Here is a 137702-nt window from a genome sequence, read left to right on the forward strand (position 1 = left end):
GCCACAAGTGCAGCCAGGTGCCCGCTTGGCCAGGACAGGCGTGCTCTTGGGCGAGACGGTGTGTCCATGTCTGTGACCTGCAGGCCGGCCCACCGCTCCACGTGTATGGGTCCCTCTCACCCCGCTTCACTGCTTTCAAAAGGAGAAAGAAAACACCTAAGCCTGAAATTGGGCTCACGCCACATGTCTCTGTTTGCTCAGTTGCTTCAGCTGTGTCCAACTCTGTGCAACCCTGTGGACTGTAGCTACCAGTGGGTTTCCACTGGCTCCTCCAGGGGATTTTCCTGATGAAACCTGCGTCTTGGGAAGACCCCCTAAGCCTGAAATTGCGTTCACGCTCCGGGGCCACGTCTACCCCTGTCCGGGGGCTCTGTGGACGGGTTGGGTGGAGGCGCTGGCTCTCTGTGGGTAAGAATGTCTGGAGAAGAGGGCCTCCTCCTCCAGACCGCATGCTCACAGCTGCTTGAAAGCCCCCTCAGGGTCTCCCAGGAGCTGGTCGTCCGTGAGCTGTGGCCCACACCCTCGGGGAGGAGCTGGGGTTTCATTTCAGGATCTCGGGAGGAGCAGGCTCGGTTGGCGGCCGAGTGGGCGGTGTGTGGCCTCCTCGTGACCGCGTCCTGTGCGATCGCTGTGAGCCCCCCTCCATGCACCCTGCCCCTCGGCCTCGGGGGCCCACAAGACTGTCCTCCCCAGCCCCGGCCTTCCCCCGTGCGTAGACCCGCCCAGCCCTGCTGCTGCCTGCACCGCCCTCGGGCACAGGCTTGCCAACCCGCCAGCTGCATGGGGAGGCCTGCACTTGAGCCGGAGTCCAGACCCTGGCTTTAATGACAAAACGTAAGTGAGAGGCCACCCTCGGACGGAACCGAAGCAGAGCGTGTCTGCGGCTTGTGGCTCCCCAAGGACGGACACCCACCCCTGCCCCGACCCCAGCATGGGTTCAGGGTGGCTGGAAGGGACAGAAGCTATGGGACGGCCACCACGCATGGGGTTTTGGGTCACACTGACACGGTGACCAAACGTCCACACGTGGACAACAGCTGTCTCCCGGATGTGGTGGCTTGCTCTGGAGCTGAGGGCTGGGCCCTCGGACCACCTGGGTCAGGGGAAGTGGACGCCCTCCTGGAAGAGGCTGTGATGGCCGGAGACAGAGGTGGGGAGTCGGGGGACTGTATGCGGCCTGCTTCAGGGGCAGCGCCTGCCTGCTGCCCAGAGGCCCTGGTGCCAAGTCCACACTCTTGCTGGGCTCCAGGAAGGCCTCATGGTGACCAGTCAAGGGAGGAGAGATGCCTTTTGTAACAGAAACAAACAAAAAAACTAACTTACTTGTTTAGACCTGGCTACTGGACACCTCGGAGCAGGACCGATCTGTCTCACATTCTGAAAGTCCTTCTGGAGAACGGCTGCCAGACAAACCTAGCACTGAGTGGGTGAGGGTCTCCGAGACCCTGTAATGCGGCCTCTGTGCTGCCCAACCCAGGGCTGGCAGTCGACTTGGCCACCAAGCCCTGGTCCCGGGCAAGGAGCTCTGGCGCCCCCGCCCCCTCCGATCTTCCCCCCGCCCCCTTTCTGGATGGTGCGGCTCAGGCGCGGTCTGAGGGGCCGGCACTGCTCCATCAGTGGCTCCGGGCAGGCCTGCCAGGCTGGTGCCGCCCGTCTGGACCCTGCGGCCTGAGCTCGGGCCTGTGGTTGTCTTCGCAGCTGAAAGGCGAAGTCAGAGCGCAGCCTGCTTCCCTGGTGTGGCCGTGCTGACCACGGCCCAGCACCCAGCCTGGGGCCTCCCTCCTCCACACCCCCTGAGCACAGACGAGACAGGTCCTTTATGTCTGCACCATGGGCCCTGGTGTGGGACACGGAAGACGGGACTGCCCAGGGCCCCCCAAGCCAGGACCCCACACGACACTGTCCCACCCCACCCCAGAACCCACACGACCCCACATGACCCCCGCACGACCCCCACATGACCCTGGCCCACCCCAGCCGACTCCCTCACTGCTCTCACCCCTCAGGCCTCTCTGCACCTGAGACAACCCCGGGCCCCACCCCATATGCCCCCACCCCGTGCCAGCCTTGCCTGCTGCCTGGCCCCCAGCTTGTCCTGGACCGGGCTCCTCGCAGGAGCCAGTGTGGGGAGCGAGCGGGCCAGTGTGTGGAGAGCAGAGGACGCGGCTCCCGCAGCCCCCACATCCGGACGGCTGCCTGGTCTGGGCCTGGACGGCCGGGGAGAGCGGCCCCCCCACCGGCATCGGCCAGGCCCTCCCTCGGGCTCCCACCCAACACCCACGGCGCCTCGGGGAGGGCTGGCGGTGGGGCTGGGGGTCGCTGCCCCGGGAGGAGCAGACACAAGGCCAGGGCCCCAGCCGCCTCTCCACCCCCTGAAGAGCCCGATGCTTCACCAGGCGGGCCAGGGCCCCAAGGGACAGACGACGGGACGGCCGCGGTCCACACGCACCACGGGTGGGGGCGGGAACTCGGCGCCTTCCCAGAGACTCAGCAAGCAGCCTGGCAGGGACACGGAGGGGACGGACGGGCGGCCAAGGTTACAGCCAGTGCTGCATCCACGGGGAGGAGCAGTGGGGGGAGGCTGTACTGATGAGAGCATGGAGCCCAGGGCGGGGGGACGAGCGGGGGTCTGGGGGGGGGACGAGAGGGGGTCTGCGGGGGCGGGTACGAGAGGGGGTCTGCGGGGGACGAGAGGGGGTCTGCGGGGGGGGGAAGAGAGGGGGTCTGCAGGGGACGAGAGGGGGTCTGGGGGGGACGAGAGGGGGTCTGCGGGGGACGAGAGGGGGTCTGCGGGGGGGGGAAGAGAGGGGGTCTGCAGGGGACGAGAGGGGGTCTGGGGGGGACGAGAGGGGGTCTGGGGGGGACGAGAGGGGGTCTGCGGGGCACGAGAGGGGGTCTGCAGGGGATGAGAGGGGGTCTGCAGGGGGAGTGTACTGATGAGAGCATGGAGCCCCAGGGGAGACGTGAGGGGGTCTGGAGAGCAGGAGTCAGACATTGCTGGCAAAACCAGGGAGGCATGGACCCCAGTGCAGAGGCAGGGAGTTGGCCTGGAGGCCAAGGGGTCATGCCCTCCTCGGAGCATTTTTTGTGACCTGAACAGGCTGTACGCCTGCCCGGCCTCTCACTCCATTATCCTGTGGCTGCCCCGTCACCCACGCCTCTCTGGCTCCCCCAGCTCTGGGGCCCGAAGGGCAGCTGACTGTGACGCCCATATCTCTCACAGCGGGATGCTCTGGGCTCCCTGTGGGAAGCTCAGCCCTGCCCCGTCTCAGGACTGACCGGCACCATCAAGAATGCGTGTGTCCTGCCTGCCCGGGCTCCCATGTGGGGACAGCTGAGCAGGGAGAATGCGTGCAGACATGCCTTCATGGGGTCCGTGTCTACCGGCTATCATGTCCAGCAGTGGGACTGCTGGGTCACCCTGCTTAACCCTGAGAAGCAGCAACAACGGCCCCAGCTGTCTCTCCGCGTTTAGGCACCACCTGCTGGTCTCCTTCCCTCGGGTCCTCCTCTCGGGCAGGAGGACCATCACAGCCCCAGCACGCGTGTCCGAACAGAAGGCCCCTCGCCACGGTTCTCTCCTGAGTCTCCTGGGGGGATTACGGCAGCGTCGCCCCAGCGGACAGCAGGACCTCACGGCCGGGCTGCCCACCCGGGTCTGGGGACACAGCTCGGCACCCCATCACCCGCTGTGGTTACTCTGGTCTGTTTTTATTTCAGCCCATTCATGCGGTCACTCTTCCAGCACCTGGTTTTGCCCTGCTGATCAGACCTGAGGTCAACTCCAAGGGAAGCAGGGGGCAGCTCTGAGTGTTTCATTTTTAGGCTGAAAGAGTCACTTGAGATCCTTCAACACATTCAGATTCTATACAATTTTATTCTTCTGCTAACAAAATGATACAAAGAACCTAAAAAAGGGAAACAAGAAATCAACTCTAAATGGCTTGCGGTTCCATGGTTGAGGGTGGAAAGGCTGCGGGTGAAGACACGGGGCAGGGGGCCGCGTGCACCTGCTCCACGCCAGCCGGGGTGAGCCACATGACTCAGGAGTGGGACCCACGGGCCCTCCCCAGACGCAGGAGGGGGGCCGGAAGCCACTGGGGTGGGTTTCACCGCCTAACTCAGCCCCGAACCAGACCCCTGCCCACCCATGGCATTTGGCACTAGCTGTGGCCGCTGCCCGCTGCCCAACCACCCCTCGGGTGCATCCGGAAGCTTAGCCCCCGCCTGACCTGAAATCCACGGACCAGGCTGATTCCTAGGGAGCCCACGGGAGCTGAGGCTGGGCTATTTGGGGCCCCTTCCATCGAAGCGATCTCCATACGGACAGCTTTTATCAGTGAACCCCCCGCCCCTCAGTGTTTAAATAAATAAATAAGCCGTAAGGAAAGTGAGGCACACAAGTTGCTCCAACAACATACAGTGGGTGTGATGACACATGCAAAGTGCAGACAGAGTCCAGGTCATTGGAAGATGTCGTGTCAGAGGCCTCAACATGGCTGGGACCGCCTGTCAGTGCCCCTAAGGTGGCTGGGTGCCTCGGCCGCAGCCCGACCCCTCCAGCACGAGGAGTGGGAACCGGGGTCTTGGGAGCAGGCGTGCGTCAGACGCTCACGCGTGCGGGGCTCCAGGTCCCAAAGGTGTCCCCGCCGTCGGCTGCCGTTGCCTGGAGCCTAAACCCAGGCGGGGCCGCAGGTGGGGAGACCCAGCACCCAGGGCCACCCAAGGTCTGTTTGGCTCCTTGTGGGCGCCTTGGGCGGGGCTCAGATTAGCCCTAACTGCACAACAGCCTGAAGGCCCAGCCGGGGAGTCAGCTCTGAGAGTCTGTCCGGGGGCTTCCCGCCTCGCTGGGCTACACAACGCGGTCGTCTCTGCCATCCTCCTGGGGGGAGGGGCCGAGGGGGTGGACTCGAGGAAAGCTTGTGTGCACGCTGGTGCTCAGCCTGGATGGGAGCACCCGGGGGCGTTCTAGAAACTTCCACAAAATGTCAGTGCTGGTCAGTGAGCTCTGCGGCCCCGTCGGCACGCCTGCCCAGCCGGCCCGTGGGGGCAGGGCACTATGAGTAGATGGTGACCACCTCCCGGCCGCTGCCCCTGACCAACAGCACCCTGTTCAGCCCCTCGGTCAGGACCTCAAGGAACTCCATGTCTGCAGTGGGGCCGAGTTAAGGATGCAGCCAACCTCACAATGCATGCGAAGGGCACACCTGACTTCTCAAAAGCCATGTCGTTGGGACTCAGCCGGAGGTGGAGGAAGCTAGGACTCAGGTCCATCAGGGGTGGGAGACGGGGGGTGGGGGACGGGCACTGTCCATCCACCGGGACCCCACGTCAGCCCGGCCACCACGGGGTGCAGGCCCCTGAGGTGGGCAGTCAGCCAAGAGCCCCCAAGGGATGCCCTGTCCTAAAGACTGCCTGAGCAAACTCCGGGAGACACGCTGCACTGCTCTCGGAGGCCTCGGGGCCAGGAAGGATCACTGCGGGACATCCATGTGGCCACAGCGTGTCCTGGGCCCTGTGGCGCCCACCCAAGTCAATCAGGGGTGATCCCTGGGGCCCCAGCAGTTCAGACGGGAGAAGGGCAAACACAGCCCACCTGTGGGAGCCCAAGCCCCTGCCGGCCATGCGGGGAGCAGATAGCTGGCAGGAGCCGCCGCACACAGCCTCCACATCCACCAGTCCATGGCCCCACGTGTGAGCCATGGCCTGGGTGCCCAGGCTGACCCTCAACCAATGGCAAAGGCCCCTCTGCTCCGACCCCTACCCCGGGCGCCTCTGCTGAGCAGGGGGTGCTGAGGCGTGACCCACCCCACGGGGACACCCGCCCCACGGGGATAGCACCAGCGAAGGATACAGTTCTCATCCCCCTGCCGGTTCTTGGGGGGCCCCGGCATGTTCAGCAGGACCAGCTGGGCGTCCTGCGACTTGTCCAGGACGACGCCGTTGAGCCGCACGGCTGTGTGCATCCGCCTCACGTTGGACTGGCTCCTGGGGAGGGAGACGGCCACTCAGCTCCTCCAGCGTGTCCTGGGCTCTGGGCTCTGGGCTCAGGCCCTCTTGGCTCCCATCAGAAAGGGTGGGTGGGCACAGGTCTGACCCGCTGCACAGAGAGCCCCCGGGGGGCTGTGACGACGCCCAGGGGAGCTGGTTTCTGTGCTTCGAGCATGGCCGTGGGACGGCACGGGGCAGCCCGCCAGCTCCCGGGCGTCTCCCGTGGAGGCCCCTGGCCGGGGCTGGGTCAGACTTAAAGGCTGCCGCTAGCTCCTGCTGACGTGGGCTGGGGTTCATGGGGCCAGGCAGAGGGCGAGTAAGGGAGGTGCTGGTCCTCCGCCAGCTCCCAAGGCCGGAGGTCTTGGGACCAGGCCACAGACTCAGGCCCACCCCCAGCTCTGCCCACCAGCCGCCACAGCTGACAGCTGAAGGATGAGAGCCCCTGCCCCCGGTGACCAGACCCCGTGCCCACGTCCTCCTGGCCCGCCCCATCTCCACTCCCCAGGAGTGGGCGGAGCAGCCACGGGCACCTAAGGGTCCTGGGTGGCCCCAAGGGAGGGTCCACAGGGGAGTGGGCCTGGGGATGTCCCCCGCCCTCCTGCCCCACCCCCCCAGCCAGCCGCCTTCCAGGATGCACGGAGCGGACCCCAGCTGTGGCCTCCCACCTCACGGCACCAGGAACTCCCTGTATGCTGGGCGCTCGGGCACCTCTGCCAAGGCCAGGGCCGCACACAGGAGACGCGGCCCAAAGGTCACCTGTGGCCCGAACTGAGAGGGATGGGCAGACAGAGGCCACCCCACGAGGGGTCAGGGAAAGGCCCACAGGAGGAATCGTGGACCACAGCCTTTGATCAACACAGCCCTTCAGCCAAATGAAGCCAATTACGGCCGCCAATTACCAGGAGGGAAGCAGGGAAATGGAGCCCTTGGTTTCCTCTCTCCAATTTTGTCTGATAAAATTACAGGCTGGGCCTCTGTCCACGGCAGTCAGGGGTCTTTTGTTATAAGAACCATGAATTAGTTGCCAGGATGGACCACAATTACCAGTGTGTTTGGGGGCAGTGACCCCAGGAATGTGAATGTGATATTAAAGGGTCTCTCTGGGTTAAGGGTCTGAAAACACACATATAATCTAAAAATCAGGAGTCTGGGTCTGGACAGACCCACGCCTCCAAGACGACAGGCCCCGTGGAGGGCAGAGGCCGGGCGGCTCTCGAGTGTCCAGGACGCGAACAGAGAGCAGCTGTGAGGCCACAGACAGGGCAGGGGGCTGGGCGCTGAGCCTGGCGGGGAGGGGAGGACACAGGTGGTAGACACAGGGAGGACTGGCGGCCAACGTGGGCGCGGAGCTGGGAGCCGGATCCCCACTCTGGATGGCGGTCTGGAGGACACCCATGATCTACACACCCGGGTCACGGGGCCCAGGGAGCCCCCCTCAGGGCGGGCACGTGTCATCAGGGGGCTGACCGCCTGCCTTCCAGGAATCCCTCCAGCCGACTCCAAGGAGGCGCCCGGGGGAGGCCCTGTCCCCGAGCCCACCTCCCACGCATCCTGCTGACCCACCGGGCACACACGGGGCACGGGCCCAAGGCTCACAGCGCCTTTTGCAGGGACGCCTGCCCCTGTGTCCACAGACTTGCTTTTGTCCTTCGGTCAGGAGGCTTTACATGGAGGGCACTTTAAATTCATGAGAGAACAGCAGGCAACGGGGCTCAGCCTGTGTTCCCAGTCGCCTGTGTGTCCTGGCCCCTGTGCGATCCGCTCGGGTTTAGGGGCTGCAAGTGCAGTCCCAAACCCCATGGCTCTGCAGGGCGAGCGGCCGGGGCTCCCGAGGGAGGGAACACAGCCTGGAAGTCACAGGGGGCCCAGGGCAGACAGAGGCACAGCCAGACAGCACCCCCTGGCCTGGAGCCCTGGCTCCAGAGGTTCACCCACATCCCTGCTCACGAGACTAAAGGCAGCCGCTTCCTGGGGGCAAGGGGTGCCCGGCGCCGGGCAGACGGGAGGACACACTGTCCGGGCAGAGCCGGATCACAGAGCCTGAACCCCTGGCCCCGAGGGACACGGGTGGACAATCACTGCAGTTTTGGGCACAGCCTCTGCTCCGCTGCAGAGCCGCTCAGGGCCGCCCCGGCTCGGTCCTCATGCGCTACCCAGAGAAGGAATTTCGGGTATGCGCCCTGAGCGGCTCTGGACAGAGGGAGCAAACTAAACAGGAAATTACTGAAAGCCAGGGTGGGGAAGTGCCACATGTACATGGACACGCACACACAGAACAGGCGCATGTATACGGACAGGCAAATACACACACACAGATATGCACACAGGCCAGGCACATGTACACGGACACACACACACAGATCAGGCGTGTGTACACCATGGACATACATACACATGGACACGCACGCAAACACACACACAGACATGCACACAGGCCAGGCACATGTACACGGACACACACACACAGATCAGGCGCAAGTACACCAACAGGCAGATACACACACACAGATATGCACACAGGCCAGGCACATGTACATGGACATGCACGCACACATGGACACGCACACAGGCCAGGCTCATGTACACCATGGACATACATACACACGGACATGCGCGCGCACACACGGACATGCATGCACAAAGACCAGGCATATATATATACGTCATGGACACGCAAGTTCACACACACGCGGACGTGCACACAGGCCAGGCACATGTACACAGGCATGCGCACACACAGGACCAAGCACACCCATGTATTTGAGCACACCCACACATGGGGTTGTGCCTGCATGCACTGACCCACACCTGGGGCCAGGTAAATGTGTGGACACAGCATGCACAAGGCCAGGCACACGCACATACTCACGGAACACCCACACATGGCCCTGCACACACACGGGGCTGTGTACACACTCGGACATGCACACGCAGTTCACGGGGGTTGTGCGTGCAGTGCATGCCAGGCAACCACATCTACGAGGTCCGGGGTAAGGGGGTGACTTACAGGTTTCCCCATTCTCTACACGGGAGAGAAAACAGAGAATGTGTTACTTCAGGAGGACACGCAGCATGTGTCACATAGCTACTCGCTTCCCAAGGCCGCCCTTTCTCAGCTGACAGTGTCCTCCTCGAGAAGACAGGCCCCCCAGACCCTGTGACCCGTAGGGCTCCATGGCTCAGCTCCACTGCCCAAGACTCTGCAGAAGCTGTCCTGGCCTCCCACCCAGAACCCTCCATCTCCCAGGTCCAGCCACACTGCGCACTGAGACGGGGCCATCCCCAGGGCTCTCAGCTCAACGCCACAGCTGTGAGCCAAGCAGGGTGGAAGGGCAGCCTGGAGGGTCCCCGCTGGGGCTTGGCTCTGACCTCTGGGTGCTGGGACCCCCACCAGGAACACCAACGGCAGCCTCACCGGCCTCCTCACCCACGTCCCCGCTAACTGCGCCCAGGGCTGGCTCCCCGTTCATGGGCCGTGTGGGCTGCGGCTCCTGACAGGCAGCGGGGGCCCCCTGCCCCCCAGCTGGGGTCGGGGCAGCATGACACTCACGGCTTCAGGCTGAAGAGGTCCTTGAACCCGGACACGGTGGTGTCCTTGTTCCGATGCTTCTCAGCAACCAGCTTCTCCTTCGTCCAGGTCATCTGCACCCTGTCGGGCGTGGACGGGACCTGGGCCCTGCTGGCCATGGCCGAGTGGGAAGCCGTGTTCCTATCATGGATGAGCTGAGCCTGGTGGGGGCGGGGAAGCGCAGCCTCACTCACCGGCCCACACAATTGCAGGCACATAGGATCGTGGGCATGCACGGCTCCCGAGAGTGCAAGGCTGGCCCGGGGCTGCGATGCCCTCCAGGATGGGAACCAACCCCCCGTGGGGAGAGAAGCCGGCCAGCCCCACGGACCCAAGACAGACACGGCAACACGGCCCCGAGCCCAGGCCCATGAGGGGCAGGGGGTAGGACCAGGCGCGGAGGCAAAATGCCCCCGTGACCTCGGAGCCCCTGGCCTGAGGGCTGCGTGTTGTCCGGGCGCCCGTGGACCGCACACACCTCCCGTTCCCGCTCCGTCTTGGACAGCTGCATCTGCTTCAGCATTTGTGACCGCTGCTCCATCATCAGCGTCCGCTCGTAGGTGAAGGCTGAGATGTCGTTCTCCACCTGCGGACCCGAAGCACGGGACTGAGCCCCATCCCCGGAGAGCGGGCCACGGCCCCAGCGAGCCCGTCCCAGGACGTGTGGCCGTGAGCGTGTACAGTCACGATGAAATGCCCTCACCCTTCCTGGGGCCATGGTCACAGACACGCGAGAGGCCCTTGAGGAAGGACTGCCCCGGCTCTGGTCGCAGGCCCGCCCGCCTGCACGGGACCGTTGGGAACCTCCCTCTGGCCACGGGCTCGGATCCCGAGCGGCTGGTCCTGTGGTCACGTTTTCCCGCCACGAACTCACAGCCCAGACACCCACAGGGTGACTTCAGGCAAAGCTACACTGAGGGACTCGCTGCAAACTGCCCAGCCTGCCTCGAAGTCAGGCTCAGAGACAGAAGGAGCCCGAGACGCAGCCACCCCGGAGCTCAAGACGGACTCCGAGGACGACTAGACCTGGGCTGTGGGGACCAGAGGCCCCGCCCAGCGCCCGCCGGCCCTCACCATCTCCACCACCTCCACCTCGGCGCTGATCCGCAGGTGGTACAGGAAGGTCTGCAGGTCCTTCTTCATCTGGATGCTGTTGTCGTCCACCTGGGCCACCGTGAAGATGCGCACCTGACACCTCCTCCACACCTGGTGGGCGGGGCCGTCAGTCCTGCTGCCCCCGGCCCCGCCCTCGGGCGACCCCACCCCCGACCCCACGCTCGGGGGACCCCCCGCTTGGGGGACCCCACCCCCGGCCCTGCCCTCGGGCGACCCCACCCCCGGCCCCCCGCTCGGGGGACCCCCCGCTCAGGGGACCCCACCCCCGGCCCTGCCCTCGGGCGACCCCACCCCCGGCCCCACGCTCGGGGGACCCCCCGCTCGGGGGACCCCACTCCCTGCGAGCCTTCCCCCAGGGAACCCCGCGTGCCTCCCCGTGCCCCCCGACCTTGTGCTGCCGCAGCAGGAAGGGCAACAGCATGAGCAGGCCCCCGTCGTGGACGATCCACCAGACGTCGATGTGCCCGCTGCTGAAGCGCTGCTGGTTGTGGGGGAACAGGTCCACGTTCTTGGCCACCAGCAGGGCCTGCTGGGCAGCTGTGGTGTCACGCACGGTGTCTGCAGGCAGGGGCGGTCACGGGTCACGGGGCGCTGGGGAGCAGCTGGACGGGGGAGGGCTGGGGTCGCCCTCAAGCCCACCCCGCTACGGCTGGAACCGCCCCCGGGGAACCGCGAGCCCCCTCCGAGTGGGGCGGGGCCGGGGACCCACCCACGAAGTTCTTCCAGGAGGAGGGGCCATCTGCCTGCCTCCAGGCCCCGGGCCAGCCCACGAGCACCGTATTGTGCTTCATGGCCCCCAGGCCGGCCGACTGGATGAGGTGCGACATGCCGTCCCGCAGGCTGGACGACACCACCAGCTGGCAGAAGCCCTTGGTCTTCTCAGCGCTCATCAGGGCCCGGATGTTCTGCGGCGCGGGAAGGCGGGAGGGCGTCAGCAGGGGGCTGGGGGCGGACCACGTGCACCCCGTCACCCCCACTCCGGGCACCGGCAGCTTCCACGTGGATGTCACAGCCTCACACACGGAGGCTAGAGGCTGAGCAGCCAGAGTCCAGGCCAGGCGGTGCGCTCGGGGCTGGCTGCGTGCACGTGAATACACGTGAGGAGCGCAGGGGCACAGCTAATCACCGGGACCGTGCAGTCACCGCCCACCCACCCCCACACGCGGACACCCTGCCCTGGCTCCTGCTCCCTGGGGGCCAGGCCAGCATGCGTGGGGCCCAACGGCTCCTCCTGGAAGCCCACAGAGCTGGCTCTTCAGGAGGGACAGGCCGGCCTCCTGGACCGCACGCCAGCCCCTGATGGGCAGCTCAATGCCCAGTGAGGCCACACGCGCAGGGACCACAGGAGGCCTTCCATCCAGACGGCCCGGCCTGTGCCCAACAGCCGCCTCCCAGCCTTGCTGACCGGCTCTTGGGGGCCTGGTGTGGGTCCCACACGAGCAGGAGCATGGCCCTGCAAGGGAGGCCTGGACTCAGGGCCTCTGGCCTCGGAGCCAAGACAGCCAACCTCACTTGTCCTGAGCCCCCGCTGTGGGCACTTGTGATGGACACCTGGGGAACTCACACTGACACGTCTCCCCTTGACAGCGCACCCCACTCGACTGCCCAGGTGTAGGCGACCACCTGCGAGGGCTGCTGGCTGAGGGAGGGGGGTCCCACCAGCTGGGATGTGGCCCAGGGCCGCCGCAGGGCAGCTGCACCGCCGCCCAGGACCCCTGGACACGCGCTCCTGGAGACCACCCCAGGGGCCCGGCCTCCCTGCTCAAGGGGCTCAAAGGCCACACGTTCCAGCTCTGAGACCAACGGCTTCTCAGGTCACGGACGGGAGTGCGGACCTGCACTGCGGCTTCGAGGAGCCCCCGTGGGGTTCCAAGCAGCAGCGCCTGGGGCCTCGGACACCAGCACCACCCTGAGCCCGAGGCTCCCTGCTCCAGGAGATGCCTCACCCACGCTCCCCCTACACCCCGGCCAGCCCTGCGCTCACCGGATCATCTGATGTGGGCCCCTCCATCCTCCAAGTCCCCCAGGAACCAGCAGGGCCCCCCACCACGAGGTCGCTGTTTCCATGAATGGGCCAACACACAACGTCTCAAGGCAGGCCCACAAACCCTGCCCAGGCTTCCGCCTGCAAAGCCGCGTGGGTGCGTCCAGCAGGCGTGACCAGTACAGCGAACCTGGGGCACCCGACCACGGCCTGCGGTCCTCACCCTCTGAGTCCCCCTTGAGCGCCTCCACCAGCCCCTCCCCTGGGGAACCCGCATGGCGCCGAGCTCCACCCCTGCCAGACGCCTGGGGTGACCTCAGCGGGGCCTCCCCTCTCCCCCAGCAGCGCCAGGATCCAGCCAGCGGCTCCGGATGGGATGGGGCCCTCGAGGTAGAGACGGCGGAGCACCTGATGGGGAGACTGCCGCTCCATAAAACCATCGGGGAGACCAGAACCGCACCTGAGACCCGCCTCTCCATAAACCATCACGGAAACCAGAACCACAGATGTGAGACCCGCCTCTCCATAAGCCATCACGGAGACCAGATGTGAGACCCGCCTCTCCGTAAACCATCACGGAGACCAGAACCGCATCTCTGCCCAGCCTCAGGCGCATCAGGTACCACCCCCATGCCAAGGAAGGCAGATTTCACGGAACAGAACTCAGAGCTCATCCGTGAAAGGAACCCTGTGGGCCTTTGTTGAAACACCACAAGCACCTGGTCAACTGGGAGAGCAATAGTTAAAAGCAAAACGAGCTCTCGGAATGGTATTTCCAGAGCCGTTTGTTTAAACACAGCGGCAGGGGAAGGGCTGGAGGGACACGCGCTGGGTGACGCCACTCGAGTCTGGAAGGGGGGCCGTGAATCCAGTTGTGCTGGTGCCGTTTCAGGCGGCGGCGCTGAGCTCTGACCACCCCCCACCCTCTCTGTCTGGGCCAGACGCCCACCTCCCCAGCCGTCCCCAGAGACACTGGGGGGACAAAGGGGCCACGGTCAGAGAGAGAGAAGACGCTCTCTGGTCCCAGCCCCACATGAGTGCAGCCGGAGGCCACCCCAGCACTCTGAGCACGGAGCCAGCCCCCACCTCAGCATGGGGATCGGGTCTGGAGCATCTCACAGCAGATGCGGGCGCTGTCCAGAAGACAGCGCCGACACACGGAGGCTGCTCTGCCAGCGAGGATGGCACACGGCATCCGCACCAGGACGGCGGCCACGAGCCTGGGGTCAAACCCACAGCCACGCTCTGGCGTCTGCGCCCACGGTCACAGACGACCCCGGAGTGTACACCTGGGATCACGGCCATCATGCTGGTGACTACACCCAAAGTCACAGACACAACCCCGGTGTCTACACCCAAAGTCACAGACACAACCCATGTCTACACCCGGGATCACAGCCACAACGCTGGTGACTACACCCAAAGTCATAAACAAAACCCCGGTGTCTACACCCAGGGTCACAGCCACAACACCAGTGTCTACACCCAAAGTCACAGACACAACACAATCACAGCCACCACCCTCGTGACTACATCCAAAGTCAGAGACACAACCCCGGGGTCTGCACCTAGGATCACGGCCACCACGCTGGTGACTACACCCAAAGTCATAGACACAACCCTGGTGTCTACACCCAAAGTCACAGACACAACCCATGTCTACACCCGGGATCACAGCCACAACGCTGGTGACTACACCCAAAGTCATAGACAAAACCCCGGTGTCTACACCCAGGGTCACAGCCACCACACTGGTGACTACATCCAAAGTCACAGACACAACCCTGGTGTCTACACCCAGGATCACGGCCACCACGCTGGTGTCTACATCCAAAGTCAGAGATACAACCCCAGGGCCTACACCCAGGGTCACGGCCACAACACAATCACGGCCACCACACTGGTGACTACACCCAAAGTCACAGACACAACCCCGGTGTCTATACCCAAAGTCACAGACACAACCCATGTCTACACCCGGGATCACAGCCACAACGCTGGTGACTACACCCAAAGTCATAGACAAAACCCCGGTGTCTACACCCAAAGTCACAGACACAACACAATCACAGCCACCACCCTCGTGACTACATCCAAAGTCACAGACACAACCCCGGTGTCTACACCCAGGATCACGGCCACCACGCTGGTGTCTACATCCAAAGTCACAGACACAACCTCGGTGTCTACGCCCACGGCCGTGACCCAGGCATCTGCATCCATGACTCACAGCCATGACCTCAGTGTCTACACCCAGGGTCATGACCATAACCTTGGGGTCCACACCCAGAGTCAGACAACCCTGGTGTCTACACCCACTGCCCACAGCCATGACCTCAGTGTGCACACCCAGGGTCATGACCATGACCTTGGGGTCCACACCCAGAGTCAGACAACCCCAGTGTCTACATCCTCTGCCCACAGCCATGACCTCAGTGTGCACACCCAGGGTCACAGCCACAATCCGTGTCTACACCCACGGCCCACGGCCCCGACCCCGGGGTCTACACACATGGCTCACACCCACAGCTGCCACGGCAAACCCCTGGGTCATGATGACCCCAGAAAGGACAGCTGGAGCCCCTGCAGACAAGGAAGAGGGTAGACGTCTCGAGATACAGGGGCTGTGACCCTCCGAGAGGCCGGGCCTGCCCCAGGCGCTCTGGGGGGCCCCCTGGACGCAGCCTGATCTATAAACACACGGACAGCAGGGCTGAGCCAGACCCACCAGGCAGCCCACAGGTGGGCACAGCAGACGAGGGCGCCCACGGCAGCCCGCACCCCGCAGCTGGGCTAGAGGTGAACGGGGAGGCCGGACGGGACAGGGGGATGGGGGGCAGTGGGGCTGGTGTCACAAACACCTGAGACAGATGCGCAGCTGGGGAGGAAGACAGCCGGTAGCGGCCCTGCCTGGAAACCCCCGGGCAGGTGGGCGGAGGTGACAGGAGGCGGGCCACGCAGGGACAGCCAGGCGGCGCCGTCACTGTCTGTGAGCCTGAACCGTCCACAGTGGGGTTTGAGGGTTAGGGACACCAGGGCCGCCCCAGATCCAGGGCAGAGTCCACAGCCGTGCTGGCAGGGCGTCCGAGTCAGAGGACAGAGCGCTGGCCAGCCCCCACGGCCCCCTCTGGACGGGCCTGAAGCGGAGCGGAAGGAACAGGAACTAGTCCCGCCCACTGGGAGTCTTGCCCCGGGTCAGTGCTCAGCCCGGCCCACTGACCAGCCCGCTGCCCTGCCCACCACCCGGCCCCACCCAAGGCCTCAGGGTCTCAGCGGTTCCCTGCCTGTTCAAACTCAGAAACCACATCCGCTTGGAAACATGAACAGGACTCAGCGCAACCCACGCACCATGGCAGGCGTGCCGGCGGAAACACTGATGGGGCCTGCTCCCCCCAGACCCCAGGCAGCCCACCTCCTCGGCCTGCTGGGCCTCCACATGCTTGTCCAGGAAGGTGCCCTCCAGCACGGAGCCCACGATGGTCAGGCCCCTGCCGGCCTTGAGCTGCGACGTGAAGGAGAGCAGGCGGGGGTGCTTCACGTGCTGCTCGGCGTCCAGGTTCAGCAGCACCAGCACCTGTGGCCTGGGGGGGGGGGAGGCGTTACCGTGGCAACTCAGCATCCACCAGGGGGAGCCCGTGTTCCAGGGGGCAGCACCCCCCAGGAGTGGGGCGGCGGACAGGCCCCCTCCATCCGTGGTGGGGCCCCAAATAGCTCCGCTCACCCCCTGCACCCGACGCCCCAAGCAAAGATCAGACCCGAGATGAGTGGTCCTGGCACTCGAGGACCACCGCCCCTAATGGGGGGCACCCCTTCTCCCCGTGAGGCCTGACCTCAGGATGGGGTGTGGGGCCAGCTGAGAGATCCCAGCTCTCGGGGACCACGGCCCCTAATGGGGGGGGCACCCCACCCCTTCCCCCAGTGAGGCCTAACCTCAGGAAGGGGCACGGGGCCGGGTGAGTGGTCCCAGCGCTTGGGGACCACCGCTCCTAATGGGGGGTGGGGCACCCCTTCTCCCCATGAGGCCTGACCTCGGGGCAGGGGGCAGGGGGCAGGGGGCGTGCGCGGCTCACCTCCAGTTCTTGGTATGCAGCGGGCCGTGCTCCACATGCAGCAGGGCGTAGCGGGCGGCATTCAAGGACAGCCCGCGGATGCCATCGCCCCACTCCTTCTCGGCTCTGTGGGGGGGGCAGCGCAGGGATGAGGCCCGGCCCCCAGCACACCCAGCCCCCAGCACACCCAGGTAGACCCACAGGCAGCCAGCTCAGGGGCGTGGGGGTCTCTCAGTGCTTCTGTGACAAAGGAGCGGCTTCCCGAGCTGGGCAGGAACGGGGCAGACAGGGGAGGGGGGTCCAGGTGGGGCTGATGGGGGTGCAGGGCTCGCCGGAGCGGTCAAGGCCCCCAGACCCTCCCTCCAAGCTTGGAAGAGCTGGACAGGGCCATCAGGCTTCACCCCCAGAGGCCTCTCATCACCCCCAGTCCAAGAGGCCCCCAAGTCCCTCCCCCACAAGGCCTCTGCTCCCGGAGGGGGCCAGGGTATGAAGGGGAAATGCCCCCGTGATGGACCCAGGGCTCTGAGATGCAGGTAACCTGCCCATCGCGTAGGGTTTTATGGGGAAACGTTATAATGCGCACACATCAGTGCCATCATCAGACGGATCTCACAGCTCACAGACACACTGCTAAAACAGCGTGGCTTCTGCACTTGGACACAGACAAACGCAGAGACACATGGTAACAAACACGAGCGGACCAGAAGAGGTGCGCGTGGCCGCCAGCTCACCCGCGGTACTCGATGTACTTGTAGATGCAGCCGGCAATGAGCATGGCGCACAGCGCGTAGTACCAGGAGCAGATGAACATCAGGGCGAAGCAGAGGCTCATGCCCAGGAAGGACAGGGTCCTGCGGGGCGGCAGCCCAGGCCCGCGCTCACCACCCAGGCCCCAAGCCAGTGCCCGAGCGGCCGCCCAAGGCCTCCCCCGATCCCAGCGGGAGGACCCAGGCCTTGGTGCCGGCCGAGGCTCGTCCACCTGGGCCGTCCCAAGGGCTGAAGCGGCCCCGGGGCTGGGAGACGGCCGGTGCAGGAAAGACAGCCGGAGCCCCGGGGGCGGCTGCCCCCCACACGCCCCCTGGAAGGCAGGGGCAGCTCCGCACGCTCACCAGTGGTAGTACTTGAAGCGCGGGCGCCAGCTGGGCGTGCGCAGCAGCGTCTGCAGGGCACAGGCCAGGTTCACGAACATGTAGCACATGAGGAAAAACCTGGGGTGCGAGCGGCAGCGTGAGGGCCGGGCCGGGCCGGGCCCCGGGGGTCCTGCCAGCCTCATCCGCGCCCCCATGAGCAGGTGCCCCTGGCGGCCACTCACATGGACAGGATGGGGGCCACGCTGTCCAGGGAGGCGATGAGGATGCCTGTCTCGCAGATGAGCGCCGTGAGCAGCAGGGCCCACGTGGGCTCCCCGTTGGCCTTCCCATGGCCAAACACCTGCCCGGAGAAGGGGGCGGCACCAGAAGAACGCTTACGTGCGGGCACGAGGCCGAGATGCTCACGTTCAGCTCAAAGCAGGCCTCGGGGCGGCGACACAAGGACGGAGCCCACCCAGCCACAGCCAGGAGGAGAGGCCGGAGTGCGGACCCCGGGGCTCCCGTCGAGTGCCGGCCGGGGGCACAGCCTGGGAGGGCCCCGCAGGGACCGTGCTGCTGGGCCTGGGCCCTCCCCCGCCGCCAAGCGAGGGCAGGGCTCCTAGGAGGAAGCTTTGCCCCCCCGCCTCCTTCCCCCAGGCGGTCCGGGACGGGAAACCCAGAGCCTGAGGCAGATGCAGAGTGAGACGAGAACACAGGCCTGGGGTGGGGCAGCCAGGCTGCAGGTGGGGACCTGCGTCTCCCTGCCTTTGACCATGACGCTCACGCTCGGGGGCAGACCCCAGGTCCTCAGAGACAGGCTTCCCAGGGGTCTCACACACGTGGTGGGGGGCGCTCACCTGCAGGAAGGGGACGATGGAGGGGTCTCACACACGTGGTGGGGGCGCTCACCTGCAGGAAGGGGACGATGGAGGGGTCTCACACACGTGGTGGGGGGCGCTCACCTGCAGGAAGGGGACGATGGAGTCCCGGGCGATGGCCTGCAGCAGGCGTGGTGCCCCAGTCAGGCTCTGCAGGCCGGCCCCGCAGGTGGAGAAGAAGGAGCCGATGACGATGACCCAGGGTGAAGGCCAGGCCAGCATCCCGATGACGAGGTTCCCCTGCAGGGCCTCCCCGAACCTGGGGGTGGGGGGCAAGCTTCCAGGGAGCGGCCGAGGACAGACACCACCTCCCACCTCCCAAGACGGAGCGACAGCCCCCTGGAGCCCCTGCACCCAGCTCTCCCGGGGCCCAGGGTCACAGTGCGGGTTCCCGGGTCCAGGCTCCAGGACAAGAGGGACGCACAGGCCAGACCCCAGCCTGCTGGCCACTGGGACACCCTGCCTTCCCCAGTCTCAACGCTGGTCACCAAGGAAACCAGTGCTGGCCCAGAAGCTCCCGGAGCCATGAACGAAACATACTTATCTCGTAAGATCACGCCTTCGATGCAGGCCCCGAAAAGCACGATGCAGGAGAGGTCTGCGGCCTGGGTCAAGGACGAGGCAGGCAGCACATGCTGGCCCCCCGCCTGCCCACCCCATCTTGGGTCGCGGCCCCCCTGGACGGGATACCTCGGGTCAGTCGGGATGGGCCTGGCCCTCGGCGTGACCACTGCTGGGACCAAGCGGGACCCTCGCCGGCTGGGAAGGGGTGAACTCGGAGAGAAACGGCCCCACCGGCACGGCGACGCCAGGGACCCCCGCACAACAAAAGCGAGGTGTGGGCACACACGTAGCTGCATGTGACTCATGTTTCACGGAGCTGTGTGCTCAGGACGTGTGGTTCCCAGACAGAGCCAAGCTCTCCAACCAACCCAGGCCGGAGACAGGCGTCCCAGTCAGGGCGAGGCCAGTCCGGCCCCTCTGAGGGCGGGAGTATGCTCAGGGCCACCTGAGGCCGCGTGGGGTGGGGGGTGGGGGGCGGCACCTGGCACTGGGCCCCCAAGGATACAAATGAAAGACGTGGTCACGATGGCCAGGATGGTCCCGGTGGGGATGGACTTCTGCGCATCCCTGAGGTCCCCAGACCGGTTTGAGCCCGCCATGATGCCTGTGGAAGCAGAGGGTGGTGATGGTCCCCGGACACACCTGGGAGATGCTGCCCGCCCAGCACTCTCAGGCAGAGTCTGAGGATGGTGGCGGGTGGGGAGGGGGTTCCTCACAATGCACGGGAGAGACCCCAGGCTGCACAGAGCCGCTGTCCGCACTCTGGGCCTCACAGACCGGGCTGGACCTCACTGCACAATGCAGGACTGCAGGGCACTTGGGTGGGCACCCCGAGTCCCCCACACTGTCTGCAGGACAGCCGCCCAGCCGTGAACCAAGTCACGGCAGAGACCAGAGCACAGCTCAGCCCAGGGCGCCAACGCCAGCACTAGCCTCTGTGAGCATCCAGCTCGGACCTCATCCCCAGAACGTGGTTAATCCCCGCGGCCGGGAGTCAGAAAGTCCCGGGAGACCGCTGCCAAACGCTGACTCACCCCCAGGCCAGGCCTGGGTCAGTGCATGGCCGGGCCTCAGCCCCCCGCCCCCCACAGGGAGCAGCCTCCGCCTCCACCCCCATCGCTCCGTCCAGCACATAAACTCTAAGTGAGTCCATCTGAGCTCAGAGCACGTCCTCACGGTGGCACGTCTGTCAGTGCCTGTGATCTGTCCCAGGCGTGGCCTCAGCAGAGCCCGCGGGCATGGTGCCACAGGGCGTGGAAACACCCACACCCACAGGGGAGGCTCCTACGCCCTCATCACCGACAGGTGGGCAGACAGGAATACAGGAGAAGGACCCCCAAGGGGCTGGACCCCACCGCCAACTACCGCCTAAGCGAGACGTGACCCACTTCCACGGGGAGCCTAGAGACATGTCTGTCCACCCCTGGCTCTGAGCCACGGGCAGCAGGCGGGCAGCCCCCGGCAGGCCGGCCTTCCCAGTGTGTGGGGACAGGCTCTGGGGGGGCCTGGAGCAGGAGTGACCGACACGCAATGACAACAGGCTGCTCGGTCACCTGGGGATCAGGGGGCCAGGGAGACTGGGGGGGGCAGGGGGCCGGGGGGCCGGGGGTCCAGGGAGATGGGGGGGCCAAGGGCTGGGGGGCTCCCCCGTTCAGGGCCAGGCTGAGGGCCGCCCAGGAGCAGGTGTGCGTGCGTGTACGCACACACGTGAGCCCACAGAAAACTGTGTGTGTGTGTGTACGCATGGGGGTGGGGGCTGCCTGCACCCCAGTCCCTCCAGGAAGGTCAGCGGACTCTCTCATAACAACAAGGACGGTGGCCTCTGACAGTCGTCGCGTCCACTGCTAACGCAAGGTCACAGGGCTTCTCTGAATAACCCGGGCTCCCGAGAGAGCGTGGACAAACCTGCCCGATGCCACACAGCTTCCCAGGCCCCCTCCTCAGGACAGACAGGGAGCGGAGACCCTTGGGCTCGTCTCTTGAGCCAAAAGGAACAGAAATGGGGCGTGGGAGCAGGGGGACCTGACCCGCTGGGAGCAGAAATGGGGGCGGGGCATGTGCTAGACCCCCGGGACCCAGGCCTCACCGGTCACGGATGGGAAGTAGATGCCGACCAGCATGGTGAAGTAGGTCATGATGTCGGTGAGCACGTAGGGCAGCCCACGGGCACGGGCCTCCTCCGGCACGGCCACTGAGGGCACCCCCTTTTTCTCCACAAATGCTCCCTTATCCGCGTACGCGCTCCACAGGTTGTCTGCGGGGGCAAGGGTGGCTCCTGAGACCCAAGTGCCCACCAAGGGCTCAGCCCCCCAACGCTGACCCCGCCTGGACAGGGATGTGGACGTGGAACAATTGAGCCCAGAGAAAACCACGTCTCCTGACGGCTGGAGCAAAGGCTTCAGTGCTGGAGTCTGAAGAGGACACCCATCGCGGGCGACAGCCAGGCACTGATGAGCTGCCCGAGGCACGCCGCCCGCCCCCTCCTCATTAACCCCAGCTGCTGCTCCACAAGCCCAAAGCTGGGGGCATGACGCCGGGGCCTGACCTGCCCCCCAACAGTGCACCAGGCATCTTAGCTTGGGATCACCTGCCCGGGGGCCCCAGAGGGTCAACAACTGGGGACGCAGTCACACGGCCACCAGCAGGACAGGACAGGACCCCAAGGAGCGGGCGTGGATGGCCCAGGCGGCAGAGACCTGCTGGACACACCCAGGGAGGGATGCTCACCCAGGGGACGGACACTCACCTGGGGGGTACTTTCACCCAGGAGGAGACACTCACCCAGAGCAGGTTACTCACAGGGGGACACTCACCCAGAAGGGGACATTCATCATGATGGGACACTCCCCTGGGAGGGGACACTCACCCAGGAGGACACCGCTGGCCACGCCCGGGATGCCCTGGATCTCGGTGACGTTGTTGTGGAGGAAGTACTGGTCGCAGGAGGTGCTGTCCGCGGAGCCGTTGCAGAAGATGCCCCAGAGCGCGGTGGTCGCTGAGCCATTGTTGGCGGTGTGGACTTTGGCACAGACGTCGAAACCACGTCGGGACAGCGTGCGGTTCCCCAGCAGACAGACCCTGGTGGGGGCAGGCAGCAAAAAGCCTCCGGCCACTGCCCCGCTCCGTAACCGAGCATGGCCAGGGGCCTCTGGGGAGGGGCTGCTGACACTCTCCACTTGGCTACAGGGGCGTCCATGGGCGGCACGCCCCGGCCTGTCCCGCCACCCTCTGCTCTGGGGCGTCTGACGTGGCGGAGAGGAGCCAGGCCTGGGGGACTCACGGCCAGCGCCGCCCCCACCAGGGGCCCCCTGGACCAGCCCATGTGGGCTGAGCTGGGGCTCGCTCACTCTGTGACCGGGGCTGCCACCTTCAATCCCGAAGGGGACAAGGAAGGACCCTGCTCAGGGGCTCAGGTGAGGATGGGCCTCGGCCGGGAGCAGCACAGTGCTGCCAGACGGGCCTCAGGCCTGCCAGGGACACAGCCCGGCCCCCGGCCCGGCCGACACGCTCTGCGGGTGCAGCCCTGGCCCCGGCGGGGGACTCACGGGATGTCGGGCGGGTCGAAGGCAGTTTTGATGACGCCGGCGTAGATGGCGAGGATGGAGAGCACCACGCATGCCAGGAACACCAGGGCCAGCTTGTTGACGTACTTGACGCCCACGAAGACCACTGTGGCCATGAGGGCCAGCGTGCAGGTCCCGTACACGCGCATGTTGTGCAGCAGGGCTGCGGCCTCGCCCCCCGCGCCCTCGGGGTGCACAATGGCTGCACCGGGGGAGATGTAGGTCTGCGGGGCACAGGGCCGGGTCGGGAGAGCTGCCCGCCCTGCCAAGGGGACCCCCGGGAGCAGCGAGGGGCGGGGGCATCTGCCCTCCCAGAGGGCCTTCTCACGGGCTCTGCTCTGGATGTCACCCCACCTGTGAGCCCCCACGCCTGCAGATGCCACCAGGACAGACCCTCGGGTCACCAAACAGGGGCATCGGACGGTCACCGATGTGCTGGACAGAGGAACCCGGCCCAAAACAAAGAACTTACCAAAAAAATCTCAATGGTCCCCAAAATGTACATGGCCCCCGCAAATGTGGTGCCCAGGTAGAAGCAGAGGCCCACGGCCCCGCCGAACTCCGGCCCCAGAGACCGCGATATCATGTAGTAGGAGCCGCCAGCTGCAAGACATGCCGAACAGGGCACGGCGGGTCACACACATGCTTCCAACCGAGAACACATGCCTCCCGGGGCAGACGGGCTCATCCCCGCGACAGGGCGCGAGGCGGCCGGCAGGGGACCCGCCTGGCATCTGTAGGGACCGCCCCCCGCGGGCAGCCAACTTTGGACGCCGTGGCTGAAGGAGGTGCAGCCCCAAGCAGGAGGCCAGGACCCAGGGCCGAGAGCACGACGGCCGGCACCTGCGTTCCCTTGACTTCGTCGGGGATCATTTAGGAAACCAAGTCACCTGCTCCCCATCACACCTCCGGGCGTGGTGGCACCCAGCTTGCTGGCCAGTCCCTGGTCCTGCTGCTTGTGGGCTGAGACCCCACTCGGACACCGACCAGGGACTGTGCGTGGCAAGGGGCACCTGTAGGACACCTGAGGGCACACACCCTCCTGAAGAATGGCGGACCCCTCAGGGGGCTGACCACAAGGTCCTCCCGGGACCCCTGGCCACCTCCCCCAGCCCCGCGGTGCTTTGGTGTAGCTTAGTCCTGGCAATGACTCGCCTCGGGAACAGAACCACAATCTGTGGGAAACCAGAATCTAGAACCAAAGAGACGCCACGGCTCGTGAGGCGCCAGCCACATCCACGGGCGGCAGCGTGAACCAACAGGAAATGCCTCGGAGGCGTTTTGGAGGAGAAACCGGTTTCACGGGGACCCCGAGTGCGCGGGCTCTAGGGGACGAGCCGCAGGTACGCACCCCACCCTAGCCTCACAGAAGCCCCGCTGCGCCCCAGGGGTGGGGACACAGGGTGGGTGGGGGGCTCCCTGTTCAACCGCAGGGTCACTGCCCACGGGGCCCCTGGAGGGTAAGCCCCTGCCATCTGCCCCTCTGGACACAGGCTCCCTCCCGCCCTGGGACCGCTCTCAGCTGCCCTGAGGCCGCCTGGTGGTGGGGCACTTCAGTCGCTCAGTCGCGTCCAAGGCTTTGCGACCCCATGGACTGCAGCCCGCCAGACTCTTTGGTGCATGGGATTTTCCAGGCAAGAACACTGGAGTGGGCTGCCATTCCCTTCTCCAGGGATCTTCCCACCCAGGGATCCAACCCAGGTCTCCTGCACTGCAGGCGGATTCTTCACCCCGAGCCACCTGGCAAGCCCGAGGTCACCCGGGGTGCAGGGCAAAGGTCACAGGAAGTGGCCACGCAGCACCGTCCACCCATGCGGCCCCTCCTCGCCACGCCCGGCTCCCCGCAGCTCCCTTACCTGGGACCACGCCATTGGTCGCGATCGCGCTCATGGAGATGGCGGTCAGCATCGTCTGCGGACAGACAGGGGCCCTCTCAGAAGACGGAGGGTTTCCAACAGTCCCCTCAGCATGCAGACGGCGCCAGGCCCGGGACAGGGCCACCTGCAGGCCAGCCCCCAGCTTCTGACTGCAGAAGGGCTGGGTGGCCGCGTGGCCGGAGCACTCAGGACCTCGGCGACTTGAGCCGCAATGTCGAGCTCCTAGGATCACCCAGGGGACCCCCGGCTCACGGCCCTCCTGCACTGAAGGGCTGGCTTCTAGCCAGTGCCTACTTCCCGTGGGAGGCAAGAGGCCCCAGCGAGATGCCCGTTTCCTTGGGGGATGCAGGGGAATGCCATGGAGGCACACCTCCCGTGAAGCACCCAGGACCCCATCTGTGGTGAAGGACCACCACAGCCTCTCCAGGGTGGGCCACCTCCAGCCCCACCACCTGCGCAGGGAAGTGGCCACACCTGCGGGCTGCAGGGCCTTCACGTCACAACCTGAGAAGCAGACGGAGCAGTCCCGGGGAGGCGTGAGGCCTCAGCAACCAGCTGGCCGGGTCCTGCCGGGCGCACTTCCAGCTCAACAAGGCCCTGCTGTTTCCCGCTTTCATCAGTTTTGGGGGAGATGCTTCCAAAGATGCTCCCCAGTGCGCAGTGAAGGCAGCACGTGCAGAAGACCCCAGCGTGACCCCACAGGAGGCCCGCGGGGCGGCCGGGACCTGGGGGAGGCCCGCGGGGCGGCCGGGGGACCCTGGTCATCTGCCCGCTGGGTCCTCTCGGGCCGGTGGCGTTTGCGGTCAGGGCAGCTGAACGGCCCCTTCTCGCCACAGGAACAGAGGGAGGGGCAGGGCCGGTGCTGGGGGCCACCTGCGGGGGGCCTGGTGCGCCTGGGTCTGAACACGTCACCAGTGGGCGTCCCCTCCTTCCAGTGGGAGCCCCAGGAAACACCCAGATGCTCACAGTGGGCAGGGGGGCTGCGGGAAGTGCAGGACGGACAGACAACTGGGAGTGGTGACCGCCCAGGAACACTCACTCACCCCACTCCTGTGGAGGCTCCACCAGGCCCCATCCCCGCCGGCCCGTCAGCAGCCAAGGGCTGACCTGCCCACGGGCAAGGGTGGGGGTCCCAACGGTCAGGCCCCCCACTCACGGGCAAGGGTGGGGTTCTGACAGGGGGGCCCCGATGCCCCCCTCCACTCACACAGGTGCAGCACATGGACACGATGAGGAAGGACTCCAGCACGCCGGCTGCTCCCACGATCCACGTGAGGCGCAGAAAGAGGATCACGCCCAGAATGTTCTGCAGGCAGGGCAGGTAGACGCCGATGAAGGTGCCCATACCAGGGCTCTGCAAGAGAGCGGGCGCCGTCAGGACCGGGCCAGCGCTGCATCCACACCCCGGGTCCCCGGGACCGCAGAGAGGCCACCAGTCCCTAAACCACGATGGGCACAGAAACACCGGGCCGGACAGACACCGCCGTTTCCTGACCACGGGGTGGATGTGCCAGCGAGTCACCCCTTCCCAAGGGTCCCGCCCACACGGGGCCCAGACGCGGCCTGGTAGAGGGGTTGCCCCACTGCACGGTAACTGCGGGAGGGTGTGTGACGGAAATGGCCCAGGCCCCTGCACAGACCATGGCCCAGGAAGCCAGCCCGTCCTGCGGACAGCCGGCATGACCCCAGCGCCAGGTGGCCCACTCGGGATCTGGGACCCGGGGTGGGGGGCACCTTGGCCTGGAGGGTGAGCAGGGGGGGGTCCCGGGGGGCAGGCAGCAGGGGGTCCAGGGGAGCGGTTGCGGGTCGGGGGACACCTTGGCCTGCCGCCGCCGGCTGTCCTCTGCCTCCTCATGCTCTACCACGCCCTGGCTCAGGTTGGTGTAGTTGGCCAGCTTGTTGAGCAGCGAGGAAACCATCGGGTTACTGTCCATCTCCTCCTGTTTTGGGGCCAAGATGTGGAGTCAGTTACATGCCGCCTCCCCCACCCCGATGCACAGTCCAACTGACCAGATCAAGCATCTGGGAGTGTCCCCGCTCCCCCAAAGTGGGCAGGGAGCCCTGAGGCCTCAGCCGGGACCCTCGGTTCACTGTGAGGCCGGGGGTGGGCCTTTTCTCTTGTGCGGATGACGGCTCCTCGCGCCACCTCCCGCTTAGGGGGGGAGTGAGGTTCACCTCAAAGAGCGCCATGTTCTTCCCTTCGTAGACGCTCTCTGTGTCCGCCTCCCCATGGCTGATGAATGGGCTGCTCTCCCTGGGGTGTCCGTCTCCTGTGGGGAGGGGTGTGCTCAGACGGGGAGGGGCTTGGTCAGACGGGGTGGGGCTTGGCCAGATGCGGAGGGGGTCGGTCAGACCGGGTGCGGTCAGATGTGGCGGGAGTCACAGGGGGCGACGAGGGAACTGGCCTCTCTCGACCTTGCCCTCATGCCCTCAGTGATCTGCTCGGGCGAGGGCGCGGGGCAGAGATGAGGCCCAGGGCCGCACTGGGTTCAGGAACTTGGGGTTCAGCCCCAGCATCGCAGGTCCCGCAGGACAAACATCTCATGACCAGCGGCTCCCGCAAGCATGGCCGTGAGCGTCTGCCGGGACCAGGGGTTGCCCCTCACTGCCCAGCCCCCAAAATCCAGAGGCCCCACTCAGCTCCACGCCCCTCCACCAAGGCCTCCAGCCCCTCCCCGGAAGCTGCCCAGGGCCCAGCCCGTGGAAGCACCCAGCGGGCAGAGCCCTGGCGCTGCTGGATGGGCCTGCACTGCCCAGCCCCGGGGACCACCGTGGGGGGCACAGGCCCGTGGGGCCCAGAGCTGGGGTCAGTGCTTGCGGGGGGTAACCAGCAGCAGACAGATGCTGGGAGCACGGGTGAGAGCTGGAGGCAGGGGTGGTGCCCCCATGAGCTGACCACCCAGCAAACCAAGGTCAGGTGAACGTGAGGGTCACGGGCTATGACAACCAGGAGAGGATGCGCCTGCCGTGAGCCCCAACAAGCAGAGCTGAAAGCCAAGCGGGGACCACCCGCAGGGCGGGGCCCGCTCGGGAGAGAGGCCACGGGGGAGACACAGGCCGGCTCCAGTAAGCTCCAGAAGCTTCTGGAAGGGGGGAGGGAGAAGATGCCGGGCAGGGAAATGCGATCCTGCGCTCACTCGCGTGTTCTCTCAAACCGAGGTTCTGACGTCAGGTGAAAGCAAAGGCCACAACACAGCCCTACAGACCCCATTTCCTCCCTCAGGGGGTCTTCCCGACCCGGGGTGGGACCTCTTTCTCTTACGACTCCTGCACGGGCACGCGGGCGCTCTGCCACGCGCGCCACCTGGGAAGCCCTTTAAGAAACACAGCTGCCCTCGACCAGGCAAGAACTCGCCTGAACGGCCCCTCCCTGCTCCGCGGATGTCTCGGGCAGCGCCAGCCCCTCCCTGTCTCCTTCCCGCTTCCCGCCGGTCACTCAGCACCCTTTCCCGGTCCCCACGACTGGGCTTTTCCGGTAATAACAATCCTTTTTCTGGTAAGGAGAGCCCCGCGTTTCCAACTGGGTCTCTGGCGTAAATGAAGCTGCAGAGAACTGTCTGCAGGCTGGACGCTGGAGGACACGCAGGCCGGCCCAGCCCCGAGAGCCGGCCCAGCCACTCCAGCCGCCCCCAGAGGGGTGTCGGGCTCCCCCTGCCTGACCTTGCACAAAGTCACGGCCCCCGCCTGGGTCTTGTATTTCTCATCCGGGAGGGGCGGCTGGTGCAGGCAGGGCCTAGGCTCCGCTGTCACAGAAGCCCTGGGGCGCCCACCCCAGCCCCACCTGGAAGCACAGCCTATGCAGGTGGGGCTCTGGAGGGGTGGCCTGAACGCCCTCAGGCAAGGGGTGGCCGGGCACCTGCAGTGGGTCTAACCCCCAGGAAAGCAAACGGCGACCTCAATCGGGAGCTGGGACAGCCCGCCCATCCCTGCAACTGAGAGAGCTCTGAGACCAGAGGCCGGAGGGGAACAGAAGGGGCCGGGGCGCGGACAGGCCACCACCAGGGTGCACGGACCCGGGTTGGGCAGATGTGGTAGCTCGTCCCGCACACAGGAAGACCCTGGAGACTGGGAGTTGACACGGCAAACGCCCCTCCCCCAGGCCAGGACGGGCCGCTCGCTGCAGGTGGAGGGGGGCCTCCGCCTTCCCACCTTGCTGCTTCACCACGGTGTTGACATCACATGCAACGAGCAGGGGACGCGGGACACACACAAAACGCACCAGACACAGCAGCACACACCCCGAGCGTCTCCGTAAACCCCCGGCCTGGAGGCCGCACCCCCGCCCCGCACACCGCAAGCTCGGTTCCCATGGGGACCACCAGGACTTGCCTCCCTCCCCTCCTGGAGACTCCCCAGGGCTCGGGCCAGCACCACGGAGACGCTGGCTCACGCAGGGACAAGCGCAAGCAGGTGGGCGGCAGCCTTCTCCTCCCCAACCCCCAACCCGTTCCAGCCGAGACCCCTAAATGAAGATCAAAGAGCAAGTGCTTCCTGGGCTCCCCTGGTGGCCCAGGGGTGAGGAGCCGCTTGCCAAGCAGGAGACACGGGTTTCAGCCCTGGGCTGGGAAGACACCAGGTGCCCCAGAGCAGCGAAGCGCGCGCCCCTGGAGCCTGTGGTCTGCAGCAAGAGGAACCGCCGCAACAGAAGGCCTGGGCAGCAGCAAAGACCCAGCACGGCCAAAATAAAAAACACAAAACACCCACGCAGAGATCGGGGTCATAATTAAAGGAAAAATCCAATGTTTCCACCTGAGGGGCTCACCTGTGTTTCCACAAAACAGAAAACACCTGTCGCCCTTAACCACTCTCACCTCTGCAGAATACACAGCGGCAGCTTTTATCTCAAGCAAGCAGCAGGTTACAACTCCCATCTGCACAAAGGAGTCCCTGGCACGAAGACCCCCAGGGCCTGAGCCCTCTGTTCACATGGGGGCTCTGAAGGGCCGGGGTCCTCCTGGGGCTCACTCTGCTTGTTCGTGATGACGGGGACCCAGGACCAGCCCAAGCAGAGGGAATCCCGGGGACCTCACCCCATCCATCCTGCTGGGGCAGGTCCCCCGGTGTCCCCGAGGGCCCAGCGGCTGTCAGGACATGTGACAAGGGCACCCCCAATGCAGATCAGGTGTCCGGGGCTAGGCTGGCTGGGAGGGCAAGCCCCACCCTGCCGTCCCCAGGCCAGGCACTCAGGAGAGGCAGCCCCACTGGGTGACCTGCTCTAACGGGCAGGCCAGGCTGGCGTCAGACGTCTAATTATGGAACGGCCTGGAGGCCGTGGGGCGGACCCCCACCGCTCCCAGCAGAGCCGGCCCCTGCATCTGTCGGTTCGTTCCCCACTCACCCACACAGCCCGCCTCGGTTCGCAGGTGGGGCCCCCTCAGAAGCCCCCAACGTGCCACTGCTGGGGCTCACCCCACACGCTGACCCATCCCGCGGCCTCCGCCCTTTTCACCTGCCCTGCATCCGGTTCCCCACACCAGTTTTGATGCCCTACGATGGCTCCATGAGATGCAAACTGGACCCTGAGTCCGTAAACCTGAGTGGGGACCAGGGACGTGTGGACACAGGGCTCCAGACTCGGGGCGGGAAGTCCACACGGAGCTCCGGCTCCTGCTCTCCGGAGAAGACTGGGCGTCCCTTTCATGAACACAACAGGGCCTTCTGCAGGGCGTGGGGGTGGCCGGGACCAGGCGGGGGCAAAGCCTCAGTCAGAGCCCTGACCGCCAAGGCCCCAGGGCAGCAGCTCCTCCCCCTCCGCTGGGCCTGTGTCTGGGGCTCAGCACGTGTCTCGGGAAAGGCCCCCAGGCTCAGGGCCAGAGGCACTCCCGAGGGTCAGCTGGGCCACGACCCCTTCCCGCCGCTGGGCGTGGGCGGCCTGCAAGGGGGTGCGGGCGGCGGGGTCACCCAGTCCTCCCGGGGGGCGCAGGGCACCTCCAGCACAGCAGTCCCACCTGCGGACCTCATGATGAGCCTGACCGGCCACTCCCTGGGCTCCCCATGCGGCTGCGGCCACGGCCCCTGCGGCGGGCTCTCCTCCAAGTCACCCGGGGCTGGGACCAGGAGTTTCAGGTCCCACGACAGCCAGAGTTAACGAGCGCCCCCTGCCCTCCATGCTCTGCGGCCAGGATCAACGCTGGATCTGACATCCAGGGCCTGGCCACCAGCGCACGGCCCGAGGGGCACGGGCCCAGAAGCAGCACCCTGCGGTCAGGCCAGAGCAACTGGACCGCTCGAGCCCGGGGGCTTCCACGCTGTCACAGCAAGTCTGGGGCTGAAACAGTAACTTGTTCTGCAGCGAGGACAGAGTCGCCCATGGCCCCTCAGTCAACACCGCCTCCGGCACAGGCATCTCCCCCAGCATCCGCTCCCGGGGGGCCAGCTGGCCTTCCCACATGGGGCTCCGGCGGGAGACAGATGCTCCAGCCCACAGCTGGGAGCCGCGAGGGGGGCGGCAGGTGGACGAGCCCCAGACCCCCAGAGCCTCCACTGGGGGGACAAGCCCCGGGTCCCCCAGAGACTCCACAGGTGGACCAGCCCCGGCTCCCAGAGCCTCCACGGGGTGGACGAGCCCCAGAGCCTCCGTGGGGTGGATGAGCCCCCCAGGGCCTCCAGGGGCGGACGAGCCCCGGGCCCCAGAGCCTCCACAGGGGTGGACAAGCCCTGAGCACCAGAGCCTCTGCGGGTCTCCCTGACCCTCACTCTCGGCCTGCGAGGCCCCCGGGCCATCTCAGGGAGGAGCAGACGCCGAGATGCCATGTGCCAGGGGCCGGGCCGGGTGACTCCCGAGTTGGCAAATTTAGTCTCCGTCCTGTGCAACCAGCCCTTCTGGCCCACCCTGAGCCGACCTTGCCACCAACACAGCCCCCTTGCCAGAGCTATAGGCAGTGTCGTCCCACCCCGGACCACAGTGCAGGGCGGGAGGCGGGCCGGCACCCCGCCCCCAACCGGGAGCGCCCTCCACACGCGTGTGCCTGGCATCTGGCTGGCCGCCCAGAGCCAGCGCCTGGCGGGCGGGCGAGCTCAGCGTGAAAAGGCGGGCAGGGCCTGCTCACGGCACCTCCGAAAGGCCCTCATGAAAGGGCACTCACTCCAGGGGGCATCCCGCCACCAGCACCCTGGCGCAACCGGGAACGAGCCGAAAGTGGCGGCGGGTGGCAGGGCCACGGGGAAAGGCCCACTGGCCCGGGTGTCCCGCTCACCGCCCCAACCCACCACCGCTGCCTCCCACGCTCTCCCACAGAGCCCAGGGACAAAGGTCCTCCTGCAAAACCCCAAGGACTGGGGGTGCTCAGAGAGAAGGACTCAGGAAGGCTCCAGGGCTGGGGGGGACACGGCTGCCCTTCAACCAGGACCGAAGCCACAGCCACCCCAACAGCCGGGCCAAAGACACCCCCTGCCGAGACGGGGCGGCTCCGGGCGTCTTGGCTACCAAGAGGCGCCAACACAGAGGAGCAGCCAGACACCCGGGTGCACACAGAAGCACGGTTAACACACAGCCCTCGGCGCTGAGCTGGCTCCTCCAGAACAGAGCATGTTCCAGGGACTTTCTTCCCGTCTGGACATGACCCCGCGCCGGGCGGTGAGGGCCGCCGGTGGACTCAGGGAACCTGGCTCCCCGCCCCCACTTCGGTCACATCACTGCTGCGGCCGCTCTGGCTGCTCCTCTCTCAGGGACCCGTGACTGTGATCCCAGCCTAGGTGGGGTGCAGGGCCGGCCCAGCCAGGGCGGGAGGCGGGCGCCCCGTGGCCTCCTGGGATGGCTCCCGTTACTGGCTCAGGCTCCATCTGGCTGTGGTCAAGACCCCCGCTCAGAGAGAGGAGGAAACCCAAGAACCACCTCGTGCTCCTCTCCTCTGATGCTGGCTCCACACGATCCCTCCCCAGGGACCGACCCGGCCCACGAGCCTCCCGAGAACCGGGCCTGATCCAAGGGTCACCTCTGGGACAGGCCGGCTCCAGGGCAGGAAAGCAGGCAGAGTGAGAAGCCTCAGCAAGGTGCGGGGTCTCTGAGGGGCCTCCTGACCCCCCGGGGGACAGCCCGCTCCAGTGGACACCTGAGAGACGGTACCCTGGGGGACAGCCGTACACCGACCACGTGCAGACCCCAGACAGGCTTGGCTGCAGAGCAGCTACAGACTGGGCAGAAGGGGGCGGTTCTGGCTGCGAGGGGCAAGCGCAGGCCCACAGGCCCGTCCGGCTCCCTGCTCAGCATGCGGCCCAAGGACAACCTGAGCCTGGAAACTGGCGCAGGGTCACAGGTCCCACCCTGGCCGCGTGAGGCTCAGAAACAGAACTTCCACCTCCCCCCAACTCTGTTCTCAAAAAGAAAGCACCCCCAAAACAGGAAACAAACTCAGGCCGGGGCCCCAGCAGACACACCAGGGCCTTGCCTCTGGGCCCGAGCAGAGGCGCGGGTAGCTGGCCCCGTGCAGATGCCCAAGGCCCCAGGCAAGACCCCGCACCAATGGCTCCCGCCCACTGGCCGGGGGCAATCTGCAGACCCCCGCCCCCCCAGCCACAAGGGCACCTGGACGGGGCACTCACTGGGGCTCGTGGCAGCGGGCTCCGGGCCCAGCACAGCGCGGGCCGCCGTGGACGGGGGAGCGGCCATGGATGGGGCAGCCAGGGCGTCTCATTCCTGGGCTGGTCCCACCGCAGCGCAGCTTATCTGCACAGACCAGGCCTGGCTCTCGGGGGAGCGCCCGCTTCTCATAAAAGAAAGGTGTTAACCCTTCATGCCCTGCTCTCTCTGCAGGCAGCACTGCCCTAGGCCCCCGAGCAGGCAGCCCACGGCGGCCGCCAGCCGCAGACCGCAAGGCCCCAGGCCCAGCTGCCATGCCGGGGCGCTGTCCACTCCCGCCAGGCCCCAGACCTGGCCTGGCCTCACTCTCACGGGCCCCAGGGTGGCGGGAGGCTCTTCCCTCTTCAGCCCAAAGGCAGGGGCTGCAGAGACGACAGTCCACACTCACCGCCGGACAGCAGCCCCTGCCCTGCGGCCTCACGCGTGTGCGGCCGGGGATGGAGGTCCCGGGTGGCTGGCCAGTGACACACGTCCACCCACAGCCTGTGGCTCCGATCCCCACCCCGAGCCCGACCACAGGCCCTGGGAAGGTACCCCCGCCCGAGGCCGCCATCCCCCTGCGCAGCAGTGCAGGCCGACCCAGAGGTCACCCGGCCAGGCACCAGGACCTGCTGGGGTCGGCTCAAGACTGCGGCCACTGGGCAGAGCCCCATCCCCACAGACAGGTTCTCTGGGGGCAGGAAGCGGAGGGCAGCCCCTCACCCACGGTGTCCAGCCTGACAGACACCTCTGGCCACCCCGGCTGCCGCTGCACAACCTGAGATGCCCTGAACTGCAGCAGATCAAGACCCTGGGGACTGCAGCCCTGACGAGGCCACGAGCAGCCCAGCCCCCGCCAGCCCAGCGAGACTCCCCCACCCCCCCTCCACCAGGCAGAGCTTACCAGCCCACCGCCCGCCTCCACACAGGAGAAGTGGTGTGCTAAGTCGCTCATATCCGACTCCTTGCAACCCTGTGGACCCTAGCCTGCCAGGCCCCGCCATCCACGGGATTCTCCAGGCAGGAACACTGGAGTGGGCTGCCACTTCCTCCTCCAGGGGACCTTCCCCCGGGATGGAACCTGCACCTGCGTCTCCTGTGTTTCCTGCACTGCAGGCTGGTCCTTTACCACGGAAACTCCCTGGTGGCTCAGAGAGTAAAGAATCTGCCTCCAACGTGGGAGACCTGGGTTCAGTCCCCGCGTCGGGAAGATCCCCTGGAGGAGGCATGGCAACCAACTCCAGTGTTCTTGCCTGGAGAATCCTGTGGACAGAGGAGCCTGGCGGGCTACAGTCCATGGGGTCCCAAAGAGTCGGACACAACACAGCAACTTCACTTTCTTTTCTATCTTTCCTTTACCACTAGTGCCACCTGGGAAGCCCAAAGCAGTGGACCTTTAGAGTCAATTACTCGAATACCCTGATAATCCCCGTGGCTGCTGGTCCCCTTGAATCCCAGGGTGAGAAGGGGACCCCGCTCTCCAACAAGACTCGGGGCACCGCCAACCAGGCCTCCCGTGCTGGGGCAGCAGTGCATTCCTTCAGCCCAGCCCGCTGCGGGGCAGGGGCAGTGAGCAGGCCTGGCTCACTGGGCACAGCGGCCCCTCCACGCACACGCCCCGCTGGCCTCTGGGCCCTGATTCCCTGGGGGAGCCCGTGGAGCACACAGCGCCTCTCTGCCCAGGACTGCCAGGGACCCACACACCCGGCAGTGCTCCAGCCAGCGCCCCAGACCCACACAGACACGCAGAGACACACAGACACACAGACAGACACACAGAGACACGCACACAGACACGTACAGACCCACATAGACACGCAGAGACACACAGACACACAGATACACAGAGACACACACAGAGACACGCACACAGACATGCACAGACACGCAGAGACACACAAGATATACAGACACGCAGAGACACAGACACAAAGAGACACACACAGACACACAGACATGCACACACACACAAACACACAGAGACACGCAGAGACACACACAGACACACACAGAGACACGCAGAGACACACACAGACACACACAGAGACACACAGACACACACACAGACACGCAGACATGCACACACACACAACCACAGAGACACGCAGAGACACACATAGACATGCACAGACACACAGAGACACACGCACAGACACATGCACAGACACACAGGGACACACAGACACGCACACACACACAAACACACAGAGACACACGCACACGCACAGACACACAGAGACACACGCACATGCACACACACAGACACAGACAAACATACATGGACACACCCAGACACAGACACAGACACACACAGCATCGACCCCGACAGGACGTGCCGCCCGCTGTATCCAGCCGCCTCTCCGTGGAATCCCCCTGGGTCAGCTCAGTGTCCCGTGGCTTCAGGCCCTGAGTCACTGCCCTGAGGTGCTGGTCTTAGGCCAGGATCCCCCGCCCCCACCCAGGGGCTGCATCCCAGGGAGCTGAATTTCTGGAGGGCAGACTGCTGGTCTGTATAGGTGTCGGACAGCCCGCATCCCTCTGGTCTGCTCAGGCGCCAGGCCCAGCACAGATACATGCGCCCCCATCACCGGAGGAAGCCACACACACAGAGGCCTGTCTGCAGGGCCAGCCACTCCCGGTTGGAGGCCACAGCCCACCTTCAAGGGAGGCAGGTGGGTGCTGGCTTCCCCTGGACAGAGCCGCTCCCAAGGCAGGGGGCCTGCAGCTAGGAGGCGCCGGGCGGGACCGTCAAGGGGCCGGGCAGCCCTGCTCGTTGTGCGGGCGGGGCCGAGGGCCGCGGCTCCCTGCCGGCGCAGAAGCGTCCCCTTGAGACGCCACCCTGACACCCAGCGGCTCATGAAGCTCCAGTCCCCCCTTGCACCCTAAATCACAAGCTGGTTCCTACAGCCACCGTCCCCCAAGACGGCGCAGAGACGCCCTGCTCACTCACTGACGTCCCTGGACCAAGACTGACCAGGGTGGATACTCCACAACCTTCACGGAACAAACTGCAGCTGCTGAAAACTAATGCCTAGCGGCCCCGGGCCCGCCCAGCCCCCAGGGGGGCTGCTGTCAGAGACAGACCCGCGGGAGTATCTCTCACACCCAGACTCAGGCGGCCAGCACCACTAGTGTCCACAGCTCCGACATCCACCCAGCACAGCATCGAGATCGGGGGTTCGGGGGCATTCCAGAGGAAAGACCCCAGGGTGGGGTCTAAGGCTCCTCACAGGACTCGAGGGCACGTGAGCAGAGAACACATTCAGATCCGGGCACAGGCGTCTCAGCGGGGCCAGCATGGCCCACGGGGGACGGCCACCCCCAGGAGGCAGCACCTCCAGCTGTCTGACCGGACACAGACACCCCAGCACACGTGACCTGGCCCCGGGGACCTCCACGCCGAGGCTCACACACGCCTGCAAACACGCACACACGCAGGTCTGCGGGGCTCAGCAGGGAAACTTGGAACGCTTCTCCCAGCTGCCAAGAAAAGGACCCGTGGCCTGGAGGTGGCCCCAGAGCCTCAACGGGCATGGGGAAGCCAGGCCACAGGCTGCCCGCTCTGTGAGCATCCAGGCCTGGGCCGTCCTGCGCCTTTAAAGATGGAATCCGGCCCTCCCGCCCCCTCTGTCCAGCTTCACGACTCTCCCGAGTCAGCCCAGACCGCCCACAGAGATTCCCACGGCGGGGGTGCCGGACACGGGCCGGGGTCAGCCCTTCCTGCTCAGCGTCCGCAGCCCTTCCTTCCTGGAGCCCCATGACGGGGCAACGCCGACGCCTGACCCGCGGGACAGACCCCACAGGCTCGCCCCAGGCCCCTGCGGCCGTACTCACGTCCGTCGCCCAGCGCCCCCACTCCGCGCTCTGGCTGGCCCAGGGCAGCCCCTCGAGAACCACGGCCACACTGGGCAACGGGCAGCACAGAGCCCAGAACCCTGCAGTCCCAGCGGGACCCAAGATGATGCCCCCAGGGCTTCCGGGGCCGGCTCCGCAGAGGTCAAGGAAGCCCCCAGGTGACCCTCAGGGCCTGAGCCGCAGAGCAGGAAATCACAGGAAAGGCATCCAAAGAGGAAGCGCCAGCGAGGAAGGGGAAGTGAGAGCAGAGCCGGGGAAGCGGACGGTCTGGGGGGAGCCGGGCGGGACCCCCTGTGCAGGGGCTGGCGGGGTCCGGCGACCACCCTGGGGGCGCACACAACACCTTCCCAACACTGGACACCCCCCCACTGCCCGCAGGCCTCCCCCCAGCTCTAAAGCCCAGGCCTGCCAACCCGATTCAAGCCAAGGTCAGAACAGCAGTGGCAGTGCAAGGTCAAGACTCGGGTGTCGGCCACCGCACCCCGATGGAGGCCTGGGCCTCGCACGGCCAGGAAGCGGGCCCTGGCTTTGCACGCTGACCACAGGGCCCCACGCGGGCCTGGCCCGGAGCGCAGGGGAGCGCAGGCAGCTGGGCGGCCTCTGTGTGTCACGGGCTTGCGCGCCAGGCCTGCGGGCTCAGGCCAGGCAGATTCCGAGTCAGCCAAGAAGGCTGCGGCAGTGAGCCCCGCCCGTCCCCCTCCTGGGGGCAGCCCGCCCCCGGCCCTCACCCTGGGGTTGCACGCCTATTTCCAGCCTACTCCAGCTCGGGAGGGCCTCCCTGAGCTTGTCTCACCAGCAGCATCAGGAGGCCCACCCGGAAAGCCAGGTGCCTCCCAGGGGGTTCAAGGGCCAGCCACAGAGTCGGGAGGGAGCTTCAGTGACCCTGTGAGTAGGCATGGCCCTGAGCTGGGCCGGGGGGCAAGGACCCCGCACACGGGTCTGCAGAGGGGCTCCACGGAAGGGCCCCTCAACAAGCAGGACGAGCGCTGCTTCCCAGCCGCCCCATCACAGTGACAATGCCTTGGCTATCACAGGGCCTCTCTGGGCACCGCTGTGGTCAGCTTCAGGCAGACTCCGAAAGGCAACACGCCTTCCTGTGACCTCTCGGGGGCTCTGCCCAGGGAACCAAGACCTCCACTGCCATTTCTCTGAGGCAACGCGAGCGAAGGACACCGAAGTCCCAGGTTCAGTTCCGTGCCAGCTCATTCAAGTGCCAGGGTCAACTCAGAGCCCGGAGGGCTTGTCGACAGGCACACGAGATGCCCACACGTGGCGTTTGCCGGGGCCCCTGCCTCTGAACACACAAGCAAATGGGATTCTAGACAAGCCCAAGACAGGGGCTGAAGTGGGCTTGGGGCAGAGAAAGCAGGAGCCTCAGACGGAGGGCGGGCGGGGGGCTCGCGGCCCCCCTGCAGCCACATCCAGCTCTGCAGACAGCCACTGAGGCCCGCCCGAGAAGGGGCCAGCTGGTGGGGGGGTGGGGAGGAGGGAGGGTTGCCTCCCTGGGGGGCGGTAAGGGTCCCCTGAGGACCCGATGGCTCCTGGGGGCCAGGGAGGCCGCCGGCCCACTAGCTGGAGCCGCAGTGGGGAAGGCTGGGCTCGGGGACTCTACCTGCAAGTCCCATCTGCTTTCCACAGGCAGCTGGCTGGAGCCCTGCCCAGTCCCACAGCTCTGGGCAGAGGAAAGCAGGCGGACCCCAAAGAAGGGCCAGGACCCTGCGGACCGGGATGGCGCACAGCCCCAGGGAGGGCCCGGTCTCTCGTCCTGGAGGCAGCTCTGAAGGACCTGTCGCCTGCCTTGGCATCACTGTCTTTCCTGCCTGGTCACCTGCTCCCCAATGCTGCAGGGACCCCAACTTCAACAGGGCCCTGAGCCTGGACATGAAGCAGCGCCCTCAGGTGACCCACCCACCAGCCCTAGGGAAGTTGCGGCCTGGAGCCAGGTGATGGAGAAGCAGGCCGGGATCCGGGGATCCCCGCCCCCCCCACCTCCGCCAAGAGGAAGTGAAAGTGCCAGAAACCTCTGGGTTCCAGAAGCACAGGGGCAGGAGGACCCGGTCTGAGCAAGCTCTGTGGCGGGTGGAGGAGGCCTTTCCCCGCCCGGCAGGGACCTGCTGTCCTTCCAGCCCAGGACCCCACAGGGCAGTGGGCTGGTCCTCCCGGCAGCTTATCTGCCTGGCGGCCCTTTGCCCCAGAGCAAGCGGAGCGCAGTGGAGCAGAGGCGGCCGGGAAGGAAGCAGGCAGGCACTCCGCCCCTCTCGGCCTCTCCGGGGGTGGAGGTCACAGCAGGTCACCCGGGGGGCCTGGGGACGCTCTCGGAGAGGCCCTCCTCCGTCTCCATAGCTACCCAGGGCGTCTCGCACCTCCCCCACGACCCCACCCCGAGTTGGGGAAAGGTGCTTCCTGGGTCCCGGGGCGGCGGGGGGGAGGGACATGAGCCCACCGCCCCTGAAGCCTTCGCCCTGCGCCCCCACCACGAAGCTCCGGGAGGGGGCCGCGGCAGGCAGGAGACGGGGCGACGAGAGGGCAACCGCAGGGGCAGGCAAAGTGGTGGGAACTAGCGAGGAGTAAGAGGCACCGGCGAGGCCCGGGAGGGGGCGGAGAGCAGCCCCACAGCCCTTCTGGGCGCGCCGTCCGCCTCTCCGCCCCGCGGCCGCCCCCTCCTCCCAAGACGCCCTCCCCTCCGGCCCCGGCCTCCCCCACCGGCCCGCTGCCCCGCGCAGCCGGGCCTCCGCCTTTGTCCCGCGGGCAGGTGCGGCCGTGCTCACCCAGGCTCGGGCAGTCGGGCTCGCCGCCCTCGGGCGGGCCTGGCGCCTCGCTCGGCTCCGCCGCCTCCTCCTGGCCGCCGTCCGCCCGCGCCTCCACGGGCACCACGGTGAAGTTGGTGGGCATGGCGAGCCCGGAGCTCCGGCCACTCTGCACTCCCCGCTCGGCTCCGCGCGCTCGGGCGCGGCTCCGCCCGCTCCCGCCGACGCGGCCGGACCAGGGCGCAGGGGCGGGGTCCGCGCGGCCCGCCCCCGGCCCGCCCGCCCCACGTGACCGCACCTGCCGGCCCGCCGGCCCGGGCGAAGTTTGTGCGCCCGGACAGCGCCGGGCGCCCTCCGCTGAGAACCCCGTCCCCGGCCCGCGCGCTGGGGGCCGCCGCGGCCTCCGGACCCCCGGCCGGCCCCGCCCCAGCGGCTGACTTTCGGTTCCGGCGCTGCCCGCTTTGCCAATGTCCAGCGCAGGCCTCTGCCCACTTAGCGCCCTCACTGCCAGCCCGCTGCCCGCAGCTGGACCCCTTCCGGCCTCACTGTCCCCTCACCCGAGAGGGCGACTGCCCACCCCTCGCGTCTCCCCTCCCCCCTGCCTGACTCACCCAGAGCTCGGTTTAGGGAAGCGCTTCCCCAGCGAGCAGAGGGGGGACACAAGCCGGACGCAGATCGCCAGGCGCTCTGCCACCGGACCCCCGCCCACCGGGGACCCCAGGCCCATCCCTGCCGCCTCAGGGAGCCCGCCCTGCCCCACCTTGTGGTCTGGTCTGGGGAGGCCCCTGGGAAAGGGAAGCTGCAGCATGGAAGGCACAGGTGGGCCTCCAGACCCCGGGTGTCACCTGCCAGGTGGCCTCCAAGCACCCTGGAGTCTCTTAAAGACACAGGAAATCTGGCAACGGCCAAAAGTCCATCGAAGAGAAATGAGTTCAAAGAGTTTCAGCAGCTGGGTGCAGTGGGTCACCCCAAAAACGTTTTTACAAAAATGAGGTGAAACGTAGGTGGTGTGGGCAGCGAGGTCAGGGCACTGTAATGGGTCAAGCAGGCCCAAATCCTGTTTGAAAAGGCCTGGCGTTTCTCCTGGCCTCGGGCAGGAAAGTGAAAGTGTTAGTTGATCTGTCTTGTCTGACTTTGCTATGGACCTTATGGGATTCTCCCGGCAAGAATATCGGAGTGGGTTGCTGTGTCCTCGTCCAGGGGGCCTTCTGACCCAGGGGTTGAACCTGGTCTCCTGCACTGCAGGCGGACTGTTTACTGAGGCCTGGGGTTGCTACAGGCTGTAGGCAGGAGGCTTTATCTTGATCTCTGTTCAGGGATCTGGCTGTGCATTCCCTGCCTTGGGTTCTTGTCAACAACCAAACCGCAGAGAGCCAGGCCCAGAAAAGCCGATCCCCATGGAAGACAAAAGAAGCAGTGAGGCGGTCTAGACTCCCAGCCCAGCCCCGGCTTGCTGGGCCCACGGGGAAGGCTCCCACCCCTACCCGGCACCAGCCTTCTGAGGAGGGGGTGCAGCTGACCTGCCTGTGTGGAGGGGGCTCTGCAGGCCTGTGGAAGGGGCCGGCGTGTCAGACAGCAAAGGTCGGCCTTTTTCAGTGTCAACTGGCTTCCAAATGCACTTCCTCATTCCTCTCTGTTCCCTAGGAACAGAGTCCCTACTGGGACAATACTGTCAGCCAGTCTGCCCCTGAAACTAGGCAAACATTCAGTTACAATGAGGCCCCCAAACACAAAGGCCGTAACTCCTCGAGGTGGCCTTCGAAGTATTTAGCGATCGAGGAGGAGAGGACTCACCATGAAAAAGGCAGGCCGAGGCTCGCTCAAGCTCTGGGCTGTGGATGGTGCTGGGTGACTGTCCACCCTCCTGCAGGTTGGGGAGGGTCCCCAGACATTCTCTGGGAAGGGCCAGTTCCCTGGGGAAAATGACACCACAGTTGTGGGGCTGAGGGGTGGGGGGCACAGACCCTCTCCTGTCACCTATGAGGACCCCGCCCACCGTGGCTCAGAGAGGGGTCGCCCCTGCCCTGGGCCTGGGACAGCCCCCCCGCCACAGACATAAGCCAGCCCGGAGAGAGCGGCAAACCCAAGGGCTGACCCCAGCCCCTGCCAGAGACCTCTGGCCTCAGTGTCCTCATCTGCAACACGAGGGGTAGACCTCCTGGCAAGCTCCCAGGGCCACCACGAGCTGAGACCCACCTGGGCTGTGAGGAGGCTGGCGGCCCGCCTGCCCTCGGGGCCCTGCCAATAAAACCTCCCCCAACCCGCGCCCACAGGCGGCAGTAACTCGGGGTGGCAGTCGGCGCTGAGTCTGCAGAAGCCTCTGTGGGTGACCCTGCATCCAGCCCCCCACCCCACGCTGTGACCCCAAGTCCAGGCCCCCACCCGGGGGCTCCCCCTTGGGGACCCAAGTCCCGCCCACTCAGGAGCCCTGCAGTTTGAAGCCAGGCCGCCAGCCCGGGCCCCATCTGGCTCTGGGTCCCGTGGAACAATGCCTGGCTCCTGAATCACACCGTTGCCACCTAAAGAGCAAACAGAACCCAGCCCTCTTTCCTTCCAGGTGAAAGGGCTGGGGGGGGGGGGTGGTGCGGCGGGCGAGGACGGCGCGGGGGCACACGTGGGTCCTTGCACTTTCCTGTCGGTTTGGGGTTTTCTCAAACTAAGATCGTTTTATAGCTCTCGGTAAATAAATTTCCTTTTTTCACTATATGTAAAAGAAACAAACGTCAAGGACCTACTTATATAGTGCAGGGACCTCTGCTCAGCGTCTTGTAATACACTATAATGGAAAAAATCTGAGAAAGAATGTGTGTGTGTAACTGAATCACTTTGTTGGACACCTGAAACCAACACAACTTTGTAAGTCAGCTAGATGTCAAGTGAAACAACAGAACAGACAAGAGAAGTGCCTCATTTCCAAGGGGCCCGCGGTATCTTGGACGCTGTCTCCACGGCCTCGGTGCCCCCCGGGGAGACCCGGCCCCGCCTGTCCCAGCTGAGGACATCCTCTGCCTGCTGGCTGAGTGGCCGGCTCATCCTGGTGCCTGGGTGTCCCCTCGGCCTCCAGGAGCAGGGCGCACACAGCAGTGGGCGGCACCTCCCTGCAAAGTCCCTGTCGGGTGGTGCTAAAGACCAGCAGACCCCCGAGACCTGGCGGGGCGGAGGAAAGGAAACGACATTAAAACAACACGCGGGTTAGCAAGCCCAGGGCCTGAGCGCTGGAGGGCTGGGAGCCAGTCGCAGGGCAGACAGACGGTCCAGGAGACCCCACGGAGCCGGCGGCGCGTCTCACTCCCCACCACCCAAGGCTGGGGGGCCCTCACGCCGGCGGGCATTACCCTCCTCGCCCGTATTGTGACTTCACCCCCAGCACTTCCGAGTTAGAACAGCCGAGGGCTTCCCACTTCCTTTAAAGTCCCAGACCATCCTGCCCTCTAGCTCCACAGTAGCCTCTTTTCAACGAATCTTGAACAAACGTTCACTGTCAGCTCTGGGAACAGTCCTCACTGGCCCTGGCCAGGGTGGGACACGGGCGGGGTAGGGGGAACAGGGCCTCAGGTTTCCGGTTCCTGCCCGAGTTCCACCAGGAGGACCCAGAGCCCCTGATGAGAAAGCGGCGTCCCCACCCTGAGAAAGTTGGCCCTGTAATCTGAGGACTTTGCAAAGAGCTTTCCAAAACCTGCAGAGAAGGGACGGGGGTGGCGAAGAGAAACACTGGACCTGGCTGGGCCCAGCCAGATTCTTGGCCTTCGGCCTGCAGGACGTTCGGATGACTAGACAAGCTCAGCCGCCAGCCAGAGCTGAGGAAGGCCGCTCTGGGCGTGACAGACCCTGAGACGGGGGTCGCCCCGCCAGGAGAGAGAGAGTGGGACCAGGCAGGCCACGGCCCCACCCAGGGGGCTGAACTGAGCTGAAACCCCGACAAGGCTGGCTGTTTCTGGGGGTTGTTCCAGTGGGTTTATCGGGAAGAGGGTCAGGGCCCAGATCTGCGGGGGGACAGGGAGAGAGGGGCCCAGCTGCTCAGAATGCTCTCAGAGGGGGCGCCCAGCCCTGCCCGCTGGGGGGAGGGCCCCGGGAGGGCGGGGTCGTGCGTGACACCGGGTCCAGCAGGCTGGCCCCGGCACTTTTGTGAAACCAGATCTGGCCTGTGAGACCCTCCCTGGGAAAGCACAGACGCTCGTCTGGACCTCAGACCGCACACGGAGCTAAGACGTCCCAGGCAAGCTCGAAGAAGTCCTCCCCTGATCCACAGGATGCTCCAAGTCTCACCACGACGCTGAGGGACGCACCTCTGACAACATGGTGCTTTTCAAGCAGCGGACCCGGGGGTGCAGAGGCCAGTCCTGCAGTCACTGCGGGCCCCGCCCAACCCTGTCCCGGGGCCACAGAGGGGCCTGGAAGCCCAGGGCCCTCATCGCCCTGACCCCGACCCCCTGAGGGCCGTCAGCCCCACAGGGACCCTGGGAGCCCTCGGCCACGCGTGTGTGTGACGCCGTCTCCCGTCCACCCCGTCCATGTGCTCCCGTCTCATCTCACCCTTGGCCAAGCGCCCAGCGGCCAGGCTGCCGAGAGCAGAGGTGACGCTCAGGGCCCTGGGCTTGCAGCCCAGTCTCACACCCACCCTGCCCACCTCTGCCGACTCCGGGGCAGCCCCCAGCCCCCTGCACTCCCACCCAGCCCCAGCCCAGGCCCTGGATGGCTCAGGGCGAGGGCAGGGCACGGCTGCCCCCGTTGGACTTCCCGGGGGGTTCCCGGGTGGGCTGGCACCAGGAGTGTCAGCTTCAAACTGCGGAGCCCCTGACCTCCCTTCAGGCCCAGCGGCTCCCCTCTGCTGCTCCGTCCCCCACCCCGGCCTGGCCCCATGCGGGTGGTCCCCAACCCTGCAGTCCTCCCAAAGGCCGTCGGGTTCCATGCGCCGCACTGGGGTCCCCTGGGGACCTTTCTGTTGACGCGGTGACCAAGCTCCCCTCTCACCCCTCAGAGTGCTGTGGGCTCCCCCAGGGCTGCGGGAAGCCCAGCCACTCGGCAGGCTCCCAGGACACCCCGTGGGGCGGCTCCGGGGCTCACCATCAGGGAGGCCCCAGGCCTGCAGCCTGAGCTCAGGGCCGCAAAACGCAGGCGTACTGAATCGTGTCTGACTCTGTGCGACCCCATGGATTTGCAGCCCGCCAGGCTCCTCTGTCCACAGGATTCTCCAGGCCAGAATACTGGAGTGGGCTGCCATGCCCGCCTCCAGGGTCTTCCCAACTCGGGGATCTCACCCACGTCTGCTGTGTCTCCTGCGCTGCCCAGCAGGTTCTTTACCACGGAGCCTCCTGGGAAGGCCGCGCAGGAGTGGAGGCTAGGGACTCCGTCGTGACCTGGGACGCTCACCAGACACTAGGTGGTCATGGGGACAGTGACCACTTCTGCGCCTCAAAGACACAGCTGGGGCAGGAGAGTGGGTGCAGAGCCCACGGCAGCCGCGGGCTGGGCAGCCAACCCAGGCCTGTGCGGACCCTGGAAGGACCTCCCGGCAGAAGGGCGGGTGCCCAGCACCGAGGGCGGGCCCCGGGCGGGCGACGGTGGGGCACGGGGCTCCCCGACGGGTGGGTCTGCAAACTGGGCTCTGTCACCACCCAGCAATTCCACAGAACTGCGTGGGCCCAGAGACGCCCCAGGTGTTCCCAGCGGCAGGTCGGCCCACGGCAAGCAACGCACGAGCCCGCTAATAGCAACAGGCAAATGGGGAGCGGGTCCTTGCGGTGGGCTGTACAAGCTGAGGAGGCCAGAGGAGGCTGCGCCATCCTGCCCGCGTGACGCCCCGGGAAGGAAGATCGGCACCCAGCATGGACCGCGGCCGGGACAGCGCCTCCTTGAGCTGGACCGGGCTGCATGGGGCTCCAGGCGTGGACTGGGGTGAGCAGCCCTCACTGGAGAAAGACCACCAGACTCTGCCATCTGAGCCACCAGGGAAGCCCCAGCTGGGCGGGGCTCCCACAATACCCTCCCGTGTCCACATTAGCTCGTGGTTAAGCAGCCCCTATCACCACCTCCTTGGAAGGAAAGTTACGACCAACCCAGACAGCGGATTAAAAAGCAGAGACATTACTTTGTCAACAAAGGTCCGTCTGGTCAAGGCTATGTTTTTTCCAGTGGTCATGTATGGATGTGAGAGTTGGACTATAAAGAAAGCTGAGTGCCGAAGAATTAATGCTTTTGAACTGTGGTGTTGGAGAAGACTCTTGAGAGTCCCTTGGACTGCAAGGAGATCCAACCAGTCCATCCTAAAGGAGATCAGTCCTGGGTGTTCATTGGAAGGACTGATGCTGAAGCTGAAACTCCAATACTTTGGCCACCTCATGCGAAGAGCTGACTCATTTGAAAAGACCCTGATGCTGGGAGGGATTGGGGGCAGGAGGAGAAGGGGATGACAGAGGATGAGATGGCTGGATGGCATCTCTGACTCAATGGATATGAGTTAGGGTAAACTCCGGGAGTTGGTGATGGACAGGGAGGCCTGGCGTGCTGCGGTTCATGGGGTCACACAGAGTCGGACACGACGGAGGGCCTGAGCTGAACTGAACTGCCACCTCCATATCTGGGACTTTGTCATACTGCAAAACTGAAACTTGTCTCCCTTAAACATCAACTCCCCACCCCCCAGCCCCGCCCCAGGGACCCACCGCCCTAGACTCTGTGAGTCTGACCCTCCAGGCCCTCATGGGAGAGGCTCCACCTCCGTGGATCTGACCATCTGGGCCTTTACACCGGGACTCGCTCAGTGCCTCTCCTTCCCTGAGAGCAGATCATCGAGAGCCTTCCATTCTGGAGCCTGTATCAGAAGGCCATTTTTTTTTTTTTTTAAATAATACTTATCTATTTATTTAGCTGCTCTGGGTCTTAGCTGCAGCATGTTGGATCTAGTTCTCTGATGAGGGATCAAACCCAGGCCCTCAGGACTGGGAGCTTGGAGTCTCAGTCACTAAATCACCAGGGAAGTCTCAGACGTCCTTCCTTTGAAGGTGGAATCCCACTCCATGGTCTGAATGGCCCGCGCTGTGTTCATCCATCACCATCGATGGACGCCTGGGTTCCTTGCTCACTCACTTTCCTCCGTGCTCCCCTGTACAGAGGCGTGGGGAATGCTTTCCAGGGTCTGTATCAAGCAAGAAACACGAGCATTTAAACTATACTCCTTGTGGGTGAGGAGTCACACAGAGGTGCACACACGTGCACACCTCCCCCCCGCCCCCGCCGGGAGGAGACAGGAGGCATCTCAGTGGCCGACTCTGCCCGACAGACAGGGGTACTGACTCTCCGTGGGACAGTTCTCTGGACCTGCTACGTCTGCTGACATGTGCCAGCCTAGTGGAGACAAAAATACTTCACAATCTTTTAAATGAAACAGCTGCTGCAGTCCGCAGATAAGCGGGCCACCCTCGAGTGCCCAGGGCGCTGATTTCTGCCCTATTATTACCCACAGCGCAGATAGCGAGACCAGGACCTGCCCCAAGGTCAGGCGCCCCGTCCCGGGCCCCCGGAGAGGCCTGCAGCCGGGCGGGGGGCCGCAAGCGGCTCCGGCTGAGATCCTGGGCGCGAACCTCTGAGGGACACCTGTGTGTATCACGGGGGGCGGGGACACACACAGGCCTGGCTGTGGCCAGTTCTGCTGAACATTCCCCACACGGGCTGGGCCGTCACCCCGAGTTTTAAACTTCAGATCTGCTTTGGCAAATTGGACCAAACACACCTCTCTTCTTGGCTTTCTTTGATTCCGTGAGGAGAGAGACAAGGGAAGTGCGTTTGATGGACAGTCTGTGGGTTGGACAGCTATCTCTCGGCTTAGGGACCTCACTCAAGCCTTAAACACTGGGCTCCAGTCACGTGAGCGCGGAGAAGGCTGTGCTGGCGCGTACGTCCCGCCTCTGTCGACAGAGAACGGCTTTTTGTATAAAAGCTGCAAGCCATTAATTTCTATTTTCTCAGGGCAATGAGTTAAAAATACATTTTAAAAATAAGCTCTGATTGCCGCTGAAGTTTGCCAAGGTCACACGGGCCTCTCAGAATCCACCAGCTCAGGCTGTGCCCCAACACAAGAGCCAGGTCCTTCAAGAGACCAGCTAGGCCGGTCAGACCCTGTGATGTGAGGGAACGCCGAGCCCAGAGGAAAACAAAACCCAGGGCCAGACCGTCTGATTGCTACTCTCGGCTCCCCGAGGAGAAAAGGGATGCATGTCAGGAAAGCAGAACCAGGAAAGCCACGTGACTTCAGCTTGGGAGGGGTCACAGGAGGGGCCAGAGCAGAGGGAACAGGGTCACAAGAGGAGCCTGGCCGGAGGGGACAGGGTCACGGGAGGGGCCAGACCAGAGGGGAGGGGGTCACGGGAGGGGTCAGACCAGAGGGGAGGGGGTCAAGGGAGGGGCCAGGCCAGAGGGGAGGGGGTCACGGGAGGCGTCAGGCCAGAGGGGAGGGGGTCACGGGAGGGGCCAGGCCAGAGGGGAGGGGGCCAGGCCGGAGGGGATGGGGTCCCGGGAGGGGCCAGGCTGGAGGGGCCAGGGTCCCGGGAGGGGCCAGACCAGAGGGGAGGGGGCCAGGCCAGAGGGGAGGGGGTCCCGGGAGGGGCCAGACCGGAGGGGACTGGGTCACAGTAGGGGCAAGGCCAGAGCGGACGGGAAGAGTATTTCAGGCACTCAAGGACAGCAGCTCCTCCGGTTCCCACGCCAGCATGGACGGGCATCAAAAATGAAAGCCGCACACGCCCCAGTGTTCACTGCAGCACGGCTCACAGCAGCCAGACACGGAAACAAATCAAGTGTCTGTCAACAGAAGAATGGATAAAGATGTGGCCCGTAATAGAACGGAATATTGCTCAGCCATAAAAGCAGAAGAAATAATGCCATTTGCAGCGACAGGGACAGACCTAGAGACGACCACAGTGAGCGGAGTAAGTCAGATGCAGGAAACACATCGCTCACACGTGAGTCTAAAAAAAGACACAAGTGAACTTATTCACAGAACAGAAACAGACGCCCCCCAACAAAGAAACAGACTGATGGCTACCAGAAGGGAAAGGGGGAGGGGCACATTAGGAGCTGAGGATTAACAGACACACACTAGGGAATAACCGCAACAGCGCCCGGCAGTCACCATCTCGGGGAAAGTCACAGCCTGGTGGGTGGGGTGGAACTGACGCGATTGAGCCGCGAGGACACAAAGGATGTCGGCTGGCGTTACACTCACAGACGCCAGGGACACCTGCTTCCAAGGCCTGCATTATTCCTCTGCCCCGAAACCGGGCGATTCAGAGGCAAAGACGCCGACTGTCGGCAGAGGTCGGGGACCTGGGCTGTGCCCTGTCACCCAAGCCCAGGGCACAGGACTCTGCGGGCGGGGCTCAGCCCACGGGGTGGGGGTGACGTGCTCGCTGGGGCAGCCCAGGGCATGGGACTCTGCTCTCCCCTGAAAAACCCAAGAAGCTTCTAGTGTTACCTGACAACTTCCTTTCTGGATGTGATTCAGAAAACAGGGTGAAAGTCACTCAAAAGTGCACCAGCTTTTGTGATTCAGAAAACCGGGTGAAAGTCACTCAAAAGTGCGCCAGCTTGGTTTACAGGACTCGCGTGTCATGCCTCTTTGCTGCCCCACCGAGGTGGCCAATTCAGCAGCTCTGGAACCCGGCAGGGCCCCCGGGCGAGGCTGACTGCGGGAGGTGCCCCCTTGCCGAGCACCAGGGTGGGGGCCGGGGGAGCTTCACAGGATAGGAGAGTGGGGTGGGGGGGAGAGGGAGGCAGGGAGGCCTCAGCTCAGGGCTCCCACACCCAGGAGCAGACACGCCCGGCCCTAAACCTGCCAGCCTTCTGCCTCGTGCCCCCAAGTCAGGTGGGAGGAGAGGAGAACCTCCACTCGCCCCGAAGCTGCAGCCTCGGACACATGTGGACCTCGGCCACGAGAGGCCCCTGGGGAGGCCAGGGAGGCAGAGGACAAGGGCCACCAGGATGACGGGGGCGGGGACAGGAGGGGGCACATGGCCCAGCCTCGGGGGGGGGGGCACAGCTCAGAAGGACCCCGAACCAAGGGGGGCCCCCAGGCTAGTCTGATGGGGGCAGCCAAGGGGGCCTGAGGGCGGGCGTCACAGAACCAGCAGGAATCTGTCCAGGGACGGTGGTCTAGGGGGCAGGGCAGGGGCAGGGCACTGAGGTGGAAGTGGGGGAGACGTCCCGAGCTGAGCGGGGGCCAGCCGGATGGGAGAGGGTGTGGGCGTGACAGTGCGCGGCAGGGTTGGAACCTGCTGGAACACCTCTGCCTCCTGGCCAGATCTGAGAGGAACCTGGATGAGCGGCAGAGCCTGGCACGCTAGGCAGAGGCCCAGGAGGCCCACGGACAAGGCAGCTCCCCCTGGGGACACGGGCCGGATGCAGAGCTGGGGCAGCAGGACCGGGTCCAGCCTGGGGGCCCGTCAGCGTCCTCCCTGCCCCTACTGGCCATGTTACTTGCCCGACAGTCACTGGGAGGCCCCAGGGCCTGGACGCTGCCCTCCAGCACCACGGACCCACTGGAGGACTGAAGAGGAGGCCCGTGCTGGCCCCACACGTGGACGGTTCTGGAAACTCCCCTCCTGTCTCGCCAGCCCCAGGACACACATCAGGCTCCAGCACAGGGGAGCTTTGAGGACCCGGTGCTCAGCGACGTGCGTGAGTCCCGGGAGGACAGACCCTGCAGGACTCGCTCACACAGGGGCCCAGAGGAGTCAGGCTCCTGGGACTGGGGGCGGGGAGTCGGTGTTCATGGGGACAGCGCTCCAGCCTCACAGGACGAGGAGTCACACGGAGGGTGGTGTGACAGGGCTGTGTGCCAAGAACGTTTCGGGTGGTAAAAGCTGGGTTGCGTGCATCTCAGCACAAACAGGAAGCAAGCCTCGTACACAGCGGCAGGAAGGGGTCGGGTCTGCTGGGTGAGGAGCCCGCGTGTGGCCACGGGGGCCGCGGGAACCCGGCGCACGGACAGAGGCACACGCATGTTACCAGCAGGCCCTGTGAGCGCAAACCTCAGTCCCCCTGCAGGGGGGGGGTCGCCGGAGTCCAGGTTCCAGCTTGAGCGGCCAGAAACCCAGCCCCCCCACCCCCCGCATCTGGACCTGCCCCGGGGCGGGGCGCCAGGCCGAGCAGGGCCCATTAGCTCAGCCGAGGGGCTGTGAGCATCTCAGCTCACAACGTGCTGCCCGGGGGGACAGGACAGGGCACACAGGTGGTCAAGAGCAGGGCCCAGTGGGGCCTGGGGGACCCTGGTAGCCAGGCAGGACGCAAGCACGTCTGGAACGGCCACGGGAGCCACCGCAAGGGGCATCAAGTGTGCCTGGCAGGCAGGCAGAGAAGGGAGGCCACAGCACCCGCAGCCGGGCGGTGGGGGGGCTCCTGCAGCCCCCAACTCAGGGCCAGGCCACAGCTGAGAGCCCAGGCCCAGCAGGCTGTCCCAGCCCTCAGCCTGCTCCCTGGCGGCCTCCCCAGAGGGTCCCTGCCCCCAGGCAGGTTGGGCGGTGGCAGGAGGGGTTGTACCCAGGCTCCTGATCCCCAGCTGGCCACCCCCAGGAGGCCCAGTCTCCCCCACACAGTCCTCTCACTGCTGATGCAGCCCATCCTGTGGGAGGCCAGCCTCCTCCGCTCAGGACGTTCCCATCCAATCCCTCCTGAGGCCCTGCCTGTCAGACCAGGGCCAGCACAGCCCCCACAGACACACGGACACACAGACGTACAGATACAGACGCACGGACACGCAGACACGCAGATACAGACACACGGACACACAGACGTACAGATACAGACGCACGGACACGCAGATACAGACACACAGACATGCAGATACAGACGCACGGACACACATGGACACAGAGACAGACATGCCTACACAGACACGCACACACACACGGACACACAGAGAGACCTGCAGACACAGACAGACACACATGCACACAGAAACACGCACCGACCTCCCACGTGGACACACGCGCATGCGCAGATACACGACACCCCACAGACGCAGACACCCCCCCACCCCGCCGTGATCCAGGCCTCGCTCTTGCCTCCCCACGGGGGTGCCCGGCGCCGGGCTGGTCTCCGCTCCCCGCAGACATCCTCCCTGGGCCTCTGCCACCCAGGGCAGGGAGACGGCAGGGTGGGGTGGGGTGGGCAGGCCAAGCGTCACAGGGACATCGGGGCAGGGCTGCACCCCTGGGGCAGGTGGGGGCCTGGGGCGGCCAGGAAGGGGCCTGGCGGGAACAGCCCAGCAGCCCAGCCCCCACCCCACCCTGGGAGGGCGAGGGCAAAGGGCACTTGCGTCTGCGGGGGGTGTTCCCTCCACTTCGTGAACCTGCAGGGGAAGGAAGAATCCCTCTCCAGGTCACAGGCCTCCCCTGGAGGCGGATGGTCCGGCCGTGGCCGTGGCCGTGGCCATGACTGTGACCCTGACTGGCTGGTGAAGGCAGCCCCTCACGCCCCCCGGGGCCTGTCTAGGCACGGAGCTGACGGCAGCTGTGGCTCCCGACTCCGCATCGGCAGGGGTTTCCTTGGAACAGAACCACAGCCCCAGTCACGAGGAGGCCTGGGACCTGGGCGACATCAGCTCAGAGTGAAAGAGAGGCTGGCGCGGGCCGTCCAGCAAGCCCACGGGCGGGCGGGCCCTCCAGGCTGGCGGCCGGCCTGGGTCCGCTGCTCTCTGTTTGGCGGGTCTCCCACGGGGGCTGACGCCCTAGGCCCAGGCATTGCCCTGCAGGTCGTGGCCCGGCGCCTGCAGCCGTGGGGACTTTGCTCTGGACTAAGTGCCACCCAGCAGGGCCAGCGACTGTCCCCGGGTCCCCACGAGCTTCCACCCTCCCCGGGGCCACCTGGAGCTCACGCTGCCTCTACCTCGGGGCTGTCTGTGGGGGCACGTGCTCTCCTCCAGAAACCTGAAAACAAGCCCACGACTGAAACATTCCGGTCCCGTTCTACGTGGAGCCCCATCACTGGCGGGGAGACCCCGAGGGCAGGGCGGCCAGCCCACAGGCGACCACAGATGCTTGGCCCACGACCTCTGCCACTGCCAGCCCAGAAGCCAAACCACAACTCAGCAGCGACGGGCCTGGTGGTCAGTGATGCACCTTCCAGCTCAGGACCAACCACAGGGGCCCGGGGCTCCTCCCGCCAGCCTGGGGGACGCCCCCTCCCAGCCCTCCCAGCCCCCTCGGTTTCCCTGGCTGCAGCACCCCCTCAGCTGGGATGCCCCCTCCCCTCCCCACACCCCCAAGTGAGTGCCCCGGCGGGGCCGACCCCCTTATCCCCGGAGGTCCTCACTCCTCTGCACAGCAAGGCCTCTGTGCCAAGGCCCCTCTTCCTGCCAGCGGCCCTTGCAGCCAAGCCCCGCCTCCCGCCCCCATCCTTTGAGAGCATCCTCAGGACCCCCAGGCAGGGGCAGGGAGAGACGGCCGGGCCCCAAGATCTGAGTTGTGGCCCCTGTGCCTGAACCAGGACCCCCCACACAGTAGGCAGCCCCGTCCTCGCCACATTTCTGAGACCAGCAGCATCCCCCACCCCGCACAGCACCCACCCTGCCTTTAGGTTGGGACGATCCCCAGGTTGAGGCTTGTGAAGTCCAGGCAGACACAGCTCCGGGGAGAAGCCGGCCACCGTTCTCCGCGTGGTGGCCCCGTGGTGCTGGGCACCTCTGCCGCCTCAGCCAGTCTGAGGGCCTCCTGCCATCCTTGCCCACCTTGCTTGTGTCCCCTGGCCCTGCCTGACCCGTTTGGATCTTCGGTGACCCCTCCCGGCCTCTGGAGCCAGTGAAGTTGCCCCCAGGTTCAGTTCAGTCGCTGAGTCGTGTCCGCCTCTTTGCAACCCCATGGACTGCAGCGCGCCAGGCCTCCCTGTCCATCAACAGCTCCTGAACATGTGGGGCCCCTCGAGGACTGCAAGCTGCAGTGGGGCCACTCTCTCATGGGGGGTTTGCTTCATTTGAGGGCCTTCAAGAGGGGGCTCTCCTATCACCAGCCCCCGGCCCCATGGGAGCAGGGGTGGTGGTGCGGGGGGAGCCCAGCTGCTCACAGGCCACATTCTGCCGTCAGATCTGCTCTGGGTGGCAGGTCCCAATTCAGGTCCCCATTTCCGCGGGCTCCTCAGTCACCCCTCAGCCCACAGCAGGACACAGCCATCCCCTCCGGTGAGCCCAGGTCTCCTTCTCCTCCTGGGGTGAGCAGACTGGGGGGGGCGGGGTCCCCGGAGATGGAGAACCAGGTTCTAGTGACAGAAGAGGAGCCGTTTGGGCCTGAGCTCCTTTGTCATTGAAACCTGAACACAGCCTTGCCCTTGGGCGGGTCTCAGTAATCAGCGATCCTCAGGGAAGTCAAAGAATAGGAACAAAGGGAAGGAACAATGGCTCAGCATAAAGCGGTCTGAGCCCCTCCCAAGGGCCCCCCGGGAGGTGGGGGGAGGATGGTGTTGCAGGGGTGACTTCCACCGGCTCCAGCCTGCGGTCTGTGGACTCTGCCCCGGTTCTGGGATGAATCCTCTGCTCAGGCCCCTTCATGAACTTGCCTGTGCCCTTAGTTTAAAGCACTCCCACTCTCGTTGTCTGGGGGAGACCCCTGGGGTTCTCCTCACTTGCTATAAGACTATATCCTTCCTCTCCCACCCTGTGACTTTTGGCTCACACCCACCAAGAGGTTCCAGATGTTCAAGCTGGCTTTAGAAAAGGCAGAGGAACCTGAGATCAAATTACCAACATCCATTGGATCATAGAAAAAGCAAGAGAGTTCCAGAAAAACATCTACTTCTGCTTTATTTACCACGCCAAAGTCTTCGACTGTGTGGATCACAACAAATTGTGGAAACTTCTTCAAGAGATGGGAATACCAGACCACCTGACCTGCCTCCTGAGAAATCTGTATGCAGGTCAAGAAGCAACAGTTAGAACTGGACAGGGAACAACAGACTGGTTCCAAATCGGGAAAGGAGTACGTCAAGGCTGTATATTGTCACCTTGCTTACTTAGCTTATATGCAGAGTACATCATGCGAAAGCGAAATGCCAGACTGTATCAGTAACCTCAGATAGGCAGATGACACCACCCTTACGGCAGAAAGTGAAGAAGAACTAAAGAGCCTCTTGATGAAAGTGAAAGAAGAGAGTGAAAAAGTTGGCTTAAAGCTCAACATTCAGAAAACAAAGATCATGGCATCTGGTTCCTCACTTCATGGCAAATAGATGGGGAAACAATGGAAACAGGGACAGACTTTATTTTCTTGGGCTCCAAAATCTCTGCAGATGGTGACTGCAGCCATGAAATTAAAAGATGCTTGCTCCTTGGAAGAAAAGCTATGACCAACCTAGACAGCATATTAAAAAGCAGAGACATTACTTTGCTGACAAATGTCCATCTAGTCAAAGATTTTTCCAGTGGTCATGCATGGATGTGAGAGTTGGACTATAAAGAAAGCTGAGCACCGAAAAATTGATGCTTTTGAACTGTGGTGTTGGAGAAGACTCTTGAGAGTCCCTTGGACTGCAAGGAGATCCAACCAGTCCATTCTAAAGGAGATCAGTCCTGGGCGTTCATTGGAAGGACTGATGTTAAAGCTGAAACTCCAACAGTTGGGCCACTTGATGTGAAGAACCAACTCATTGGAAAAGACCCTGACGCTGAGAAAGATTGAAGGCAGGAGGAGAAGGGGATGATAGAGGATTAGATGGCTGGATGGCATCACTGACTTGATGGACATGACTCTCCGCAAGCTCCAGGAGTTGGTGATGGACAGGGAGGCCTGGCGTGCTGCAGTCCATGGGGTTGCAAAGAGTCGGACACGACTGAGCGACTGAACTGAACTGAACACCAAGAGGTGGACCCGGTTTTGGGGTAACACCGGGACCAGTCCATGAAGCCCTCGGGGAGGCGGGTCCAGGGAGGATGTGTGGGCTCCTGGGCGGCAGGGTGGGGGCTCAGGAGGGGAGGGGGTCTGGGCTGGGTCTGCGGCCCCTGGCCCCTCCAGCCCTGCACTTGCAGTCAGCGGTCCCGCACCGCGCCCAGCCACGTGTCCGGAGCGGCAGCGCACGTGAGGCCTCCTGGAGGGCAGCCACCACGATGCCGCCCCGCGGGGAGGCCCTGGTGGGTCCAGCGAGGCGGGCGTCGTGCACCCAGTCTCCTCTGCACCCACCCCCAGGGCCAGGGGGCACCTCCAGACAAACCCGCTCGGCCCCGCGGGCGCCCCTCGAGAGCAGGGTCCTGTGGGTGCTGAGACCCATAACCACGGGCGGGTGGCCTGACTCAGAAACGTCCGCTCAGCTCTGGGCCTGGAGTCCTGCGTGGGGCCAGAGCTCGGGGGAGCGTGCGTCCTGCCTTGACCAGCTTCTGAGGCTGCAGGCGGTCAGCCTCTGCCCAGGGTTTTACCTGCCCTGGATTACCTGCAGGCTCCACGGCCCCTGCACCCCCGGGAGGCGTCCTTCTGTAAACAGGGGACGCAGGCCCCGTGTGCCCGGCACAGCCTTGCTCAGCGTCGCAGCGCCGCCTGCTCTGCTCGTGAATCCAGCGGGACAGGAGCACTCGGGTCTCCAGGCAACGAGGACAGGAGCCGGCCCCGGGGAGGGCTCAGGTGGCGGGAGGTGGGGCGGGCGCCCCGGCGCAGGTGAGGCAGTTGGCGGACACCTGGCCACAGGGCCCCCGCCCCCCGTGGCTGCCAGAGTGTCCTGTGGGGCAGCGGGGGGGGCCCCCTGGGGGCTGGAGGCACTGCAGAGCCAGGAGCACCGGGCCAGGTCCGCGGGGAGGTCGTCCCTCCGTGTGTCTGTGTCCCGAGCTCCCCTTCTCATAAGGACAGTCAGGACAAAGGCCACCCTAGTGGCCGCATCCACCTTAATCGCCTGTCAAGGCCCGTCTCCAAAGGCAGTCACGTTCTGAGGTCCTGGGGGGTCAGGGCCTGGGCGGAGGAACGCTGGGGACAGCAGGCAGGCCGGCACGCTCGTCCGTCATCGCAGAGTCCCGGGGCGCCAGCCACCCGCTCTGCCGCCTGTGGTCCCGGACCCTGCCTGGCCCCTCCCCCGCTGTGTGCCCGGCATCCGAACCGTTCGGCTCAGCAGCTGCAGAGCACACGTGGTCAGTTAAGTTTCACGTTAAACTAATTAAAAATTTAAAAACTAAATCCTGTTCCTGGGTTGCACCGGCCACGTTTCAAGTGCTCAGCGGGCACCTTCCCCGCCCCCTTCTCCGTCTGCCTCTCCCAGTCTCTCTATCTTCCTGTTTCTCCATCTCTCTCTGTCCCCCACCCCCAGGCTGAAGTTACAGCCTAGGGTGCCAGGCAGTGAGCTGCCCACTGACCCACCCCCACCAGCCCCCTCCCTCCACAGCCCACACTCTGCCCTTCTGATGTGTGTGGAGCTCCATGCAGACAAACCAGCTGAACAAGAGAGGAGAATGGACTTTACCCGCCCATTCCCCCTGCGGGCTGGCCGCTGGGTCCTGGGTGCTTGCTTGTGAGGCCAACAGGTCCGAGGAGGCTGTGGCCCTGTGCCAGCCCCCTGAGGCCTGGGGGTGTGACCCACCTGTGCAGGGGCAGGGCTGGGGAGCCTCCAGACCCCGAGAAGTCCCCCTGGAAGGGGGCAGCCCGCACAGCCCGGGAGGTGAGCCCATGAGACACCGGAACGTCGCTAGCACCCCGTCAAAGAAAGCCGGAGAAGCCCCGAGCTGAGTTGTGTGTGAACGTCCGACTTGTGGCCTCTTCTGCCCTAGGGCCCCCCTGCTCCCTGGGCTCAGGGCAGGGAGTCAGCGAGGCCGGCACCACACCCCACCAGCCCCACAGGCAGCAGGACAGAGGCGGCCGGACGGCGGGAGGGGAAGGCCGCCTGGCTCCGAGCCCATCACAGGGCCCCTGTTGCCACACACATGTGCACACACAGACACGCACACACAGGCATACATGCACACACATGCCCACAGACACATGCCCACAGACACATGTGCACGCAGATGCAGGTGCATGCACACACAGGTACACACACACACGTGCCCACAGACACAGTGCACTCACATAGGCACACATGCACACAGATGTACATGCACGTGCACGCATGTACATATGCACACGGGTGCATACACAGACATATGTACACACCCAAGCACACACACAGGCACACTCCCTGCCCGTGGCCAAGACACAGCACAGAAGTCAACGCCAGGCCCTGTCTGCCTGCTGGGTCCTGCCTCGAGTGCCTGCACCCAGGCCCCTCTAGGACACGAGGCTCAGCCCACCCCCAAGCTCTGACCCCAGAGGTTTGCTGCATCCAGGGCGGAAGTGTAGGCAGCTGCGCCTTCCCCATTTCTGGGCCAGGCCCCCACCCCCACCCCACTCTGAGCAGAGGACAGACGACAGCAGAAGCTGCAAGGAAGGGCGAAGAAGCAGAGCGGTCACGAGCACCAGTGCCCACCCGCCCTTCCCTCTGACAGGCCTGACCTCCCGCCCCGTCTGTGGCTGGGGACAGCCGGCGGGGGTGGGGGTGCGGGGAGGGGGAGTCCGGTGTGTGCCCCCAGCTGAGGGCGGCATCGAGATCCCCGCACATCCAGAGAGGAGGGCCCTGGGCGGGCAGGGAGGCTCGGGGGGACGCCGCCCCTTCCCGCAGGGTGGCTCGGGCCACGGGCAGCGCCAGGGCCATGCTGACCTGCGCCCGCCCCTCCAGGACAGGAAGGGCCACATGGGGAGTCCTGTGAGACAGGAAGGCCCGTGGACAAACACACTCTTGTGAGAGGCCTGAACCTGCACCTGCAGAGAGCAATTTAGATTAAAAAGGACCACTCCTGGGAGGGCCTTGTGGTGTGAATTGATTTAATCAATCTGGCCTCTCCCGGAAGATGGAAGGACGGGAGACCAGGGTTCTCTGGGCTGAATGGAGCCTGGGGAAGCACTTACTTTTCCTGTCTGCCTGGCCCTCCTCCTGTGTTTTCATTTTTGGGGTTTTTTTTTGTATTGTGGTAAAAGCTACTTGGCATAAAACAACGCTTCCAGACGTTTAAGAAGCACAGCTCAGCGGCGTTAACGACACCCACACTGCTGTGTGAGCACTGCGCACCAGCCCCAGAACTCTTCCGTCTTCCCGAGGGGAACCCTGTCCTCACCATCGCTGACTCCCCTCTCCCCCCAGCCCCCGGCCCCACCTTCCTGCCTTCTGTCTCCACGGACCGGACTGCTCTGGGCACCTCACAGAAGCAGGACCCGGCAGGCTGTGCCCTTGTGTGTCTGGCTCAGTCCACTGAGCACAAAGCCCTCAAGATTCCCCGACGCTGTCGCAGAGGCCAGAGCGTCCCTCCCGTTTAAGGTGGAATCACATCGTCTCCTGCGTGCACACCACGGTCTGTGGATCCGCCCGTCGGGCGATGGTACCTCCGCTGTTCCCACGATGCCGCTGTGAACGCAGGTGCATGGATGTCCGTGCATGGATGCTTTCAGTTCCTTTGGGTCCACAGCCAGGAGGGGAACCTCTGAGTCAGGCGGCAGCTCTGTTTAATCTTTTGAGGAATCGCCAGGCTGTTTTCCACAAGCGCTGCATGTTTTCCATTTTCACCAGCAGCGTACAAGTGCTGCTATTTCCACCTCCTCGCCAACACTTGTGATTGTCTGGTTTTTTTTAACAGCCGTTCGGATGGATGAGAAGTGGCATCTCCTGTGGTTTTGATTTGTGTTTCCCTGATAACCAGTGCAGCTGAGCATCTTTCCACATGATTACTGGCCATTCATATGTCTTCTTTGGGGAGATGACTATTTCAGACCTTTGCCCATTTTTCAGTGGTTGGATTTTCTGGCTGTTGTTGAGTTGTGGGAGTTCTTCACATATCGCGGATGTTAATCCCTCATCAGGTGTATGAGCCACAGGGCCTTCCCCCCATCCGTGGGTTGCCTTTTGACAGTGTCCTTTGATGCCCTGTTTGTAGTCACCCCTTTAATCACTACACTGGGCCAAGAGTCAACCCCGTGGACACACCTCTGGAGTGCCAGCCCAGGCCTGTTTGGGGCCACAGCCCTGCTCACGGGGACAGAGGCCAGGTGGGAGGCGGAGGGCAGGGGAGCCAGAGGCCAGGCGGGCACTGCCCATGGAGCGCAGGAGGGCAGCCTGGGGGTGGGGTGGCCACCGGGGGCCCTGGGGCAGAGCTGGCCTGTGCTCGCAGCCGCCCGTGGGCGAAGGGTGTCTCGTGGCCACCGACAGGGACCCCTTCGTGCTTGTTTGCTGCGTGAGCTGGCACGTGCGGGGTGGGCAGAGAGGGCCCACCCAGGGTGTCGGGGACCAGGGGGCCGGGGCCCCACCCTGCTGCCTGACACCAGGCCCTGGCTCTCGGGAGCTAAAGCCTCTATTTGAAGAAAAGTTTGATGTGTAAAGGGAGCTGGTGCCTCAGAACCTGTGATGCCCCCTGCCCGGCCCCAGCCCTGGAAAAGAAGCCGAGATGAATGTTCAGTAGCAAAGAAGGGAAGCCAGGGACGCACCGGGGGTGGTTTAAGCCGCAGCAGGAATCCTCCCCCAGCTCCCACAGGGGCCCATACACAACACACACACACAGACAACACTCACACAACTGCACATCCGCGAGCCTGGGCGCTGGGCACTCACACACGTACACACGGCTGCCACTCCGGGAGGTGCTTAAGCGGCAGGGGGGCGGAGTGTGCCTGGCAGCCGCGGGCTCTCCCACACCAGCTGCCTCTGTCCTGGATGGAGGCGCCCGCTTCCCATGCAGGCAGGAGCGCAGAGCCTCACTCCCCCCAGGAAAGGACGGATTCAGCCAGAGAAGCGCAATCCTGCGCAGAGACTATGCTGACTTCCCACACGAAGGCATGAGCCACGCGCCCCGCCACGTAGAGGCACGCGCGTGTCAGGCAGGCGGGGGCTCTGCCCGCTCACAGAGGGTGATGGGGGGCCAGCCCCCCCCACACGCAGGCGTCGGGGCTGGAGGGGGGGGGCACGGTGGGCGGAACCTGAGCTCGGCTCCGGCCTCGTCCCCCGTGTGCCCCTGGTCCCCTGGTCCCAGCCCAGGATGGAGCGGCGTGCTTCAGGCCTGCGCCCCTGAGCTGTGTCTTCAGGCACACGGCCATCCTCCACCGGAGTCACTCCCAAGGCAGGCGCCCGGCCCTCACCGTCTCAGCGGTGGGCACCGGGCCACACACACAGTGGACAGCACACACACACACACACTCAGACACTCACACTCACTCAGACAACACACACACACACTCAGACACACACTCAGACACTCACACACACACTCAGACACTCACACACACACACTAGATACACACACACAGACACACACGCTAGACACATGTGAACACATACAAACCCACGCATAGACACTAGACACACAGACACGCACACAGAAACAGCACAAACACACCCCCTCGCGTGTTCAGAGCGAGAGGCCCGCACTTCACTCCTCCAGCGTGACCCCAGGAGGCTGCAGGCCCCGCACCCACCAGCATAACCACCCAGGCTCCAGAAGGACCCAGAGGGCCCGACCCCCGATCATGGTGGAGGTGGGGCGATGCTGGGGGCCGGTCCCCTGACCAGGGAAGCCAGTCTCCCTGCCCCGCCCCAGCCTCTCCAAGGGCATAGGGCAGGGCCGCCCACGAGGGCTGACCTCCCCGGAGCCCCTCAGCCCCGGGCCCCTGTGCACCTCCCACCCCCAGGCCTGCCACCCGCCCAGGCCAGCAGCAGGCAGGCAGAGGCGGAGGCCGCACATGGGCACTGCTGGGACCCTGGCAGAGGCCCTGCTGCGCCCTCACCCGCCTCTTCCCGGGGCAGCCTGGGGCTGACCCTGTGGTGCCCACCCTCCCCGGGCCCAGGGCGGGCCTGACCAGGCTGCGTCCCTCAGCAGACGGACAGGCTGGCGGGTGGCCCTCACATTCCCTTGGCCAGGCAGGCCCTGCCAGCCCGGCAGGAGGCCCCTCCTGGAAGTGACGGAAGTGACAAGTCGCTGTCCACTGGCCCCCGCTTCTAGAACCTTCTGCCCAGGGCCTGTTTCAAGGGCAGCCTGCCCCAGGCCCCAGAGACATGGAGGTGGCTGAGGGGGCGTCTGGCTTCCGAGAGGCGTGACATCTGAGTGGTGTTACCCTCAGAGTGGGGACACACGGAGGAGGGCGGGGGCCCGCGGGGGATCTGGCAACCCTACCGATCCCACCAGAGGGCCTGCCCCGGGGTCTCTCCACAGCACCCCCCCTCCCGGGAAGTCCCCACGCTCGCTGCCGGCTGGGTCCTCCTAGGCCATGTGACCCTGCCCACCCCCCACGCCCGGCCCCTCCCAGGCGAGCTGTGTGGCCGCCTCTCCGGACCCGCGCGTGGGACCAAGTCAGCGACCAGCCCGGCCAGCGGCTCCTCTGGTCGCTCGTCGGCAGCCGGGAGGCCAGGGAGGGCTCCCGACACAGCCTTGGCCCGGGCCCCGCCGTGAGGGGGCGCCACTGGGTCACCCTGCCACCTGTGGGTGAAGGGCAGCCCAGGACAGGCGCTCTCCGTGCGCCTCCTAGCTCCGGCCCCGGGCGCGCCGGTGAGACCCACACTTGCTGTTTTCAACTTAGTTTGCGTTGTCTTCTTAATGGCAGAGTCAAATAATAGGGCCTTTGTTCTCATCCAGTGGGAACGACAGAAAATCGTTGGATTGATCCTTGGTGGGCACTGAGCCCGTGAAGTTCCCCCCCCCACCGTGAACTCCCGCACCGCTGGAGCCTGGCTGTCTATCAGCCAGGCAGCGGGGCAGCCAGGCAGCCGGGCAGTGGCCCCAGGCTCAGCGTGGTTTCCACCCTGAGGGCTGGACGCTGAACGGGCGGGGTGGTCCAGACCCCAGCGGGGGGTGGGGGGGAAGGAGAGCCTGAGCCCAGACAGCTGCCCCACAAGAAGAGACGGGTGGGGGCGGTCCTGGGTTCGGGGGTCCGCTTTCTCCCACCTGCAACATCGAGGACGCTGGGCGATGCCCTTCCTGCCCGTCAGTGTGAGCACGGAGCCAGCAGGAGGCCAGCGGAGGGCATCCCCAGGGGCACAGGCCAGCACGCTGGGCGCCGAGGGTGGGCATCGCAGGGGGCGCACAGGGCAACAACGCGAGAGGAAGGTCGGAAGGTCAGCCTGGCCCAGGCTGTGTCCCTCTGCAGGGCCCTGCCAGGCGGGAGAGCAGCCCCATGCGGGACGGCGCCCATCGGGGTCCAGCCAACAGGCCAGGCTGAGGCCCCGGAGGGAGGGGCAGGGCGGGGGCCCGCGGGGAGCCTGGACTCGAGCCTCTTGCTGCCGTGGCCCCTGGAACACCCGCCCCTCTGCCCGGCTCCCGGTCTCAGCCGCTCACGTCCCCCAGAAGGGACGCAGGCTGGCACGACACCCCAGAAATATGGAGTGGCTCTGACGCGCACCACTCAGCGCCTGCAGAATCCCCGCTCACAGGAGACTCAGGGTCTGCGGGAGCGGGGAGGCCCCTCGGAGGCGGGGAGGACCCCCTCTGGTTCTGAGGCTGAGACTGCGTGGTCAGACATCAGGTGTGCAACCCCCCACCGGAGCCCAGGAAATGGCTCCTGCGCCGAGCGCGGGACCGAGACCCAGCGGCCTGAACAGTGTCCGGTGACCCAGCCCTCTGAGCAGACGGGCCGGCCACGGACGTCTGCGCCATCGCCCTCGTCCGGGGTCTGGAGGCTGAAGGTGAGGGCAGGTAGGGGCTCAGGGGTGAAAGGCAGGGGTGGGGGCACCGGGGGAGGACACAGCGGGGACTCGGGCAGGGGCTGGCAGTCCTCCAAGCGCGTCAGGCCACCGGAGGGGCCAGCGTTTCCCTGGTGGTCCCCGAGTCCCCGCCCCCACACACCAGAGCTGACTTGGCCTGGCCCCTGCCCTCCCAGAGCGGTGATGTCACTAGGAGCCCGGGGCTGTCACCAGCCAGTCCTCAGGGACAGCGGCCCAGGACCGATTCCTGTCCGAGCCCCGCGACAGGCAGGGGGGCCGTGAGGAGGGGCGCTAAGCCAAGGCCCTCCCACACCCTCCCCCCAGGGAGCAAGGCGGACGGGCGCACCAGGTGGACCCCAGTTCCACACCACCCAGCGCCCCGCCGCGGCCCCGAGGCCAGCGCCCCAGAGCCTTCCCGCCCGATCCCCAGCCACCGCCTGAGCCCCGCGGCCCCAGACCCGGCCCTGAGCCCCGGACGCGGAGGAAGCGGCGCCCCGAGGGGGCGCACCTACCGTAGTACCGGCTCGGCTCTCGGCAGTAGCGCAGGATGGGCAGCGCGTCCACCGCCGGCGGCTCCGGGGAGGGTGCGGGGTCCGCGTCGGGGCCCTGGCCGGAGCTGGAGCTCTGACCGTCGTCGCCCCCTGGCCTGGGCCCCGCGTCCCCCGCCCCACCCGCCGCGGGGGTCACCACGAAGCGCTGGGACATGGTGGCCCCAGTAGCAGCCCCGGCCTCCGGGTGCGGGCGCTGAAAAGACGGCGAGGGCGCGGGCGGGGCCCAGGGTGGGGAGGGCGGGGCGGGGCCGAGAGGGGCGGGGCCGGATGGGCTGCACCCGAGAGGCCAATGGACCCTGAGCGCCTGGGACCCAGGACGGCGGGGTGGGGGCGCCCGGGGCCGGGCGGGCGGGGCAGCCTGGAGCGCAGAGCCGGGCGCGGGCACCGCGGAAAGCCATCGGGCCGTGGGCAGAGGCTGTGCCCACCTTCGCAGAGCGCCCCTGCGCGCCCCAAGACGCAGAAACCTTGTTCTGGAAGCCAGTACAGTCCCTTCAGAAGAGCGCAGCTGGGGGGGTCTCCTTGCAAAACCTTGGAGACCCCACCCCAGGCACCAGGGCTCAGGTCGCCAGGGCTGGTCTACGGAGAGACAGGCCAGGGACGCTGGAGGTCCGGCTTTGGTGTGGGGAGTGTGGCCACCCTAGAGGCAGCCGGTGGCCTGGGGACCTTGAGAATGCCCACTGAAGGCCAGGACCACAGATTCCCCAGTAACCGAGGGTGGAGGCCTCCCACGGGGAGACTCTTGGGGCCAGACCCTGGCCTGGCGTTTCCCACCCCCTGCTCTGGCCTCTTGGCCACCAGGGTCCAGTCATTCAACCCAGGAGGTCAGGCAGGTGGCCTCCCTCGGAATTCTACCTGGTAGAAGCCCCAGGAGGGCGGGAGGGCTGAGGTGGGGCTGGGGGGGCAAGGGGGCCCTGGGTAAGAACCAGTCCCCTCTGTCCTTGAGTGTCCACGGCAGGGCCCCCAGGGGTGCTCCAGTTTGCTTTCCCTCCACGTCTCAGGTTCATCCCCCAGCACCTCCCCTTTACATGTGCGGCACTTCACACATTCATTCATTCACTGACTGTGCATTGGTGCCTAGCAGAGCCCGGCCCTGGGATGACGCAAGGAGGCAGGAGTCCCTGCAGCTCTGAAGCCTGAGTTCCACATGAGAGGCAGTGACAAGAGCTGAGTAAGAGAGGGAGAGAAGGGGTCTGGGGGTGAGATTTTAAATGGGATGTTGGGGGCAGTGCCAGAGACATTCAAGCAGTGACTTGAAGGAGGCTGGTGTTCAGCAGTGTAACAGCTTCCACTCATTCACCTCATGATCCATCATAGCTGTTCCTGGTCCAACCCTCACATTTGTATTCCAGTATTAGAGGGAGGGAACAGTGGAAGGGACGATTACCACCCCTCCCCAGAGCATGGCCCAGAAGCCATACACCGCACCATTAGCCAGAATGTGGCCATGTGGCCACACCTGCCTGTTGAGAAGACTGGGACGTGGACTGGCCAGTGTTTGGGGCTCTGCTAACGAGGGAAGAGGAGAAGGAGGGTTAGAGGCCCCCGGAGCATGCGGGAGAGGTGAGAGCTGTGGGTGAAGGCTGCCCTCTTGCACCGACCCTCTCGTTATCTCCCCCACCTCCAACCACACAGCAGCAGAGAGGGTGAGCGGAGCCCTGCACGCTCAGCTGCAGGCACGCCCGGCCTCTCCCGCCTCGCTCCCGCTCACACCTGCGGGCACACCCAGCCTCTCCCACCTCGCTCCCGCTCAGCCTTCCTGGCTTTTTCTAGGTGCTCAGGAGGCCCTCCTGGCAGCAGTGGGGTCTCCACACACCCTCTGTTCTCCGTGACTCGCTGGGACGCCAGTCCTGCCTCCACCCCCCACTCTTCATTATTCTCTAGGCCATTTTCGCCCTTCAATCTTTTCCCCTCAAGACGGATGTTTGAATCATGGAAAGTTTTCCCCCAAGTGCCTTCATGTTTTGATTGAAAAGGCATTCAGTCTAAGAGTAAATTTGCCCGAAACTGTCTTTAAGGTGTCTAATCTTTCCGCCCAGGTCCCACAGGTCTTTCTCTTTATGTTAATTCGCGCGTGTTCACATTTTTTGTTGCTACTGTAATGGATCTTATAATTGGGCTGAAATGTAAAAACCAAAACAAGACAAACATCACTGGCTGTCGTGTATTTGTTTTGTAACCTGCCACCTCCCAGAACTCTAAATTCCGTTATTCACTTATTTTCCCAGTTTCCTCTGTGGTTTTCAGGGATTTTTTTTTTTTTTTTACCTGTAAAGAATGATAGCTTTGTCTTTCTTTGTTGCTTTTACTTCTTCTGTTTTCTTCCCTCCTTTTGTTCTTGTTTTGGAATTTTCTTGAAATTCTGGGGAAATATGAAATAACGCATTTTCCAGAACTGAAAAGGGAACAGCCCTGGGGGTCATCAGCCGCCATCAGAAGCGCCCAGCTGGGAAAGGACCACGAGCCGTCCTCCGCGCTGACACTCCACCCTGAGACCGCAGGCGGCCGGGGGCAGGCTTGACCCGGGAGGCCTTCTCTTCCCTCTGTCCAGGGCCTTCAGGTGAGGGGCGCTCCCAACCTCGGCCCGAGGGCAGCCTGCGCCCGCAGCCTTGCCTCTGCGACGCCCGCAGCGGCCTGGCCCAGCCATGCTCCCTGTCTGCAGTCCTGGAAATCTGGAAGACTCCAGGGCCGCGCTGACCTCGGCGGGTGGACCTCGGGTGAACAGGTCCACTGCACCCCCCAGGCCCTCAGCCCCGTGTGGGCAGGGTCTGGCTTCTGAGGATGAGCAGGGAAATGGAAACGGACAGTTGCAAAGCAGACGTTAACAGTGGCATCCCGGTCATACAAGCGTCCGAGGGGGGCACTCATGCGCCCACAGCCTAACTTCCAGAAGCCAAGTCTCCAGGCGGCAGGCGTGGCGGCGCTCGGGCTCTTCAGGGCACTCGAAAGGCAAGTGTCAGAGTGATTTGTGGACAGAAGGTGATGGGCTGGGCCTGGGAGGGGGGCTCTGGGCGTCCGCGGGGGTCGGGGTGCCGTCAGCCGTCTGAACAGGAGCCCCGCTGCCTGCCCGACCGCGTGGTAGTCATTCTGGAGCTCAGACGGCACTGGCCTCTCTGACGGGAGTGCCCCTCCTCGGCGTGTCCCGCTGGCCCTGCCAGGGCAGCCACAGGGTCAGGCTGAGGAGGGCCGCCGAGAGCTGTGGTCCACGCTGGCCCAGGGGCCCCGCCGTCACCTGGAGCTGCCCAGAGGACCCGCTGCACCCAGAGGGACGGGACCATTGTCATCCCAGCAGAGGCGCTGACAGCCTGGGCGGCGGCCTGTCTCCAGGTCCCATCTGGACGGCCTGGGCCCTTTGGAGCCATCCTCGAAGACAACACGCGTGTGCACACGCGCACATGCACACACACACACATACAAGGCACCTGGGGGCTTCATCCGTTGCCAGGGAGGCCCAGGGTCACAGGCTGAGCTGTCACTCCAGGGGTCTGGGCTCTGTCTGGTGGGAGACCACAGGGGGCTTGTCACTGACCTGGAGGCCGCGCCCCTCCCCATGAGCCGGTCCTGTGAGCACCTCAAGAAGGCGAGCGTCTCCTTGGAAGCAGGCTCCCAGGGAGAGGGCTGGGGCGTGAGCAGAGGCTGGTGGGGGAACAGAAACCGAGATCCAGAGAGCAAGACGGCGAGGTGGGGGTAGGGCCGCTGGCCTCCTGCTGCCCCAAGCCGGGGGGCCTGCTCGAGCCCCTGCACGGCTGCGCTCGGGCCTCGGGACCCCTCTGGGCTGTCGTGGGGCTGACCTGCCTTCGGAGATGCAGACAGGACGGCGGGGGAGGAGGTGAGGGGCGTGCAGAGCCGTGGGGGTCGGGGGCTGCCCCCAGCACGTGAGGCAAATCCCGAGCACCCGAGAGCACCCACAGGGCTGGCCGGAGAAGGGGCTGAGCCCCCCGCGGAGGTGCCCCCTGGGGTGGAGGGCTGGTCCCGGGGGCTTCTGAGGTCTCAGGCTCAGACGACCTCTGCCCGCATGTCTCCAGTCATCTCACCGCTGACCAGGGCTTTCGATTTTGTTCTGCCTGTGACTGTATCTATAAATACGGGTGGAAAGAGCCTGCCGGCTCGGGCCTGGGCAGTGGGCTGAGCTGGGTCAATTCCCAGCTGCCTGGAGAGGAACGGCGGACCCGCCCCCCCGGGGCCCAGGAGCAGCCGGAGAGTCTGGGGTGGCGGGAAGCCTTCAGGAGTGTCCCTGACCCGGCCCCACGGGCAGCCACGAGGCCGGATGGGGCTACAGAGGCTGGGAGGAGCCCCCTGGTCGTATCCCTAGGTGGGTCCGCTCCTGGGGGCAGCGAGGAGGAGGCCGTGCAGCTGGGGGTCCTCGCTGGGGACCAGGAGTCACTGCAGGAGCCGGGCCATCACAGGCACTCCCCTGCGGCCCTTTTCTGCAGGGATCTGGCCGTGCGAGGCAGACGGTCTTGGGCTCAGCCGCGTCCACCCCACCCGTGTCATCCTGAACGAGACCCAGAATCCCAGGGTTTCACCTGCGAGCATCCAGACGGCCTTGTATTTAGTAAACCCCATCCCTCCCTCCAGGGACTCAAGCCTATGCTCTCTAGCTGCCCGAGACCAGCCCCTCCTCCAAGAGGAAGGCGCAGCCCCTGCAGGGGTGGGGGGTGGGAGGGAGGGGGCACGGGTCCTCTCGCTCTGCAGGTGGGTCCCTTGCAGCCTCTGCCTTCTAGGGTCCCTCATTCCAGTCTTCTGAGCCAGGGGTCCGGGAGCCGCTCTTCTCCCGGGAACACTCAAGTTCACAGGGGAGTGAAAAGGCATCATAACAGCCGTGCGCTGATAATGAGGAGGGCGGCTCCTCAAGTGCCCTGAACTACAGGCAGTTCGGAAACTGTGGCAGGAATCAGTCCATCCTCTCCAACAGATTCGTCTGCCATCCTAACGCTCCTCTAAAAATAAAGCCCACGAGTGACAACAGCAAGTGGAAGGGGGAGCACGAGCATCCTGCAGATGCGGGAAGGGCTCCTCTGGCAGGGGCAGGGTCCCACCTGAGCCGAGACCCCTGTGTGCACGTGGGGCATGGTGCGTTGGGCCCGGTGGCCCGAGGCGCCCGCCCTGCAGCCCTGCCAGGGCCCGAGGGCCTGTGGCCTCCCTGGGCCAGACTCTGGGAGGGGACTGGGCCTGGGGCAGCTCCCGCAAGGACGCCCGCCTCCCTTTTCAGGGCTGCCCGGAGCCCAGGGCCCCCAGGGCAGAGCTGGGCGGCCAGTCCAGGCCGGGCCCCACTGCCCCCAGCGGCCGGGATGCCGTGTCACAGACCCCCCAGGAGATGGTGGACGAGGCTCCTTCGTCCCCCAGGTGGGGGCGTCCTGCCCCCGCTGTGCCGGGCTGCCCAGGCAGCCTTGCTCCCAGTGTTGCCGTAACAAGCACGTGCCCGGCCAGCCCACAGGCCCCCGGGGAGCACAGCCCAGAGGTCGCTGGACACGCCCGAGGCCTGGAGCCCTGGGCAGCGGAGCCCAATGAGGGTGTGTGAGCGGGTCGACTGGGGCCTGTCAGGCGCCCCAGGCAGGCGCCCCCAGGGCCCGGTGAGGAGGCGGGGTGACGGGGTGCCTCCCTCTGGGCTGGCTCCAGGGCCAGGTGGGTCAGGTCCCAGGGACGAACTGCTCAGCGAAGCAGCAGCTGCCAGCCAATGGCCCGGCACCCTCCTAGTCCTCCAGGGCCAGGTGAGATGCGGGCCGCCTGGGGGTCCCAGCCCCGCAGAGTCCGGGAGGCTCCCTCTGGGTTACTTGTGAGGGAGCCCTCCCCGCCCAGCCCTGGGGGCGCCTGGGCTCACGCCCTCTGGCCCGGGAGGGCAGCTTCTCTCACTTGTCTCCGTTTCAGTTTCGCTTCCTTTATGGCTCCAGGCTGTGAGGGCAACGCCTGCCTGTTGGCAGAAGGTGAGGCTTGCTCTGGGCCCACTGCCCCTGTGAGATCCTCTGCAAGGCCGGGCCCCCTTGGCAGCTCCGAGATGCTTCCCGGCGAGGGGCGGGCTAAGGGTTGGGTGTGTTACGGGGATGGCACAGCCCTCGGGAAAGGAGACCCCTGCGCTGCAGGACGCAAAGCCCCTACTTGGGGGGATGGTGTCCCCAGCCCCGGCAGCCCCTCCGCTCAGCCAAGGCAGACACAGACTCGTGGCCACCGTGTCTCGACCCTGAGTTTGGGATGCTCTCCTGGGCCCTGGCCAGCTGCCCAGCCCGGCCCTCTGTGGCCGCCCATCAGGAGCCCACGGGCTGGCACGGTGGCTAAGGGTGAGGTGGGGGTGGGGGGGGTGGAGGTGCAGACTGAGGGGTGACGGGGAGCTCAGGAGGGATCAGGAAAGTCCCCCCAACTCTGAAAGGTGATGCCAGGCTGTAGGGTCCTCACTGCCAGGAAGGGGTGCCCCGGGCTTTCTGGGGAAGCAGAGCTGGGCCCCAAACATGCAGGGGCCCCTGGACAACAGCCAGAGGACTGGATTTCTTTTCGTATCCATCCCCCGCCTTCAGAACATCCTCTTCAGGCTCTGAGCCACCCCAGTGCCTAAACCGGCTGGTGCCCACCAGCCCAGGAGGACTCCGGGACGCGGCAGTGGCCTGAGGCCCCTGGTTCTCCCAGCGGACACGTCGGCATTATTTCCTGCTTTGCTCCAGCACCCAGGACGGTGCGCAGAGCCTCTGACATTCAGAAACTGATGTGGGATGATGGGTGGATGCATCATGGATGGATGCGGGGAGGGATACAGAGACAATGGACAGAGGGAGGGATGGGTGGATGGATAGATGATGGATGGATGGAGGATGAAGAGTGGATGGAAGAATAAATGGAAGGAGGGATGCAGAGATGATGGACGGAGGGAGGGCTGGGTTTTGGATGGGGGTGGATGAATGGTAGATAGAGGGGTGGGTGAAGGATGAGAGGACGGATGGTGGATGGATGGATAATGGATAAATGGAGGGACGAATGAATGCAGGGAGGGTGGAGGAATGGATGGATGATGGACAGTGGATGGATGGATGATGGGTGGAAGAATAAAGGCCTGAAACTCCCCTTACAGGGCAATTGTGCTTAGTCTCTCAGTTGTGTCCTACCCTTTGCAACCCCATGGACTGTAGCCCACCAGGCACCTCTGTCTGTGGGATTCTTCAGGCAAGAATACTGGAATGGGTTGCCATACCTTCCTCCAGGAGATCTTCCCAACCCAGGGATGGAACCCAGGTCTCCCCCATTGCAAGCAGATTCTTTACTATCTGAGCCACAGATTGGCACTCAGTAAATGTCAATTTTCATTCTTCTTTTCTTCTGAAACCTGTTGAAATTGCTGTTATCTGCCCTGGACCCCCATGGCTGTTTGGCTTAAGTTCCGCTTTTCTGCCTTAAATTGTGTGCTGAGCTAGGGTAGCGTGGTGATTGCCCTTGGGGAGTTTAGATGAGGACAGAGAGAGGGGCGGGCACACAGGCGGTGGGCTGTGGCCGGGCACCCTGGGGTGAGGCAGGACGGGTCCAGGGGTGGCGGGCTGGCCCTGGGGCTGCGGGGATGGTCCCGGGTGGGGCAGGGCTCCCCGCGGCCCTGTGTCACCCCAACCTGCTGGGGAAGCCCATTTGCTTGGGCGCCGCCTCTCTGGACAGCCTCCTGTGGACACCAACGCCCCGAGCCCGGGTCTGAGCCCCGCCCCCCGGCTTCTGCTGGTTTGGCTGCAGGTGGGTGACGAAGGCTGGCTGGTGAGCGGTGGGTGGGGGTGGGTGAGGGCTGGGGGGCGCATTTCTGCAGGGCCAGGGAGGTGGCCCCAGTCGGGGGGCATCTCCTCCTCAGGCCAGGCCGGGGCATGGGCTCGGTTGGCGACTGGAGGAAGCGGGCTTTGTCCTCGCCGGGGCTCCCTCAGCAGCAGAGTCCGGAGCTGCGGGGCTTCAGTCTGCCTCGGCTGGGCTGCCCTAGCTCTGGCAGTCAGGCCCGGGGCCCTGGGTCAAGCTGCTCAGACCCCCCAGTGGCCCTTCTCTCGCCCCCCAACCCCAGATCCATCGCTCCCGGGTCTCGGAGTCAGCCCCTAGCTGTGGGCCCCTCCCCACAGCCACGCCTGCCCCACTTTGGACTCACGGACACGGAAACTTTGGCCACCCAACCCGCCACCTGGCCCAGCATGGCCACCCAATGCCTTGGGCTCCTCCTGCCCCCACTCCCTTGGGAGGTCAGGTTTCCTGGGCTGGGCGTCTCAGCCAGCTCCAGTGACGGGGCCCCCGGGGGGCCCTGGCCCGGAGCCTCCCAACGGTGCCTCCTGTGGCTCTGGGGACAGGTGGTACCTGGAGCCTGAGACCTTCAAGCCTCGAGGGACAGCAGACCCCAGCCGGCTCTGCCTCCCACACTGGGCGGCCTGGGCACTGCCCGCAGGTGGGAGTCCTCACGCCAAGGCCAGCTGGCTCCTGGAAGAGCTCTGAGACAGAAGGCGCCCAGCTCACACAGCCTCTGTGCACCATCCAGCCCGCGGTCCACTTGTCAGCCAGCTGTTCCCGCTCATGGCGGTCGAGGCAGGCCTCCCAGAGCTAGGCCTTCTGGGCTTCAATTCGCAGTGGCCACAGGCAGCAAGCACCCAGCTTCCTCAAACTCTACAGGGGTTCTAAGAGTAAAAAGAAACTCTTCTCATCCCATCGAGGGTCCAGCACTTTGATCAGTGAGGTGGGCAGGAGCCTGGAACCCATGAGGACAGCTGGGAGGGAGAGGGCTGGGCAGTGGGTCTGAAAGGCCACCCTGCAGGGAACAGGCTATGTTGGGGTCCTGGCGCTCTGAGGCCTGCTGGTCATCAGTTCGCCATGGTGTCTTTTTTGGTGACATTGGTAGATAAATGATGACACTTGAGAATGTGGCTTTCAGTTCAGATGGCTTTCAGTTCAGTTTAGTAGCTCAGTCGTGTCCGACTCTTTGAGACCCCATGGACTACAGCACACCAGGTCTCCCTGTCCATCACCAACTCCCAGCTTGCTCAAACTCATGTCCATTGTGTTGCTGATGCCATCCAACCATCTCATCCTCTATCATCCCCTTCTCCTCCTGCCTTCAATCTTTCCCAGCATCGGGGACTTTTCCAATGAGTCATTTCTTTGCATCAGGCGGCCAAAGTATTGGACCTTCAGCTTCAGCATCAGTCCTTCCAATGAATAGTCAGGACTTATTTCCTTTAGGAATGACTGGGTTGGCTCTCCTTGCAGTCCGAGGGACTCTCAAGAGCCTTCTCCAATACCATAGTTCAAAAGCATCAATTCTTCGGTGCTCAGCCTTCTTCACAGTCCAACTCTCACATCCATGGAAAAACCATAGCCTTGACTAGACAGACCTTTGTTGGTAAAGTAATGTCTCTGCTTTTAATATGCTGTCTAGGTTGGTCATAGCTTTTCTTCCAAGGAGCAAGGGTCTTTTAATTTCATGGCTGCAGTCACCATCTGCAGAAATTTTGGAGCCCAAGAAAGTAAAGTCTGTCACTGTTTCCATTGTTTCCCCATCTATTTACCATGAAGTGATGGGACTGGATGCCACAACCTTTGTTTTCTGAATGTTGAGTTTTAAGCCAGCTTTTTCACTCTCCTCTTTCACTTTCATCAAGAGGCTCTTTAGTTCCTCTTCACTTTCTGCCGTAAGGGTGGTGTCATCTGCATATCTGAGGTTGTTGATATTTCTCCTGGCAATCTTAATTTCAACTTGTGCTTCATCCAGCCTGGCCATTTCACATGATGTACTCTGGATTTAGAAAGGGCAGAGGAACCAAAGATCAAATTGCCAACATCCACTGGATCATTGAACATGCAAGACAGTTCCAGAAAAATATCTACTTCTGCTTTGTTGACTATGCCAAAGCCTTTGACTGTGTGGATCACAACAAACTGTGGAAAGTTCTTAAAGAGATGGGAATACCAGACCACCTGACCTGCCTTCTGAGAAATCTGTGTGCAGGTCAAGAAGCAATAGTTAGAACTGGACATGGAACAACAGACTGGTTCTAAACTGGGAAAGGAGTAATTCAAGGCTGTATATTGTTACCCTTCTTATTTAATTTATATGCAGAGTGCATCATGTGAAATGCCGGGCTAGATGAAGCACAAGCTGGAATAAAGATTGCCAGGAGAAATATCAATAGCCTCAGATACGCAGATGACACCACCCTTTTGTCAGAAAGTGAAGAGGAACTAAAGAGCCTCTTGATGAAAGTGAAAGAGGAGAGTGAAAAAGCTGGCTTAAAAGTCAACATTCAGAAAACTAAAATCATGGCATACTGTTCCATCACTTCATGGCAAATAGATGGGGAAACAATGGAAACAGTGACAGACTTTACTTTCTTGGGCTCCAAAATTTCTGCAGATGGTGACTGCAGCCATGAAATTAAAAGACCCTTGCTCCTTGGAAGAAAAGCTATGACCAATCTAGACAGCATACTAAAAAACAGAGACATTACTTTACCAACAAAGGTCCATCTAGTCAAAGCTATGGTTTTTCCAGTAGTCATGTATGGATGTGAGTGTTGGACTATAAAGAAAGCTGAGCGCCAAAGAATTGATGCTTTTGAACTATGGTATTGGAGAAGACTCTTGAGAGTCCCTTGGACTGCAAGGAGATCCAACTAGTCAATCCTAAAGGAAATGAGTCCTGAATATTCATTGGAAGGACTAATGTTGAAGCTGAAACTCCAATACTTTGGCCACTTGATGCGAAGAACCAATTCACTGGAAAAGACCCTGATGCTGGGAAAGATTGAAGGCAGGAGGAGAAGGGGAGGACAGAGGATAAGATGGTTGTATGGCATCACCGACGCAATGGACAGGAGTTTGAGTAGGCTCCGGGAGTTGGTGATGGACAGGGAGGCCTGGTGTGCTGTAGTACATGGGGTCCCAAAGAGCTGGACACGACTGAGTGACTGAACTGAAATGAATTCTGCATATAAGTTAAATAAGCAGGGTGACTACACATAGCCTTGACGTACTCCTTTCCCAATTTGGAACCAGTCTATTATTCTGTGTCCAGTTCTAACTGTTACTTCTTGACCTGCACACAGATTTCTCAGGAAGCAGGTCAGGTGGTCTGGTATTCCCATCTCTTTAAGAACTTCCCACAGTTTGCTGTGATCCACACAGTCAAAGACTTTGGCATAGTCAATAAAGCAGAAGTAGATATTTTCCTGGAACTCTCTTGCTTTTTCGATGATCTAATGGATGTTTGATCTCTGGTTCCTCTGCCTTTTCTAAATCCAGCTTGAACATCTGGAAGTTTTCAGTTCACGTACTGGGTTGGATAATTTTGAGCATTATTTTGCTAACGTGTGAAGTGAACGCAATTGTGTGGTAGTTTGAGCATTCTTTGGCATTGCGTTTCTTTGGGATTGGAATGAAAACTGACCTTTTCCAGTCCTGCAGCCACTGCTGAGTTTTCCATATTTGCTGGCATATTGAATGCAACACTTTAACAGCATCATCTTTTAGGACTTGAAATAGCTCAACTGGAATTCCATCACCTCCACTAGCTTTATTAATAGAGATGCTTCCTTAGGCCCACTTGACTTTGCGTTCCAGGATGTCTGGCTCTAGGTGAGTGATCACACCATCATGGTTATCTGGGTCATGAAGATCATTTTTGTATAGTTCTTCAGTGTATTCTTGCCATCTTTTCTTAATATTTTCTGCTTCTGTTAGGCCCATACTGATTCTGTCCTTTATTGAACCCATCTTTGCATGGAATATTACCTTGCTATCTCTAGTGTTATTGAAGAGAGCTCTAGTCTTTCCCATTCTATTGTTTTCCTCTATTTCTTTGCATTGATCACCAAGGAAGCCTTTCTTATCCCTCCTTGCTATTATTTGGAACTCTGCATTCAAATGGGTATATCTTTCCTTTTCTCCTTTGCCTTTCTCTTCTCTTTTTTTCTGAGCTATTTGTAAGACCTCCTCAAACAGCCATTTTGCCTTTTTGCATTTCTTCTCGGGGATGGTATGGATCACTGCCTCCTGTACAATGTCACGAACCTCCATCCATAATTCTTCAGGTACTCTATCAGATCTAATCCCTGGACTCTATTTGTGAATTCCACTGTATAATTGTAAGGGATTTGATTTAGGTCATACCTGAATGGTCTAGTGATTTTCCCTACTTTCTTCAACTTAAATCTGAATTTGGCAATAAAGAGCTTGTGATCTGAGCCACAGCCGCTCCCTGTCTTATTTTTGCTGACTGTATAGAGCTTCTCCATCTTTGGCTGCAAAGAATATAATCACTCTGATTTTGGTATTGACCATCTGGTGATGTCCATGTGTAGAGTCTTCTCTTGTGTTGTTGGAAGAGGATGTTTGCTATGACCAGTGCGTTCTCTTGGCAAAATGCTATTAGCCTTTGCCCTGCTTCGCTTTGTACTCCAAGGCCAAACTTGCCTGTTACTGCAGGTGTCTCTTGACTCCCACTTTAGGTGTGGCTTTAGGCTTGCTGACTTTTTAAACTTAAGAGAATGAGGTCACAGTTGAAGCAGAAACAAGAACCGAAATCCTACTGTGTTCACCGTAGGTGGCCTTCTGTCATGCTGTCGCCCAGGCTTGTATCTGCTGAGTGTCTGTCTGTCACCTCAAGGCCGCATGGGGACAGAGAGGTCTGTACAGGCCGCCAGCCAGCTCTCAGGTGTCCCTGGCTGTCGCTGTGGACGCGGCGTGCAGACAGCTCACACAGTGGTCACTGTCCCGCAGGCCGCCCTTCAAGGTCAAGCGAGCAGCAGACTTCACGCAGCCTCAGCCCGCCCTCAAGCTCCCCCCAGAAGGACCCCCAGCAGGACCCAGAGGGCAGGGGGCCCCAAGGCCCTCCCTGCTCTTCAGCTTCCCGGGGCCCTTCCCCGGGGACAGCTGCTGGGCTGAATGTACAGACAGACCTTCCTGGGTTTGACTACCCCGTGTGAGCCCAAGGTCCCCATCGGCAGGGACATCTCAAGCTGCACGAAGCCCGCGATGGACTCCAGTGAGGGCCACAGTGGGTGGGGGTGGGGGCGTGCACCCTCCGAGGTGGGCAGAGGGGCTGGCACCCCAGGTGAGAGTGGCTCAGGGGCCTGAGGAGGCTGATGGGGGCCAGCAGGGGGCGCCCCACGCGGTGGCTGAGGGCAGCGCCTGGGCCCCTGCGGTCAGCCCTGAGATGGGGGCCAGTGGAATCAGGGACACAGGGCTTGTAGTGGCTTCTGGGGCGCCCGTCGCAGGCCCGGGGCGGCGTTCTGCTCCCACGGCTGGTCTGGCCGCTGTCTGTCTTTCTGCATCTTCAGTTTCTCACATACATATTAAAATAGACGGCGACATCCACCTCGTTTCTCGGGGTGGAGGAAACAAACATGCCCTGGCACTGTCAGCCCCACCGCTGCTGCTCACAGGGCACCGGTCCAGCTCCCCCACCCCGGCCAGGGCCCCGTCTCTTCCTCTCGCCACCTCCAGGTCCCGAAAGCAGGCGCGCTGGCCCCTTTCCAGTGCCTTCCCGGGCTTCCCTGGCCAGGACACACTGCAGGACCGGCTGTGCCTTTGGTGGGCGGGGTGAGGCGGTGGGCGGGGTGAGGGATGAGGCGGTGAGCGGGGTGAGGTAGTGGGCGGGGTGAGGCGGTGGGAGGGAGGAGGCGGTGGGAGGGTTTACCAGTGGGCGGGGTTAGTGGGATTGGTGGAGCCCCCACCTCCCACCGAGACCCACCCAGGAGGCGGGGCCTCTAGAACTCCCAGCTTTCGCTGATGCAGCTCCCGGGTCCTCAGGAGCGCCCTGGGGTGCCAGGCCCTGATAGTTGACAATTTCCAGGCGGGTTTGAGCCCAGGGCAGAAATGGTGGCGGGGTCTGCATGGCATAGACCCCCGATTTCCTGTCCCTAAGTGGAGGGCGCTGCGCGTGGGAAAGAGCCTACAGATAGGTGGGGGTGGCCTGGGCCGCAGGCCAAGGAGCAGCCCGCAGAGCTCCCTGGAGGACCCCGTGCGCCACCCGCTCCGTGGAGGACACAGAATTCCAGCACAGCCGCGCTGGCCTGAGGGCAGCTAGGACAGATCAAGTCCCAAACCAGCCTCAGGGCCCTGCGGGATGTCCAGTTGCTCAGTCAAGTCCGACTCTTTGCGACCCCATGGGCTACATCACGCCAGGCCTCCCTGTCCATCACCAACTCTCGGAGTTTACTCAAACTCAGGCCCACTGAGTCGGTGATGCCATCCAACCATCTCATCCTCTGTCATCCCCTTCTCCTCCACCTTCAATCTTTCCCAGGATCAGGGTCTTTTCTAGTGAGTCAGTTCTTTACATCAGGGGTCAAAGTATTGGACCTTCAGCTTCAGCATCAGTCCTTCCAATGAATATTCAGGACTGATTTCCTTTAGGATGGACTGGTTGGCGCTCCTTGCAGTCCAAGGCACTCTCAAGAGTTCTCCAACACCACGATTCAAAAGCATCAATTCTTCAGTGCTCAGCTTTCTTTATAGTCCAGCTCTCACATCCATACATGCTGCTGCTGCTGCTGCTAAGTTGCTTCAGTCATGTCCGACCCTGTGCGACCCCATAGACAGCAGCCCACCAGGCTCCTCTGTCCCTGGGATTCTCCAGGCCAGAATACTGGAGTGGGTTGCCAGTTACTTCCCCAATGCGTGAGAGTAAAAAGTGAAAGTGAAGTCGCTCAGTTGTGTCCGACTCTTCGCTACCCCATGGACTGTAGCCTACCAGGCTCCTCAGTGCATGGGATTTTCCAGGCAAGAGTACTGGAGTGGGTTGCCATTTCCTTCTCCAATCCATACATGACTACTGACAAAACCATACCTTTGACTAGACAGACCTTTGTTGGCAAAGTAATGTCTCTGCTTTTTAAAACACTGTCTAGGTTGGTCATAGCTTTTCTTCCAAGAAGCAAGTACCTTTAAATTTCATGGCTGCAGTCACCATCTGCAGTGATTTTGGAGCCCAAGAAAATAAAGTCTGTCACTGTTTCCATTGTTTCCCCATCTATATATCATGAAGTGATGGAACCGGATGCCACAACCTTCATTTTATGAATGTTGAGTTTTAAGCCAGCTTTTTCACTCTCCTCTTTCACTTTCATCAAGAGGCTCTTTAGTTCCTCTTTGCTTTCTGCCATAAGGGTGGTGTCATCTGCATGTCTGAGGTTATTGATATTTTTCCTGGCAATCCTGATTTCAGCTTGTGCTTCATCCAGCCTGGCATTTTGCATGATGTACTCTGCATAGAAGTTAAATAATCAGGGTGACAACATACAGCCTTGTCGCACTCCTTTCCAAATTTTGATCTAGTCTGTTGTTCCATGTAGGGTTCTAACTGCTGCTTCTTGACCTGCATACAGATTTCTCAGGAAGCAGGTCAGGTGGTCTGGTATTTCCATCTCTTCAAGAATTTTCCACAGTTTGTCATGATCCACACAGTCAAAGGCTTTAGCAGAGTCAATTAAGCAGAAGTAGATGTTTTTCTGGAACTATTTTGCTTTTTCTATGATCCAATGGATGTTGGTAATTTGATCTCTGGTTCCTCTGCCTTTTCTAAATCCAGCTTAAACATCTGGAATTTCTTGGTTCACATAGTGTTGAAGCCTGAAAAGAAGGTGTTAGTTGCTCAGTTCAGTCGAGTCCAACTCTTTGCAACCCAATGGACTGTAGCCCACCAGGGTCCTGTGTCCATGTTATTCTCCAGGCAAGGATACTGGAGTGGGTTGCCATTTCCTTCTCCAGACGACTTTCCCAACCCAGGGGTCAAACCCAGGTCTCCTGCAGTGCAGCTGAAACCTTGCTTGGAGAATTTCGAGCACTACTTTGCTAGCGTGTGAGATGAGTGCAATTGTGCGGTAGTTTGCTCATTCTTTGGCCTTGCCTTTCTTTGGGATTGGAATGAAAACTGTTTTTTTCCAGTCCTGTGGCCACTGCTGAGTTTTCCAAATTTGCTGGCATATTGAGTGCAGCACTTTCACATCATCGTCTTTTAGGATTTGAAATAGTTCCACTGGAATTCCATCACCTCCTTCGGGAAGAACCACCACAAATGCCGACTCAGCTGAACTGGGATTCTGTTTGTTTTTAGCTCGGTTGTGAAAATGTGAAGTCAGGCTGTGGCTTCCAGGCTTGGGGACTTGGGGTCCGTTTGTGTGAGGCGCGTGCAGACCTGCCAGGGCCTGAGCCGCACCCTCCCCGTGATGGGCCAGTGACCCGGGTGGGTCTGAGCACATGTGGATGGCACCGCTCTGCAGCCATTCCCGCCAGAGCTGCAGAGCACCCCCCTCCTGACTCAGGCCCTCAGGGTGTCCCTCCTGCTCCCCCTGCCTCCAGCAGCCCAGGGCCCTCTGCCCCTACCCTTCCGTTAGCTGGGCAACCACCCGTCTCCTGGAGCGTGGAGCACCCCCAGTCTCTTTCCACCAGTGGGCCTGGGAGACAGACAGACAGAGAGACAGGGGCTGGGTGTCATTTCAGTGATTCTGAAACAAGAACTAGTGCTACTTGCTAAAGAATGAACATGTCTTAAACTTGAATGAGACTTTGGGACTTATGTCCCAGCCTTTTCTCTTTTCTTGGAGGAGCGTCAGAACCTAGGTGAAAGCCCCAGGTGGCCGGGGAGCGGGCAGCGGAGTGACCCTCGGCCTGGTGCTCCTGCCCACTGCCTCGCCCTCCACACGGGGCTTCTCTGCAGGGCGCTGAGCTCGGGGCAGAGGGCGCCGGCCTCCCTCTCCCGGACCCAGTGAAGCCGGGGCCGGGGATGGGCCGGCGTGTGGATAATGACCTTGCAGCAGCAGGGCTTCCAGCAGCTGATGTGCAAACCCCAGTCTCCAGGGAGTCCTGGGGGCCCCGCTGGGGTGCGTGTGTGCACACGTGAGCCTGTGTACCTCTGCCTGCGGGCGCCGCGTGTCTCCGAGCGCCCGCGCCCCCTGCTGGCCGGTTCAGACATTACCGTCAGCGACGTGTCCTCTGAGTGTCGTGACCCGGTTCAACCAGGACAGGCCCACCGCCTACCCCAGCCCCCAACCCTAACCTCCCCTGGCTGCCCGCTTCATGCCAGCGCCCCATACAGATTTGGAAGGCGATCCCTGGGGTCCCACCCGGTGGAGAAGGTCGGCACAGTGAAGACACAGGAGCCGTGTCCATCAGGGTGCTGCCTGGAGTGAATGGAAACCCTGGTGCATCCCGTGCTGTTACAGGGCGGTGGTGGGGGGACTTCCCTGGTGGTCCAGCGGTTAAGATTTTGCGTTCCCAGTGCAGGGGACACAGGCTGGATTCTCCATCGGGGAACTAAGACCCCACATTCCACATGGTGCAGCCAAAAAAAGAGGAAGGGGCAGGGGTCTTGGCACCTGGCACGCTGTGCAGAGAAGTGTGGTTTGCCTGCTTCATCAACATTCACGGTGACCATGATCTATGGGAGTGTCATTCTGAAAGGAACTGGGGACCCGGCTGCCTTAGCGCCCAGACGGAGGGAGCCCTCTGTCCAGTGCAGGTGGCCTGCAACTGTCCTCCTCCTCTGAGGACTCCCCCCGTCTTTATGGGACCCCCTCCCCTCCAGCCGCTGATCAAAGGTGCCCCGAGCCTGGGTGGCCGACTGAGGAGGTGCTGGTGACCCCACCTCCACATGCAGAGGACCCGCCATCCTGGGTCTGCCCACGTGGGCCACAACTGCCTCCTTCCTGGGTACCTGGGCTGCTCTGGGGGATGCCCCCCGAGTCCAGGCAGGGTCTTCTCTGTGTCCTCCGCCCAGTCCCCAGGGCCCCGTTCTGTCCCCAGGCTCAGTGACCACCTCTCACTGGGGACACTGCCCGGTCCCACTGTCTGGGAGTGAGGGTCCCCGGCCCCCAGGAAAATGCTCAGAAGAGGGAAACACCCAGCCCCCACCCCCCAACTCCAGGCCACTCCCGCCTGCTCATCCCCGGGGCCTCTCTCCCCAAATTTAGCCACCCAAGCTGAAGCTTTCGGCTACACCACGCAGCTGCCCCCCTGCCTGCAGTGGAGGTGCCCTCTCCCCCTGGGAGGATGTCCAAAGTCCCGCCAGCAGGACCTGCCTCCGCCTCCACTTACCGCGCCCCTCCTCCTCCCGGGCCTCAGCACCTTTCCCGGGTTAAAGATTAGCAGCACGGCCACGGTCATGACAATAAGAGCCGGAATCGAAGGAGCTGATCCCAGCAGGACGGGCTGATCCCTGGCTCAGGCCACAGGCAACCTGCGGGGTGTGCCCTGCTCTTCCTCTCTGCCCGCCTGCCCATCTGTGTGCTCTTGCCCGCTCCGAGTTCCGCTGTGCAGGTCTGACCTGGTGGGTGACCGGCCCTCAGTCGTGAGCGGGTCACCCTGCACGGCTGGTGAAACCCTCCCCTGACCTCTGCCCGGGAAGTTCGGAGGCCCTCAGAGGACGCCTGGGCCCCAGCGCACTCCTTGCTGTGGACGGAGTTGTGTCTCCAGATTCACACACTGAGGCCTGACGTCCTGTGGTCGCATTTGGAGGAGGGGCTTCTGGGAGATAGTACGGTTAAACGAGGGCAGGGGTGGAGACACGATCCCACAGTGTCAGCGTCCTTATGGGAGGAGGGCCCAGGGAGTCTGTCTCTCCCAGGGAGGACACAAAAGATGGGGCGTCTGAGCCAGGAAAGGCCTCCCCAGGAGCTGGACTGGTCAGCACCTCGAGCTCAGATTTCCAGCCCTTAACAAACGTCTGCTGTTTCAGTCTCCAGGCTGTGGGTTTGCCACAGTGGCCGAGCAGGCCCAGCAAGCCCAGCCCTGGGGTCCTTGGTGGTCAGGAGCCGAGATCCAGCCAGCTGTCCAGTGGTTCCAAGGCCCCAGGAGCCAGAGAGGCCCGGGCAGCCCTTCAGCCCCACCGGCATCCCTGCCGGGAGCTCCCCACAGCTGCACGGCTGGGGTCAGCTAGGAGCAGTGCAAGAGCCTGGACCCCCACCACCCCCACCCTGGGCCCAGGAGACGGGCGGCCCCCAGGCCGGTGCTGATGGGCAGCCTGCTAGCCCCCAGGCTGATGAGGGGCCTTCAGCCTGCAGGCCTGCTTTCTCTCAGGTCAGCCGTTTCTGGGGTCTGGATTCGTTCCAGGGAACCCATCCCTCATGCTTAGCTGTGAAGTGAGTTTCAGGGTCAGAAGCACGGCACAGAGAATCCTCCGAATAAACATTCAGGAGGACGGGGCGGGTGAGTGAGAAACCCCCTGGGTGGGGAAGGCGGTGGGTGTCCCAGCCAGCACCTGCCCAGCAAGGATGCGCTTCCCATGTCCCCGACCACAGTGGGGACCCTGCTGGCTCCTGGGCACTGAACCGTGCGCACAGCCCTGGCTGCAGCCAGCAGGGCCCTGGGGAGGGGAGGCCAAGCCTCCAGCCCACCGGGTCTTCTCTCTACCTCCTCTGCCCTGAGCTCCCCAGGAAGGGTGGGGAAGAGGCAGTTCACCCACAGAGAGGGGTGTGCCATCACCTTCACACCGGGCTCTGGGTCCCTCTGGGGAGCATGGACAGGGGCAAACATCCTCTGGCACTCTGTGATTTGCACAGGTCCATCCGCAAAGCACCTCCCAGGCCACCTGGTTGCCAAGTGCCCGGTCACCTTCCCTCCAGGTTGACCATCAGCCAAACAGGCAGTGGTCCCCAGGCACTGGTGTGGATGGTCCTCTAGCCACTACTCCTTCCTTTATTTTTTAGGCTCCAAAATCACTGCAGATGGTGACTGCAGTCACGAAATTAAAAGATGCTTGCTCCTTAGAAGAAAAGCTATGACCAACCTAGACAGCGTATTAAAAAGCAGAGACATTCTGCCAACAAAGGTCCATCTAGTCAAGGCTATGGTTTTCCAGTGGTCATGTATGGATGTGAGAGTTGGACTGTAAAGAAAGCTGAGCGCCAAAGAATTGATGCTTTTGAACTGTGGTGTTGGAGAAGACTCTTGAGAGCCCCTTGGACTGCAAGGAGATCCAACCAGTCCATCCTGAAGGAAATCAGTCCTGGGTGTTCATTGGAAGGTCTGATGCTGAAGCTGAAACTCCAGTACTTTGGCCACCTGATGAGAACTGACTCATTGGAAAAGACCCTGATGCTGGGAAAGATTGAAGGCAGGAGGAGAAGGGGACGATAGAGGATGAGAGGGTTGGATGGCATCACTGACTCGATGGACATGAGTTTGCTTAAACTCTGGGAGTTGGTGATGGACAGGGAGGCCTGGCGTGCTGCGGTTCATGGGGTCGCAGAGTCGGACACGACTGCGCCACCTAACTGAACTGAACTGATTGGCTGTGCGCTGATCGCCCTGTGCTCTGATTGGCTGTGCTCTGATCGCCCTGTGCTCCGATTGGCTGGCGTCAAGAAAAAGCTTTGCGCATCAGCAACCTTGCGACTGTAACTCATCCGCAGTCAGCGGCTTTCGTCAGGTGGGGCCTGCTTCCTGCTGAAACACTTAGGAATGCGTGTCGGGCCTTCGCCACTGTCTTCCGGACCGCGGGGCCCGCCCTCGTCCTGGGAGGGTTTGTGGACCGAGGCGGCGCTCCCCTCGGCTCTGGGTCGTCGTCGTGGTCGTCGTGCCGGAAGCCCGGCTCTTGCGGAGCTCGTCCCCCGGCGCCTGTCAGGCCTGCTCGCCCAAGGCCCTTCCTCCGTCCCTTTCCGGAGCGGCTGTGCTCGCCTTCCCGCCTCACCCGGACGCCCAGGGGCCTGGAGCCGGATGGATCCCTCACCAGGACGCGCAGGTCCAGCTGGGCCTCTCCAGACTCGGAGCGCCGACAGCACCCGCCTGGGCACAGACTGTGGCCTGTGGTTGAGACCTGGCTTTGCCGGGCGTGCGTTCAGGCCCTGCTGCTGCGGGACCCAGGGTTCCTTCGGGCCCCAGGCAGCCTCACATCCCCCGGAGCCTCCAGGAATCCGCGGAAGCCACAGCCCGTTGGCCGTCCTGCTTCCGCGCTGACCCCACCGGGCGTCTTACCCAGTGGCCATCTGACGCGCACCTTCCACGCCGCCCGCAGCCTGCCGTGGTCTCTCCCTTTCACGGCCAAGGCTCAGGCAGAGGCCTCGGCAGGTGGGGCTGCTCCAGGAGGCGCCGGTAGGGGTCGCACCTGGGCTGGGCAGGGCTGGAAGGTCCAAGAAGGTCTCCCCCGCCTGTCTGTCACCTTGGTGGCCCCCACCTGGCCCCTGGCTCTCCAGGCGGTGCCTGTCTCTCTCCGTGTGACCCCCATCTCTCTCCAGGCCATGTCTTGCCTGAGCTGTGTTACCACTTGGTTTCCGGAAAGGGGACTGCCCGGCTCCTAGCTGCTGATCGGAGCAAACTGCAGCCCAATCTAGATCCGAGGGGAGACCACGGGCCTCAGTGCTTGGTGGGAGCCAGGGCCAAGTGCACCAGGAGCGGAGGGGAGCAAACCCAGGACTCCTAGCACCTTTGGCGATGACACAGTGTGTCCCTGCCGTTGCTGGAGCGTCACCAGTCAAATGTCCAGACCAGACAGCACCGTGGAGCGTCTGGCTCAGCGTTAAGTCCTCAGCCAGCAGGGGACAGGAACACAGAACCCTCTAGCCTCCCATGCAGGAGGGGCGGCTGGCAGAGGCTGGGAACCCATCTCAGGACACCTGGACTGCAGGCTGGGCCCCTCCTCCTGTGCCCGGAGCCCGCACACCTGCTGCGTCCAGATCTGGGTGCTGCCTGGAATAGTCACCTGCTGCCCACGATGCTCTGTGAATACAGGTCCCAGCGTGAGGCCCAGGAAAGAAACTTCTCTGGCCGCCCAGACACTGTACCTTCAGAGAAACAGACTGGGCCCCCATCCCAGGGTGTGGCATGACTCCTGGGGACTGCAGGGCCCAGACCCTCACTCAGGCGCCCTCCACAGCGTGCAGGAGGGGCAGGGGCTGGGAGCAGGCTCACCTCTCCTCCCCTGCAGGCGTCCTGGTGGTAGGCACTCAGGGGAGTTTGGCCAGACGAGCCCCCATGGTCCAGGCCCATCATCACTTTCCAGACTCTGACTGCCCACCCTGCATGACTGTCAGGGACTCTGCCTCTCTCTGTTCCCTTTCATGGGAACAGAGGCAGGCCCCACGCAGACCGTGTGGAGCCTGGCACCCACGCCCACAGCTACTGTGAGCTGTGGGGTCTGCTCACCCATAACTGGCACTGTCATTTCTTGTAGCTTCTTAATAGCTCATTATCCGTCTCCCAACACCTCCGGTTCTCCACTTCCCACAGTACTATTAATACACGAAACTACGATACTTAGTATTTAGGAAAACTGTTATTTTTAAGAATGGCCAACTTCTCCCCGGATATCCTGAACCCAGAATCAGTCAGAGGCTGTCACACCAGCTCATAGTGATGCTGGGCCTGGGAGGACACTCGGCTGGGAAGTGACGTCATTCATGTCCATGGCCCCATCCTCCCCACCCTCCAGCCATGCCCGTCCCCTGCCAGGCACGGGCATCGGCCATGACTCTGCTTCCTCCTGGTCCCTCGTCCCTTGCCTGTCCCCGCCACCACCGTCCACTGGGGCCTGGCAACCTGAGCCTCCTGCCCCCAGGCAGGGTGGGGAGGTGTGGGTACAGCTGCAGCTGTGCCGTGCAGGCCTGCAGCCCCAGCATCCCTGCATCCTTCATCCCTTCCTCCATCTCCTCCTCCCTCCCTCCCTCCATCCCTCCCTCCATCCCCTCCTTCTTTCCTCCATCCCTTCCTCCCTCCCTCCATCCCTTCCTCCCTCTATCCCTTCCACTGTTTGTCCAGCAAACACAGCCTTAGCTCCCACCACACTGGATGTTGGGGGCGCTCTCGGTTCTTTGCAGAACTGAGGAGCAGTCCATTCACTGCAGCATTGGGACCATCATGGAGCAGATAGTACACTCACCTGGGTGGGAGGGCAGAGGCCCCCCCCACCCCTCCTTCATGGGAAACTTCCCTCCAAAGCTCAGGGGTTGAGTGGGGTCTAGGGCCGATGGGGAGCCAGCCCATCTGCCTGGCCTCTGAGCAGAGCAGTGACAGAGTCCTGGGAACAGTGGGACAGAAGTGGGGGGGGCTGGACACTTGTCCCCAGAGGGAGGGAGAGACCGCAGTAGGGGAGGCGGGGATGGAGGTGGGTCTGTCTGTGCCCACAGCAGGGTCAGCGGTGGTAGAGGTGTCGGGACGCCCTCCCCTGAACAGGAGGAGTGAGGGGAGCGGAGGGGGCCCTGGGTGGGTTCCCCGACCTCATGTCCAAGAAAGGGACCCCTGGGTGAGTGCACTGGAATCCAGGCAGCCACCGTGGGCGCCTCTGGGAGGGAGATGCCCCTGGAGGGTGCAGAGGTGGGGCGCCAGGCCCCCTCCCCCGCCAGGACAGCATGACCCCTAGTGCACTGCGGTCTAGGGGGGCGCCAGGCCTCCTCCCCCACCAGGACAGTATGGCCTCTAGTGCACTGTGGTCTGGGGGGCCGCCAGGCCCCCTCCCCCACCAGGACAGCCTGGCCCCCAGTGCACTGGGGTCTGGGGGAGCACCAGGCCCTCCCCCGCCAGGACAGCATGGCCCCTGAATATGGCCTGGCTTCCCTTCCTGAGGACCCCGCCAGGGCAGGTGGCTGGGGGCAGGGTCTCCCTGAAGCCCCCTCCCCTCCCAGGAGGGGAGCCGGGGGCTCCCCACCCCCTCCCTCGGGTCACTGCTGGAACCCTCGGCGCCCCTCCTTGGGCGCCCCCACCCTGCCCCCCTTGGCCTGCTCACTGAGGGCTGAGGGTGAGGGAACCGTCCCCGCAAGGGGGACCGGCTTGTCCTCCAGAACTTCAGAGAGGAGTAGGGGGCAGGGTGGGGCTCGGGCCGACCCCAGAACAGCCCCTCCTGGACCATCGTCCTAGACGGTCCCATCTGGTACCTTCGGGCCGGCAGAGGCCCTTCGGGCTGGGCACAGCAGGAGAAAGAGGGTGTGGGCCACAGCGACTAAGGGTCTGTGGTGGGGCCAGGCCTCAACGCGGGCTAAGGTGGGCCGTGGGGGCTGGCCCCAGGCAGAGCCCCAGGGCTAAGGGGCGCGGAGGCTGTCGGGTCACAGAGGGGAGGGTGGGAGGGGGCGGGGTGGGGGGGGTCTGGATTCTCTAATGAGCCTCGGACAGGGAGAAGGGGGCTGGCTCCTGACCCCAGAATGAGGAGGGGCCTTACCTGCTCGGGGGAACTGAGGACGTGGGCAGGGGCTTTCCTGGGAGGCTGTCCCCTCCCAGCCCCGTGGACTTAAGGGCGGAGGGCCCACCTGCTCCCCAGCCACCTCTGACCCTGCCTTTCCCAAACCTCAGTCTGAGTGGCCCCTCCTCCTTCCTCCAACCTCTGACCTCTGACCTGTCCCCTGTCTGAAGACCTTGGTCAGGCGCCCCACCCTCCTGGACACTTTGCCAGCCTCTCACGTGTTCAGAGCTGACTCAGGCGTTGCCTGCCCCACGACCTTGCCCTGTGAACGATGGCTGCCACCCAAGGCCACACCCCAGGCCTGGCCCAGTTGACCCTGCAGCCCAGTGAACACAGGGCAGGCTCCTCCCTCACACCCGGGGCCCTCCGGCCGCAGGGGCCCCCAGCCCGGACGAGTCCACCTCAACCCCTGGGCTCACCCCAGCCCTCACTGGTCCTCCTGCTCTAGAGCCTTCACCCCAGCAGCACCTCCAAATGTCCTGCGTCTGCTCCAGGGCAGGGCTGTGTCCCAGGGGTGCGCCCCTGACCTCAGGGGGGTCCCCAGAGCTTGGTCTCCTTCCCCTCACCCACCTGAGGCTTTCCGTGGTGTCGCCGCCCCCTGACGTCCAGCTCGGCCTCTGCTGACCACCCTGATCTCCTGCCCAAGACTCTGGGGGCGGAGCCTAGCTGCCTTGGGGTGGAGCCTAGCTGCCTGGGGGCGGAGCCTAGCTGCCTTGGGGGCGGGGCCTAGCTGCCTGGGTGGAGCCTAGCTGCCTGGGGGCGGAGCCTAGCTGCCTGGGGCGGGGCATAGCTGTGCCGTCTGGGAGGCAGGAAGCTGAGCGCTGCGGTGCTTGTGTCCGCACTGCGGCCCTGCCCAGAGCCAACGCTCCTCTACAGGAGTTCTTGCAGAATGTGCGAGAGTAAGCTGAGAGAGGCCTTCTCAGGACGTCCTCCCCGGTCTTCCTCTCTTCACTCAGCTCTCTCTTACGGGCCACATCCCTGAGGTCTGCCAGTCCGCCCCTCCAGGAGCCCCCAGACTGCCCCCAGGGGATTGGTGATGGGTCGCTTCCTCCACCCCGCTGGGGCTGGCACTCAGGTGCGGCGTCTCTGCAGCCCCTTCTGCGTCATTCCCAGGGCCCCTCCGGGTGAGCAGCCAGCACACCCCGGGTTGGGCAACCCCCTACCCCGCCCTCCCCACTCACCTGCTGCAGCCGCACCATCTTGGCCCCGGGAACTCCGAGGGGCCCCCAGCCTGCCTGCCTCGGATGGCTGACCTCCGGGTGGTGAGCCGCGCCGCTGGCCTGACCCCCGCCCGCCTCTGCGGCCCAGCTCTGACCCAGACCCCCTTGGTCATCCTTGAACATGGGGGCCCTGGGGGTCCTTCCCCGGCCCCTCTCCCCCACCTGCAGCGACCTGCCCTGCATGGCGCCTGCAAGGAGTAGGCGCTCCGGACAGGGCGCTCCTAAGACCGGAGTCCCGCAAACGTCTCCCTTTGTTCAGCTGTGCCTTCCGTTACAGAGGCTGCGGGACCCCCAGCGGAGTCCACACCTGGGGAGCTGTCGACTGGCCGCTCTGGCCCATGGTCCGCGCAGCTCCCAGTGAGGACTGTCTTGGGCCCCGGGACCCAGGGAGCCGCGCGATCACGCAGAAGCGGTTCTGAATGGTTATTTGAGTGAACCTCGAATTTCATTCTCATGATACATATGCTCCTCCTGAACTACACCCCCTCGCAAGCAACCGTGGTACACCTGAGGGGCAGCGGTGCCTGGCAAAGGTCAACAATATGCCTCGGGCCCCCGAAGGGCAGTTCCTGCCTACGTGCAGCTGCCCAGGCCACCAGCAGCCGGGGTGCGGCCCGGGCACAAAGGCACAGCTGCTGTGCCAGGGAGACCCGCCTCCATGGAAGACCCCACCCTCCCACCTGCTCTGTGAGGTCTCTGTGCGCCTAGGGTCTCCCCAGGTGCTGAGTGAGGAGCCTTGCCCCTCCCCCACCCTAGGGGGACTCGGGGTCCCTGGGAAGGAGGGGGTGAGGAGGGCAGCCCCAGGGTCCCGAGTCCCTCCATAGGGCTGAGGAAGGGCGCTGAGTCAAGGGGAGCTGGGATGCAGGACGGGGCTGACCTGGGGGCGGGGCTGCAGTGCCCGAAGGCTCTGGGTTGGTCTGGGGGGAGCTGGAAAGGCCAGGTTTGGGAGGAAGGGACCTGGATTGCAGGTGCCCTGTAGGGGCACATGGGGACCCGTAAAAGGGCCACAGGTGCGAAGGTGGAGTTCCTGGGCTGTCCCACCCACCCAGGCCCCTGCCCACTCCGCCCCTGGGGTTTTCCCCAGGGACACAGTCGGGGGTGGGGTGCAGGGCCTTTTGGAAAAGTACTGGCCTGGAGGCTGCTGAGAAGTCAGTTCCTCAGGTTGATGGTTAATCTGCAGCTGAAGCGTAAAAACAACTTGACCCAAGCAGGGCAGCTACTGATAGTCGTGGTGGGGGGTGGGGGTGGGGGCGGTGTTTGTGGACAACGCTCACCCCCCTCCTCTGCTCATAAACTCGTGTCTCACTGGGGGGCGGGGGGGGGGGCTGTGACCAGGCCGCCCCTCTGCTCCCGAAGCCCTAGGGTCAAGTGGATGGACGTGAGGACCCCTCCGCCAATACACACTCTTGCCAGGAGCCCCGGGACCTCTATGCTCACCATCTGCCATGTTTCTCTGGGCCGCAGATGAAGGCTGCGACCTCCTCACCTGCGGATGGAGCTGCCACTGACCCCCTGACCAGACCCTTGGAGGCTCCTGCAGCCCAGCCCCTAGGAGAGCCTGGTGGAGTCCTTGTCCCCGGTGGAGGGACAGGCAGGCGGAGAGCTGGGAGGGACCCTGGGCAGCAGGGAGGAGGGACGCAGTGGGTACAGCCGCCAGCTGGAAGCGGCTGCCTGGCATCCCTGCTGGAAGTTGCACCACTGCACTGTCACCAGCAGGAGGAGAAAAGATCCTCTCCCGCCTGGCAACAGCTCAGCCAATGAGACGCCCCAGCCTCCTCCAATGGGCTCCTTGTGTTAAGGCCCCATCTCCCTATAAAAAGATGGTCCTCTCCCTGGCTCCCGACTTGCCCCCAGCTCACCAAGTTCACCTTGCTCTTGCAGCCAGGGTGGCAACTCTTTGCTGCCCTGAGTAAACCTGTTTTACTGGTAAAAAATGACTATTGTTTTAGGTTAGCATAATGAAACCCTCCCACAGCTAAGAGACATGAAAAATGTTAATTCAGCCAGGACTCAGAGGCACAAATGGACCCTGTGAGATACCAACTCTTGATTCAGTTGGCAAAGGTTAAAATGATGCCTTGCTCAAGGGCAAGGGAGACCCACACTGCTGTGTGGAGGTCTTTCCAGAAAGCAATTTTCATACCCTTCAACCTGACAAGTCACTTCTAGGAAAAATCTGTCCCAGGATTTCAAGATTGGGGGAGCTGGTTTTGAACAAAGATGCTTACTGCAGCAAGATTAACAATAACTAAAAGTTGGAGCAACAGAACTGCCCAACAATAGAAAAATAGGTATTAAACATTCTAATATGTCTCTGTACACGGGGGCTTCTGGGCAGTGTGAGTTTTGCAGTGTGGGAAAACACAGTATGCTAACTGGAAAATACAAAGTGGTAATCACTGTAAGTATGTGTGCTGTGTGCTTAGTCGCTCAGTCGTGTCCGATTCTCTGCGACCCCATGGACTGTAGCCTGCCAGGCTCCTGTGTAAATGGGGTTTCTCCAGGCAAGAATACTGGAATGGGTTGCCATTTCCTCCTCCAGGGGACCTCCCCAACCCAGGGATTGAACCCAGGTCTCCCAGATTGTGGGCAGATTCTTTACTGTCTGAGCCTGATTATAAGTATACATAAGAATATACTTATCATGTGTGTATATGCACATATGTGTACACACATACACATCAGAAGAAAAATGCTAAGTTAGCTTTTGAAAACTGTCTGTGGATGGTGAAATCATGAATGCTTTTTACCCATGTCTTGAAATTGTCCTGTATTTTCCAAATTGCATTGCACATTTCCGCTACAATAATCACAAGTTAATGTGCACATGTTACTATCGACCTGACAAGACTTCTTTAGAGCATTCAGCTAATGCCTCGTCTGCTTTTTCCAACCACACAAAGTAGGTCGGAGGGCTCAGCGGGTGGACCTGGTCCCCGGAGATTTCCCACCCCACCCCACCCCATCCCCGCCCACCACTGCTCCCCGCTGAGCTCTGAGGGCAGCTGCCACCACAACAAAGGCAGAATCGCACTGCAGCCTCCCTGCTTATCTGGGGTTATTTCCTCAAAGACCCAGGTTGGTAACAATCAGTTCTCTAGATAAGCCGGCAGTAAACAAACAGGCGCAGGTGGGAGTGGGGCTCCAGGGGACTCTGGCCTCTGGCCGGCGGGGTGGGGGAGTGAGCAGAGGCAGCATCCTGGGGCGGGAGTTCCTCTGGGCCCGGGGCGGGGGCTGGGGTGCGCCTGGGAGTCGCTCTGGGGAGCAGGGGTGGGGTGGGGCCCTTCCGGCAGGGACAGGTGGGGGAGCATGCCGGCTGTCACCAGTCACCAGACACGGACCGTTCTCTGTCCCTCCCTCTCCTGCGGTGACCCGGCTCCATCTTCCCCAAGAGGAGACTAAGGCAGAGCAAACACGGACACAGAGGGAGAGGGTCTCAGGTTGGGGGGCGGGGGAGGCTGGCGCGAACCCTGGGAGCTCTGCTGGGGGCTCAAGCCTCCAGCCCGGGGCTGGGGTGAGGTAGGGGACAGCATGGAGAAGCATCAAAGGTCCCTGGGCCCGGAGGCCACGACCCAGTAACTCGGGCCCTGTGACCAGCTGTTCCAGAGCACCCAGCCCCGGGAGGCAAAGGTGGCCGTCTCGGACACCAGCGGGCCGTGGGGCCCCACCCACCTCTGGTCCCCGAGCCAGGGTGGGCGGGGGACAGGACTTAGGCGTGCTCGTTTCTGTCCTGGCCCTGCTGACCCGGCCTAGGGCCACCATCCCCACCGGCACAGGGAGGCCGCAACACTTGGCTTGTTTTCTGAGGGCTTGAAGTCTGGGGCAACCTCTTAACATGAGTCTGAGAAAAATATGAAGCTGACTGCCAGCCCTACTGAGATAAAATCTGATAGAAAAAACATAGAATTAATCAAGGATGGAATCCACTTATAAATGCTTCAATAAGCCATCTGGTCTGTTTCAACTACATTTTTTAAAAGTCAAAGGCAAAGATAAAGCCTTTGACTGTGTGGATCACAACAAACTGTGGAAAATCTTTAAACAGATGGAATCCCAGACCACCTTACCTGTCTCCTGAGAAACCTGTATGCAGGACAAGAAGCAACAGTTAGAACCAGACATGAAACAGCTGGACTGGTTCAAAATTGGGAAAGGAGTATGTCAAGGCTGTATATTGCCACCCTGCTTATTTAACTTATATGCAGAGTACATTGTGCAAAATGCCAGCCTGGATGAAGCACAAGCTGGAATCAAGATTGCTGCGAGAAATACCAGCAACCTCAGATATGCAGATGATACCACTCTAATGGAAGAAAGTGAAGAGGAACTAAAGAACTTCTTGATGAAAGTGAAAGAGGACAGTGGAAAAGCTGGCTTAAAACTCAACATTCAAAAAATGAAGATCATGGCATCTGGTCCCATCATTTCATGGCAAATAGAAAGGGAAAAAGTAGAAGCAATAATAGATTTTATTTTCTTGGGCTCCAAAATTACTGCAGATGGTGACTGCAGCCCTGAAATTAAAAGATGCTTGCTCCTTGGAAGAAAAGCCATGACAAACCTAGACAATGTGTTAAAAAGCAGAGACATCACTTTGCTGACAAATGTCCATCTAGTCAAAGCTATAGTTTTTCCAGTGGTCATGTATGGATGTGTGAGTTGGACTATAAAGAAAGCTGAGTGCTGAAGAATTGATGCTTTTGAACTGTGGTGTTGGAGAAGACTCTTGAGAGTCCTTTGGGCAGCAAGGAGATCAAACCAGTTAATCCTAAAGGAAATAAACCCTGAATATACATTGGAATATCTGATGCTGAAGCTCCAATACTTGGGCCACCTGATGCAAAGAGCCAACTCATTAGAAAAGACCCTAATGCTGGGAAAGATTGAAGGCAGGAGGAGAAGGGGACGACAGAGGAGGAGAATTGTGTTGTTATGTGTACTAGCAATATACTGTGAGAAGATAAACATTAAGAACAGTATTATTCATCAGTTCAGTTCAGTCACTCTGCCATTTCTGACTCTTTGTGGCCCCATGAATCGCAGCACGCCAGGCCTCCCTGTCCATCACCAACTCCCGGAGTTTACTCAAATTCATGTCCATAGAGTCGGTGATGCCATCCCACCATCTCATCCTCTGTCATCCCCTTCTTCTCCTGCCCCCAATCCCTCCCAGCATCAGGGTCTTTTCCAATGAGTCAACTCTTCGCATGAGGTGGCCAAAGTACTGGAGTTTCAGCTTCAGCATCAGTCCTTCCAATGAACACCCAGGACTGATTTCCTTTAGGATGGACTGGTTGGATCTCCTTGTAGTCCAAGGGACTCCCAAGAGTCTTCTCCAACACCACAAATCAAAAGCATCAATTTTTCGGCACTCAGCTTTCTTCACAGTCCAACTCTCACATCCATACATGACCACTGGAAAAAACCATAGCCTTGACTAGACAGACCCTTTGTCGGCAAAGTAATATCTCTGCTTTTTAATATGCTGTCTAGGTTAGTCATAACTTTTCTTCCAAGGAGCAAGCGTCTTTTAACTTCATGGCTGCAATCACCATCTGCAGTGATTTTGGAGCCCAAAATAATAAAGTCTGACACTGTTTCCACTGTTTCCCCATCTATTTCCCATGAAGTGATGGGACCAGATGCCATGATCTTAGTTTTCTGAATGTTGAGCTTTAAGCCAACTTTTTCACTCTCCTCTTTCACTTTCATCAAGAGGCTTTTTAGTTCATCTTCACTTTCTGCCACAAGGGTGGTGTCATCTGCATATCTGAGGTTATTGATATTTCTCCTGGCAATCTTGATTCCAGCTTGTGCTTCTTCCAGCCCAGGATTTCTCATGATGCACTCTGCATATAAGTTAAATAAGCAGGGTGACAATATGTAGCCTTGACGTACTCCTTTTCCTGTTTGGAACCAGTCTGTTGTTCCATGTCCAGTTCTAATTGTTGCTTCCTGACCTGCATACAGGTTTCTCAAGAGGCAGGACAGGTGGTCTGGTATTCCCATCTCTTTCAGAATTTCCCACAGTTTATTGTGATCCAGACAGTCAAAGGCTTTGGCATAGTCAATAAAGCAGGAATAGATGTTTTTCTGGAACTCTCTTGCTTTTTTGAGAGTCCAAAAAAGTCAGATGCAAGAAGAAATGTGATGGAAGACCTCCACATGCTACACACACACACTAAAACGGGGACTTCCCTGGTGGCCCAGTGGTTAGGAGTCTGCACTTTCACTGCTGAGGGTGCAGTTCAAGCCCTGGTAAGGGAACTAAAGACCCCATAAGCAACAAGGTGTAGCTGAAAAATAAAAATTTTTTAAAAATCTATGAAACATTATTGAGAGAAAAAAGACCTACACTAACGGAGGGATGAGCTACATTCATGGTTTGAAAAACCCTATATTGTTAAGATCCCATTTAAACCACACTATAGATTGAATGCACTTGAATCACAATTCCAGAAGCTTTTCCTTGGAGACTTACAAACTTGTTCCACAAGGTATGTGGCTTTAAAGAACACGGCTGGAAGGAATGAGACCTGTGGTAAAGCTTCAGGGATGAAGGCTGTGAGTCCTGGAGAAGATGGTGGGCAAAAGACCGATGGAACAGAACGTAAAGTGGAGAAAGAGACACCAGGCGCGAACGTTTGTGGCAGAGCCAGCTCTGCGGGAGGCAGGAAAGGGAGGCGCTTTGAGCAACGGTGCCCAGTCACCGCCCCTCCCCAGGAAGGGCTCCCGGCCGATCGAAGGCTGCCTAGGCAACACCTGACAACCCTGCGAGGATTACTGACTCAACCTGAACGCTCCTGGACTAAACATGAGGATGTCTTCACGACCTTGAGAGGGCAAAGGGCCTTTAAAGGAGGGCAGGTGGGACAGCACTATAAGGAGGGCTTCTCATTCCCAGCACCCCAAGTGCAAGGGAGGAGGCTCGTGGGGCCCCCGGGACCCAGGGAGCAGGACCGTGTCCTGGGGGCAGAGGGGGGGTCAGCACCCCGCAGGGAAGGACACCCGAGTGGGCTTCACGGGAGGATGGTGGTGTCGCAGGTCAAAGCCAGCATGCGCTTTGGGCCAGCAGGGTCCCCGTGGCCACAGGGCGCAAAGGCCAGTGACTGGTGACTGTGTGTGTGGAGCGTTCCTGGCCGGCTGGGGGGTGACTGGCTCGGTCCCCTTGAAGGCAGTCTGGCAGCATCTTCTGCGGACGGGCCCCGTGCCGCCCAGGAGGCGCTGTCTGCCTGTGGGTGCCTCCCCGAGGGCACCAGGAGGTGGGCAGGGGCTTCGGAGCTGTCCCGCAGCGGGAAGATGGATGAGAGGACAGACCAGGCCCTTCCTGCCGGGAGACAGCTGGGCGATGGTGTGAAGGACTCGGGGGCCTCACTGAGCCCGGGAGCAGTCCCCGCCGTGCCGTCAGAACGGCAGGGGGACAGACAGACGGACGGTGCTGTGGAGGCGCAGGGCCTCTGGGAGTTGGGATGCTCTGGCTCTCTGTGTTAAGACGCTGTATTTATTTATTACGGGCTGCTCCCGGTCCACATGGCTGGCCGTGGGCCTTGCTCTGGTGGCGGTGCTTTCTCCTGACGGGCGTCTCCTGCCGAGGAGCGCGGGGTCTGAGGCGCGGGGGCTTCAGTAGCTGCGGCTCCTGGTTGCTCCTTAGCACGTGCGATCTTCCTGGACCAGGGGCTGGACCTGTGTCCCTGGCCCAGGACCACCGGGGAAGCCTGACGTTCTCGCTCTTCATCCGGGTGGTGGTTCTATGGATGTGCCCGCTTTATGAAAAGTCACCAACATGTCAGTCAATAACAAAAGACACGTGTTCACAGACACACCACAGCAATAGTTATAAGAGGATAAACTGCAAACAGCAGAGACATGCCGTATCAGGGAACATTTCTGCAACAGTGGGCAAGCAGACAGGGTGCATGGGATGTTCCGTATCAGAAACAGTGTTTGAAAGAAAAGTTTCACAAAGCATAAACAATAAAACAAATCTGATTTTAAGCTTAAAAATGTTTAATTTAATGAAGGGAACACTCAAGACATAATGTTTAGTAAAAATCATGCACGTTTTCACATCGTGGGTAAGTATGTGTCACTCATCCTTAGAAAACTGTGTGGAATAAGGAGAAAGCTCTGGGCGGGAAGTCTCTGATTTTCCTCATTGAGCATGTGTTTTGTGATAAAAGTCGTTGGGGCAAGTGTGAGTGAACAGACGGGAAGAGGGGAGTGGATACAGAACGCAGGACACGAGCCAGGAGCCGGAGTCCATCCCCCGGAGGGCGCGTCAGGGGGGCGTGGGCCGGGGCCGGGCGCCTGCGTGAGGGGGTGGACCTGATTCCCGGGGTAGCAGGAGGCTCCTCGGCTGGAGGGGGGCGAGGTGAGCAGGCTCAGAGGCCTTTGACCCTCGAGTCTCGGGAGCTGGTGGAGGTTCCAGGGCCCGGAGCGTGGGGTCCACACCTCGCCTCCTGCCAGCAGCTCTGACCCGGGGTCTGTTTGCGTTTCTGTCTCCCTCTCTGCCTCTGGGTCTCTCTCTGTGTCTCACTGTCTCTCTCTCTCTGTCTGTCTCCCTTCATCTCTCTCTCTGTCACTATCTCTCTCTCTCTGTCTCTCTCCATCTCTGTCTCTGTCTCTCCCTCTGTCTCTCTCCATCTCTGTCTCTGTCTCTCTGTCTCTCCATCTCTGTCTCTGTCTCTCTCACTATCTCTCTCTCTGCCTCCCCCACCGGCCCAGCCGTCCAGTCTGTGTCTGTTGCAGGAACCAGATGTCCCTGGAAGCGTATCTGGTTTCTCTCTCGGGCTTCCTCCCTCCTCAGACTCGCCTCCCCCATCCTGGGGGCAAAGGTCAGGGTCCCAACCTGCCCCCCACCTCCCGTGACCCCCACCCGCCCTCCCTGGACAAGCTATTCCGGGAATGTCAGTGTGATCCACGCAGTGGCGTGGTGGTGGGCAGCAGGACTGGTCCAGGGCTGGCTTAGATGGAGCTCCCGTGAGTGCTCCTCTTGTGGCCCCAGCTGGGAGGCCGGGGGGGCCACCGTCCAGTGACCCCCGTGGTCACCCAAGGGGGCCACCCAGCTCTCTGGATGCACAGATGGCTCCCGAGTCTCCCGGCCTGACCGCTGCGCTCAGCGGGCGGGGACCCCGCTTCCCGCCCTGTCCCAGTGCCCGGCCCAGGCTCCTAGTGAAGGCACAGAAGCCCCACCTCCTGGCGGGCGGCGGACGGGAGACATCAGGGCGGTGGCTCTGAGTCCCCGGGGGGACCCACAGGGACGAGGGCCCCGTCTGGAGGCCCCCAGCTGAAGCTGCACTCCCTGAGGAGAGGCTCAGAGCCCGGGGGCCAGGCAGCATCTGCTATCGGGGCTGCCCCCGATGTGCTGGGGTGCCCGGTGCGTGCAGGGGGCGCTGGGGGCCAGGCTCACCTGGGCCGCTGGGTCCCGTTTGCACAGGGGCGGAGCTGACGGCCGCCCAGGCCGGAGGGTCCAGGCGCCTCTGCAGATAAGGCATTAACAGTCTGGCAGCCTCGCCCTTGGGATCTGCTGACACTTCCTTTCGGCCCAGGTGCTGGGGTGAGGTGCCAAAGGTTTCCTATAAAGCCCCAGGTCTCCGGCCGGTGGCCACTCGCTGAGCTCACGGACCCGCCCGGACCACCATGGTGAGGCTGGCGCTGCCCAACCCCGGCCTGGAGGCCCGGATCCCGTCGCTGGGCGAGCTGGAGCGCATCGAGCAGGAGGAGAGCAACTCGCGGCCCAAGTGGGACAACAAGGCGCAGTACATGCTGACCTGCGTGGGCTTCTGCGTGGGCCTGGGCAACGTGTGGCGCTTCCCCTACTTGTGCCAGAGTCACGGCGGAGGTAGGCAGGTGGGCGGCGGGCAGGACGACCCCCGCGGCTGCACCCCACCCGGGGCTCTTGCCGGAGCACGGGCCAGCAGGGACATCCTCCTGGGGCACCACATCCCAGGTCGTGTGGGGTGGGGCGGGCTGGGCCCAGGAGCCCTCCCGTGGCCCTGGACCTGCTCTGACCCGGGCAGGGGCATCGGAGGGGCCCCCGGCTCCTCAGGGGGGCCCCTCCTCTCAGCGAGGAAGATGAGGCCAGCCCTCAGTAAGCCCACCACGCGGGCACCGGGCTGAACCCAGCTTGTGTCATCAAGGGCACTCTGGCTTCAGCAGGCACTTAGCTCCCCGATGGACAGAGGAGGCGGCCGGCTGGGTGCAGGTGACCCCTGAGAAACCACGTGCATCCCGGGCAGGAGTGGGGCCTCTTCCCATCCCGCTGCCGCCAGAGGCCTTGGGGCCTGGCCCAGAGCCCAGGGGTCTCCCTCCAAGGGGGCTGAGGCGGCCCGCCACCCACCAGGCTCTGGGCCTGGGTCCCCACAGCCCCGTTCCTCCACCTGCCCTCCTGCTGTGCGGGAGCTGCAGGGACAGAGGTCACACCGTGGTCCCTCTGGCCCCGCGCTGGCCCGGGGAGCTGGACGCGGGAAGGGGATGCTCCTGGCTCTGGGAGCTCTTGACCCCGCCTTGGGCGGCACAAGCCAGCTCTCGTGAGGAGAAACTGCGGGCTCCCTGCGGCTCTGTGACCTGCGTGTCCTCCAGAGGAGCAGGTGGAAGGGGCCGTGCTGGGTCTCCCCGGAGACCCCCCTGAACCGCCAAGGGCTCGAGCCGCCTGGGAGGGAAGGTGTGTCATCGGAACCTCTGGGCCAGCTGGCGCCTCCTGGACTGAGGCTGCCACCTCGGGGGCTGGGGCTCGCGGAGCCCAGGAGGTCAGGGCTCCCGCCTGAGTCATAGCCTACGCCCGCAGGGCCCTCAGGGGGGCCGCTGCCCCTCCCACTGCAACATGCCAGTCATGACCCCTCAGGAGCCGTCCTGGGGGAGGGTCCCCAGCTCGGGGACCAGGAGGAGGGCTGGCTGCTCCCCTGCGCGTGGGACTCGGGGGCTGCTCTGGATTGACCCCGCTGACGGGTGGAGGCCCGTTGCTGGTCCCTGGGAAGAGGGGGATGGACCGCAGAGCTGGGGAGGGACTCCCAGGGCGAACATGCTAGAAGCAGCTTAGGGGTCTTCCGGGCAGTTGGCCAGAGCAGACACCAGGAACTCAGACCCCCAGGAGGCCAGGTGCACACTGACTGGGAGCCGGGGGACCTGGGAGGATGCTGCTGAGTGGACGCTGCCCCCCAGCACAGGGGAGGGGGACGCCGCGGCCCCCACGTGGGTCAGGGCCCCGCCCCCCGCGCCCCTGTCCCTCAGGAGGCCCGTCCACTGTCCTCTGGGCCAGCTCACGGGCTGGGACCCGAACGGCCCGCCCTCCACGCCCAGGAGACCATGCCTGAGGCCAAGGCAGGGTGGCTGGTGACCCGTCAGGGTGACACTCCCATTCCCGAAGCCCCAGCTGTGGGGAGCGGAGCAGCTGTGTGGCTTGAGGAGCCCACCTTCGAGGGTCTTAGGGGGCCTCCCATCCCTGCTCATCCGTTCTGATTTGGCGAAAGCTTAGTTAGTCTCCAATTATTTCCAGGAGTTTTGGATAATTTAAAAAGTAAATGAATTTTTGCTTTATTTTTAACTTTATATTATGGGGGGGAAGAAAAGTCTATACAGAAAAGTAGACAGAGCCACGACGAAGACCCATGATGTAGGCTTGACCGTCAGCGGTGTTCTGTGGCGTTTGCTCGGGGTGGCCGTGAGCGGCCTGTGCACATCGCGTGACCCCGGCCGTGGCGTCGTCTCAGTCCCCCGCGCGGGAGCCCGGTAGCAGGCGCTGTGTCCTGCCTCCCACAGCCTGGCCGCCCTCCTGCACTCCCCCGGGGTCTGCGCTTGCCCTGGCAGGCAGCCGGGCTTGTGAGGCTGAAGGAGCTGGTCCCTCTAGGCAGGTTTGCTCCCAAGGGGGGCGGGCAGGACAGAGCGTGGGTCTCAGCTCGCTCGGCTTTGAGGAGGACCGTCTGCTGCCTCCCTGGGCTCAGGGAGGTGGGGGCCCTCCTGTGGCTCCCGCACCCGGCCCTCCGCGGGCCAGGGTTGTCCTCCCGTCCTCTGTGCCCCTCGCTGGGCCCCGCCGCCAGGCCTGCACGCGCCTGCCTTCCTGTGTCCCTGGGTGAGCGCCCCGTCGGGCCGCCGAGCCGGGGTCTCACACTCACCTGTGAGTGGAGTCAGCAGGCGGGCAGCATGCATGCTGCGGTCCGCCCCTTGACCGCGAGTCTGGGGTCTGCAGGCCAGGTGCTGCCTTTCTCCATCTCCCGAGCCCCATCCTGCCCTCCCCAGTGCCAGGAGGTGTGCCCACCCGGGGTGCCTCCCCACCCAGCTGTGTCCATCCCAGCACGGCACCGCCTCTGCCCATCCAGCGAGTCTGCAGGTGCACATGGGCTGGGCGCCGCCCTGGGGGACCCGGCTGAGCAGGGCCCTCGGAAGTGCGGGGCCCAGGGGTCGTGACCCTAGACCCTGAGCCAGCCTTGGGCCTCCTCTCTGCCCCCAGGCCCTCCGGGCAGCGCCTCGGGCTCCAGAGTCCCCGGTGTGAGCCCGGTGCCTGTAACTTGGAGGCCGGCTGGGCCCCCACAGACCTGCAAGGACCAGGCCCCGGCGGCCAACAGAGGGGACCAGGGGAGGCAGGACATGCCACGCAGCTTTGCCCCCCGCCCCTCGAGGGCTGGCTCCACAGCCTAGCGGCCCCGAGTCCTGACCGACCGTGGGGTGGGGGTGCAGGGGAGGCCACGGGTGAGGGCGGGCGGTGGATCCCCCCTGCGCTTCAGGGAAGTGGAAGAGGGGCATGCGGCTCCAGGGCGTCTGGGGAAGCAGGCGGTGTCCTGGAGAGCCCGCCCATGGGAGCAGGAAGGCCCCCTTGGCTCCTGTCCATTCTGGACGCTGCGGGCCGGGGGAGGGCAGGGGGCAGCAGCCTCCGTTTCCACTGGGTTTCCCTCCTGGAAGCGGCTGAGGGTCTGTGGTCACAAAAGCCAGGCGCTCCTGGGAGACTCGCAGGCGGAGCGGTGCCCCACCTAAGCCTGCGCCCTGTGGGCTTGACCTGAGCCCCAGGGGGCTCTCTCGAGTTCCCTCCCCCCCTTCCCTCCTCCCCCCACCTCACTTCCTGAGTTCCTAGAACTCCTGCTCCCTCCGGGCGTGTTCACCCTCCTGCCCCGCGCCTCTCTGCACGTGTGTCCTCCCTCGGGGCTGACAGTCTCCTCTCTCGTCTCCCGGGACCTTTGGAACCCACCGGGCGCCGGGCACTCCGTGGCTTTCCTGCCTCCTAAGACCTGCAGCCCGCCCCACGCCTCTGTTTGACATCCCCATTCCCGCCCCCGCAGCAGACCCAACCTCCAAAGGGAGCCAAGAGCCGCCCATCCAGGAGAGAGCAAGGGGCCGAGGGCCTGCCTCTGGCTGGTGCTGCCAGGGCTGGGGGTGCCCGTGTGGACGTGTCCTGGCCCCACCCTCCCGCCTCTGTAGAAGCTGAGCCTCCGGTCCTGCAGGAGCTTGTGGGGGTGGCTGGGGGGCTGGTGTAGGTGCCAGGACCACGGGGAACACGGGAGGCTTCCTGGAGGAGGGGCTGTCTCATGAGTGGGGTTTTCAAGAATGAAGAGGAGTTTCCCAATGGCGGTGAAGGGGCAGGGAGTCCAGAGGTAAAAGTGGCATCATGAGAGGAAGGGATGGGATGGGGAGCATGTTTTCCTCTTGGTGGTTTTGCTCCACAGGTTTTCAAATCCAGCTCCTGAGAACCTCAGAGAGGCAAATCTTACTTCACCTCTACCTCCATGGACAGAGGGACAGGCGCTGAGCCCGCAGCTGGCTGAGCCCCAGACCCAAGGCTGCTGGCTCCCCTCCATTGAGGGGTCTGGCCTGGGGGAGGCCCGTTCCTGGTGCCTTTCCTTGTGTCCCAGCCCACACCCTCGCCCCCTGACCCTCGGCACACTGCTCCCCGCCCCACACAGCACCAGCCCTGGAAGAAGCCTGTGCCTGGAGCCCCAGGGGGGCGGCCAGGCATGCGGCCAGTCGCCCTGCAGCTCCCTGGCATGGGGACCGAGGGCGGTCCACAGGTGGGAGAAAGTGCCGCGGGCCCTGGGGCCCGTGCCCCCAGCGAGAGGGCGCCAGGGAGGCAGATGGAGGAGGAGAAAGAGAAAAGGCCGCGGGATTAACCCAGGGGCCAAGCGGGGCGCCAGGCCAGCAGACTAGGAGCCCCCTGCACACGCGTTCCAGGTCCCCCTCAACACACACACACACGCACATGCGCACACTCAGGCACAAGAGTACACACGGACACAGTCTCAAACACACCTACACACACACTCAGCTTTACATGTGTACATCCACGCACGCTCATACATACACAAGGACACACTCACTTGTACACACAAGCGCACACTTGTACACACTTGTGCACACTCACTTGTACACACGTGTCACGCTTACACCAAGTGTCTGGATACATGTGGAGGCACCCACATGCTCACACATACACACTCATTCGCATACACGTGGACACAACACACACATGTGGATAGGCACATGCACTACACACTGATGTACTCACGTGTACACACATGTATACACACGTGTACACAGTGCCATGCCAGTAGGGACCTCCCGCTCAGGCCTGACACCCACGCTGCCCAGGAGGCCAGTGTGCGAAGGCTGCAGCCTGGCTGGCGTCCGGGACAGAAGCGGGCACAAGTGAAGGATCTAAGCTGCTTGAGGGGGAGCAGAGAATGTATGTTTCAGGAGGTGGAGGCGGGGCGGGGAGGTGAGCGGAGGAGGGCGGGGAGAAGGGGCTGCATGAACCGGGGAGGGGGGGGACCTCACCCCTCGGCAGGCCTCGCCAGACCCCAGGACAGGGTGGGGGGACCTCACCCTGAGGCAGGCCGCACCGGACCCCGGAACAGAGCGGGGGGGACCTCAGCCCACGGCAGGCCGCGCCGGACCCTGGGACAGGGCGGGGGGATCTCACCCCTCGGCAGGCCGCACTGGACCCTGGGACAGGACGGGGGGACCTCAGCCCGCGGTAGGGCTCGCCAGACCCCGGGACAGAGTAGGGGGACCTCAGGGCGGGCGTCCCAGGCCACTGCTGGCGGTCCGGGTGCCCAGGGAGCCTGACCACAAGGCCCCTCAGACTGGACCTGAATCCACTTTTAAGCCCTGAAGCAAGTGTTTCCAATCCTTATCGGCCAGTTTCAGCTCTAGAGCCGGTGACCTTTGGTAACTGCCGCTGTGCTAATCTCAGCAGAACTGTGCTCAGCATGGGGCCAGGCTGGGTGCGCTGGACAAGGCCCCCCCTCCCCGCTGGTTCCCCCAGAGCCTGGGTCAGGGGGAGGAGCCCGGACGGCTGGTAAAACCAGGGCCTGGGGAGGGAGCTCACCCCTTGGGGGGTCTGGGATGGTGGGCCCACGTGCACCACGAAGGCAGGTGTTCACAGGGCCCCTGCTACGGGCGGGCCAGGCCCTGGGGCCCATCAACGAGCGGAGACACAGACCCCAGGTCCCGCTGCTCCCTGGCCCAGAGCGGGGTCCCCAGGGCTCAGATGCAGACCCCTTTCTGTGCGGGGTCTGGGCCGGCCTGGAGCTCCTGGCCTTTTCCCCTTCCCCACCCTCGAGTGAGGGTGCCATGGGCCCACACCCCCAAGGGGCTCACCCCGGCGCGTGCCCCTCCCTGGGCTCCTCCCACACGCGGACGCCATCCTAGCTCTCCAGGGACTGGGGGTCAGGCAGCGTCCTGTGGGGACCGCGGACAAGCCGGCCACCGCGAGGAGGCGGCACAAGCCCCCCCCAAACAACGCCGATGACCGTCAAGGGCATGGTCAAAGGCGACATCCTTAGTCACGTGACCATCCAGCGACCCGCCCTGACCACGCCCCCACGCCCCCCACCCCGTCCCCCGCCCTACAGGAGCGTTCATGATTCCGTTCCTCATCCTGCTGGTCCTGGAGGGGATCCCGCTGCTGCACCTGGAGTTTGCCATCGGGCAGCGGCTGCGCAAGGGCAGCGTGGGCGTCTGGAGCGCCATCCACCCGGCCCTCAAGGGCTTAGGTGCGTCCGCGCCCAGGCTCAGCCTGGGGTCCGTGCTGGCAGCACACACCACCCGCTGTTCCCTTTAGGTTTCAGGGAGGAGACAGCCCAGGGCTGCACGCCCCCACCCTGAGGCTGTTGCCACCCCTTTCTTAGACTCTCGTGGGGGTGGAGGGTGGGCTGCAGAGGCTGTCCTGGGTACCTGGGGAACACAGGCCTAGCGGGGGCAGACACAGGGGGAGAGCAGAGCCCCCCACTTCCTGCCCAGAGCTGGGACTAGGAGGGATGCTGACCGCAGGGTGCCTTCCTGCGGCCTGGGACCCTTCTGTTCACTCACACCCAGTGGGCCAGGAGGCTCTCCCCAGAGATAGCCTTCACTCCAGCACTGACCCTTCATTCCACAGTGACCCCCTACACCAGCACCCCCATCCCAGCAGTGATCCCCCTACCCCAGCAGTGACTGCCTACCCTAGCTGTTATCCTCACCCCAGCACCCCCATACTCCAGCAATGCCCCCATCCCAGCCATGACCCCCTCCCCAGCAGTGACCCCCACTCCAGCAGTGACACCCCTATCCTAGAAGTGACCCCCCACTCCAGCAGTGACCCTCCACTCCAGCATTGCCCCTACCCTGGTGGTGACCCCCCACCCAAGCACTGCCTCCACTCCAGCAGGGACCCCCAATCCTAGCAGTGACCCCCAACCTAGCAGCGACCCCCACGTCAGCAGTGACCCCCGCCCCAGCACTGACGTCCCCTCCCCCCCAGGCATTGCGTCCATGTTCGTGTCCTTCATGGTGGGCCTCTACTACAACACCATCATCGCCTGGGTCATGTGGTACTTCTTCAACTCCTTCCAGGAGCCCCTGCCTTGGAGCCAGTGTCCACTCAATGCCAACAAGACAGGTGAGCCCTGGGGGGCTGGTGGGGGCGGGGCTGGCCTGTGAGCAGCACCCCCTGAATCTCTAACAGCCACGTGGTCGTCGCCCAAGTTTAGCAAAAACTCAAACACAGTAGGGGGCAGACCTGCTCCATGGCCTCCCTGGCTGCACCCGGGGGCCCTTCAGGGGATGTGGGCGGGGTAGGGTGGGAGGGTCTGCCAGGATTAGACCACTCCTGCCTTGGCAGGGTCTCACTGGGGTCCCATGAGCCCAGGGGGGGCAACCAGGACCCTAAGATGCTAGGTCTAGAGCAGAGAGAGTGCGTGAGGCTAAACAGAGCCACCCGGTGCAGGCTCTGGCTTGAGACCCCCAAAGACTGCTGGCCTCCTGAATGACTGAGTGCCGTGCCCAGGGCTCTGACTCCCAGCTAAGCCCTGGGTCTGTGCCTGCCTGGGGCAGGGTTGGGGGAGGGGGCAGGGCTGGGGGAGGGGCGGGGTTGCGGTGGGGGCGGGGTTGGGGGAGGGGGCGGGGTTGGGGGAGTGGCAGGTCGTCAAGGCCTGCTGTGCATGCTCCCTGTGTGCACGAGTGTGTGCATGGGTCTGTACTTGACTATACATGCAAGTCTGTTTGGTTTGTGCATGCTTATGTGTGCCTACAAGTATGTTCATGTGCAATGAGTGCATGAAAGTGTGCATGTGTGTACATACATGTATGTTGTGCATGCTGTTGGGTGTGTCTCTGTGGGCGTGCATACACATGTGTGCACATAGTGAATTCTCTCTGTTGTGCAAGTCTTTGTGGATGTGCACGTGTAAGTACATTTTGTATGTTGTCTGTTGGTATTCCTGTATGGGTGTGCACACATATGTATGTGGTGCATGCTGTCTGTTGAGTGTGAGTGTGCACACATGTATAAGTACATTGTGCGTGCTGTTTGTTGCATGCATCTGTGTGGGTGTGCACACATGTGTGAGTATGTTGTGGACATGTCTATTGCATATATCTATGTGGGTGTGCACACACATGTGTAAGTATGTTGTGGTGCTGCCTGTTGGGTATGTCCGTGTGGGTGTGCACACATGTGTGAGTATGTTGTGGACATGTCCATTGCGTATATCTACGTGTGTGTGCACACACATGTGTAAGTGTGTTGTGGTGCTGCCTGTTGGGTATGTCCGTGTGGGTGTGCACACATGTGTGTGCACAAGTTCAGTGTGTCCTGGTGTCAGTGCCCTGGGCCCATGCTCTCGTGGCCCTCACTGGTGTGGTACGGTGTCAGGTTACGTGGAGGAGTGTGCCCGCAGCTCCTCCGTGGACTACTTCTGGTACCGCGAGACCCTCAACATCTCCACCTCCATCGATGACTCGGGCTCCGTGCAGTGGTGGATCCTGCTGGCCCTGACGTGTGCCTGGAGCGTGCTCTACGTGTGCACCATCCGGGGCATCGAGACCACCGGGAAGGTGCGGGGCTGTGGGCGCTCTGGGGGACGGGGGCGGCCCCTTTAGCATCTCTGAGGGTCTGGCCCCCGCCCGCCCTCTGTCTGGGCAGCGTTTGCTGGTGGCCCAGGGCAGCGCCCCAGACTCAGTGCTGGACCAGATGGCTCCCAGACACACACTTCAGAAGCCGCAGGCGGGGGCGACAGTGGTGCCCGTCTGGATGGCGGGAGCTGAACAGTGACCATGGTCACGAGAGGACACGGAAACCAGAGGGGGAAGCTGGGGCCAGGGCGTGGGAGGAGGGGGCGCGGTCCGGGGTCAGCCCTCCTCCTGGCGGTGGGCCCCCACCCCTGCCCGGGCCCCCCGGCCCACAGCTGCCACCTCCCACAGGCCGTGTACATCACATCCACGCTGCCCTACGTTGTCCTGACCATCTTTCTCATCCGGGGCCTGACGCTGAAGGGAGCCACCAATGGCATCGTCTTCCTCTTCACACCCAACGTGAGTCTAGGCTGCCTGCCCACCCCTGGCTCCGTGCCCCCACTGGTCCCTGGACACCAGACCAGCACCTCCTGGGCTGTTCCCGCTTCCTGGCTGCTGTGAATGTCTGTCCAGTGCCCCTGGACGCCGGCCGGGCCAGTGCGGGCAGTGTGCGCCAGCTCGCGTGTGGCTCGGGGCAGAGGGCCACCAGCTGTCGCCTCAGGGTCGTTTTCCCTCTGGCCTCTGCTCAGTGGCCTCAGCTGTCACCTTGCCTCCAGGCTCCTGTGCCCTCCTTGGATGCCCCTCCTGGGTGCCCCCCCCACATCCCGTGGTACATGGCTGAGGGTCTCTGTTTGGCTGCAGGTCACGGAGCTGGCCAACCCGGTCACCTGGCTGGATGCGGGGGCCCAAGTCTTCTACTCCTTCTCCCTGGCCTTCGGGGGCCTCATCTCCTTCTCCAGCTACAACCCTGTCCAGTGAGTACGCTGGACAGGGGTCCCGCGGGGAGCAGGGGGGCAGCTCCTCCAGGCGCCTGGCGCTTGGAGCTTCGGTCTCCCCATCGGACCTGCTGTGAGGCTGCAGGGGTTGGGCACTCTCCAGGGGTGCCAGCCCAAGTCTCCCGGATGGTGGGCGGCGGGGCTAGAGGCAGGCAGGCCAGCTCCCAGCTGAAGGCATTCTCAAGAGCTGCGGGGAGTGGGTGCAGCCGTCCCCCGGCCCCCCTGCGCCTTGGCCTGCGTGTCCGTCTCTCTCCCGAGGCCGGCTTGTCCTCGGCCTGCGTGTCCGTCTCTCTCCTGAGGCCGGCTTGTCCTCGGCCTGCATGTCCATTTCTCTCCCGAGGCCGGCTCATTCTTGGCCTGCGTGTCCGTCTCTCTCCCGAGGCCGGCTCGTCCTTGGCCTGCGTGTCCGTCTCTCTCCCGAGGCCGGCTTGTCCTCGGCCTGCATGTCCATTTCTCTCCCAAGGCTGGCTCATCCTTGGCGCATGTCCGTCTCTCTTCCGAGGCCAGCTCGTCCTTGGCCTGCAGACGGGCCTCACCGGGCTGTCCCTGCTCTCTGGCTGCTGAGAACATCTGTGCTTGAGCTCCGTGGACACCTGTTTTCGTTCCCCGCGTGTGTGCCCCGAGGCGGAGCATGGGCCTCGTGGCGGCTCCAGGTCTAACTGTCTGACAGCCGCTGCCCCCTTGCAGCCCCCGTAGGGCCGAGTGGGAGCCTGGGTCCTCCCCGCCCTCGCCCACGCCCATGCTCTCAGATGCTTGGGTTCCGGCCACGGGGTGGGTGAGGCAGCTCACTGAGCTTTGCGTTTGTTTTTTAGTATTATTTTTTTTCCCGCCTGCCCTGGGTCTTTGTTGCATTGTGTGGGCTTTCTCCAGCTGCAGCGAGCAGTATCTTCTCTTGTGGTTCACAGGCTTGGTTGCTCTGCAACCTGCAGGACCCTCCCAGACCAGGGATCGAGCCTGTGTCCCCCTGCACTGGCAGGCGGGCTCCCATCCACTGCGCCACCAGGGAAGCCCCTCACTGGGGTCTGGTTTGCGTTTCCCTGGGGGTTCTTGACGGAAGCACCTGGAAGGATGGTGCCTCAGCAGGTGGGAGGTCAGGGGTCATGCACTGAGCTGAGGGAGGCTTTAGGCAGCGAGGTGGAGATGGGCGTCCTCAGCCATGAAGGCCTAGGGTGAGCTGGGGGACGGCAGCATTTGTGGGGGCAGGGAGGGGGAGGAGGGGGAGGGAGGCCTCCGTGGCTGGTGGTCAGAAGGTCCAGGCTGCCCTGCATGAGCAGGGCTGATGCATCACCTCCTGAGCCCAGAGCAGACGCGGGCCGAGCGGGGACCTGAACACAGGGTCTTCAGCCCCAGCTCCGGGGTCCCCAGGGCATGGGAGCACCAAGGGGCTAGCAGGCTGCAGCAGGCGTGGGGGCCGTCACCTGGTGCTCGGCGAGCCCCCCCCACCCCGCCCAGCGGCGGCTCAGCCTGTCCGGCTGGCCCAAGATGCAGCTCTGACCACCTGTTGCGACGCGGGCTGGCCAGGTGGACACCGCGCCCTCCGGCCTGTGCTCACCGATGCCGCTTCCGTCCACAGCAACAACTGCGAGATGGACTCGGTCATCGTGTCTGTGATCAATGGCTTCACATCCGTGTATGCGGCCACTGTGGTCTACTCCATCATTGGCTTCCGTGCCACCGAACGCTACGATGACTGCTTCAGCAAGTGAGTGGCCAGCGGGCACCCCAGCAGCTGTGGTGGCCTCGTCCCCTCCTCCGCCTCCGAGGAGCCGCCCAGACTGGTGTCAGCCTCGCTCTCTTTCCAGGAACATCCTGACGCTCATCAACGGATTCGACTTGCCCGAAGGCAACGTGACGCAGGAGAACTTTGCTGAGATGCAGCAGTGGTGCAACGCCTCCGACCCCGTGGCCTACGCCAAGCTCAAGTTCCAGACCTGCGACATGGATGCCTTCCTCTCAGAGGTAGGGCCAGGGCAGTGGGCACCTGGGGTGGACACTGAGCCTCCCCTGGAAGTCCAGTTAGGACAGACCTGCCCCGTGCCACATGGCCACCCACCCTGGCCATCCTGCCCCACGGGGTTCAGACACTGGGTCTAGGGCACCAGCACCTATTGGGCCATGAGCCCCGCACGTGAGGCCATGAGATGCCCTCCATGGGCCTGACCTCTCCCGTGGCCTCATGTCAAATACACAGAAACACCCCATGGTCCGTTCTTACCATAATTCTGCTACACAAAGGTCAGAGTTGTCGTCACTGTCCTGAAATCACTGGTGGCCATCAGGCTCCCGGGATGCACACAAGCTCAAGTGCCAGCCCCCAGGACAAGCAACATTTCCTGCTGTGATTGCTCATAGGCTGGCATCTACTAATCTTAGCTTTGCAGTTCTCTTATTGGGAGCCGCACATTTCAGGGGCGTGTTGAGCATTTTGAAGGCCTGGCACTGCTTCTCCAGCGACAGCACTGTCTTGTTAGGAGTGGACACAGCAAAGGGTCCTCCCTGCCTGGCTCTCTCTGGGGAACGTCACAGGGGCTGCGAGTCTCAATCCCCCTTCCTTTTAAAAAGAGACAATCTCGAGCTGCCAGTTCTTGCCTAGAAGCTCAGTTTGTGGGCGTTTAGTGAGTTTACGCAGTCGGTTTATGCCCTCCTGCACCCCTGGTAGTCTTCCATCAGCCATGAGCGCCCGCCCCCAGCCCTGGGCAGTGCTGACGGGCTTCCACTTTCCCACGGGTACAGGCTGTTAGACCTCCTGGACTGCTCCTCTGCGATGCGGGCTCCATGGTGCTGGGACGACCCCCCTCAGCCTCCCCACGGCTCTGAGTCCTTGCGTCCCAGGAATGTGGGCAGATGCCGCAAGGGGGATCCTGTGGGATCCCGCCGAACCCACTGGCTCCTCATTCAGCCCCTCCGAGCTCAGGGCTCTCTGCGGAAGTTCAACTCCCGGGAACCCTGAGCCCTAAGAAGAGGGCCCAGTGTCTGAGGCCTCACTCACCTGCGTGGGCCACTCCATGCGGAGTGTGGTCATTACACACCCACGAGCAGGTTTATGGCGCTACCTGCCCCGCGGGCCGCTCTGAGCACTGGTGGGCGCACTTCCAGGGGGTCTGTTTCGGGGACTCGCTCAGGCCCGCTGAAGTCAGTCCACGCAATGGCCTCGGCTGTGGGCAGGGCAGGGCGGGGCGGGGCGGGGGACTCCCCCTGGTGAGCAGATGGCAGTCCATGCCCATCTGCCGAACACCTCTGTCTGGGCTGCACGGGGCCCCAAACACCGCCGGACAGTGTGGTCAACTTCCCAGTGATGTAACCAGTTCAGCCTTTTAAAATGCACCTGGAGCTAAAAGGCAAGAGCTGCGGTCACTCCACAGGATGGCTCAGCCTCAGCATCAGCCATGACTGCGTGGGTGCAGAGCCATCCAGGGTCAGGGCCAGACCGGCCAGTGGGCACCTCGGAGGGCCCCGGGTGACACGCCTGCTACCCTGCAGGGCGTGGAGGGCACCGGGCTGGCCTTCATCGTCTTCACCGAGGCCATCACCAAGATGCCAGTGGCGCCCCTCTGGTCCGTCCTCTTCTTCATCATGCTCTTCTGCCTGGGCCTGTCGTCCATGTTCGGCAACATGGAGGGTGTGGTCGTGCCCTTGCAAGACCTCAAAGTCATCCCCAAGAAGTGGCCCAAGGAGCTGCTCACAGGTGGGCGGGGCAGCGGGCGCGGGGCCTGTGGGTGGTGGGTGGGGCCTTGGTTGTGGGCGGGGTGTGGGCGAGGCCTGTGGGATTGTGGGCGGGGCCTGTGGGATTGTGGGCGGGGTGTGGGCCGGGCCTGTGGGCACTGTGGGCAAGGCTGCGTGGGCGGGGTCTGTGGGGATCGTGGGGCCTGCGGGTCTGTGGGCGGGTCTGTGGCCTGTGGGATTGTGGGCGGGGCCTGTGGGCGGGGCCTGTGGGTGGGGCCAGGAGGACCGGCTTAGCGGCACGGTGGGGCTCGAGGCCGTGGCGCAGCGGCCAGAGGGAGACTGCAGCGGGCGTGGGGGCAGACGCCCGTGACCGCACCCCCGCCCTCTGCCGCCACAGGCCTCATCTGCTTGGGGACGTACCTCATCGCCTTCATTTTCACACTGAACTCCGGCCAGTACTGGCTGTCTCTTCTGGACAGCTACGCGGGCTCCATCCCCCTGCTCGTCATCGCCTTCTTCGAGATGTTCTCCGTGGTCTATGTGTACGGCGTAGACAGGTGGGGGCCGGGGATGGGGAACCCCACGGGGGGCGCACGCAGGGCCGCGCAGGTGTTTCTTCTGTCCGACGTGGTGTGGGGGTGGCCTGGCCCCGGGAGGGCAACGGAGAGGCCATGAAGCTCGCGCAGGGTGGAGGGTGGGGTGCAGACCGCACCTTCTGCAGCGTCCAGATGCCTCCCCCCAGGCCTCGGGAAGGGCACTGGCAGCAGCAGCAGGAGGCAGCCTGGCCTTGGGGCAAATGGGAGAAGGCAGGACAGTGCACAGGTTTGCTGCAGGCCGAGGGGCTTCCCCAGGACCCCTCCCAGGACCCTGCCTGGAGGATGGAGGGAGCTGGTGTTTTACTCCAGCCCCACTGCTCTGCCGGGCCTGCTCCCAGGGGTGTGAGCAGGGTTCCTCTGCCAGACAGAGGCTCAGGCGAAGACAGGCGGACAAGTGCGGCAGGGTCAGCCATCCCTGGGCCGGTCATTCAGGGCATCACGGATTGGCACTGTGTTCTTAATAGGAGTTGGACTCACCACTGCTCCATAAACGATCTGGTGAATCAATTAAGGTTAAATGCACAAGCCCGTGGAGGGGGCCCCGTTAAGACCCCCAGTGCTGCACCACTAAAAGTCCTGGTGAGGCTGCCCAAGGTCAGAGCCACTGCCCTGCCAAGGAAACTGCGACAGGGAGCCGGACAGCTCCCTTCCTCGGTCCCTAGCAGCTCTGCCTGGGGCTGAGGAGGATGCGGCCTCTGACGAGAGTCCACGCATCCAGCCCGGCAGTAGCACCGCAAGATGGCGGGGCTTCCCAGAGAAGGTGTGTCTACCAAGATGGATGTGAAAGGTCAGAGTGCAGCATTGCAAAGCAGAGACCGTCTCTCCAGGCGTGGAGAGGCTGCCGCTCTCTGCCTTCCTCTGCCTTCCAGGGACTAAAGGCCCTTTGGCCTCTGCTTCCAGGTTCAACAGGGACATCGAGTTCATGATCGGCCACAAGCCCAACATCTTCTGGCAGGTCACGTGGAGAGTGGTGAGCCCCCTGCTTATGCTGGCCATCTTCCTGTTCTTCTTCGTGATCAAGGTCAGGGAGGAGCTGACATACAACATCTGGGACCCAGGCTATGTGAGTCCTGGGCCTCCAGGGTGGAAAGGGGCAGGCTCCCCCTCCCTCTAGAAACCAGGAGGGAATCATGAGGGGTGGGCACCTTGCCCCAAGGGAGACTCTGGCTGCCTGGTTGCTCACCCAAGGCCGCTCTCTCTCCAGGAGGAATTTCCCAAATCCAAGGAGATCAAGTACCCGGGCTGGGTGTATGCCGTGGTGGTCATTGTTGCTGGGGTCCCCTGCTTGGTCATCCCCTGCTTCGCCATCTACAAGCTCATCAGGAACTTCTTCCAGAGGCCAGGGGACCAGCGGGCACTTGTCAGCACAGTGTCTGCGGCCTCAGTGAACGGTGACCTCCGGTCCTAGGCAGCCCAGCCTGTGGGGTAGGGGTGGTGTCTGAGGAGGGAGTGGGCTGCACATGTGTGCACATGTGTGTATTATGTGAGGGTGCATGTGTGGGAGCATGTATACATGGGTGTGTGTGTCTGTGTGTATTCATGTGAGTGTGCACATGTGTATATGTGTACACTGTGAGTATGCACGTGTAAGAGTGTATCCTCAGTGTGTGGGTATGTCCCTGCATGTGTATGTGTGCATGTGTGAGTGTGTATACATGTGCACGTGTGCGTGTACATGTGTGGATGTGTGCGAGCATGTGTGCATAACAAGGGACACCCTCCTGGTGTGGTTACACACACATGTGAGTGTGCACATGGATGTGTATATGTGCACGTGAGCACATGTGTGAGCGGGTGTGTACATGAGCCAGTGTGAGTGTATTTGCATGTGTGTGAGTGTGTCTGCATGTGTGTGAGTGTGTCGGCATGTGTGTGAATGTGTCTGCATGTGTGTGAGTGTGTCCCAGTGTGCAAGCATCTGTGTACTGTGCCTGTGTGCTCATGCTTACGTGTGTGTGCATGCGTTGCCTTGCAGCACACACTCCTGCTAGCAGGGCCTGGGGAGCTGACGGGCGGTCCATCTCCACCCCACTCCCAGAGAGTCAGCTGCCATGGGGGTGGGGGCTGCTGTGCACGGCCTGCTCATCTCAGCCCCTTGGATCCAGTCTTGGTGCCTCCGCCCTTTCCTCTTGAGGTCCCCTGCGACCTTGGGGTTCTTGCAGTGAGGTTAGGGCTCTCACCCCGTGACCAGGAGCACCCTTCTCAGGCCCGTCCGGAAGAGGCCAGTGAGCTTGAGAGAACTTGGCCAGCCCGGTGGGGCCCCACCCATCCGACAGAGTCTTGGCCACACCCAGGCATCGTGAAGGCTGATCTGCTTAATCCCTGCATCTGGCTGCCAGCAATAGATGAGCAGTTAAATAAAACTCAGCTCGGGTGACTTAAGGCAGACCCCCCCCATCACACTGTACGTTCTTGAGAGGACATTAACTGCGTGAATATTTAGCCAGATGTTGGAAAAGACGGGTTGTAGGATAACTCAGCCTTGGCCACCGCGGTGGAGGACCGTCCATGCGTCCCGAGAGGCATCAGGGACCGTGAGGGCAGGGGGACTGTCCACCTGCTGCTGCTTATTGAAGCCGGCGTTGGTGCCTCCCTCCCGTGGGGGACGGGATGCCACACCCAACCTGATCCAAAGTTACCTGAACTTGGGTGTTTGTTTCCAAGCCCCGGTCACCTCCACTTTCCATGCAAAAATCAAGTTTATGTTAAATTGGACTTTCTGAGGATTCTCTGTGCAGGACCAGAGAGCCAAGTGGTGGGTGGGAGACTCCTGGATGGCATCCTTGGGAACCACCTCCTCTATTCCGAGAGCTGTCCAACCCTGTTGGGAAAGCTGCTCAGGACCCCTTAGATACACCCCACCCCACCCCCAGGGTACATGGAGGGGAGACACACTCCCAGAAGTGACCTGGTCGGGGCTGGGCTATCCTTCTCTGTCTCTTGGTGAGGGGTTCTTTCACAGACTTGATATTTTGCAAATTGTTAGAAATTTGGGTTTTGTGGGTGTCATGTGTACGTGTCTGAATAAATCACTCTCTTTCATAGTCTTGGCCTAAGTGTTGTCTAAATGAGAGGCAGACAAGCTCCAGCTTCAGGGGCCGTGCAGGACTGCGGGTCTGCTGCATCCACGGAGGGCCCCCCCGCCCCCCGCACCACTGCTTCAAGCTCCCGGCAAAGTGCGGGGTGGGCCTTGGCCTCCGGTGGGGGCTGCTGGTGAGGTCTCTGGGCGGGGGGACAGGGAAAGGCCGGGTCTCGCCCGTCACCTGTCTTCCCTCTCCCACTCCTTTCCATCTGATTCTCCCTTCCTCAGCGGGACCTGCACTTCCGGGGCCCCGTGTTTGGGACCATGCAGCCCGGCTGAGGGGAGTGTCCAAGGAAAGTGAGATTATGCATAAGGGGCCCGGTCCTGTCCTGGTGGAGGCGTCTGCTGGGCGGCAGGGGCAAGGGTCCAGGGAGCCCCCAGGGGGAGGCCTCAGCTGAACCCACCATGTGGGCTCGTCACTGCTCCAGCCCCCAGACAGGAGGGCACCCGAGCTGAGGGAAAGGCTCACATACCCCCCGAGCCTGGCCAAGCCCCTCCCCACGCCTGGTGTCACCCCCTCTGTCACCCTCCCAGGGAGCCCCTTGGGGACACAGGCCGCCATTCTGCCACAGCTCACAGTGAGCTCACAGTGGCGAGGATTCCTGGGCTAGGGGCTGGCGGCTGCTAAGGGAGGGGTGGTCTTCTGGAACTCATCTGGACATCCTCTGCAGAGGAGCACCGGGAGCCAGCTGGAAGGGGAGCACTTAGAGTCAGATGGAAGGGGAGCACTCACTGGGAGTCAGATGGAAGGGGAGCACCGGGAGTCAGATGGAATGGGAGCACCAGGAGTCAGAAGGAAGGGGAGCACCAGGAGTCAGATGGAAGGGGAGCACCGAGAGCGAGATGGAAGGGGAGCACTCACCGGGAGCCAGATGGAAGGGGAGCACCGGGAGTCAGATGGAATGGGAGCACCAGGAGTCAGAAGGAAGGGGAGCACCAGGAGTCAGATGGAAGGGGAGCACCGAGAGCGAGATGGAAGGGGAGCACTCACCGGGAGCCAGATGGAAGGGGAGCACCGGGAGTCAGATGGAATGGGAGCACCAGGAGTCAGAAGGAAGGGGAGCACCAGGAGTCAGATGGAAGGGGAGCACTGGAAGCCAGATGGAAAGGTCACATTCAGACCATCTGAGAGGTCTGGACATCTTTGGAAAATAACTGTGGCTTAAAAGTAGACATGGCGCCTGGCCTGGCAGTCCTACTCGGGCATTCACCCACGTCCACATACAATCCCGTTGCAGATGTTCATTGCAGCTCTTCCTCACGGCCACCCCGGTCAGTGCGTGGTGGACACAGAGCCCCACTGGCCATACGACCGCCTGCCAGGCGAGTCTCCAGAGACTGAGGCCCATAGCCCAGCTCACACTGTTTACACAACGTCCCTCCACGGGGAGGGACAGCAGAAGCAGGCTGTTGGGGGTGCGGCCACACGAGGGACGGGGGCCCCTCCGGGGATGGCTGTGTCCACCGCGTCAGCCGCGATGCTGGTAGGTGCCTGCAGGGTGTCGACTGGAGGCACGTGGGCGCTCTGAACTGCTCCTCTCAGCCACACGTGCGCCGACTGTTATTCCGGAAAGTTTATTAAGAGTGAACAACGTTTATGGAACAGGTAAACGGGCCCCAGTCTTGGAACCCCTGAGGTTCTCGAGTCAGTGGTGGCGGCCACAGACGTCGGGCGGGAACGAGCTGGGGAGGGCTCAGGGTCAGGAGAGCCGCGCGGTCGGAGGGGCTGTTACCAATTAACCAGGTCCACTAGTTCTCCTTTAAATCATGAGAAAGCGTGCGCGTGGGGCAGAAGGCCGCGGCTTCCCACTGCGGCAGAGGCTCCGGGCCGCGGCAGGCATGGCAGGCGCCCCGGGGCCCGCTCCACCCGCGGAGGGCGGCGGGGAGGCGCGGCCAGCCTGGGACAACAAGCTCCAGTACCTGCTGAGCTGTGTGGGCTTCGCCGTGGGCCTGGGCAACCTCTGGCGATTCCCGTATCTGTGCCAGACGTACGGGGGAGGTGAGCCCCCCAGATAAGCCCCCACCACGGCCTCCGGGGTGTGGGGGACTCCCACCCCGGGGATCTGTCCCCCGGGGCCCAGCTGGCATCAGGTTTGCGGTGCTGCTCAGTAGGCCACCAGCCCAGGCTCCGTGGGGGTCAGGGTGCCCAGTCCCCCTCACCGGCGCTGTGTCCTCACTGACCAGGCCCCAGAGGGCAGCTGGGGGGCCACGGCCACACGGGGAGCTGAGATGGGCGCCCAGGCTCCAGCATGAAGCCCGCGGCTGCAGCCGGAGCCACTGGGCGGGGCGCCTCGCTCAATGGCCTGCGGCTGTTGGTGTCACGCCTGGTGCTGGGGACAAGAGGCGCAGACCAGGTGAACGGCTCCCCTCGGGGGACGGACGTGGGGCGTGGCTCGCTGTGCCCCCGGGCTCAGGGCGGGGGGCTTCCTGGGCAGAGTCACCCTCTGGGGGATCTGACCTGAGGCGCCCCCGAGGCCTGCGCACCCCAGTGCTCGCAAAGCTCCTGGCCTCGGTTGAGTGTCCCCAGCGGGACAGCGGCTCTGGCCTCCCGCCTCAGAGACGGGGAGGCTGAGGTGGTAAGGGTTCAGCCTGTGTTCCGGTCAGTGTGCTGGCAGGGGGTCCTTCCCCTTCAGGGGCAGAGAACGCCAGTTCTCCGCCCAAGATGGGTGGGCAGGGGGTCAACATGGAGGGCAGAGCCCGCATGAGCACCGCCCACCAAGTTCCTGGTCATCCACTGCGTCCTTGAGGTCTCTTTTTCCTGATGATAAGATCTGGGGCACGTGGGAAAGTCTGAACATGCAGATAAATGGACAGACATTCCTCTGTAATGGCCACCCTGGCGTCAGAACCTCCGCGGGTCCAGGGAGGGGCAGGCGCCTGGGCCCGGGTCTCCTGACCGCACCTCTGTGACAATAGCGTGGAAAGCACAGAGCTCTCTGGAACACCAGCGCGGACCTGAAGCAGGGCGCCCAGAGCCCTCAATGCCCGTCATGTCAGGTCAGGGCCTCGGCGAGCCTCCACGCACGGGGCTCTGCCATCTGCAAGCATAGCACTGCCCACAGCCTGACCCACTGCCCACAGCAGCCAGAGCGGCCACCTCTCCCTCCATCCAGACAGCGAGGCCACGGGCATCACCCACCGTGCCTGGGGCTCTGAGACACGCCTGTAGGATCCAGGATCCAGCTTTCAGGCTGGAAGCTGTCGAGCAAACGCCAAAAAACAAGCTTCTCACGCGGTGAGAGGCCCCTCTCTGCCTACTTTGACCACCTCTGGTGCCCCCGAGACAAGGGGGAGGTGACAGGCAGACATGGCATCCGCTGGTTCACCCAGCAACCCCCCGACGTCAGGACTGCGCCTCCATGTCGTGGAGGGAGGCAGCGTCGTCACAGAGCTGAGCAGACGTTGATGCGGGGCCATCGGGGGCGTCACATACACTCTACTCCGCGCCGAGCAGAGGCGGTGGAAGCACTGTGCTGGGTGCTGACTCTGGCCGCTGACCGCAGGGCTCCGACCCGGGCTGTGGCCGGGGGGTCCCCCCAGGGAGCCGCAGAGGCCCCGATTCCTGCGCTGCCCCGGAGGTCTGTGGACACTGGTGTGGTTTAGTGCGGAGCTGTGGCGTTCAGCAGAGCGAGCCCTCTCGGCTCTTCCTCTAAACTGCTGCTGCCTTTCCACATAGACTGCAGCTGCGGCATGCCGGCCTGGTGTCCGGCGGCGTGTCCAGCCTGGTATCCGGCCAGGTGTCAGGCCTGGTGTCCGTCCTGCTGTCCGGCAGGGTGTCCGGCCTGGCATCTGGCCTGGTGTCCGGCAGGGTGTCCGGCCTGGCATCTGGCCTGGTGTCCGGCAGGGTGTCTGGCCTGGTGCTGGCGGGGTGTCTGGCCCGGTGTCTGGCGGGGTGTCCAGAGGAGTGTCCAGCCTGGCCCCTGTGGTCTCCATGGGGCTGGGAAGCAGGTCCCCCCCACCATGTGGGCCCCTCTCCCTCCACCCTCCCGTGGCTCTTTCCTCAAGATCACAGGCGTGTTTCTCAGCAGCCCACAGGCCCTTGCCGCTGTTCGACAAGAGGCATCTTTTCTTACTGGACCGAAGGGCTGTGTGCCGCACCCAGCAGCCCCCAGGCTCTGCCCAGACCCACCGCAGGTGGCGGCACATGGCGGCCGGCCGTCTGATGACTGTGGGCTCCTTGCCGCCGGCTCTGCAGTGGCCCTTCAGCGCTCAGGGCCGAAGCACCAAACGTGCGAGGCTTTCCCCGCAGTGACCGGGCCTCCGGTTCGCAGTGGACGCAGACTGGGTGCCCGAGGACTTAACCCCACTCTGCCCGCAGAGGCTAAGGGCAGCCCCACAAGATGTGCGCCCCCCCCCCCGGATGCCAATCTGGAGTAGCAGGTCCCCAGGTCACCATGGCTTCTTCCGATTTGGCTACAAATTCAAGGGGTCCCACAGCCCCTCTTAAGACTCAGCGATTTGCTGGAAAGGCTCACTGGACTGACTCGGGAAAGCACTCAGGTCTACAGGTTTTTCATGAAGGGTGCAACCCAGGAATGCCGTCTGGGAGCGACGCAGAGGCAGGGTGGGAGGGCAGGCCCCTCCTGTGCCTCCGCCAGGCAGGCACCCTTGACGGGACCCTGGGCTGCAGGCTGGTGACTCTCAGTCTGCTGCTGGAGGAGGACGGAGCTGGGAGTCCCAGGCGCGGGGTCACCCTGCCCCTCCAGCTCCCAGCCTGCGGGGCCAACCGGGTGAGGTTGAAGGGCGTCAACACACTGCGCCCCCTCGCCCGACCCCCCGATACGCCGAGGGAGCTTGGAGGCCCAGCCAGGACAGGACCAGACACTCCTCTCAGTTCAGTGTGGTGTCCTGGATTCGGGACCCCAGCACGGGGTCCACGCCAGGGTGGACCAGCTCTCCTCCTGCCTTCCAGTCCGGCAGAAACACGCCTGCCCTGTGCCGCCCCCACCGGCTCCTCCCGGAGTCAGCGTGATGGGGCGGGTGCCCCCACCCCCCGGGATGCAGAGCCCCCCAAGCCCAGCCCTCAGCACCCCAGCCAGGTCTGTGGTCTGGGTCCCCGTCTGTGAGGCGGTCGTGATGGGGCTGAAATGTGACTGATGCACAGGGTGGATGCTGCTCGGCACTGGGTCACAGAAATGCCTCCTGTTCTCTCCTCGGAGCCTGGAGACTCAGCCATGGGCCAGGCCTCCGTCCCTCCCCTCCCCTCCCTGTCCATCCCCCCATTCCTCCCCCACTCCCCTGACCTCTCCTTGGGCCAGACCCTCTCACACTGCCCTCAGCCAGCCCCTGAGTAGCCCTCGTCCAGCTAGGGCCTCCCCCTCAGGCTGCGCAGAGACGGGGGAAGGGGGCCAAGGGTCAGTCAGCCTGGAGGCTGCACCCTTCCCGGATGGAGGCTCAAATGTGTGGGACTCAGGCCCTGGGCGCGTGGCCGTTCCAGGCCTGCCTTCGCCACGGAGCAAGGTGTGCATTCTGGGGCCCGAGCGTGGCTCAGGAGGGCGCCTCCATCTGTGAGCTGGACCCTGGGTCCCCGGTGACCTCTGCCCACAGCCCCCGCTGCCAGCCCTGCCCGCAGGGGCCCTCCCGCCCCTGGGAGGCTGTCCTGGGGCCTCTGGGGCCTCCACCTGGGCTGAGTACCTCCAGAACTTAACTCTCTCCTTTGATGCACTTTGCCTTTTTGCTGCTACTTGGGAGATACTGAGACGCACCGTCTGCCCACATGCTGACCCCAGGGTCCTGTCGGGCTGACATGGGCCAAGGGCTCCGTGGCCACTGGTTCTGTCCAGGGCTCTGACGCTCATCCACACTTCAGATGGGGACAGAAGAAGCCAGCACGGGGCCTTGGTTCGTGGGAGTGGCTCTCGGAGGCTGAACCCATGCTTCCCGTGGACAGTGGGGAGAGCCTTGCCCACTGTAGCCGTGCCGTTGGCTGGGGCTGCTCCCTGGGGTCAACTGGGCCCGGGCGAGCGCGGGCAGCAGCCATGGTAAGCCAGGCAGCGCTGAAGCAGCCACACGCGCAGGCCCAGAGCAGGCAGGTTTCCCGGGTCTGGACAGGGGACGTGCGGCTGAGACGCCAATGGCGCACACAGGGCCGATTCCGCTTCTGGGGACTCAGTCCTCCTCCTGACAGTGTGGGAGCGTGCCACAGGAATCCGCGTCTCCCTAGCAGGCCTGTGGGCTCAGGGACACCAGGCCCCCCGCCACCTGCCGGGACCCGCCCTGTCCATGCAGGCTTGCGGTGCAGAAGGAAGCCGCTGTGTCTACCTGCCTGCCTCGGGTCCTTCCCAAGAGGCAGCTCCGTCCGAGGGGCTCGGCACCCAGGCCCACCCCGCTGTGTCCACTCCCAGCGTCCGGGCAAGGGTGAAGGGTTGGGAGGGGCTTCCAACCCCAACCCAGGGTGCAGCTTGGGGGACCTCTGGTGACCGCCCCCTGCAAAGCCCCGCTGTGAGCAGACCAGCTCCCCATCCCAGGAGCCTGGGAACCAGGGGTGTCAGGGCCCCATTGAGAAAGCAGCTCAGCCCACGTGTCAATGGGAACCCCACACAGCCCCAGAGGGTGGGGGACACACGGCCGCAGAGGGTGGGGAGCCATGGCTTTAACACAAGCAAACTCCCAACGTCGGGCGGTCTCCCTCGGCGGGCACGAGAGCTTCTGCTCACCACTCCCAGCACCCACGTCACACTCGCCGAGGCCGGGCCGTGCGCACAGCCCACTGACAGCCACGTGTCTGCAGGCGCCTTCCTCATCCCCTATGTCATCGCCCTGGCCTTCGAGGGCATCCCGCTGTTCCACATCGAGCTCGCCATCGGCCAGCGCCTGCGCAGGGGCAGCATCGGGGTGTGGACGGCCATCTCGCCCTACCTGGGCGGCGTGGGTAGGTGCCCCCCGTGACCCCCACCTGCAGCTGCTCGGTAGCGGGGGGCTGCGTCTACACGTGCCACGCGTGTTTGCTGGGTGTTCGCTCGTCACGCCAGTGCACGCCTGGTGGTTCAGAACCTGAAGGGGCCCAGTCGGGAAGGGGCAGGGGTCCCGGACACGCAGGTCCCCGAGGGAGGAGTCAGGCGTGATGGTGGAGCCAGGGGTCCACCCCAGAGGCGGTCAGCAGCAGACTGACCCACGTTGCCCAGTCCGTGCACACGGGGCCCTGAGCACACGTGACCCGGGACCTCACGGCACCTGGGGAGGCTGGGCAGAGGGCAGAGCGGTTCCCTGCGTGCCCGTGAGGTGGGCTCTGCCGCAGAGGGTCCCAGCGTCGCCGTGCAGGCCTGTGCCACACCTGGCGGCCTTGGGCGTCCGAAGGCCCAGCTGGAAGCAGGCTGAGGCTGGGGGAGGACCACTGCGGCCCAGCCGGGAGGGCGCTGCCCGGCCGGAGAACGAGGGTGGCCTGCGGGCGATGCAGCCGGGTGCCGGCCAGCAGGTGGGCAGCAGGGCCCTCGGGGCCGACGCGGGGGCAGACGTGGGCTGTGCGCGAGGGGGTCCGCCGGGCAGCCGCGGGAGGCGCTGACCGTGCCGGGCCCGCAGGGCTGGGCTGCTTCACCGTGTCCTTCCTGGTCAGCCTCTACTACAACACGGTCCTGACCTGGGTGCTCTGGTACCTCCTCAACTCCTTCCAGCACCCGCTGCCCTGGAGCGCCTGCCCGCCCGACCTCAACCGCACAGGTACTGCTGTGGGCGAGGCGCCCAGCGCGGCCGGTTCCCTGGAGCTGGGTCCTGCTACCCCGTGGTTGCCCGTTTGCGGTGGGACCCCGGGCCCCGGGCGCCCCATGCCCGCACCAAGTAACACCCAGGCCCCCGCAGACGTTCACACACCTGGCAGCGACAAGCGTGCGGGTCGGCCGCTCATCCCCCTGAATTAGGTCTTCAGGGGGCCCCCCGCCAGCCCAGGATGTGTGCCCTCTGCAGGGACCTCAGGTGTGGGGCGTACTCACGGTTTTCAAGTGTGCTCGCGACCCCGGGTGGGCCTCTGTCCCCGAGGACCCCCTGTGCCAACTCGTGCTTGGCACCTGCCGGACAAGTCAGGCAGCTGCAGAGGCCCCTGGCGGCCAGCCCCTGGGCCTGCTCCCGGGGTGGCGGGGTCCTGCTGGGTCCCCGCGGCCCGCAGCCCACCCGTGCGGGCCCTCCCGGCCCCAGGGCTCGTGCAGGAGTGCCGGGACAGCAGCCCCGTGAGCTACTTCTGGTACCGGCGGACCCTGAACGTCTCGGCCGACATCAGCGACAGTGGCCCGGTCCAGTGGAGGCTGCTGCTCTGCCTGGCGGCCTCCTGGGCCGTCGTGTACCTGTGCGTCATCAGGGGCATCGAGACCACCGGCAAGGTGAGCGCCTGCGCCCCGCCCCCCACCCCCCGGCCCCCGAGGACCCCTCCCCACTTCCTTCTCCTCGGCCTCTGGGGTTCAGAGGTTCTGTCCATGTCCCTGGAAAGCTGGGCTCCTCCCAACCACGAGGTGCACCTCCTCTGCTTGGCAAGAGTCTGCTCTGAAGTCCACTGTGATGTTGGAACAGCCGTTCCAGCTTCTTTGGCTAAATTAATGTGGTTTTTTTCCCAGCTACTTTTCTTTTCGTCTGTTTGGGTCTTTGTGCTTCAAGTGTGATTCTTGTAGACAGCATGCAGTTGGGTCTTGCTTTTTTACCCAGTCTGATGATCCCCGTCTTTTTTCTTTGGGGTTGTTAGAGCAATTACAGTGAATGCGCTATTGACTTGGCTGGGGGAAGCCTGTCACCTTGTGTTTATTTCTGCTCTTTGCTCCCGTTTCGCCTTTTTTGTTGTATCTTGATGCCGCTCTGTGTCCTTTGCCGGGTGGTTGGGTCTGGGGCTGCAGCGCACGCTGTCTCCTGGCAACGCGGCACCAGCCCGCAGAGGAAGCCCTCGGCAGCGCCCTTCTCCCCGCAGTGACCACGCCACCGTCTTACCTTTTACTACAGCGTCATAAACAGCAAGCGCAGTCTCAGCACGTTTTTTTTGCCACACCACCCAGCTTGTGCGATCTTAGGTCCCGATCAGGGACTGACCTCAGGCCCCGGCAGAGGGAGAGGTGAATCCTAACCCGGGAACGCCCGCATTCTCAGCACTTTTGTTTTAAACACTGCATTATCTTTTAAAGAGACTGAGGCAATGATAAAGAATATCTAAAGTCAGCTAGTTTCCACACAGAAAGGGCCAGGGGAGCCTGACTCTGCACCTCCTGAGTTTGCCTTTCAAACCACCCAGCACAGCCCTTCCCGCCTCTCCTCCTCCCGGGCTTGGACAAGTCCAGTATTTGTGTTTGTCCTTCAGCGACTGTGACCACACTCTATGCCTTTCCGCGGGGCCTCCTGACGCCGGTTGTGGAGGTTTGCGGGTCTGAGTGTGTGTGAGCGCCTGTACTTTATTTCGGTTAACATGTGAGGGTGATAATTACTCTCAGGTGAGGGGCTCCAAGCTTGAGGGGATTGGAATTTCAGACCCAACCAGTCAGCCAGAAACCCGAGGAGTCCTACACAAACGTCCCTGAAGATGCCCCGGGCGGCTCCCCGTGTCTGCATTTGGGGTCTGGGGCTGAGGAGGGAAGGGTGCCCGTTTGCCGATTTATTTTCTCAGATGCCGTGTGTGTAGACCCCTCCCCAGCCCTGAGAGAACTGGGGACTGGTCCTGCTGGGGGAGAGCGTGTGGGCAGGTGTGTGGCCCCTGGACCCCACGAAGAGGCCCGCTGGGGCCTCAGGGTAGAAGGAGGAGGGGCCTGTGGACCAGAGGGAGGCCACTGCCCACCTCGGCAGAACCCGCACGTGAACGTCAGGGCAGCCCAAGCCCCCGAGCATGACCGGAGCCCACAGCCCACCTTCTCCAATCAGACCCCATGACCCGGCAGTGGCCTGAGGCCTCTCCCTCGCCCCGCCGTCTCAGGAGTGGAGGCAGGTAAGGCTAATGACCGGCCTTTTCCAGGCAATTTATTTCACGGCCCTGTTCCCTTACCTGGTCCTCACCATCTTCCTGGTCAGAGGGCTCACGCTGCCCGGGGCAATGGAAGGACTGACCTACCTCTTCACCCCTGACGTAAGTGGGCCCCACACCCAAGCTCCCCACTGCAGCCAGGCCCAGGCTCAGGCAACAAATAAGCTAGGCCCCCCAGCCTGGCCCCTGCCACCCTCAGCCACGGGAGCAGAGAGATCGCCACAAGGAGGGGCGGCCTGGCATCTCAGGGGCCACGTTTGGAGGGCAGGGGGCAGAGGAGAGTATGGTCTGGGATGCGGGGGCCGCGTGAAATAAGGGTGTAGCAGAGAGGTCTGCTGGGGACCTTGATGCCCCGCCAGGGTCCCAGGCCCCACATTTCTGAGGGGCTTGTCCAGGAATATGAGCCTACCACGAGAGGAGCCACGGGGCCATTCCGCGGTGTCTGGAGCCCCAGGGGCCACACGGCTCAGTCCCCCGTCTCTCAGGCTGGGCCCCCTGGTGGGCATGTGGACGAGTCTGTGGGTCCTGCAGTGGGAACACCAGGCCCTGTGTGCAGGGGGCCCCCCCCCCGGCCCGCAGCTTGCAGGGAGCTGAGCCGCCCCTTGGATCTGACTCCCAGCCCTGAGAGGGCCGTCCTCCTGTGGATGGGGCCTGGGGGTCTTTCCGCATCAAAAGCAGGGAACCCAAACTGTCCGTGTCATCCCATGCGCTCCTCACACGTGGTCCCAAGCTGTCTCGGGGCCTGAGTGGGCACACGGCTCGTGGGAGCGTCCCAGGGATGCTGGGCATTGTCTGGACCAGGAGGCACCAGGCTGGGGGCCTGTCTGCGGACCATGGGTCCCTGTCCCCCTCCAGATGCAGGTCCTGCAGAACCCCCGGGTGTGGCTGGACGCGGCCACCCAGATATTCTTCTCCCTGTCCCTGGCCTTTGGAGGACACATCGCTTTCGCCAGCTACAACCAGCCCAGGTAGGCTGGGGCTGGGGCCGGGGGCCGCGCTGCTGAGGCCACCCTGAGCAGCTTGCCATGACATCCTTCCTGGAAGGCGGGGTCAACCAGTGTGAGCCGCTGATAAGCCCAAGCGCTCGGGGTTCCGGCAGTCACTGAGTCACCCCAAGAGCCGGGAGGCTGTGGCCCTCTGAAGCAGCTTGCCGCAAGTGCTGGAGCAGCTGCCGGAAGGGAACTGGGGTCATCAAAGCCAGGAACAAGGCCATAACCGGGGGCTGCCCGTGTGACACACGGCCATAAAAGCAGAAATACAGCCTGGGTCAGCGCCCGGCACTTAAAATAGACGCCCGGGTGTCCGCCTCCTGACGACGCCCAAGCACGACCGTGGGTCATAAAGCACATGGCTGAGCGATGATGCAATGAAAGCAGGCTCCGCGTGGGTCCGTGGGGGCAGCGAGGGGGCAGCAGAGGGGGCGGGGGGCGCGGGGGCCTCCAGCGGTTGCTCCTGCTGCGCTCTGCCTCAGCTGCTGCACATCCGTTCCTCATCTGGAGGCCACGCACCCACACCCAGGGCCCCCAGCTCGCTCCCGCCCCAGGGCCCCAGGGGAGACGGGCCCTGAGTGTTGGCGCCAGCAGCAGCCTTGAGCTGGGGTCCCGGGGAGGGCTCTGAGACCAGGCCGAGCCCCGCCCCAGGCGTCCTGCCCCGGGGCCCTAAGGCCGCACACGTCTGCACAGAAACAACTGCAGGAGGGACGCGGTGAGCGTGGCGCTGGTGAACAGCATGACGTCCCTCTATGCGTCCATCGCCGTCTTCTCTGTCTTGGGGTTCAAGGCGGCCAGCGACCACGGGCAGTGCCTGGACCGGTGAGCGGGGCCCTCGGGCGCTGAGGAGTCAGGGTGAGGGGGTTCCGCCTGGAACGGGGGGCAGGACCTGAGCTGGAGGTCGGGTCTTGGCCGAGAAGACCAGTTCCAATGAGGGAGTTGTGGACGGGGTGGGCCCGCATCCGACGGCCGGTGTCCTGATGGGAGAGGGGGGTGCACGCAGACACGGAGGAGGACGTGGGGGTTGCAGGGAGGTGGCCACAAGCGCAGGCATACCCGGGGCCCCTCCCCTGGGCCCTCTGGGGGGACCGCAGCCCTGCGCACGCCTCGTCTTGGACTCCCTGCTCCAGAGCTAGGAAGTCACACGTCCTGCGGCTTCCGGTTGCCCAGGCTGCGGTCATTTCTCACCACAGTCCAGGAGCCGTCCCAGTGAGGACGGCCCCACAGGGGAAGTCACTGCATGGGATTGATGGCCCGGTGGCCTCCCAATGCGGGTTCCTGGGCGAGACCCACCAGAGGGACACAAGCCCGCCCTCCACGTGTGGCTGGATGTCCAGGGCAGCTCGTGGACGATGGCCTTGTCGGCAGTGTCGGCAGGCTACAGGGGGGTGCCTGCCATGACACCCTGGCCACGCAGGGGAGGAAGGGAAGCTGCCTGCACCCGTCACAGGGAGCGCATGTGCGGCTCAAGGACCCCGAGAGGCCGCAATGGCCGTGCCCGGGGAGCAGTGAGCGCCCCGCAGGCCAGCTCTTCCCGCTGCTCCCCCCAGACGCCCAGGGAACAAAATCGCAGACCAGCCAGCACCGGGCTCCCCAACGGCTGCACCTCGGGTGGCGTCACCGCCTTCTCACTGCATCGGGGACACTAAACAGCCCTGACACTGCAAAATCCCAGACGGAACGCACACAGACCGAGAAAGCCACGGCCCTGGGCAGCCTCTGAGAGGCTTGTCCACGGCCTGGGGGCAGGGCGTCCCAGGGGCCTGGCAGGAACCGGCACGTCAGCCACCCCAGACACCTCTGCAAAAGGCTTTGGGACTCTGCAGGGTGAGGTGACAAGCAGCATCTGCCAACACAGACGCCCCCGCGGCGTCTGAACCATGAGCCCTGAGACGGACGTGGTGTGAGGAGCTGGAGACCCACCCGCCGGGTGGTCAGAGCCACAGGCCAGGGGCAGGAGGCCGCGTGGCCCCTTTGCACCCCGGCCCCGGGGAGGCCTGTGTCCCCCACGTGTGCACAAGAACCCGGGCGCCCCCCAGAGCCCACCCCTCCGGGGTCCACTCACCCGCCTCCCCGCCCCGCAGAAACATCCTCCGCCTCATCAACGCCTTCGACCTGCCCGAGCAGAGCATTTCCAGGGATGACTACGCGGCGGCCCTGGCGCGTCTGAACGCCTCGCAGCCGGCGCGGGTGGCCAGGCTCCCCCTGGAGGCCTGCCGCCTGGAGGACTTCCTGGACAAGGTACGCAGGGGCCGCGGCGGGGCCGCGGGTGGCTGCAGACGTTGACCCGGGGCCGGGGTGAGCCCCGTGGCCTAAACGCAGTGCCTCTGACAGGCTCTGCTCTGCAGGCGGGGTCCAGGCGGGGAGAGCGGGCCTTGGGGCTGCCCAGAGCCCAGAGAGGGGAGCCAGGCCTCAGCTGGCCGACGTGGGGCAGGGACAGTGGCTGGGGGCGGGCAGGCCCCTGTGGGCAGCTGTCGGATGGGCTCCTGAGCCCCGGGCCGGGGGCGCGTGCCCCGCTGCGGGTGATTTAGGGGACAGGGCCCCTCCTGCGGAGGTGGACCCACAGTTTGTGGTAACACGGGCCGGATGGGGCGGGGCCACCTCAGCCTCACCCAGGAGGGTGCCCTGGCCTTCCCGCAGGGAGTGTGTGGGTGCGTGTGCATCCTGGTGTGGCCTGTGTTGGCACACGTGTGTGTTCTGGCAGGGGGTGTGCCGGTGCACACATCTGACCCTGTGTGTGTGTGTGGTGTGCTGGTGCGGGGAGGTGAGCTGTCACACACATGTCCCAGTGGGGGGGGGTAATGCGTGCTGGCACACACGTGTGTCCTGGCAGGGGGGTGTGTGTTGGCACACACGTGTGTCCCTAGAGGGGTGTGCTGGCACACACACGTGTCCTGGCTGGGCTGGGGTGCTAGTGTGCACGTGTGTCCCGGTGGCGGGGCATGTTGGCACACGTGTGTCCCAAGGAGGGGCATGTTGGCACACACATGTCCTGGCTGGGCTGGAGTGCTGGCACACACATGTGTCCCAGCAGGGGGGCATGCTGACATACGCATGTGTCCCAGGGGGCATGTTGGCACACACGTGTGTCCCAGTGGGGGGGGGCATGCTGACACATGCATGTGTCCCGGGGGTGCATGCTGACACCCGCATGTGTCCCGGGGTTGTGTGCTGACACACTCGTGTGTCCCGGGGCATGCTGGTACACACGTGTGTCCTGGGGGGTGTGCTGACACATGCGTGTGTCCCGGGGGCATGCTGACACATGTGTGTGTCCCGGGGGGGGGCGTGCTGGTACACACGTGTGTCCCGGGGTGGCATGCTGACATGTGTGTGTCCCGGGGGCATGCTGGTACACATGTTTGTCCCGGGGGGGGGTGGCGTTCTGACACATGTGAGTGTCCTGGGGGCATGCTGGTACACACATGTGTCCTGGGGGGGCATGCTGACACATGTGTGTGTCCTGGGGGCATGCTGGTACACACGTGTGTCCTGGGGGGGCATGCTGACACATGTGTGTGTCCTGGGGGGGCATGCTGGTACACACGTGTGTCCCAGAGGGGGGGACATGCTGGCCCACGTGCGCTGTGTTGCAGAGCGCCTCGGGCACGGGCCTGGCCTTCATCGTCTTCACGGAGGCCGTGCTCCACATGCCTGGCGCGCCGGTCTGGGCCGTGCTCTTCTTCGGGATGCTCTACAGCCTGGGCCTGTCGTCCATGTTCGGGAACATGGAAAGCATGACCACGCCGCTCCTGGACCTGGGGGTCATGCCCAGGAGGGTCCCCAAGGAGGCGCTGACAGGTGAGCACACAGCCAGGCCTCCTTGCTGGACGTCAGATGAGCCTCCCCAACAGGGGCTCGAGGGCTGGTCCCTGCAGCTCAGGCGGACCCCGGAGGGTCAGGGAGGGCGGGTGGGGCACTGCGTCCCACACGGCCCCTGAAGGTGTCCTCCAGGGGGGTGCTGGGCACACAGGGGCCACTGGAAATGCCTGACGGGTCGTGTGCAGGCCTGGTCTGCCTGCTCTGCTTCCTCACGTCCTCCTGCTTCACGCTGCGGTCGGGGAGCTACTGGCTGGAGATCTTTGACCAGTACGCCGCGGCCCTGAACCTGATCCTCCTGGCTTTCTTCGAGGTGGTCGGGGTCGTTTACGTTTATGGGATGAAGCGGTGAGTCAGCCACCCGGCCCGCCCCTCTGCTCCCGGTGTCTCCCGGTCCCCGCGTGGGCCTTGGGCAGCGGTGGGTGACACAGGCCACCTGAGGTCCCCCCAGTGGACCTGTCCACAGGCACAGCCGGGCACCACCACCTAGCTGTGCGGAGGCCAGTGACTAAAGAGCGGTCTCCAGCCACGTGCGGGAGCTCCTGGTGTCCAAGGACAGGTGGACCCCAGGGCAGGACGGCCTGCCCAAAGCACCAAGAGCCAACCTCCCCTGGAGGCCTGCGAGGAGGCCCAGTGACATTCTACCACCCTCAGCCGGCCCAGGACAGAGGCACAACCGCACTCACACCTGCACTCACGCTTGTACTCACACCTGCTTCTCTTAGCTGCACTCACACCTGTCACACCTGTCACACATGCACTCACACGTCACACCTGTCACTCACACCTGCACTCACGCCTGTCACACATGCACACACTCACACCTGCACTCACACCTGTCACTCACACATGCACACACACATGCACTCACACGTCACACCTGTCACACATGCGCTCACACATCACACCTGTCACTCACACGTCACACCTGTCACTCACACTTGCACTCACACCTGTCACACCTGTCACATGCACTCACACGTCACACCTGTCACACACACACCCCTGCACTCACACCTGTCACACACACACCCCTGCACTCACACCTGTCACTCACACATGCACTCACATGTCACTCCTGTCACTCACACCTACACTCACACCTGTCACTCCTGTCACTCACACCTGCACTCACACCTGTCACTCATACTTGCACTCACACCTGTCACTCACACTTGCACTCACACCTGTCACACCTGTCACTCACACATGCACACACACACCCCTGCACGCACACCTGTCACTCACACATGCACTCACACGTCACTCCTGTCACTCACACCTGTCACTCCTGTCACTCACACCTGTCACTCACACTTGCACTCACACCTGTCACTCACACTTGCACTCACACCTGTCACACCTACACTCACACCTGCACACACACACCCCTGCACTCACACCTGTCACTCACACCTGCACTCACACCTGTCACTCACACATGCACACACACACTCCTGTCACTCACACCTGTCACACCTGTCACACATGCACACACACACACTCCTGTCACTCACACCTGTCACTCCTGTCACTCACACCTGCACTCACACCTGTCACCCTGCCCAGATGGGGACCCTAGAGGTTGTGACCCCTGACCTTGTGTTCTAAGGGCTCCTGGGAGGCCCTGAATGCCGGCCTCCACGCTGCTCTGTGGGCAGAGGGACAGCGGGCTAGTCCCCAGGGGGACACGCCTGAGAGCGCTGGGAGTAAGAGGCAGAGCCAGCAGTGTGTGGGGGACACAGCGCCCCTGGACTCGGGGGGCCACGAGGTCTCAGAAGGGGCCCCGCAGGTGCCCTGAGGAGGAGAGCTGGGAGGGGCGTGGACAGGCAGGCGGCCCCGGGGAGGGGTCCTGAGCAGCAGAAACTCCCTCCTGTGTGTGCGGCGGCTGCTGTGTGTCCTGGGCCTCTGTCCCCATTCTGGGACCCAGGACAGGCGTCGCGTCCCCCCGACAGCTGGTGGGGGCTTCCCTGCTCTCACCAAGCCGGAGCCCCCTGACCAGGGCCAGACCATGGGTCCTGCCGCTCCCTGGGCTGGGCCCACCCCCTCGGGCCTTTCCCACCATTGACCTGGGGGCGGGGCGAGTCCTCACCAGAACCCAAGGCGGCCGCCTCGTCCAGGGGCCACTCGGGAAGATGGGGACCGAGGTCAGAGTGGAGGCGGGGACAGTCCCGTGGGCCACAGCCTGGCGACAGGACGGAGGCTGCCGGCCTGAGCTCGGCGTCTCTGCGGCAGGCTCTGTGATGACATAGCCTGGATGACCGGGAGGCAGCCTGGCTTCTACTGGCGGGCGACCTGGAAGGTCGTGAGCCCCCTGCTGCTGCTGACCATCTTCGTGGCCTATGTTGCCCTCCTGGCCAGCTCGCCGCCAGGCTACAAGGCCTGGAACCCCCAATACGTAAGTCCTTTGGGTGGGGGCCGGCCCAGGGGCCCAGGACCCAGCCTGACCCCCCCCCCAGTCCCCGCCATGCCCAGAGGACAGTCACAGTGGACATCGGTGCCCCGGGGTCAGCCCCAGGACCGTGTGGCCCCTCGGATGGTCCAGGGCAGCTCTCTCCAGAACGCTCCCTCTGACCTTGGGGCTGACCTTGGGCGAGGGCCTCGGTCAGTGTCAGGAGAGGAACAGGTTCCACATTCTGGTGACCCTGCGGATCCCTGCAGCCCCTCTCCTGGGGATGTGGCTTCAGGCCACACTCCCCACGTGCCGTGGTGCCAGAATGCGGGGCGTGGCCTGGACTCTGGAGCCAGCTCTTGGCCCCAGGCTGTGCGCTGAGCCCGTGAGCTCTGCCAGCCTGCCTTCCATCTGCCAGCTCAGAGCTGCCGCTCCTCCGGGGTGTGCACGCAGCCGGTTCTGAAGTCTCCCCAGAGAGCAGCCGCTCCACACGGCCAGGCGGGCGTAGGAGGAATGGCGCCATCTTCTGGGGGCTCAGCGCGGGGCCTGAGCTCAGGCGGGTGGTGCTCCCGCCACGGAGGGAGCACGGAGTCTGACTGGGCCCAGCGGTCAGCCCCAGGCCCCTGCGGCCCCTCGGATGGTCCAGGGCAGCTGTCTCCAGAACGCGACACCCCAGGTCCCCGGCCTGCCCCTCGGAGCCTAACCCCATGGGTGGCTTGGCCGGCCAAGTTCCCGAAACTTCAGTTGCCCAGGAGCCCACTGCCAGGGAGCAGCCCTGTCCACATGCCTTTCCCACCACCCAGCCTGGGGGCTCCGATAGAGGAGATGGGCTGAGGCTGCCCCCCATGCTCACGGCCCCTGTGGCTGAGGGCCAGCCTCCTCCATGCAGGGAACGCATGTGGGGCAACCTGCCTGCTTCCCAGACGCCCCCCTCAGTCAGGCCGCGTGTCCTGCAGGAGTGGTTCCCCTCGCGGCAGGAGAAGCCCTACCCCGGCTGGGTGCTGGCCGCCTGTGCACTCCTGTCCTTCCTGCCCACCCTGTGGGTCCCAGTGGTGGCGCTGGGCCAGCTGCTCGCCTGGTGCAGAGAGAAGACGCGGAACCCGCCGCAGGACTGACGCCCGAAGCCGCGGGGCAGCAGGGCCTGCTGAGCACGGGGCCGGGGTGGTGGGGAGGCCTGCCTGTGCCGCAGCCGGGGCAGCTCCAATACACGTGCGCTCGGCCCTGACGGCCGGTGGTCATTGTTCCTGACGCTGTCGCGCCCGCCGGGCCCGCTCACGGCACCGCCCAGCTCCCACATCACAGTCCACGCTCCTCTCCTAATGGGCCAGGTCCGCTGTCCGCCTCCTGGGCCCTGTGGCTGGTGGTCCTGCGTGGGGCCCTCGGGGAGGCCATGCACTGCGTCCATGGGCAGAATGGCAGGGGTCCTGACGGCCCGGGTGGTGGTAGCGGGAGGGGCGTGTGGGAAGGCCCACCCGCACCCCACACCGGATGGACAGCCTGAAGCAGGGCCACTGCAGGGACGGCTGAAAGCCGGGATGGAGGCCCGGCCCCACGGAAGCACCTCTGCGTACCCGAGACCTGGCCCCGGGGAGGATCTATCCTGGGTGTGCGTGATGCGGACCTCGGGGCACCCAGTGCACAGAGAATCGTCCTAGAAGCACGGGCTGCCCCCGTGAAGGCGGGGGAGCCGGAGCATCGACATGCCATCCGCGAGGCTGGCTCTTCGCAGGCTTAGCCCAGAAGCCCTGCCCTTTATTCTTCCGAGACTTTCAAGTCAAAGAGAGAAGGGAAGGCTGATCGTCATGCAGGTCTCCATTCTCTCCAGGGTAGGAAGGCCAGGCTCCTCCCCGAGCGTGGGTCCCTGCCTGCACCAAGCCCTGCTCCCAGCAGCCTCAGACAAGACCTGCCCTTTCCAGGGCCCGCTCGCCTCCACCCGCCCCCCTGCGCTCTGGCCCTCCCGCACCAGCCAGGGACAGTCCTGAGGGGCCCTGGACACACAGCTGGGCTTCCGGAAAACCTGCCTGTCTTCCGCCTCGCGCTGGGAGCACATCCCTCTGCGCCCAGCCCCAGGCAGGCGAGAGCTGTCCGTGGTGCTGAAGGAGGCCCACAGACATGGCCCCGCAGGAGGCCAGCACCGTTATGGGGCCCTCGGACCCAGTAAATGGGGCTGGTCACTGCTGCCTGCCTACGGGGAGTGGGTATTAAAGCCGGGTCAGCGCAAGCTTGCCCCGGAGTGAGCCCTAAGCCACGTGGAGTGGGTGGGCCTGCATTTCACCCCCATGCTGCCCTTGGTGACTCAGGGCCCCCTCTTCCAGAGAAGCGCCAACACAGCTGTCTGCCTCAGCCTATGTCCTCCGTGTGTAGGGACCCCAGGCTCACACTAGCCCACCCATGAGGCGGGTCCGGATTACGTCCCACCACAGGCCAGCTGATGATCACTAATCCCCCGGCACTCTAATGCCCCTCCACCACGTCCGGGACGGGCTCTTGGGTTCTGGGGTTCAGATGTCCGGGTCCCTGGGCATGTTTGGGGGTCACCACCTTGCCTCCCACCAGCACCTGGAGAACTCTGAGCTGTGGGGTTTGGGAAGCCCTCTGCCCCACACTGAGCTTCACAAGTGAGCCTCCCAGGGCCAGGTGCCAGCATGTTCCAGGGTTACGGCAGGGAGGGGGGGCAGGCACGTGGGGCTGGGGCCCCCAAGGTGTGGTCTGTGCCCTGCCTTCTCTCTTGCCTCCTCCTCACTCCCCTCTCACCTTGACTTTTGGCAGCACAGAGGTGGGGGCTCCTGAGGGTCTACTTCACATGCAGTTTAGAGGTAGTGAAGTGAAAGTCGCTCAGTCCTGCCAGGCCCCTCTGTCCATGGGATTCTCCAGACAAGCACACTGGAGTGGGTAGCCGTTCCCTTCTCCAGGGGACCTTCCAACACAGGGATAGAACCCAGGCCTCCCACACTGCAGGCAGATTCTTCACCAGCTGAGCCACCAGGAAGCCCGTTTAGCTCTAGGGAAGCCTGAAAAACTCGACTTTTTTTGTTTCCCAGAATTCTATCATTTTCACGTTCCACCCTGAGGAACTGCATGGCAGTTTTAAAAATGATAAATCAAAGTGAAGTCTTAGTTGAGCCCAACCAGAACATAGGCCCTTTCCAAGGGTTTTACACTTCAGGAAAAATACAAGTGATTTTGAGTAAAATTGGGACAAAATGCATTTAGTAGACAGAGTTTGAGAGGCATGTGGATGCTGGAAAGCTGAGTGATGACTGGCCTTTATGGAAATGCCAGAAAGAGCTGCAGGGCGCAGGGAGCCTGCAGGGGCTGGTGGGAATCAGCGGGATGCAGCTGAGGGGTCCTGGTCACCTCCCGCTGCCCGAAGCACCTGGCACCCTGAGCAAGCCAGGCCTCCCCAGAGGGGGCACCGCCAGGCTGGCACGCGGCGCGTGGGGCCCGCCCTTCACCGTTCATGACGTGCTTTTGGACTTGGGCCCATCATAAACGAATGCAGCAGCCCGGGCACTTGGACGCAGCCTGTGGCTGTGGCAGCCAACAGGCAACAGCCATGAACTCGGCCGGCCGGCGCCGGGCGCCCGCGCTCAGCTGAAGCGGCGGCTCCCACGACCCCACCCGAGGTACGCTTGACAGCGTCTGCCTCAGTGCACAGCCCCGTCAGCAACACCCCAGAAGGAAGCCTTGGGAACCAGTCACTGTCATCAAAATGCCTCTGGAGCTTGTGCCGGGCACAGGGTGGCCAGCTGCCCCAGACGGCACCCTGCACTGTGCCTCCTGTTCCCATGCCCGCAGGGGTCTAAGGGCGAGGACAGAACAGGTCAGGCCAGGCCCACTGTCCTGATGAGCAACAGCAGCTCCCAACGATGGATTCTCCAGGGGGTGGTGGGGGGGTGCCCCACAGACCTGGGCCTGGGGCGACACACAGGCCTCCAACAGGGGGCTGAGGTGGGGACCCCCACTCTCACACAAGCCCCTCCATAACCTCACAGCCCTCTTCCTGCTGGCTGAGCCGCACGCCCACCACCTCCCCCGACCCACCTCCAGCATCCTGACCCTGACCCTGGCCCCACAGCCACTGTCTGCTCTGCCCCCAGGGCCACTGCAAGGGGGGATGGTCCCCAGGGCAGCCTCCAACCTCCCCACCCCTCAGAGCAGCCTCAGCAGCATGTGGGACTTTAAAATTCACACTCCCAGACCTGCTGAGCCAGAGACTGGGGCAGGGGCACCTGTGTGGTTCACCAACCCTCCCAGTCCAGGGACCCAGCACCTGTGTGGTTCACCCCACCAGACCAGGGACCCAGCAGCTGTGTGGTTCACCCCCCATCAGACCAGGGACCCAGCACCTGTGTGGTTCACCAACCCTCCCAGACCAGGGACCCAGCAGCTGTGTGGTTCACCACCCCACACAACCAGAGGGCTCAGGCTGAAACCTGCCCTTTGCCTGAGCCCCAGCCCTCCTGGGACAGCTGGCCGCACCTCTCCACAACCTCAGGGCCACCTGTCCGCCCCAAGCCCTCCACGTGGCCCCCAAAGCACAGCCCTTGGCCTGGAGCCCCGTGTGACCCCCAGAGGTCTCACCCTCAGGCACCCAAGCAGCCCCCACTAAGGAGCCTCCACCTCTGCGTGCCCCACCCCAGG

General features: G+C 63.4%; 3 protein-coding genes across 12 annotated transcripts; 2 read left to right on the forward strand and 1 right to left on the reverse strand.

Moving 5' to 3' along the window:
- Nucleotides 1-3857: 3857 nt before the first annotated feature.
- SLC12A7 (solute carrier family 12 member 7) lies at nucleotides 3858-64231 on the reverse strand. 6 transcript variants are annotated; one of them, XM_043488728.1, is made up of 27 exons: nucleotides 63996-64231; nucleotides 46906-46954; nucleotides 41614-41732; nucleotides 26836-26930; nucleotides 26478-26600; nucleotides 25868-26014; nucleotides 24640-24694; nucleotides 23256-23386; nucleotides 22766-23007; nucleotides 22087-22298; nucleotides 21307-21474; nucleotides 19726-19824; nucleotides 19197-19254; nucleotides 18741-18915; nucleotides 18021-18139; nucleotides 17818-17916; nucleotides 17440-17559; nucleotides 16730-16834; nucleotides 16072-16240; nucleotides 11385-11580; nucleotides 11064-11233; nucleotides 10634-10765; nucleotides 10038-10145; nucleotides 9542-9720; nucleotides 8999-9013; nucleotides 5855-5988; nucleotides 3858-5149 (listed from the first exon to the last, which is right to left on the reverse strand). In XM_043488728.1, exons 1-27 carry the CDS (start codon nucleotides 64186-64188, stop codon nucleotides 5058-5060), a joined length of 3504 nt encoding a protein of 1167 aa, XP_043344663.1. In that variant the 5' UTR covers nucleotides 64189-64231; the 3' UTR covers nucleotides 3858-5057. The 6 variants fall into 6 exon arrangements, with proteins under 6 accessions (XP_043344663.1, XP_043344661.1, XP_043344664.1 ...); XM_043488726.1 differs by lacking the exons at nucleotides 46906-46954; nucleotides 63996-64231 and adding an exon at nucleotides 42016-42299; XM_043488729.1 differs by lacking the exons at nucleotides 41614-41732; nucleotides 46906-46954.
- Nucleotides 64232-97527: 33296 nt separating this feature from the next.
- SLC6A19 (solute carrier family 6 member 19) lies at nucleotides 97528-115898 on the forward strand. Of its 4 annotated transcripts, none has more exons than XM_043489153.1 (13): nucleotides 97528-98179; nucleotides 98894-99186; nucleotides 105182-105322; nucleotides 106069-106206; nucleotides 107461-107642; nucleotides 108009-108119; nucleotides 108462-108574; nucleotides 110169-110297; nucleotides 110398-110554; nucleotides 112076-112280; nucleotides 112656-112815; nucleotides 113755-113917; nucleotides 114059-115898. In XM_043489153.1, exons 2-13 carry the CDS (start codon nucleotides 98985-98987, stop codon nucleotides 114260-114262), a joined length of 1905 nt encoding a protein of 634 aa, XP_043345088.1. In that variant the 5' UTR covers nucleotides 97528-98179; nucleotides 98894-98984; the 3' UTR covers nucleotides 114263-115898. The 4 variants fall into 4 exon arrangements, with proteins under 4 accessions (XP_043345088.1, XP_043345089.1, XP_043345090.1 ...); XM_043489154.1 differs by having other exon boundaries at nucleotides 98929-99186; XM_043489155.1 differs by lacking the exon at nucleotides 97528-98179 and having other exon boundaries at nucleotides 98352-99186; nucleotides 114059-114279; nucleotides 114830-115898.
- A 1834-nt stretch (nucleotides 115899-117732) lies between these two features.
- Nucleotides 117733-134283, forward strand: SLC6A18 (solute carrier family 6 member 18). 2 transcript variants are annotated; one of them, XM_043488678.1, is made up of 12 exons: nucleotides 117733-117935; nucleotides 122667-122807; nucleotides 123455-123592; nucleotides 124064-124245; nucleotides 125850-125960; nucleotides 126714-126826; nucleotides 127541-127669; nucleotides 128932-129088; nucleotides 130444-130648; nucleotides 130855-131014; nucleotides 132902-133064; nucleotides 134015-134283. In XM_043488678.1, exons 1-12 carry the CDS (start codon nucleotides 117776-117778, stop codon nucleotides 134171-134173), a joined length of 1818 nt encoding a protein of 605 aa, XP_043344613.1. In that variant the 5' UTR covers nucleotides 117733-117775; the 3' UTR covers nucleotides 134174-134283. The 2 variants fall into 2 exon arrangements, with proteins under 2 accessions (XP_043344613.1, XP_043344614.1); XM_043488679.1 differs by lacking the exon at nucleotides 117733-117935 and adding an exon at nucleotides 118220-118290 and having other exon boundaries at nucleotides 122602-122807.
- The last annotated feature ends 3419 nt before the right edge of the window (nucleotides 134284-137702 follow it).

The sequence above is a fragment of the Cervus canadensis genome, chromosome 16 (assembly GCF_019320065.1).
Source record: "Cervus canadensis isolate Bull #8, Minnesota chromosome 16, ASM1932006v1, whole genome shotgun sequence".
NCBI classification, from domain to species: domain Eukaryota; kingdom Metazoa; phylum Chordata; class Mammalia; order Artiodactyla; family Cervidae; genus Cervus; species Cervus canadensis.

Coding starts and splice junctions, on each gene's coding strand:
- SLC12A7 (XM_043488726.1), bottom strand. CDS start 42,284: ATGGGGCCCGGGCTGGCGGCCTGGCTTCAAACTGCAGGGCTCCTGAGT. Junction 19,825..21,306: donor CTACTTCCCATCCGTGACCG/GTGAGGCCTGGG, acceptor CTGCTTCCACAG/GCATCATGGCGGGCTCAAAC. Junction 17,917..18,020: donor GTGGCCCCCATCCTGTCCAT/GTGAGTGGCCGC, acceptor CTCGCACCCCAG/GTTTTTCCTCATGTGCTACA.
- SLC6A19 (XM_043489153.1), top strand. CDS start 98,985: ATGGTGAGGCTGGCGCTGCCCAACCCCGGCCTGGAGGCCCGGATCCCG. Junction 106,207..107,460: donor ACTCAATGCCAACAAGACAG/GTGAGCCCTGGG, acceptor GTACGGTGTCAG/GTTACGTGGAGGAGTGTGCC. Junction 108,575..110,168: donor TCCAGCTACAACCCTGTCCA/GTGAGTACGCTG, acceptor TTCCGTCCACAG/CAACAACTGCGAGATGGACT.
- SLC6A18 (XM_043488678.1), top strand. CDS start 117,776: ATGGCAGGCGCCCCGGGGCCCGCTCCACCCGCGGAGGGCGGCGGGGAG. Junction 125,961..126,713: donor CCTACCTCTTCACCCCTGAC/GTAAGTGGGCCC, acceptor GTCCCCCTCCAG/ATGCAGGTCCTGCAGAACCC. Junction 129,089..130,443: donor TGGAGGACTTCCTGGACAAG/GTACGCAGGGGC, acceptor GCTGTGTTGCAG/AGCGCCTCGGGCACGGGCCT.